A 144,179-nucleotide genomic window follows, 5' to 3' on the forward strand; every position below is an offset into this window, starting at 1 on the left:
AGCAGTCGGGACTCCCTTACATGGGATGAAGTGAGCCATTTTCGAAAAGGTATCCACAATTACCAATACAGAAGTGAATTCCTGAACCTCGGGAAGATCCACAATAAGGTCCATGGTGATCGTATGCCATGGCACCGAAGGGGTCGGTAGAGGATGAAGGAGCCCAGCAGGTTTTTGGTGACTAGCTTTATTTCGAGCACACACCTCGCATTGAGACACATACTGCTGAACATCGTGCCGCCACTTGGGCCACCAGAAATGTCTAGCCACCAACTCCTGAGTTTTTGACTTTCCCGGGTGTCCTGCCAATGACGAATCGTGGCACCAAGATACGGCCTTTTCCCGTAGTTGCTTAGTGGGCAAGTACAAGGCTGACCCATGGTAGGGGAGTCCCTCAACGAAAGTATTCTGAGGATCTTGTTTGCACCACTGATGGACGTCCCGCATAGTGAGGTCTTTTAATACGGCCTCAAAGAAATCAGAAGTAGCTCCAACGATACGTGTTGGGGGAATAATAGGTTGTGGTGTAATGCCTGCCTCTCGCTCTGCTGACTCGGGATATCGTGACAATATGTCTGCCTTTCAATTGTTGGCTCCGGGTCTATACGTTATGATGAAATCAAACTCGGCAAAGTATTGAGCCCATCGCAATTGGCGCGGGCTCAACGTCTTGGCGGTTCTTATAAACTGGAGGTTACGATGGTCCGTTATGATCGTGGTGGTATGACGTGCCCCCATCAGGTAGTGTCGCCACTCACCAAGAGCTGCCTTAATTGCCAACAATTCCCGATCGGCAATGATATAGTTCTGTTCAGCTGGGAGTAGTTTCCTTAAGAAGTAGGCCACGGGATGTAGCAGGCCTGTCTGAGGGTCCCGCTGGGACAGGATAGCACCTAGAGCGTAGCTAGAGGCGTCCGTTTCCACTACAAAAGGTCTAGACAAATCCGGGTGTTTCAGTACCGGGGCGTCGGTGAAGGCCTTTTTGAGCTGTCGAAACCCCTGATCGGCCGATGTGTCCCACTCAAAAGGGCAGCCTTTACGGAGAAGCTTCGTGATTGGAGTGACCAATGCAGAAAAGTTCTTTACGAAGCGTCTGTAGAAGTTCGCAAACCCCAAGAATGACTGAATCTCTTTCACACTGGTAGGGGGAGCCCAATCCAAGAATACCTGCACCTTTTTCTTGTCCATTTGTACGCCGGTTGGGGTCAGGAAGTAGCCTAGAAATTCCACGGTGGTACAATGGAACTCGCACTTCTCCAGTTTTGCATAAAGGTGGTATTCTCGCAGCTTTTGCAAAACTGCGCGTACATGTTGGACATGTTCCTGGAGATTCTGAGAATGTACACTACCGCACATACGTCTAAATATTCTCTAAGGACCTCATCCAGGAAGTGTTGGAAGGCAGCGGGGGCGTTACAGAGACCCAATGGCATAACCTGATATTCGTACAATCCGAACTTGGTCCGGAAGGCGGTTTTCCATTCGTCTCCCTCACGCACCCGCACAAGATGGTAAGCGCCTCGAAGGTCCAACTTGGTGTAGATTGTCGCGTCTCTAACTTGATCCAAAAGAACCGGGATGAGAGGAAGCGGATAGCGGTTCTTAATGGTTATCTGGTTCACTCTGCGGTAATCTATGCAAGTCCGGAGTTCTCCAGACTTCTTCGGTACGAAGAACAAAGGGGAGGACACTGGCGAATTAGAGTGGCGAATAAATCCATTCTTTAAATTCGCAGCTATGTACTCTTGGAGGTGATTGTTTTCTGCCTCCGTTAGGGCATATACACGACTACACGGCAGAGTAGCCCCAGGCTCCAGATCAATTCTGCAGTCAAAGGGCCGATGTGGGGGTAATGATTCTGCAGCTTGTTTGTTAAACACGTCCATGAAATCTGCGTATTCTTGGGGTATACTTTCGGGACGCATTTCCTGCTTAACCGAGACGTTGAGAGCACACACTGAAGGTGTACTTTCTTGCCGGCAATGTTCTAGACAATGCGGTGAGTCCAGACTGATTGACCCTGTGGTCCAATGAATTTGGGGGTTATGCTTTTTTAGCCACGGTAATCCCAAAATCAGCCCAAATTGCGGGGCGGCAATGATATCAAAGGCAATGTTTTCCCTATGCCAAGCTCCGCATTGTAACGTCACCAAACAAGTGTTATGTGTTATGGGCCCTGAGCTGAGAGGAGTGCCGTCTACAGCACGTACAGGTTCCGGGTCTGCCTTTTGCTGTACTGGGATACCTAAGGTAACCACGTACTGGACGTCAATAAAATTACCGGTCGCTCCCGAGTCCACAAACATAGTGACCTGTTTCTTTTGTGTTTGGAACTCCAAACAACCCGTCAAGGTGACATGCGTAGCATAGTTCGAAATGCCTGCCATTGGGGCCCTACTACTCAACAGGCTCGATCGGGTGACCCCCACTACCGACGAGCCGAAGCGTTTCCCTGGGTCTTGGGCTTGCTTGGGCATTCACGAACAAAGTGCCCAGCCTTGCCACAGTACATACAGAGGCCGTCCTTCCTCCTTTGTTCCTTCTCCTCTTTAGTGAGGGGACCTCGAACTGAACCTATTTGCATCGGTTCTTCCCCCTCAGATCTGGCCGCCACCCCCCGGGATCCCCTATACAGATCCAACCGAGGCACGGGTCGTGAATCTCCCCTTCGTTTATCGCCCCGCCTTTCTGCCATTCGATGGTCAAGCCGTAAGGCCAGATCAATCATCTCTGAACATCCCCTTGGCTGTGGATCTACCTGGGCAATAAGGTCTTTGATGTCATCCCTCAAACCTTGGTAAAAGAGGGACATCCGCTTATCACGGGGCCAGTCGGCTTCCGCTACCAGCCGATTGAAATGAGTGACGTATGTCACTAATTCCTTAGACCCCTGCTTGAGGCTTAACAGTTCCCGATCCTTGCAAAGGGTGGCGGCTCGCCGGTTAAATATTTTCTCGAATTCCGCCAGGAATTCATCCCAGTCATAAAGAATGGCATGGTCTTTTTGGACTAATGGGTTTGCCCATGCCGCAGCGTCCCCTGTGAGGTACGAAATTACAAACGCCGTTCGGGACTGAACAGACCGAAAGGCTGCAGTCTTGGTCAAAAAATGGAGACGACACTGAGTAATAAAAGTGGTAAACTTTTGTGGGTCTCCAGCGTAGCGCTCAGGAGGTGCCAACGGAACTATTGCCTCCGGACTTACGTGTACCTGCACCGGAGTGGGTGGTTGGGTAGGTAAGGGCGCTGTCTGAGCCGCTAAACTGCGCACCTGTGCGGACAGGGTGGCGTAGTCCTGTCTAGACGCTGCCAGTTCACCTTGTAAGTCCTGCAGGGCTTTGGCTATTTCTTCCATGGTTTCAATGGGGGCTGGCCACGTAGCTCGGGCACCTGAATATTGCGTGGGCTTGCGCTTCTGTCACGAAGTCCAGAATCCAAGGCGCAGGAGCGACGCGGTACCAACCACCCCCACTTTGGTCGTGGAGCCCGCAAGTCAGAGCTTACACGGGTTTCCTGGACCAGAGCAGGGAAGGAGGGTTAGGGTCTCGATGATTGGATAGGTAGGGGGAAATTAGGTAAACCAGATTGAGGGAGAGGTAGAGGTTATGGGTGGGAATGGGGAGTTCTACAGGGAAAGTTTGGTTGCTGCTCACTTTTGTTCTGGTGTTCTCCGCCCTGACTAGCTACTTGTACATAAGCACCAATTTGCACATAAGAACAGTTTAACTCTGCCTAACCCTAAGTCATCGGAACAGTACAGGAGTTAGCATGCAACTTAGCTCTGGTCTTCTGTGTCCTGTCCATGAAGAGCAGTCACGTCCTTGGTACGTCTGAAGAAGGTCCAAGCTAAAAGAAATTAACAAGCATTAGAACATGCCCTCTGTTATTGTCTGCATTCACCTCATGCAGACTCACTCACACAGACACACTCTCTAATGCCCTCCTCAAGACCTGTATAGTGCTATTGCACTATACTACGCAAGCGATCTCCTTGCAGATCCCTGCAAACGTGTTCAAATGCACAAGCAATCTTCCTGCAGACCCTCGTGATCGATTTGTGCCCCAAAACTGTGGCAGGTGTCTCCGGTGCTGTGTTTTCGCCTCACGGATATGCTGTGGTCTCCAAGAGGCGGAAACACCCCAAAAGACTAAACGCCCGTGCACAGGTCAATGTATCCCAAAAGAATGCCGCCGGCACATTGAGCGCCGAAGTCTAAACACTTAGCTTTTCGTAGCTGTGCAGGGGCTCTGGGGTGGCAAGCATTCGCCCCCTGCACTTCCCCCTCGATCCCTTTGGGCCCTGAGCAAAGAGGAGTACTTATCTCGTGTGGGCGAGGGGCCGGGCTGCTGCTCGGGTGGGGCTGGGCCCCTCGCGTGTAGTTTTGCTGGAGCTCCGGTCCACACGTCTTGTCGGCATGGAGTCTCAAGCGCAAGCCCCGTGCTCGGGGCTCTGCGCATGCGCGATGGGGCGGCCGCGCCCTTCCTGGTTCCTGATTGGCCCAAAACGTCCCTGGGCATGCTGGGGATTGTAGTCCTTTGGCGCCGGCTGCTGGGAAACGCAGTCTTTAGTCCCTTTCTCCTGCACATGGGGCAAAGCAGCCTTTTGTATGGTTGCATCTTTGTTTGTCTCTTCCCTCCAGTGCCCAAAACAATACCCACAACACCCCTACGCCTAGCCTGTCCTTGTCTCTGCCTATCTGAGTCCCTGACAATTATCCATTCTAGAACAAAAAAAAAAGGTTATTTATAATTGATGCTAATGTTGTCCCATCATCATCTGCAGCCATATAAAACATTTGATCTATGATTTATTTTAAACATTTTAAAAGATACTTCCGCCCGTTTGCCAAGTTTATATAGCACACAGAAAGCATAACAGAAAAAGCAGTTCTGCAGTTATAATACCCACACTTCTTAATAGCTGACATCAGTAAAAAAAATTCTCAGAGCAGCAAACCTGGAGCAAAACAGAACATGGTGCATAGGGGTCTCAAGAGAATTGTCATCAAAGGGACATTTTATAAGCCTTTCAGGCCGTACAAGGACTGAATTCCTTGCATACGTTTTCCCACAACCAATGGAGTTTAAATTATCACGTGGGTTGGTGCGTCTAGCCAATCTGGTGGCCGGGAACGTGGGCCATTTTTGTTAGCCCTATCATCCGAGGCCATATCTCATGAGGTTTATATTTACACATAACATTTTCTGCTTAAACGGAAGACATTTGTTACAAAAGACCACAATGGCCATAGACACAAAAATTGTCCCGTAATCAATCCTTTTTGTGGCGGACCTCGAGCAATGCTTTTCACAACTACAATCCCATAAACCATTAACATGCATCTGATATAGATGACATTTTCTTGATTTGGACAGAAGGTGATATTCCCTTAAACAAGTCCATGAATCCTTTCATGACTTTTACCTCTGCATTGCATCCACCATGGAATACTCCAAGAAGAGCGTACACTTTCTGAGTAACACTATTTCTCTTTGAAGGAATGGCTAGCTAGGAACATCTGTATACAGGGAACCAACAGACAGGAACAAATCAAGCCACATAAAACAATCTATTATGTATTGGCATGCCATTTGATACCTACAGAATGGCAAGGAAAAATAAAGTTGCCACGCTGAATTCATCCTTCTTGCAAAAGGGACACTCATCCAAACATATTTGGCAGGAAATTTGATTGGGAGTTGAGAATACCCACAGATAACCTTCTCCAAAACAGATACAGTGGAACGATGCAACGAATATCCCTTGTTGTCGTGTATCATGCACAACTGAATAGAATTGTTAATGACCTTCAATCAATATTTAACAAGTATGAGTAGCTGATGGATAATTTCAAGGAAACCCCTTTTAATGCATACAAACATCAGGGAAATCTAACGCTGTCCCTCACCAGAAGTACATTTCAATGAGACCAACAAATAATAAGACAGGTAACAAATGTGTACCATGTTAGGAGATGCAAAGCTTGCAACACATCTGCACTGGACCGTATTTAACAACCACACCGAACCAAACAGCACCGCTACAAGGAGCCTACAACTGCAAACTGTCCACTGTTGTATACCTCATCCAAAGTAAGGAATTCCCTCAAGAAAAATATGTGTAGGACTTGCCATCGTGAACCACAAAAGAGAAACACCAGTAGATCAGCACTCCGCGCATGACAGACACACACTGCAGAACCTGTCAGTGATGCTACCTAAAAGTGGCTTCTTGTAACCACCCAAAAAAGAACTTGGAAGATAAAGTACTTCGAGATGCTCCACCCAAGTGAAGGGTGGTCTGAGCATAGTTGTAGAATGTATGACACACTTGGCTAACTTTGAGCCTGGGAATATCATCAACAATGCCAGAAGGCATCCTGCCATTCACACTTCTCATGTACAGCATTCGAACACTACGGGCCTCATTGCAGGTCCGGCGGTAACCCTGCCGCTGCTACCAGCGGCTTACTGCCAGACCCGTAATAATTTACTGGCGCCTGACTTCCCGCTGCCAGGGGCTATTCCAAGTCCGGCGGCCGGAAAGTCAGGCACCAGTACACCAGTACATTTGTAAATCCCCATTCCCATAGAGTCCTATTGGACTCTATGGGAATGGGGGCACCAGAACACCAGCACCATTAGCAACAGTGCCGGTGCTCCCTTGACAAGTCTGCCTATCGTGGCTGCTGCGTCCGGCAGGGTGAGACCTGTCGGGCATAGCGGCTTCGGCAGGCAGACTTGTAATTTTACGTTCTGGAAACAAAGGTGCCCGTGAGTTTACGGGCACCCTTTTTTCCGGACCGGCAAACATGTAATGAAGCCCATTGTCTCATAACCCTGAATGATTGAGGACACACGCACCAACAATGTAAACCTTGAATATCGAACCTCATATGATTGGTAGGCATTATCGAGCCAATAAGGCATTGTTCAGCATGAGGCACAAAAGGATATAATACAACACTTTTACATGTAAGCTTTGGGACTATGATTGTGTTGGCTCCAAAAAACGCAGACCAGCAGGTACAGGTGACTGTAGATGACTCACTGTTTGACCCTAGAGCAGCAAAAAGCTTTCAAAACAAGTACTTGTATCTGCCAATATTTTAGTTTCAAGACACTGGCTCTGTGTGCCATTATTAAGCCGTTTTTGACTTTGCTGTTACTGCAGGTAATTTTGTGGTTGTGAATGTCAGGAAGCTGCAGACAAACATGGTATTTGGAAAAACTGGAGGCTCGATGAAGCAAAGGAACTACACACCTATTGAACATGTGAACCACTTTAGACTCTGTGGGGAAGGTGTGAAATTACACAAGCTTTTGTCAAACTGTCTTTGAATGTGACATTCAGTGAATTAGAGCTGGTTGTTGGAATCGGGCGTTCACTGCTCTGATTGTTCGTGCTTGCACGGGCCGCTTGACGCCACAAAGTGATTTCCTCTAACCTCTAAGCTACAACGAGCTACGAGGTTGCGAAGCTGTGAGACAGCAAGGTCGTAAGGTACATGACTGTATGAGGTGGTGTGCAGCCGGTAGCTGAGATGAGACTGACATTGTTGAGATTCTTACCCACCACTTGAAACTAACTTGAAACAACTCAAAGTCATGGCACAGTTTGGGGGCTAGTTGCTGTCGCTGTGAGTGGTGAGTGATAAAGTGGTAAAGCTTCTTTACTTTCTATGACACGCTGTGCAATGTGGCCAGCATAGCAAATTTGTCCAGGATTTGCACGACCAGAAAGCAATGTTTGGTCCTTTCTCTGTCTTGCCGTCCACGTATCTGGGAGAATCCTGAGTTCTTTTATTTTGCACGTTGCCTGCTGCCTGCTGCCTTTATTGCTGCCTCTACTCTCTACTTATGGTGTCCTATTGACAGGTAGGTGAACTAACAAGAAAACCAAGAAATGGGGTCACATGGATAAGTACTAGATTAATTAAAAGTACTCAAATCGTGGAATAGAGATGGACAGATAAGAGGCCCAGTCATAACAACTTCATATTTTCATATTTTAATATATATATATCAAAAAACACTATATAATTGCATAAAATTGAACTCATGCTACCAGTTAAAAAGAACTTCATTGGGTATTCCCATCACCTCCATCAAAAATGTAAAGGGTTTAAATCTTTCGGCCATACCTAATTTGGAGGCATAGGTATCGTGCCTGGAGAAAACAACAGTGTCTGACAATGAGGTGATAGAAGTTCAAAGTAAACCACAGTCAGTATCGACAGTGAGTATGAAAGAATTATTTTCGGTGCTGGCTTCTCTAGTAATCAGAGTTGAAGCTCTTAAGGCTTTGTGCACTAGCATATCACGTAACCAGCTTGTCACAAAGGAAATAGTTTCAAAAGTGGCCAGGGTCATTCTGGACAACAACACGATTTGAAATTTCACAAGGAAAGCTATTCGGCCCAGTGCTGAGCCTGTCATATAGGGGGTGCATGGTGGGGAAAAGTTGTCTACCACTAATACTGTCACTTATGACGGCTAACCCTTGGGGGAAACCGAACATGCCCACTCTTTCGACTCAAGAAACGGTATCAATTGATTCCACGAATAATGATTTGTGGCAGATTATGGCGGAAAATGAGGAAGACGCACTTGAAGCCCTCTGAATAAAATGTCCTTATTGAAATGTTCTCTGAAGAGCCAGAAGAAAAGTAGAAAGCAGAGCCTGGTAAAGCAATCCTTTATTCCCCTACGTCAGGAGGAAGCCATATGTGGCCCAGATGTAAATAAGAAATTGGGCTCAACCAACCGCCTATGTAAAGTTAAGGGGTCTCAAACCTTTTCAAGTTCCTTGAACGATGGCACTCAAAGAATAGCTGAATTGAGGGGCCCTCTTGATAAATGTGTACAGCAGCAACGGGAGCCCATATGTCAACACTTGTCAAGATAGGGCTGTGACTCAGCAAAGGAGACGCAAAAGTAGGCCCTGGCTGGAGCAATCACATGCAACAGTAGGGGTGAAATGTAAGTACTCATAACTCAGAGAGAGCTCCACACAGAGGGCTGCAGCAAGCAAGGCAACAAGGTATGCATACGCGGGTCTGGGGCCTCTGGTTAAGATTGAAGAACGTTATTCGAGTCCGGATAGCCCATTTATTAATAGGACAAGATTGCTGGACATATAGGGAAAAGTCCCGGGCCCGGCATCTATTACAACGACTGATATCTGTTGTGTCGAAACTCCAAGGTGGGATAGTCCGGATAACTGGGCATTTATAACATTGAAAAGCCCGGCCATCTTATCATTACTATACATGTGCTCTAATGCACTGGTTTATATGGATCTGAAACTGACAGTCTGTATGAGTTCTGGAACGAAGGCCGGGGAAAAAACAAGTGTGCCCTGTACAAACTCACTGATTTACAAGGTTCTCGTGGTGGTTCCCTGGAAAACGCCTGATGTCTCTGCACCATCGAGGCGATCACTATGACCTGTTGGAACACCAAAGGGCACAGGTCATTCATGTCGCAAGCCCAGGGAATGGCAAATATTGGCTCCAGTGACATTCTTTTTTATTACAAGAGACCTGGTTGGTTGATGATCTCTTCATTGATGGTTATTCTATGGAATCGACACATGCTGTTGGCGGGAAGCAAGGGCGCCCATCTGGGGGGATGAGCATTGGCGCATGTACTTACATGAACCTGGCGCCTTTTATGCCAGAGACAACCTCCCACTCAGTGGCAGCCGCAACTGTTGGACTGAGGTCATCGAACTTATCGATACTGATTTTTAACATTAATTCAGCCTCTGGCACAGAGGGATACAAAGAGGACATTATTGTTTTGAAAAGTTTATTAAATAACTGGTATGAGAAGCACCCAGAGGGGAGGGTAATAGTAGCAGGTGGCTTAAATGCCCCCCTTTTGATTGATGAATGTGATTCTGTCAATGAGGAACTTGCAGGGGAACCCCTAGGCAATTGGACCGGTAAGGCGAGTGCGTGGGTCAGGCTATTTTCTGAGAACAACCTGACTTGTCTTAATAGGACAGCACAGGGAGTGGGTATAGCACAACAAGCATGGACTAACGGCACTAGGAAATCATGTCAATACTATGTCTTTGTCAAAAGAAAAACTCAAGCGGAATGTAAAAAGTTTAGGATTTGTCCTACGACTCTGAGTGATCACACAGTCATGACATGGACTTATATGTCACTGAATATACATAAGATTAAGGAACTCAACTGCCAGATGCATGTGAATCCCTTAGGGAATCGTATTACATGGAATGATAAGAGCATTGAGAAAATCAATACTTACATAGCCAGTGATACAGCATTATGGCGCAATGGCTCAGGAAAAACAAATGGGACTTGCCGCTATTAATGCGCTAAGTATGAGAATACAAATTTTTCCTATATCTTGCAAGCCTTTGAAGCAACATGAAAAATGTATTTGATACTGAGATACAAGTGGCCAAAAGCACTTTGTGTAAAGTCCATGGAGCTATTGACAAGAACATATACCATACTGAATTGACAAAAATGCAGTTAAAGAGTTCCACGTCTACCAGGTATAAAAACTGGGTTAGAAACCATAAGTCGTACCTTAAATGGGCAAATTGGCTTGCCTTTTACTTGCTTATTAGAAAAGGGGATGACAAAAAATGTTTTTGGATGGTCCGAAGGTTCCTAAATATATCTTCTCTGATTGAATTAAGTCTGATTGATGAGACTGTGTGTTATCTAGCAAATCTCAGTATAAGACACAGTATAAATAAGTACCCTCCCCTGAATTCAATAAAGGCTTTGGGTGGGAGGATATTCTCATGATCATCAAGTCTATTAAAAATGTTTGTGTACCAGGACCAGACTCACTATCTAATGCGGTATTCAAATCCAACCTGTTATTCTGGGCACATATACTGGAACAGCTATTTTTGAAAATCTTTCATCAAGGTAAAATTCCCTGTTCATGGAGGAGGGTGATCTTGATCCTGGTATTTAAAAAGGGAGATAGAGCAGACCCAGATAATTACCGACTTCTGGTGATGCTTGACACGAGTCAGAAGATATTTGCAAGCATACTGTCAAAATGGTCTATAAAAGTTGGGCAATTATCCCATTTCCAGTTTAGATTCAGAAAAGGTTTCAATACCTTTCATAATATTAGTGTCCTGTGATACATCATATCAGAGTGCAAAAGAACTCGGAATGATAAACTCTATATGTACTTTAGAGATTAAAGCAGGGCCTTTGATATGGTATCCCACCCAAAACTCTGGGCAAAGCTCCATGGTTAGGGCATTGATAGTTCCCTCTTATATTTTATTACCGCACTGTACTCTGAGAATAGTGTTGTCATTTGTCTGAGCCATGAGGGAGTGGTGACTACGGACATCCCAACCAATGTTGGTGTTAGACAAGGATGTGCATTGGCACTGTTACTGTATAACCTCTCTGTGAGTGATATGAGAGAGGCAATATCATCTCTAAGAAATTTCCGTACTAAGTTGGGTACAATCAAGGTACCATGGCTCAGCTATGCTGATGACACAATCCTCTTAAATAGAACTCCAATCGGCTTTCAACACTCCATACTCTCTCTTGCATTTTACTCACGGCTAAATAACCTAAAGATTAATATTGGAAAAACCAAAATCATGATTTTGGGACAGAAGCATAAATTAAACAAACTGTAAATGGTACTTGAACAACAGTTCCCTCAAACTTGTAGATAAATACACCTATTTAGGTTTACAAATATGTAATTCTCCATCACATGAATTGTATTGTTATATTGTGAGTTCCAAAATCATGAAAAAATGGCTTGTGTATAAAAAGATCATGCGGCTGAAGGGTGGGAACAATATTGAGTGGCCTTGTACAGTAAGAGTACAGTGGCTGCCACATTATATGGATTGGCAGTCCTATCAGAAGAAATTATATAATGGCTGGACAAATTGGAGGTGAAAATACTTAGATCGATATTAGAAGTCCCTCACTCAGTGCCAGTACAAACACTCAGATGAGAGTTGGGTGTAGTGGATTATTGTCATGATCTCTGCTTCCAAAAGGTCAGGGTTTTCCCAACTCCCTTGGAAGCAGATCCATAACCCAGGTTCCGAGTGCCAACTAGTCCCAATTGGGACCTTTTGGACCCAGTCCTGAAGCCAGTGGCACCAGGCTCATAAATATGCCCAGTCCCAGCGCTGGAAGCGCCGGGCTCATAATGCTTGGGTGGACTTACCTGCAGCAGACCATGCTGCTTACTTGCCTGCCAGTTGAGCCTCTGATCCTCTTCTGTTTGGAACTACTTTTCCTGTTGGGTGGGGCAGGAGCCACTCCCTAGGTTCAGAACACTGGAACTCTTCTGGAAAGCAGGAACTCTTTTCTTACCTAGGCGTGGCTGTGGAAGGAGACACCTAAGCACTACAGGAGGCTATTTAAACCACACCCGATGGATGAATCTTGCTTTGCGTTATTCTGCATCCTCTGCAGCAGAACGCTCATCGTGTCTTCTGCATCTGATCCTGGTCCTAAGGAAAAAGGCTTACCATCCTGAATCCAGTCTTCAGCAACACCTATAAAGACAAGAAAGAACAGGTTAGCATTACGGTCTTCAGTGACAGCGCTTCACTTACCTGGTCCATCGGCTGTCACCAACGCCTCGCGCTGCATTCCGGCATCTGAAAGACAAAGGCTTACCTACTCTTCGTGCGCTCCGGAGGTCTTCGCACTGCATTCCGGCATCTGAAAGACAAAAGCTTACCAGCTCTTCGCACGCTCCGGAGGCCTTCGGCGCTGCATCCCGCATCTGAAAGACAAAACAAGGTGCGTTTAAAGACATTGGAGAACTTTAATACTCACGTGCCATTACTCCTTTCCACATCTAACCCAGTGGGTATTCCGGCACCCTGCAGCCGCTCCGAACTTGTACCTGCAAAATAAAAAGACAGTTACAGCGCATCGTGAAGCAGGCAACAAGCGCTTACTTACGTGCTTCCAGGCGCTTCCATTCATCACACGGGCTCCATCTTCAACTCACTTCAGCCCGTCATCCGCCATCGCCGGAACCCTGCAAAAACAAGAGACATCATTACTAAAGACTTTTAAAGACATTAGAATTACTCGAAACTTACCGTTCGTGCAGTAAACGACGGACAGCAGTCCTCTGAAGTCAAGAGGCCTGCTCCCCTTATCCAGTGAAGAAACTGGTTACAGCACCCTGCCCCGAGGCAGATGGAGAGCACGGCGTTCACTTACCTAAGGTGAGAGCGTTAACCTTTGGGGTTCTACAGGAGAAGAGAAAGGGAAGAAGAGAGAGACATTCAATAACCCAGTTCATTAATCCCATATTTTCTATCTGCAGACATCTTACCCTTCGAGTCAGACATACAGTGCACAGAGGTCCAGCCCAAAGAGCCAGCCGTGTGTTACACATCACCTTTGAAGATACGGTATACGCCCAGTCAAGACCGGCGCCTCTACGGGAATCAGGTGAGCGTTACAGAACGCAAAGCCTACCGCAAAACTCCCGTCCAGGCGCTATGGAAACCTCGGATACCGACCAGCTAGTCCAGTTACTTGGGGAACTAAGGGCAGAAGTGCATGCAGCCCGTCAGGAAACGAACGCTCTAAGAAGGGAACTGATTATTTCCAAGGAGCGAACAGATGATCTCGCTAGACAATTGCTACAGTCACAAGACGGACAGACCCCGTTACCCGCATCTGGGGGAAATCTTCCTTCTACATCCTCTATGAATCCAGTGCAGATCAACCTACCTGGGAATGTACCTCTGGCTCCGCCCGAACGATTTTCTGGTGACCCAAAGAGGTTTGCAGTATTTATCAATCAGTGCCGGTTGCATTTCTTATGCCGGCCAGCAGCCTTTCCAACTGATCAAGCTAAAGTAGCTTTCGTGCTTTCGTACCTTAGTGGCAATGCGGCAGACTGGTCGATCCCTCTAGTAAATCAAGATGATCCGGTCCTCCATGATTTTCAAGCTTTTCAGCTCAGTATGGAAAAACTGTTCGCAAGACATTCACAGGGCAGGCCTTGGACAATGAGCTTCTTTCGTTGCGACAAGGTAATCAAGACCTTTTGGCTTATATTGCGTCTTTCAACAGACTGATAGTGGAAACTCAATGGCCTGAGGACAAAAGGATTACGCTGTTTTATAGAGGTCTACGTGGAGAGCTCAAAGATGTGTTAGCCCAAGTAGTGAATCCCCCACAAGATTGTTCGGACTATATAAACTTAGTCGTTCAAATAGATCACAGACTGCAGAACAGGAAGGCCGATCATTCCAAGTTTGATGCTCGAGTATTTTCCAAACCGCCAACTCCTTCCAAAGGAGTAGACTCCGGGGAACCCATGCAAATAGGGGGCCTGAAAGGTCCTCTAACACAAAAGGAGCGGGAAAGGAGAAAACAGTTGCAATTATGCCTCTATTGCGGAAACTCAGGGCACTTTCTTCGAGACTGTCCGGTGAAACCTGCCAAGAAGGCAGTAGGAGCTGCAGTTACCAAAGTTACAAACTCTGAGCAGGGAAACAACCTCGCCCGACAAGAATAGAGGTCCTCTTGCCGAGCGTGAAAACCAGTTCCGTGACCTCGCATTTCGTGATACCTATGGTCCTCATTAGCCCTGATAATCCGGATCGATTACATGCAATTGAAGCTTACGTCGACAGCGGTGCCATCGGCAATTATGTGGATCATGAAATGGTTTTGAGGATGAATCTAACTCTTTGTGCCAAGGCTGTAAAGGACGTCATTACTACGGTGGATGGAACGGAGATAGCCTCCGGACCAGTAACGCATACCACTCAAGAAGTGACGCTAGTAAGTCAAGATGGACACCATGAAAAGATCGTGTTCGATGTGATCAAGGCTCCTCAGTTTCAGATTATTCTAGGAATACCTTGGTTAGAGAAACACAATCCTCTGATCGATTGGCGAGCAAGAACGGTCCAGTTTCCAGAATGTGTCTCTACTTGTCACCCTCCACCTGGTGTTGCACTGGCAGCAATTTCTTCAGAGACTCCCCAGTTACCTCCCGAATACCTAGAAAACCAAGATGTTTTCCGGAAGGACCAGGCTAACTCTCTACCTCCTCATAGGTCTTATGACTGCCAGATAGACCTGATACCTGGATCTACTCCTCCTTGTAGTAGAATTTATGCCCTCACCGAGCCTGAGAACCTTCACCTTCGACAATACCTGGATCAATACCTGGCAAATGGGTTTATTCGTCCTTCCAAGTCCCCTGCTTCTTCAGCTTTGTTCTTCGTTCCAAAAAAGGAAGGAGACCTCAGAACTTGTATAGATTATCGCTCCCTGAACCAGATCACCGTCAAGAATAGATATCCGTTACCTTTGATCCCTGAACTCCTGGACCAAGTCAGAAAAGCATGCATATATACAAAGCTGGATCTTAGAGGAGCCTACCACTTGGTACGAGTAAAAGAGGGCGATGAATGGAAGACGGCCTTCCGCACCAAATATGGGCTATTTGAATATCAGGTCATGCCCTTCGGACTTTGCAATGCCCCGGCCGCCTTTCAATATTTTATGAACGATGTCCTCAGAGAGCTCATAGATGTGTGTGTTGTGGTTTACATTGACGACATCCTCGTTTATTCTTCATCGGAATCTGAACATCGGAAACACGTGAAAATGGTCCTCGAAAGATTGCGTCAACACAAACTTTTCGCTAAGTTGCAAAAAATGTGTTTTCAACGTGACTGAAGTTGAATTCTTGGGATTCATATTATCACCTGGCGGAGTGCGTATGGATTCAAAGAAGGTCGATGCAGTTCTCAAATGGCCATCACCATCCTCCGTAAAAGGTGTGCAAAGCATGTTAGGCTTCGCTAACTTTTACCGCAGGTTTATCCCCGAATTTTCTCGAATAGTCCAGCCCATTACTGCCTTGTTAAAGAAAAACAAACGTTTTGAATGGTCTACCAAGGCGGAACAAGCTTTCCAGGATTTGAAGACTAAATTTGTCTCTGCACCAATCTTAAAACACCCTCGCCCCGAACTCCCCTACATCGTGGAAACTGATGCTTCAAGCCTTGCCATGGGGGCAGTTCTATCACAAAAGGACCCGGTAACCAATCAGTTGCATCCCGTGGCATTTTGGTCCCGCAAACTCTCGCCTCCTGAAATCAATTACACGATTACTGACAAGGAACTTCTGGCTATCAAGTCTGCCTTTAAGGCTTGGCGGCATTATCTGCTGGGGGCCCGACACACCGTCACTGTGATTACGGATCACCGAAACCTGCAATATTTGAAAACCGCAAAAGCCCAATCCTCTAGACAACTCCGTTGGGCATTATTCTTTGCCGAGTTTGACTTCATAATTACCTATCGACCTGGTACAAAAAACGGTAAAGCTGATGCCCTTTCTCGGATGGGAGTGGAAGAACACTTGATCAACCCTACACCTGTACCAATCATTCCCGAACAAAGAATTCTGGGTGTAATCGCCACACAATCCATAGAGGAAGTTAAGGATAAAGCCAGGCAACTTGTAACTCCAGCAGACATACAGAATTGGCATCTGCAGGGAAAGGACTTTGCAGTAAAGGACAACTTATTGTATTTCCAAGAACGATTATACCTGCCCAGCACAGATTTACAGAAAAAAGTAATCTCTTGTTATCACGATTCTTTAATGGAAGGACATCCCGGTATGGCCAAGACGTCAGAAAAGATCAAGCGCTACTTCTGGTGGCCGTCTTGGAAAAAAGATATCAGAGACTTTATAATGTCCTGTGGAGTATGCACCCAAAACAAGAGTCAAAAGGAAAGACCAGCAGGCCTCTTACGCCCTATTGACATCCCACCTCGCCCTTGGCATACGCTTTCTATGGACTTCATCACCGATCTACCTCCATGCTCCGGATATAATACGATTCTAGTAATCGTGGACTTATTCTCCAAGATGGCGCATTTTATTCCGCTCAAAGGCTTGCCAACAGCAGCAACTCTGGCCCGAGAATTTCTCGAAAACATCGTCCGACTGCACGGTTTTCCTTCGGTTCTAATTTCGGATCGAGGTAGTCAATTTATTTCTCATTTTTGGCGAAGTTGCTGTCGGTCGGCTCAAATTGATGTGAGACTATCGACCAGTCACCACCCTCAGACCGACGGACAAACCGAGAGGACCAATCAAACTCTGGAACAGTATTTACGCTGCATGCTGCAACAAACTGAAAAAACTTGGAAAGACATCCTTTGGATAGCCGAATATGCCTACAATAACTCTGTCCATTCGGGAACTGGGAAAACCCCGTTTTTTCTTTTATACGGCAGTCACCCTCGAACCTCGGAGTTGGATCCCCTCCAAGATCTTGAAACACCAGCAGTAGACTACCTGCATTCTACAATCACCCAAGCCTTTAAGGAAGCTGTTTCTCACCTTCAAAGGGCTAAAGAACAATACAAGAAAGGAGCAGATCAACATCGGAAGGAAGCCCCTCAATATCAAGTAGGGGATCAAGTCTGGTTATCCACCAAATATCTACCTCTAAAAGGGCCACGCACATTCAACCCAAGATACCTTGTTCCCTATTCCATCACTACCATAGTAAACCCAGTAGCGGTCAAGTTGGACTTGCCCCCGCACATGAAGATACATCCGGTCTTCCACGTCTCTCTATTAAAACCCATGCAACCTCAAACCCGACTAACTAAATCTCCAAAACCCATCCTAGTTGATGGAGAACTCGAGTTTGAAGTCAAAAGCATTCTGGACTCCAAGATCTCCAAATCTAAACTATTTTACCTAATTGACTGGAAAGGCTACGGCCCCCAAGAGAGATCCTGGGAACCTGCTGAATATGTCCACGCTCCTCGCCTAATCAAAAGATTTCACCGAACATTTCCTGACAAGCCAAAACCCCCGGAGAAGCCTGGTTTGGGAGGTGCCTTGAGGGGGGGTACTGTCATGATCTCTGCTTCCAAAAGGTCAGGGTTTTCCCAACTCCCTTGGAAGCAGATCCATAACCCAGGTTCCGAGTGCCAACCAGTCCTAATTGGGACCTTTTGGACCCAGTCCTGGCGCCAGTGGCACCAGGCTCATAAATATGCCCAGTCCCAGCGCTGGAAGCGCCGGGCTCATAATGCTTGGGTGGACTTACCTGCAGCAGACCATGCTGCTTACTTGCCTGCCAGTTGAGCCTCTGATCCTCTTCTGTTTGGAACTACTTTTCCTGTTGGGTGGGGCAGGAGCAACTCCCTAGGTTCAGAACACTGGAACTCTTCTGGAAAGCAGGAACTCTTTTCTTACCTAGGCGTGGCTGTGGAAGGAGACACCTAAGCACTACAGGAGGCTATTTAAACCACACCCGATGGATGAATCTTGCTTTGCGTTATTCTGCATCCTCTGCAGCAGAACGCTCATCGTGTCTTCTGCATCTGATCCTGGGCCTAAGGAAAAAGGCTTACCATCCTGAATCCAGTCTTCAGCAACACCTATAAAGACAAGAAAGAACAGGTTAGCATTACGGTCTTCAGTGACAGCGCTTCACTTACCTGGTCCATCGGCTGTCACCAACGCCTCGCGCTGCATTCCGGCATCTGAAAGACAAAGGCTTACCTACTCTTCCTGCGCTGCGGAGGTCTTCGCACTGCATTCCGCCATCTGAAAGACAAAAGCTTACCAGCTCTTCGCACGCTCTGGAGGCCTTCGGCGCTGCATCCCGCATCTGAAAGACAAAACAAGGTGCGTTTAAAGACATTGGAGAACTTTAATACTCACGTGCCATTACTCCTTTCCACATCTAACCCAGTGGGTATTCCGGCACCCTGCAGCCGCTCCGAACTTGTACCTGCAAAATAAAAAGACAGCTAGAGCGCATCGTGAAGCAGGCAACAAGCGCTTACTTACGTGCTTCCAGGCGCTTCCATTCATCACACGGGCTCCATCTTCAACTCACTTCAGCCCGTCATCCGCCATCGCCGGAACCCTGCAAAAACAAGAGACATCATTACTAAAGACTTTTAAAGACATTAGAATTACTCGAAACTTACCGTTCGTGCAGTAAACGACGGACAGCAGTCCTCTGAAGTCAAGAGGCCTGCTCCCCTTATCCAGTGAAGAAACTGGTTACAGCACCCTGCCCCGAGGCAGATGGAGAGCACGGCGTTCACTTACCTAAGGTGAGAGCGTTAACCTTTGGGGTTCTACAGGAGAAGAGAAAGGGAAGAAGAGAGAGACATTCAATAACCCAGTTCATTAATCCCATATTTTCTATCTGCAGACATCTTACCCTTCGAGTCAGACATACAGTGCACAGAGGTCCAGCCCAAAGAGCCAGACGTGTGTTACACATCACCTTTGAAGATACGTTATACGCCCAGTCAAGACCGGCGCCTCTACGGGAATCAGGTGAGCGTTACAATTATACAACAGTGTCAACTCTATTACGATAAAACAATGAGAGGAGACACCTGACACCCTTGACTGGACAGTATAGACTGAAGAAATGAAATCTTAAAAGGGCTGAGGTACACAGCACTGAAGCATTTGGTCCTAATTAATATGCAACTTGAAGATCTGATAGTCCTTCCAAATTGGGTAATGCTATTAAAGAAGAGAACTAAACGTTTAGAGGTGTGTAACAATTTGGACTTACTAGTGGCCAAACCTATGTATTCTGAATATTGTAATCAGGCACTAAAGGATCTACACACTAGCAGTTATCTGGTTAAACACTCCCCAAAAGTAATCTGCACATTTATAACATACTTGCGGTTGAAAGTATTACCCTCATTGGAGCACACAGTGAGGTGGAAAAAGATTCCTTGTGATACGCGTTTGTGTCGACTGAAAATTGAGACCGCCCGCCATGTTTTAACACAGTTTCAAAAAATGCATAAGTATTATGTAGAGGGATGTGAACAATTTACAGTAAATTCTCTCCAGAGGGAGGGAGCAGCACTATAGGTGCTGAATCTGTGGTGGTAATTATGGCTGCCGTGTATTATATAATGAAAATTGTTAATACCCATATAATATCTCAGGAAGAATCACAAATGAATCTTAAAATACCCACGTAAAAGTAGTAATTGTGTTAGGATTCCTCTTGTGAATGTATTCCAATATGCTTAATAGTATATACATGATATGTATTTTACCTAGACTTTTAATCACTATTTATTGGTGTTTGTAGTTTAGATGTATTCATTAAATGTGTATATGGTTTAAATTAACCAAAATTGCACAATAACAAAATCAAAAAAAATTAAAGTGACATTTGGAATTTCCCTACAATACCATCAATGTATTTTTCATAATAGTTCACAATTATTTGAACTGTTCTGCTTAAGTGTTTGGACACATTAATGTGGCCTACTTAAAATGTCATTTGCCAGCACTTGAGTTGATAAATGTTTTCCATTGGTTATATGTATGTGCCTGCTTCTTTCCTTACATATATGTTCCTGAAGCCAATGGAGTTTAATGTAAAAGAAATATGTTTTTCTATGTTAGAGACATGTGCAGCCCTGTGTATGCCCATTTTATCTTGTGGTCACCATCTGATGAAAAGGTAAATGGGACTTTGAAAGCTAATTCATCCTGCCATCTTAGTATTTAAAACCTGGCGAATATTTTCTCTGAACTGTTTGTACAGAAAAAGAGACAAACCTGACTCACCGCCTTCAAGATATAGGTTAAGTAAACCCAGCATGTGTACAAGAAAAAATGAAATGAGAGACCCTTATATGTCTAATGTTAAGGCAAGCTAATTATTGTTATTTCTTTATACATGATTAGCAAACTTGCAGCAATACACAATTCCGTTTTAAGTTACAAAATCTATAGCATGTATTCACACAGACATGGTCAATCGAAAAGCAACTTCCGGCTAGGATAATATTCTCAGAAGAAAGACCTTTGAAAAACTGCATGCTAAGGAAGACTCAGATTGAAAATAAATTAGTCTGATACAAACCTGACAGTTTAATTTTACATTAACAACAAAAAAAACATTTAAACAAACTGGTTGGTTCCATGTGTTAATATCCCCACAAAGATTTCGCCATACAAGATATTCCCATATGGAACCTGCAGTGGAAACCACCACAACCCTCATATTTATTTAAAGGGAGCTGGGGACACCCGTGCAATCCCCCCTCCCATTTACCCAATAAAGTATCCCCATAAATAATGTTGCCGATGACGTTTCCTAGTGACCATATGTATGGCGACATTATTTATGGGGATGATATTACCTGATACCACTGAATTGACTCTAAATACAGTAGTAAATTTACCTTGATGTCTGCCATAAAGTACTATGAAGGGAAGGTCTTCCCAAAATAGCTGTATGGGATAGAGACTTATACCATGGCAGTACTTGAATGCTAGTCTGTGGTTGAAGCTTTGGTTTGGAGAACTGCCTTACGGTTACCTTCTTCAATCCCAGTACTGCCATAAGGTATGAGTTGGATGTTGTATCACTAAAAGCCAGAGCTCAATGGAAAATTCTTTGTACTTCTTCAAAAAACTCTGTGTCCACCTGCTAATACTTTCTACATGGATTTTAAAATGATGTTCGAGGTGAGAAGCAACACCTGGCTGTGTAAATTATACAATCACTGTAGCAGCCTCTTGGAGGAGATGGGTAACTCAATCCAAGATCTTATCTTTTATCCAGCAAGAATGAAATGTAAATTGTGTGAAACGGACTGGATTTCCACTATTGAGACCATGCATACCATACCCCTCTTTAGACCTTCTTCCGGAGGATAATAATGAATTGGGGTCTTTGGCTCCATATCTGGCCATCTATCCCGACAGATTTACTAGATCCATATTCCTTTTTATGGTGGAATTTGATTTTGACAAAACAAATCCAGGTGAGATATGGCCTGATATCTGTTGATCAAATATCACGTCGTTTTTGTAATCAAGAAACCAGTTGTGAAACTGTAAAGCATGTATTAATAACCTGTATCTCTTCAGGGCTTGAGATGGAATTATTTAAAGAAATTTCAGGAATTATTTTTGTCTTCTAGCACTGAGTCATATTGTTCAATATGTTTGTACATACTGTGGGGTGCATTTAAAGGCCCCAAACAGATGTTCCTTCCACATAGATGGCAGGCATTTTAAACAATGAAACAAAAACGGCCTGAACATGTGTTTACAAATAAAAATGGTTTTAAAAAGTAAAAGTGAAAATAATATCACTGCTCACAGAAACATGTCAGGAATTTCAAAACATGATGTGCAGGTTGACCAAAAGTAATATATATTATGTTTCACCTACCAAAACACCAGTGACATTTGAAGAGCCACTTTGTCTTCATTGAAAATGTTAGTCCAAGGCAGACCCTTTTGCTGGCTGTGGGCAAAGCTTCACAAAGAAAACTCCCACTCTCAGCTTGGATGTTGCATCTCCATCTAATGCCAAACTGCAATACAAATTTACTGCTAAAGGTGTCGAAATTCAGTGTTCTCCAGACCTGCTGGCTCTGAAAGCATTGACTTCAAGAAAAAGTCACCTTTGGCTGGAGCATGACTAATATGTGTGAAAATGGGGACACCCACATCAAAGAGCAAGCTTCCAACACAAAATAAACTTTGCGCACAGGTTGGCCCAGTGAAATCAAATGGCCGGAAGGCAGGAGTCAGGGCATTTGTCCCACATGAAGATTCACAATTAATGTAAAAGAACTATTATCATTCAGGCCTTTTCTCACCCATCATAAGGTGAATGGATTTCATCTATGTACCTTTTGTTATGTCATTTCCAGGCGATTTTGGGGATATAAAATTCATCCACATGTGACTCATGAAACTGCAATGGCTATCTAAGATGTGTTTCTGGCTGATCTGAACATGTTCCAAATGTAAGAGTTGGTGAGCGGGTAGAAAATGAAATTAGGGATTATATATGCCTAATAACTTACATATTCATAACTGTTATGCTTTTAATGGAAACGACAGAAAGATGGCACATGGCCGTGCTACATGATATGCATTTGGTGGTCAGCGTATCTAATTCCCCATGATTAGCTGAAACAGAAAATATGTTTAGTATGGCAGCTGCCAGTAAAATTATGAAGTTGTGATACATAACTAGTTTTTGCCAAAAAGTTGAAAGGAGAACAAAGGGGCGATGACAAATGGGAATTGCTATATGTTGTTACAGACCCCTAAACCAATCCTGACTTAGAGGCTGAGTTTGGGAGGAGAGAGAAGGGTAACTGTCTAATCCTAGTGGCAGTGATTATTTCAGGGTACATCCCCAAGATTGTAACATTGGTGGTGTCATTGTGACGATAAAAGGGGGACTGTACTAGGACAGGAAACACACAGAGAGGAATAGACAGAAAAATGTGAAAGACAGGAAGACAGAGAGAAGAGACAGACCATCAGGAAGGCTGCTGAAACTTACCATCTGACAGCAGTAAGGAGACACCAGAGGAGATAACTGAGGGTGCATCTGGGTGGAGCTGTCCATCTCTAGGAATGCCTCAAAACTGGTCCTATGGTGGAGAGCGGGAAGCCATCTTTGAGAGTGGAGTGACCAGACCCCTGCACTATCTTTCCAGAGTGTCATGAGATGCAGCTGGCTATGTAAGTAGAACTGAGCTCTGGGAAACCAAAAGGTGGGGGAGTCTGCTTGCTTTGAATCCTTTCAAAATAGGTCTGTGTAGATCCTTAACCTATCTAACCAAAAATATTAATTTAATTAATTCCCCATTTGGCAGAACACTATGGGGTGAATTATGTTAAAATTTAAAATTAACAAAGCTCACTTCCCAGTGTGCACTGAAAACTATAGCCTATAATTTAATAGGGTAATCCTTGTTGTCCAGCTGACCACAACTTCTTTAAGGAAGAGGGGTGTCTTTGTTCTTAAATCAGTCCAACCTTTTTATCCAGCTCCCCAACCCTGGCCTTTCAGTAAGGGGGGTCTGAAATCCAGAATTCCCTAAAGCATTCCAATTTTTCTTTCTGACTTCCCAATATAGACCAAAGCAAGGGAGGTCTGAAAACAAACCGATAAATCACCCTGTGTTTTTTTTAAACCAAAAGTATGGGGGTGAAATTATAATTGCCATATGCATTTTGACTAATCTTGAAATTCTACTTCTACCCTTTTAAGCCTGCAGGAAAATCAAAATTGCACAACATTGCATGATAAGCGCCTTTGTTATTGATCAGTATAATGATTTCGTGAAGTGAAATTTGCAGAAAGTGAAGAACTGGGATTGCTTTCTTTTTAACTCACATTTGTGATTTATTTATGCTGAGAGAAGTTGATTGTGTTGTGCCAGAGATAAAGGGGTTTTTGACATTTTTGTGCTAATTTCTATTAAATTTAATTTAAATAAATACCAATATATTTCCCATACACCGGCCTGGTTCTTTGTTCATTGTTAGCTCAGGGGAGTGGGATCCAAAGGGCATGATATGTGTCTCAGATAGGGCAAAAAATAAAAAATCTGTTAAACAGTTTGTTGCATAACCATTTAAGTGGGGAGGGAAGGAACTCCTCATGTTGAGGGTGGCTTCTTAATAAACCGTTACAATACTACTTCAGTGGTTGTTGCAGTTACATTTTTTTTTTAACTTTGAAGCTGAATGTCTATCCTTCTTGAATATACAGGGATGTATTGATATGATGTTGCTCTTAATGAATTGATCTTTTATGTAATTTAATTTTAATCATTGAATGTTGGTTGTAATAGTGTGCTTTGATTGTATTTTATCTTTGTATTGTATGTATTTCTATTTATTGATGATTGTATAAAAATATTAAAGGTTGATTTTTTTTCCTACCAAATAATACAAAATAAAACATTCAAACAAACAAGTACATCCTTAAGAAATTCCATCAATAATTAGGTTAGGACCACATCAATGTTTAGCTATTTTACATAACATTATGCAATAGGTATCATAATGTAGAGAGCAAGAGGCTTGTGTATAGAACATCTACAATAGGTATATCAGAGTTTCCTAAGTGATACATAGGACTAGAAAATAAACAAATGCAATATAATGACATGTACCTGAATGTATATTTTATTAAAACACGGAAAAGCAATAGTGAGAACTCAGAAAATCAGTTATGTTGCACTTCACAAACGATTTCACTTCAATATTGTAATATGGGACTGGAGCTGCAAGTCTAAGGAACTTGGCTGAATGCCTCACCAATCAGATGGAACAGTTCATGAAATGGTCCATTTGTGTTATTCAAAGCCTTTTTTTCTAAAATTAGAAAAACATGTTCTCCCTTTCATTTCCTGAATTTCCTTGTGGAAGGATCAGGAAGAAAATCTGACAAAATAATAGGAAGAGTCCCCATCATCTGTTTTTCTATTTGCGGTGTAATCCGGGTGTGACAAAATGACTACTGCCTGCAGACTTACAGGGATGAGTAGCGGATTCTAAATTCCTGCTTAGCCCCATACTTCTACTAAACCATCAGGGATCTCACTCATAAAGGTAAAACAGGCATCACTTAAATGGTAAACTCCTTCACATTTCGAAGATAGCATGGGCTAAGGGAAAGCTATACCCTTCAAAAAGATGAGTGCTAGGACACAGGCACCTAGTACAAAAATACTACTGAGATATACAAATAAAAGAATGTACAATCAAGATTCTATAAACAAATATGAGTCTTTAATTGAACACAAAAATACAAACTACAAAAAATACTGGTAACTGGTAAATACTGGCAAATACTGTTTACATACTGGTTATGTAAAACACAGAATATGCAGACATTTGGATTAAAGTGCAATCTGGGGCTGAAGACAGTGATTGAAAGGCAATAGTCTCTATAGCAATGTTTAGGTTCAAAGTGAAAACCTTTTTGAAAGGTAAAGAGTATGGTCTTATGCGTCACTATGGCCCTTAAAAATAGGCCAGGGAGGATAGAACCACTACAGATATCTTGCAGTCTTTTCTTTGGGCTCAACAGCATCAATGCTGGAAGGTGGAAGCTTTATGAGGTGGTGATTCAGCGTAAGGTTTTTGAGTGGGTCAACCAAGTCTAATGAACCAAGTATGCTGTCCATTTCAACAGGTGGCAATGGCACTTGGCATGAAGAAGCTGGGGACAGTCAGGCAATGTCTGGGCCTGCATAGCTATCATGTGGTTTGAGCTGGAAAGCAGATCCCAGAGATGTTTCTTTGTTCCTGGGTTGCTAAGAGACCCTGTCCAGTGTCTCAACTGAAAAGGTGAATCCTTCATCTAGCCCTCCCATCAATGGCGGTAGCCAGAGAGCATTTGCAGGGCTCCTCTTCCAGTAAGTACGGTTCTGGGAACCAGTGTCTCAGCAGACAGGTCTTGTTTCAGCAGCAGGTCAACACAAATAGCCTTCTGAGGTGGGTGATGGGGGTGTTTCTTCCTCTTTGAGGATCCTTAGATTCACTGATGACTGAGGTCTGATACCCCAATGAGGCTAGTATGTAATCCTTCTTCTAATGTTCAAAGTATTTTGATTTAAGGGTGGTGGTGAACCCATTATATAGTAAATTTGGCACATTGGATTTAAGAGGCCAATCCAAGCTGCTGTGACAAGCGTCTTTGCCTTCTGATATCATATCCAGAGTGCTTTGTCTGCAGGTAGTGGGGCGCAGTACAAGAGATATGGATCTCTTATGAACTACCAAAATGATAGAATGCTTCTTGTGTTCCTAACATCTGACAAGGACCTCCCACCTTCCCTCCTCCCCTATCTCCCATATATTAAAGAGGCTACAGTGCTTATTCTTCTGGTGTGACCTTGTGGTATCTGGGTGGCATTAATCATCAATCAGCAATCAGGAACCAGTCCAGAGCCAGGTATGTATAAAAGCAAATCTTGCCTTAATGATTCATGTACAGAAAGTAAGGTAAGTAAGGAGAGTAGGTAAAAGCATCTTTCCTCTTTGGCACTCTATCTCTCAGTGTCCAACCATCGTTGCTGCAACCTGGTTGACACCCAGCTTCCAGATACCACACCACATTCCAAGCACCAATGCACTCATACACACAGCTTATTCAGCCCAGTGCTAGGTCACAACAGGCCTTCATATTGTGCTGGAAGAGTTCCCTTTGAAACAGTGACTCACACCTTGTTTCCTAGGGGCAGATCACATTGTCCTATCGAGGTGTCAAGTATTTCCATCTAAAAACAAAGAAAGTCTGTGTTGCTAGGACTACATTTCTGTTGTGAAAGGACCCCAAAAACGAGACAGGCTGATACACACAACTCTGACAAATTGCAGGGGTCACTGGAAAGCAAGTTAGATAAAGAGGCATCACATTGGTTTTGGGAATTTATAACTGCACCTCTTCATAAGCCACTATATGAAACAAGATATGGGCCTCATTATGAGTATGCCAGTCCAGTAACAACAGTGCCGATAAACTACCGGCACCAATGTTACTGGACTTGCATACTCCGAGTTCTACATGCGGGTGCCTTTCCGCCTTCCAGGTCTGACCTGGCAGGCGGAAAGGCACCCGCTCGCAGACCTTGACAGATGCACCGGCACTGTTGCACACAGTGCTGGTGAATCCATCCTCCCCATTCCCATTGAGTCCCATGGGACTCGCATGGGAATGGGGAGTAGTTGTTTTATGGCGCTTGGATGGGGAATTACCAGGACTGCCAGGGCTGTAATGCCCCAGTAATTCCACATTGCCAGGTGTCGGAAATCAAACGACTCTGGCGGCAGCCGTGCTGTTTTTACCGGCACGTCTACTACCAAGGTCGTAATGAGGCCCATAGATTTATGTTTGTTTTTAACCAAACTGCCACCAGGCCTACGGGCATTACAGTTGATATCATTGAAAACTGCTTGTTTACTTCCAAAGGGATTCCCATCTTTATTCCAAAATTGCCCAATGAGAATTTTAGAATAACGTCGGTTCTATACATGCCATTAAGAAACCCTTTGGAGGGCACCATCCCAAAGAGGTTATGCATGGCCACTTTAATCAAGTTTACACTTTTGTTGTGAACAAAGCAGCTGAAGCTCCTTTGAAAGTGATACCTCAGTGCTCCTAAAAATGGATTTACTTTCAGCATACTTTGTGTCAGGAATGTGCATGTTAGACTGCTGCTGCCATCTTGCTAAACTAAATGGCAGTTTCTGGTATGTCAGTATACAGGGTCCAACAAAGAGAACACATCTCTTCTATATATTCACACTGGGCAATGCAAGTGCAAAGCAACCCCTAATGATGTCTGGTTTCTAAAGTACCTGGGGAGGAACCTTCTCATGACGGATGCACAGTGTGAGCTGTGCTGAGGACCGAGAACTGTTCCGAATGCCAAAGGGGCCTCTACCTGACAAGGGCATGACAAGCTAGACACCCTTAAAGTCATGAACGAGGATGCATGGTTGAAGCTGCTGTATCTACTCCTTCTAGAGGGGAGTTAGTAGGGCCACTGCTCCTCTAGTGCAGGCAAGGTGAAGAGGCCATGGGCGATGGGAAAGGAGGCTGAAAGGGTCTTAATTCCATTCCCTATCACCTGGGGAATGGTGAACCTGAAAAGGAAGGAAGAGTCACCTTTGAGCCGAAAGTGGGAACCTTTGGGCACCCCCTAATTTATGTTTTCAACCTCATCCTCGCATGAGGAGAGGATCTGGCATAGCCTCTGAGAAGGAGGTGCTGTAAATCCTGCTGTTAATGTTGGTCTGTATTCCTTTATTCTCTCCCAAGGAAGGACTGCTCTGTTGCGTTTTGCTCTATTGGGCCGTGCCTCACTCTCTTAGCTGTGCTTCTTGCACCATGTTTAAGAATGACAGGTTTTCCACTCCAAGGGTCGACTGTACTTTGGTTCTCTTGAGACATCTCAGCAAAACATGCTTGCCTTGAAAAGCCTTAAAACTACTACTTCTATTTTTTCTTTTTCTCAGTGCCTTTTGTGGCAGGTACAGTTCAGTTCACTTTGGGTCTTGAGTGATTTCTTCTTCCCACCCCACACTTTCCTTGGAAAATGTTACAGACGCTACATCTAACAAGGCATCCTTAATCATGTGCTGTCTTGCTCGTAGAATCTCTTGCGCTATGTTGGGGAGTTTCTGGACTCCAAATCCAAATATTTAATTCTACTGTTCATCCTTTCCATGTTCCTATGCTCCTTAAACCCTTTGGGGAATTACAGGACCGCAGCAGCGGGCACTCAGCTCTCCTTTTATATCCTTTCAATTAATCAGCACCACTTGTGCCCTTTTGGGGCGTCACCGGACAGCAACTCCCAGCAATCAATTCTGCTAGGTCTTCTTTAATGTTTCTAGGCCTTTTTTTCACCCTTTTGTGGAGTCATTGGGTTGGAGCATCCAATATGCCTTAGCACCTTTTCTGTATTTGGCCACCCCTCACATACAACTGCAATGTGCCAGAGCCACAATTCTGAAATTGAGATCTCAGTGCTGTTCTTGCTCTGGTGCACTCTCGCTGGCTTCTCATCCACACACACCCACCCTGCATCCAAACCTTCCATCTCTTGCCACTCGTTCCTGCCAGCGCTCAGCATCATTCTTTCCACCTACTTTCAGTAGCACTCCTCTATCGCCGGGTCTTGCCGCCTGATCTTCTAGCTCATAGGGGTCTTTGCAAAGTGTTTTAAGAGCAGTGGTTCTACTCAGTAATGGGCTCTGCAACTCTGTGACACAGAGATGTCACACCTTTTTGCCATCTCGCCCCAGCTCGCCATTTACTCTTGATTTCACCCCACCTCTTCCACCTTCTTCTGCACACCCATTGAAATGACCAGGGGCATACACTACTTTACATATCTTGCATATTGCATATTTTGCTTTCTTTTTTTAAAGACATTAGTTTGCAATGAAAAAAACAAACTTTTTAGTAATTCCTTCTCAGCTTCCAAAACTCCCACATTTCAATTCATTTAGTTTATTTAATTGTTTTCATTGTCAGTTGGACTTAAAGCCTCTGCTTTCTTCAAGAAACCTGTGCCTTCGCTTCCTCTGCTTTGCGAGTGTTTGGTAGTACCATGTCCAAAAAGTTTACTACTGCACAGGTTAGTTGAGCATTTGTCCCTGCAATTAGGGAGCTCCACCAATCTTCCATGTTCCCATTTTTTGGTGCAAATCTCGCTAAATGTACTGAACGTTGGGCTATTAATTTCTGACATTCAATTACGAGATGTTTGCTTGATTCAATAGCTGTCTCGCAAAAACGGCATTTGTTACTATTGGTTTCCGGGTCTTTTCTTCTCCATGGAACCTCCTTGGTGGCATAAAGGTTTAGACGTAGTCTTAGGAACTGGTTCCGATGGTAACGAGAGGGGAATTTGTTGAGATACCTCGGTAGTTCTCCCACTTTATAGGACGAGGATCCCAAATCGATTGCTGATGGTAATTTGTTTCTTTTCTCTATGTTTGTTATCCAGTACCAATTTCTAAATTTGATTTTCGCCACTTGTGGAATTTGCAGCACCAAAGACATACTTAAATCTCTGATAGTTTCTCCTCCCAGCTGTTCGGTAGAATTGCTGATGGATCTTTACTTTTTTCGTACAATATTTGGTACGGTTTCACCGAAGGAGTTATTGATTTCCACAGCACCATGTACAGAGAATCAAGCCCAAGTTCGTGTCTTATAGCTACCATGGAAGTGCTTTGTGGAAGAGTTAGTATTTTTCGCCAGAAGAGCCCCTCCAGCATTGGCCAGCATTTGGCATCAATGTTCCAACCTGCTTCGCTTCCAAAACATATTGCTGGAGCAACTTTCTGTAGATAGAATGTTAAAATGGGTTGCAAGGTAAAGAGCCCATAGTTTGCATGAAGTTTTTCTCCTTGTTGTGCAAAGATTTTTATTCGAGAAGTCAGATCATTTATCCAACTCCATTCTCTTATTGAGATATTGAAGGGAATTCCTAGGTAACGAATAGCATCAACTTTCTCCAGAACCTCTTCCTGCACCTTCCACCTGAAAGAGTTTTTCTTGATGCCTGTTTTTGGGCCCAATGCTATGACTTGTGATTTCCTTACATTTATTTCTAGTTGGTTCGCTGCTAGGTAGACTTGTAATGCTACCAGCAGTCTTTGGAGCCCAATTTCAGTTGCGTCGAGTAGTACTACTTCGTCTGCATAGATTACATGGCTGATGGGCTCTCCATTGATTTTCGGTGGGAAGGCCTTTGTTTTTGCAAGAGCCGCTGGAAGATCGGCAATAAAGAGTTTGAATAGCAGTGCAGCTAAGGGACAGCTCTGTTTTACACCCTTGGATGTTTCTATTTGACAACAGCACGTTGCCACAGTTAGTTGAAAACTGCAGCTAAAATAAGCTAAATCCCCTTTACCAAAAATGGGACAGAAATGTTCTACTAGCCATGTTAAATCTCGAAACCAAAAACCACAAATTCCTATGAATCGAAGCAGTTTGATAACACAGTGACCTCTGTGAGCAAACAGCTGTACTTAGCAGTCTGGGAAACGTAGTTTGTTTACTGTAGATTTTAGTCCATTGTGTTCTTTTAGTTCAAAGTCTTCATGGTGTTCCTCGAAAATAACCAAGACTATAACTATCTCTAAATATAGACGTAACTGCCCCTTTTGGGCGAGACCAATCCACTTTGCAAAACCTTTCAAACATCAACCTTTGGTTTTGCTAATGTCACACCATGTGTGACAGATGTGCCCAGATGTTGGTTTCAAGCCTGCTGCACCTAGAGATCCAAGCTACACCTCACTGATGACATCCAAGGAGGCGAAACATGTTTGAAACTGCTTTTGCGTTTGGTTTTGTGCAGAAGGCAAATGACCTAGAATATATGTTTTTTTCACTTTTGTAATGTTATGGCAGGCTGGAAACAATTGTCCGGAGGGCTGCCAAGGGCAATACCAGTGGTTTTGATTAATTAAAAACCTTCCATCCATCCAACCTTCAGTTTAAAAATAAAATGACTTTGTCTTTTATGATTGCTTTGAAAATATCACAATGCTGACATACTTGAATGACAAACTTTGGTTTTAAATTTATTTAATATCATCAAACAGTTTGGCTAATTTTCTCCATTCTTGCTCCACTGTTCTCTCTTTGGTTATATTGTCCCTGGCCTCTCGTTGCGATGGAAAGCCCCTCATAACCTCCACTTTCTTTTCAAACTAGCCTTTTTCCTGCTGCTGTATTCTTTTCCTGTTTGCCGACACTCTGCCCTTCTATCTCGATTTTTACACAGACCCGTCCCCACTGGATCCCAATTTAACCACCCCACCTTATCTCTCCCTTGGAATTACTGTTATCCTTTTTGAAGATCTGCACCCTTGCTCTCCTCTATTTCATTTAAAATAAGCTATTTCCCTCAACTAGTTCCAAATAAAGTGTGCACATTCCTATTTTATTTTATTTTTAAGAATTGGAGGATGTTTGAAGCCATTGTTGAACGCCAGGAACTGATGTGATGTAATGGTGTTAAAAGTTACATTTTTTGATATAATGTTTATATTCTTTAATTAGAAATAACTGGCAAGCTACTACTGAATGTTTTCTAGCTACTGGACATTAATTATTTCTATTAAACAACATTTGTAAGTTTGGTCAATGAACTGCATTAAAAGCACGATTATCTGATGACCCCTACTGGGATCCAATGGTTCTGCAAAAGCCGAATATGCCCGGTACCCAAGTCAGTAGACTGGAAAGCAGCACAAAGGCTAGACAACAGCAGCTTCATGGTCTTCTGGTCTGTTTACCGGCAGTCTTATATACAGACTCTGAAAATTGTGTTAGCTGGGATTTCATCAACTAGAACGGTATAATACTAGCAATGACAGGTGGTGGTTACTAGGACATTTTGGTAAATGACGTGCCAGTAAACAGAGCTCATACTGTACTTTGCTTGCATAATAATTCATCACTGTTTGCGCGTCTTTTCCGATCATACAGTTTTTAATGGGTTTTTACATAGGAAAGTTATCACATTCACTGTCTACTTGTTTCAGAAGTTACTACTATCATCATACATATTTGCACTGGTAGGAGCACTAGGATGGATAGGATGTAAGTAGGTCCCACACTTTGCGGTGTGAAACTGAAAGAGATGGAATAAGACACTGATTGGAAGCATAGCAATCTGACACTTCAGCCTCATCACAGGCAGTTGGCATGGCCGCTTGCTTTACAGAGATGTTTCCTCTACTTTTAATGTAATATTGAATGTTCGGACCCTAATAAATCTACACACCGCTGCAATAAAATGAAATGTAGGAATAAAGCAGGAGAGCTGGGCTAGAAGGCAATCCGTAGCAGTATCCTGAGGATTCCAAGTGCAGCTGTGCAGGTCTTCAGATGTACAAAGTTTTGTCATCAAAAGAAGTGGGTACACATGCTATGGTCTTTTCTGGTGAAGAGATGGTAGATGAGAGTTCTGTTAGAGATATTAGCCGGGGAAGATACACCTAATCTCGTGGTATACTTTTATTGTGGTAAAATGGTGGTATAGTGTTATCATGGTGATGCCCTACATAGAGTGATAATACTCCCCTCAGAGTATACCCTAAAACCTGTATTTCATCCCAGGGCCTCCCTAAGTTAAGGTTACCAGACTTTTGACAGTGTCACGATTTTCCCAGCAGCTTATCTACGAGGTTGGGTTAATGCCTTGATGGCAGATCTGTACAGCTGTACAAATGCAAAATTAAATATTACACACTCACACACTTTCTAACTACAGAGCCCAAAAAAGTTAAAGTGACATAACCCAAAGACCATAAAAATGGATCAGAACACATAGTGATTTTGGTAATGTGTCTTTATCGTGACAAATAAACTAACCGATCCTACAATGCAACATTTATACATGGACACATTTGTCAGTGCGAATGTGGAGAAGCAAGAAAAAAGAAAAAAAACAATTTCAAAAGGCACAACCCAATAATAGAATTAGCTGCAGTCAGCTCAACCCCGACCATGAATCGTGGGACTTTGCAGAAGTTATGCTTAATAAACAAAAATTGTAGTTTTAAAACTGCATTCACTTTCGACATTGAAACATTACACATGAGTTCCCCCTTGCTAACTAAACTGCATCGATCCAGACATGTCCTCACTTATTGACTGGTATATTCACCTTGATCCTCACTCTGCTATCTCTGGAACACCCTTCTGTGTTGGTTTGGCAGCCAAAAGCAGTGTCGCGACCTCCGCACACTCCGTCAGCCCACAGGAATTACACACATCATATGCCAAGTTATCTGCTTCCCCAGTCTCCTGTCGCCTCCCAGGAAGATTCTGATGTTCTGCTCTGACAGTCTGACTACAACCACTCTCTCCCCTGCTTTAAAATGCTAACCCTGTCAATCAACATAAAAATGCCTCCCTTTCTGATGTGCACACATCATCCGAGCTGCCTCAGTATTTTTCCCTGCAACACAATAGTTTTACCAACCTATCTGCAACAATTGCTTCCTGCACATACGATGGTGCTTTTCAACGAGGCATACTTCAGCCTCGCAGTTTGTGCCATGCTGAAAGAAATTACATAGCCAGTAAAATAAATGTGTACGTATTCTCTCCATTGTAGAGAAGAACCTCACTTTTGACATCTCATCTGAACCCATTTTGCACTGATTTGTTAATGGCAGGTTACACATTCTTGGGAAGGGTTGTTAATTAGTTCATGTTAGTATTCATGTACATAGTGCAAACTGGCCAGATGATATGTTTACCCTGAAGTAGACCATTCTGAAATATGTGCCAGTGTAAGAACGTGTGCATTCCATTACAATGTGCACCGGCCATTCATGATGATTGTATTTTCTACATAAACCCCCTACCACTATCTATTGCTTCCTCTGTGTTCCTACAATTCTGACTGCACAGCAGGGGGAGAATAAGGCTGTGCACGCTGCAAAAGTAAGAGGACCTGAGATGTTGAAGTGTAGGTATGTCTCCATTGAAAGGCAAAAAAAAGACTTGGGGACACATTTAGATTTGGGCAGATTTTCCTAATGAAGCACTCCTGGAGAAATTTACTATCTCCATCAGTGACATTTCTGAAAAGCCACCCAAATCAGATGGTGGTGATGGTGTTTCTGGTGGTATTTCAGAAACATCACTTCCACCATTGGTAACCTGAATGCATTTTATAAAATGCTTTATTTTGACATATGTCCACGTCCAAAGTGAAGGTGGATTTGGACACCACATAGTAGTGATTCAGACCACTACTGGGCGTTTAATTGTCAGTCCTAACCCTTTTATGACTTACATGGACACGGTGGTGAGAGAGGAGCATCAGAGATGCCCTTATTATCACCCCTTACAATTACCCAGACTGCAAGCCGTTCTTATTGAACAGAAGTGCCTGTACTTCCCTTCCATACAGTAAACAAAGGTTTGAAAAAAATAAATGTTTGGGCCACTTTGAAATGTTTACCTCCATTTCTGAGGTGGAGGTAAAAATAAGTACACGTTCAGCATAAAGTCAGCCTGGAATACCACTGCTTTTATGTGATCCAACCCTGATTTGGTCTAATGGTAAGTATCCCTTAGCCAGCCGACTCTGGAGGATGCCGTTAGTTTGGCTTTCACCACTACAGAGGTCACTTTCTGTTGGTGAAGCAGAATCCCTGAAGTAGCCTCTGAGTGTCCACATCTGGGCTGCCAGAATTCTGCATGAAGCAGGTGGAACATATGGGGACAGGAAAGATCCCCAATGCTGCAGCAAGTCGGCGCACATGCAGGATTACTGTGGAGATGCAAATCATATGCTTTGCTTATTCCTCTTACAGCCAAGCCCAGATCTGTGTGTTTTGTCCCGAGGTTGTGTATGGATATGGACCACCATACGGGAGGTGGCACTTGACTGACATGTTTCCTAGCATTTAATCCACATTTGTTGTTTCTTGGTCTGTTTTACGACCAAATTGGTACTCCCTTTGCTGTTACTCTTTCTGCCATGTAGTATTAATTTCTACGAATTGGCTCTGGAAATTACTAAAACATAAATGACAAAATTATCAGAATTGTGGGAGCCCCTCTACTGAGAGTGAACATGGACAAATGACATCTCCATCCTGGAGAATGAGCTCTAAAAATATTCTATAACTATGATTTAGCCCGCTGCACCTTTTTCAGAGGACAAATATCTAGTCCTGCTCACAAGGACGACCCAGCACCGACATGTTTGTCAATTCTCCTGTGAGCAAGAGTGCCAACAGCAACCCCAGACCCATGTCTCTGACTTCTTGGGTGTCATCAGTGTTATGAAACCATGTCTCCCTATGGACCGCAATCAAGTGGTCCACGTCTGGATTACCCTCCTATTCTCAGTTCTATCGCAAATAAAACTACAAAGGTGTAGCTATCATTTAGAGATGAAAATATGTTTATAGCAAGAACACAGCACAATGGATCGAAAAGTGTATTTAAATATGCCACAGGGACGTCATTTAGGGTCAGCAGGGGTCGCAACTGTGACCCCTGAGATCAACCTTGCTTCTGCTGTGGTCTCCCTTGCTACCCCGGTGGTCTCCCTTGCTACCCCTAAAAAATAACATATATATTTTTTTATTTTTTTAAATGTAAGCTCATGGGCTTTCTGTGGCCAGCACCATGTGGCTCTTTGTTCCTGGAGTAGCTGGCTTTCTTGAACAAGCCTCTTTAAAAAACAGAGGGTTGCACAAGTGTAACACTTAGAGCAGTGACCCTAAATAAGAAAGAATAGGAATAACAAATAATTTGTCTTTCTGGAATTCTGTACAATAATTGCTAGACTCATTAAAGATTTATTTCAGGCACACTTCAGAGAGTGAGTCACTGATTTCGTTTGTTATTAAACACCTGAACTCAGCCTTTCATTCTTCTGAGGTCGATAAATGAGTACCAACACAGGTTGGGTGATATTGCATGTATATTTGTTCTATATAATGCACTTAAGCATAAGTGCATTATAATAACACATCATTATCATTTGGCTTTGGACGCCTGCTTTCATTCACAGTAATTTGGTAATATAGACCTATACAGACTGATATTAAGGATACATGGTGATCCATTCTTGCATGAAATGTATATCACATTATAGTGAAATTGTAACCATATTTTTCGTTGTGTACTTAGGAACAATGCTATCTGATTCCCCTTCCTGTTTTGTCAAGGGGTGAAAGGTCTTGTTCCATGACACTTCAGGGTTGGGTCAAATGACGTCACTTCCTGTGTTGTCATCAGAGGTTAGGGGGCACGTGATGTCACTTACGCCACCCCAGGTATTTGGGTGAAATGACATCCCTGTGTAGTCAGTGGTAGTGTTGGGTTTGGAGGAGGTGAAATTATCACCACCTTTGTCGACAATGCTTTGAATATAACCTCAGATTTGGGTGTGTTGTGGGCAATAGCTCTGGCTTTTCTCTCTTTGACCCACTTCTCACCACCTTTGAATCCAGGGATATTGCAACCCGTATGGCTGTTGGTGCTTAGGTATCAGAGAAACTAAAGTAGGTTGTCAGATTTAGCAGGGTTGAGGAGGTTTGATGAGATTTAAATTGCGGATTTACACATCTGTAGCATTCCAGCAATATATGAGTAGTGTACACTTGTTCCATTGATTCATGTTTAAGGGTATTTGTGTGGTCAGTGTGTGCCCTGAACATAATGCATTTTACTAAAGAGAACTATGTGCTGAATCAATGGACGTCCTACCCCACAAAGGCCACAATCAGGTTTTTTTGTTTTTACTTGGAAGGCTTGGAAGATACGAAACTAGAAAAGCGAGGTGGTGACAGAGTTTATGGCGCATCGTAGATGTAGCAGTCCTGGCTTTTGTCAATGACTCGTGGATTTCCTGAAAGGATTAACTATGATTAAATAATCTGATGTTTTTTGTATGAGTCAGTTGTTCATTTTTATGAGATTGACCCTTCCTTTAGAAATGTTCATCATTTAATAACATCATTGACAAAGAACCCAATCATTTATGGTGATTTAATAAAAACATTTGTAAAGAAATTGATTGAGAACATGTTTTTTTTTTATTTTTTTACTTATGTTACTCCCTTTCCAACCTGTTGAATTTATTTTTTAACACTACGGCTTCTATGCAGCTATAAAATCTCACACGATCTTTGGCAGAATATTCTTTTGTATCAGTTTTAACATGGGTATGCACAAAAGACACTTGCATGCTGAAATGGGTCTTTTTAGTTTTTGACTTTCCGTATAGTGTGCAGTGCTTCCTCTTTTCTCACTGTACGCTTCCTGATGGCCAATCATCCCATCAGCCCATCTGCTTTTCTGGCCTCAATAGCAAAGTGAGGCCAAAGCAGTGAAGTGAGGAGAGGGGAGCAAATGGAGCAGGTACAAGCAGCAAGGCAGAGTAAGAGCATGAAAACCGCAGGAGAAGGTAAAATAATTCCTGTTCTCCCCCTCCCTGTCTCCCCAGCCTCAGCTGCACTATCCCTGGCAGATTCCTCAACCTCCTTGCCAATGGCAGGAGGGAGGGAAATGACACGGGGCATGGGAACGCAGGAACAGCATGCCAGAGTGTCTGTACAGACACACAAGCCAGCCCTCCACCACGATCCTACTATCAATGGCTATGACAAAATGGCATCTGCCCCGCTGGTGTACAAAGATGAGCAGTGGCTAAACTGTCTACTCAACCACGTCTACAAAACAAGGTGGATCCCGAGTCATTTGTGGTAACGTTGGCTGAGGGTAGGATATAATCTTAAGAGCGGAGTGAATGTGAGACAGTAATAACCCAAACAACAATAGAACAACAGTCCAAAATAAAGCAATGGCAATCAAGATTCTAAAAAACAAATATATACTTTAATTAAACACACCAATATGCAATAAAAACGGTAATACAACACACTAACAAAAACCCACACCTGTAACGGAAGACAGAGAAATGCAGAATGTAGGATTCAAGCAATCTGGATACTTAATAGAGATGAAAAAGGATATGTTACTTGAGATGAAAGAGTAAAGGGGTGTTAACCAGTATTTAGGGTCCCAACAAATAGACTAGTGGGCTGAGACCTTCCAAAAGTACCTTCATCAGTTCTTGCTGGTGTGACAGCATTGAACTAGGCTTCTTATCATTGTGCGAGCAGTTCAAATCAGGTTCAAATCTGGATATTAGTGGTGAAACAGAGAGCAGCAATCAAGTCGGATTCAGAGTGAGGCTCATTGCGGTTCAGTGCGATATTGTAATTAAGTGGGTTGATGGGGCCACCTAGGTCGGTTTGCTGTACAATTTCAGGTCAAAGGCGAATATGCTGATGGCTTGAGGTGCTTGGTCGAGATGCAGTGGTTAGAAATCTTTTTGCAGGTGCAAGCTTCTGGTTTGAACTGAGGCAGCGATGTGCTCAGCTGGCGCCGTGCAGCTATAAACTGGTTCAAGAAGCAGCCTCAGTGGATTGAAGCTCAAGTGAGTACCAAAGGTAGCTCTGGCGGGTCTTGGAGGTTTGAATGTGGTGATGGCAATGAAAAACAGGGATCCTGGCTGTTCTAGCTGTCAGGATGCAGCAAGTCCCAACCCAGAGGCTCACGGACAAGATGAGTCTTTGTTCTTGATTTTTCCCAATTCGGGGGAGACTGGCTAATTCCTGCAGGGGTCTCTCACCTCCAGTGATGTGCTGGGTTCCAGTGTATCTGGCAGAGAAGCAGGTCTTGCTCATCAACAGTTTACACCAATATTTTCTAGGAGTAGGTAGCGAGCAGAGCTTGCCTTGGAGCACTCTTTCACCTAACTGGCCGAAGGCTCTGGAAAGGTCACCTCTCCTAATAGGGATCCCACAATGAATCCTTCTTGCAATCCAGAAATGAATCAAAGAAGGGGTCGGAGACCCCAATCTCCTATAGGAAAGGGCCAGACAAGATTGGAGGAAAGCAAGCCTGCGTTATGGAGTTCAATCACTGTCGTTATGACGAGTGGTCTTTGCCTTATTGAATTATACCCAAAGTGCTTTGTGCTAAAGGAAGTGTAGGCGACATGACAGAAGTAAAGGTGCAGAGTAAAAAAAAGATAGTGGGCCCCTTCCCCAAATATGCTGAGTTCCCTCTGGCTACATAAACCCTGCTCCTTTCTGAAGCCCATAGCATCAAAGGCCCTGCCCCTGGTATGCAACATGGTGTGAGGGTGTGCCCTATGAGGCCTCCTTCACAGTATGCTCCGGCGGAGAGCTTTCTGGGCTGGAGAAGTGTGTTACCTCCCTCAAAATGGATCAAACAGAGGTAGGTCCCACTGACTGACAGTCAGCCTAGGGAGAATACATGCAGCCTGTCCACGACTGGCCTCGGTTTACAGTGTTGACATGTGTAGGATAAAGATCAGATGTGGCTTTAATAATTAGATGAACTACCAGCCACCATACCCCAAACTCAGCTTTAGCTAATGTTTGAATATTAAACTGTTACAAGGATGATAGTTTGTCATAATTATGTTGTTTTGGAACAGCGGTACAGAATATAAAGTCAGCCTCTGCACCGCAGTGATTTGGCAGTCACAGCAGGTGACAGAAGTGTAATGTGACTTGCTCTTTGCAACTGGGGAGCAGGTTTTGGAGATTATGATACTTATGCAGCATGGCACAGTTGGAACTATGCTTTTGGCATAGAGTTTAATGAAGGGGGGGATTCTTAGCAGACCACCCTTTTTAGATGGATCATCCGCATCATTGTATTATTAATACAAATCAAAAAAGCTATGTGGCAATCCTTCAGAAAGGCAGGTAGTGACACCAGGAAACCAATGCAAGCCTCTGGGAGTGTCAGGAGCTCAGGGACACTGCTCCCTAGATTCCCTGCCCTTTGCCAGCCCCATATGCCTTTGCTGCCTGCAGTGAATGGAATGTAGGCGGGTGGGCCTGGAGAAGTGCAGCACCTGCCTCTGCTGGCTCACAAATGCTAATTGGGAATATGAAATCTGGTCTCACTAGTCAAGCACTGAGGGGAGTCGAAATACCAGAGTACAGTTAGAGTTCAGGGTAGTGGGGGATGGAGAAGCGAGGAAAAGCCAAATCAATGGAGCAAGAAAATCCACAATGACACGCCTTATAAGATTCCTATAAATGCCTTTTAAGAACGTGTGTGAAACAAGTAATATTTTGTGAATGATACTAAGAATTGTATAGGAATACATGTGTCACCCTAATACTTATCAAATTCTTCTAAAGTTTTATAGGCTTTAAGTAAGGGTTTTGTAAGATTTTGTAAGATTCTGATAAAATCCTTATGAGAAAATCAATAAGAAATATTTGTCTGGGAACCCAGGCATGTGGCTCAGATCAGACTTCACAGGGCAAACACTGACACCAGGGATGCCACAGCTGCTGCTTCTACTCATGTCTGAGCTGTTGTATGACATCCATTGACAAGCACATTAGAGCAATAGCACATATGATCATACGATAGTGGCAGAAAATAGTGATGCTATATTACTGGATTCCCTGTCACCTCCACACACCCACTTCTTTTAATATCACAATCTCCCACACAGATTATGACTTTCCGACAACCAGGGATGTCATTTCCTCAAAATGCCTGGGGTAGCGGAAGTTACATCACATGCCACCTGACTTCTGATGACATCACAGGAAGTGATCTCATTTGACCCAACCCTGAAGTTTCATGGAACACGACCATTCACCCCTTGACAAAACAGGAAGGGGCATCAGATAGCATTGTTCCTAAGTACACAACGAAAAATATGGTTACAATATCACTATAATGTGATATACATTTCATACAAGAATGGATTACCATGTATCGTTAATATCAGTGTGTATAGGTCCATATTACCAAATTACTGTGAATGCAAGCAGACATCCAAAGCCAAATGATAATGATGTGTTATTAGAATGCACTTGCACTTAAGATCTTTATATAGAACAAATATACATATTATATCACTCAACCTGTGTTGGTACTCATTTATCGACCTCAGAAGGATGAAAGTCTGAGTTGAGGTGTTTAAGAACAGACTAAATCAGTGACTCACCCTCTGAAGTGTGCCTGAAATAAATCTTTAATTAGTCTAGCAATTATTGTATAGAATTCCAGAAAGACAAATTATTTGTTATTCCTATCTGTCTTATTTATGGTCACTGCTCACAGAGTTACACTTGTGCAACCGCCTGTTTTTTTTAAGAGGCCTGATCAAGAAAGCCTGCCACTCTAGAAACAAAGAGCCACGTGGTGCTGGCCACAAAAAAAAAGGTTTCATTTTTAGGGGTAGCAAGGGAGACCACAGGGGTAACAAGGGAGACCACAGCTGTAGCAAGGAGCAAGGGAGACCACAGCGGTAGGAAGGGAGATCTCAGGGGTCGCATTTGCAAGTTAGTAGTAGCAAATAACTCAGGTGGTTGGGGGTTGTCCTGTTGTTCAACAAGAGGCAGTTTCAAAGTCAGGCACCAAGCTCTGATGTTCCTGCACCTCAAGTAGGGTAGAATGAAACCAAGGGGAAGTGGGAGGTGATGGGTGGCAGATCTGAGTTTGCAGGATGCAAGGTAAAGGATCTGCTTGCTCGTGATCTTCTTTGCTCTTAGTCCAGACAGTTTTGATAAATGGACTTGTGAAAAAGGCAGATCAATGTAAACTTAGATCTTTCATTTACAGGGAGCCACTGGACAGACCTGAGTCTGGGTTTGATGTGATTGTCTTTGGGCTAGTTGTGAATGACATTAGTTCCGTGATTCAGTAATTTGTGGAGGGTACCTATACGTGGATTTATAAAAGCCGATCTAGACAGCGATTCCCCCATGTCCGCGACATAAAGGTTGAATAAGCAGGGAGCCAGTACGCAACCCTGGCAGAGATCTCTGTGGGTATGAATTTCATTTGTAATGGCTCTCTTCTGACTCAATCGTACTCTTATTTTAGTTTCTGAATGGACGTGTATTAACATATTCAATAGGTCATTCGGAATACCCCATTTGCTTAGATTGGACCATCATTTTTCATGATTGATCATGTCAAGTGCCTAGCTCCTGATCTATGCCACCTGCATAGATCAGGAGCACATTTTTTAGTAAAGTTGATGGCGATAAAACATCCATAATGAATCCATTTAGGATGGTACTCAGGTCTTTCCCAAAGCCTGTTTGATTTTTGATAAGCGACCTGTAGCATTGACCCAGTCTTCCAAGTCATAGAGAAGCAATGCAGCAAATAGTTTTCTATCTGTGTCTTGAAGAGCAATGGGTTTATAGTTAGTAGGGCTTTCTTATAGATCGGTATAATATTTGATAATTTCCAGCTGTACTTTTCTTTTACAAGGATCTCATTAAACATTATGAAAATTGTAGACGCCCAGATGTCAATTGCATTTTTGAAAATATAATTTCAGACCATTTGGGCCTGGTACCCTACAGTTGGATGCTTTAGATATTAGTAATCTAATGGTTTCTATATTGAACTGAATGGTCCAATCCACCCCATTTATATATATTGGGTGGTATTGGAAAGGGGCCTTATGCAAATCTTTAAAACGTTCTTCTCAAATTTATGCTTGGATGGGATTTGCTTGTGCTACAACTTGAGGATGGTTACGTATCAGTGCCCAGAAATTACATACATTCTTCCCAATAATTGCTCTGAACATTAATTCGCTATCATTTTGTGGTATAATATTACTTTGTCCCTTTATCCCTTTATCCAATTTCTATAGTCTTGTTGTAATAAGCTGATTCGTTCCATCTTGTTTGTTTGTTTTCTGCTGAATCTAGTTTACCTATGTGTTATACTTTTCCTTAGTTCCTTTTATCTGTTACTTACGACAATGTCAAACCTGTCTGCCCTAATTTTTACTTTATTTTGAGGTAGCAGAAGATCATTCATTTGTGTCCCAGTGAAAAGCAGAAAACTTTCTAATTTAAGCTTTCCTATGTAATCCTTCAAGATAGTAGAATTATAAAATGTAGACACTTGCGTGTTGAATCTTTTTTTTATCATAAAAGGATGCTAAATTATGTTTTTTGTTTTGGGATGAACACACAGGTTTGACAACTCTGGTATTTCTGCCTGTTTTCCGCCCATGTTCAGCGTTGCCGCCAGCATATTGTGATCACTAAGCGTAGTAACTTGTATTTAAAATTCTCTGCATGAAGCAAGAACATTGTTTCAAAACAAAAATATAGCCAATACAAAGGGACAATACTTCATTATGCAAGGGACCCTTTTTCTCTACGTCCCCTAGAATGTATCCTGTTAACATTTGTAATCCCCAGAACTGCATTAAAGAATTCCACTTATCTCCATTAACACTCTTTTTGCTTCTTACTGGATTTATTGTGTTGTTGCCCATCATTTCTTCGTCCCTATTACTTCTACAGGTAGAGTGTTAATCTACTGCGATAATTATTTCACAGGGGGCAGCGTCCCCTACAAACTCTTCTAATATACATGTTACTTGTTCCTGGTAGCTATCAATCGGTGTCTGCGAGGAGCTACAATGCAAATTAATAAGGAATATTTCTCTTGACTGATCATTAATACCAATATTGAGTTTTACTGCCAAAATGCCATACTATTCGTTTGAAATGATTACATTTTTAATACCAGATTATACTTTATGGCAATTATTAGACCAGCAGTTGGCCTTCTGACATTTTCACGGGTGGTCAGTTGCTCGTATATCTTAAAGCCATCAATTACCACTGGCAAAAGAAGCCATACCTCTTGTAAAAGCATAATAGTATAGGTACTTATCTCATAGTATCGCCTTGGATTCCATATTAAATGTTGGGGAGCCCTCACATTCCATGATAGCAGTGGGAGGTGCTCTTTTAGATCTAACAAATTAGGAGCCCCCTCTCCAATTTGCAAATCAATGGTTTTTGGCAAAATAAAATATTTGGAAGCCTTCTCCAATCATCTGGGACATTGTGCACTGCTTGAGATATACTAATCATGGCAGAGATTAAGTATTCACACACCTAATTTGTAAAATTCCCTTTTATGGATAGACCTGATTGTTGGAATTAATTTTTGGGCCATTAATCAGATTTTCTTTAAAGTGATTCTCTTGATTGGCTTAATGATTCTGATACGAAGTAAAATTATACCCCATTTGCCTTAAGATCTCTCCCTCAGACATTAACATTTCAAAAGCAATGTCTGAGTACATTGTGTTGACAACTGTCTGTTTTGTTTGGATTTATGGAATCGGCAAATGTTATGTTTCTGGAAATGATTAATCTTAATGTTGGGCCTTCATATAGCAAGTTCAAAATGTTTGCGCAATTGAGAATAATGTGTTTGTCACTTTTCAACATAAATTCTAGGAGACATTACTTTCTAGTTTTTGGTGGTCCAAGTGACTTTGGGCCAACTTCCTTTATCATGCGCATACCAAGTGATACTGACTACAGAGTTGGCTGGTGTCAGTTTGCTGAACTATATCTGAGTATGTCATTGTTTGGGGAAAATCAGTGCCTGTTTGGTTTTGTGTAGAGGAGTTATTGTGAAGCATCCCATTTTTTGAATTCGGCATAGTTATCTCTTTTGGAACTTCCTCTCGATTGTTTGGTTCAACTGATGCTGCAGCTGGAGCAGTGGTAAGATGGAAAACGTCTTTTCTTCTGAAATGTACATCTTTCGGTTTGCTTTTTTGGTTTTTGGGCCTCATATGGAATCTTTGAACAGTTTTCGATCACCAGTAGTTCTTCAATATTGTTCAATTTGATTTTTCCACAAACTTCTTTGACTTGATCCTTTGATTCTCTAATTTGTAGTTTTCTTAGTCTGCTGTATTGGTGCCTTTTTATGCCCAATAGTGCATTTGGTGGTTTTCTTTTGTTGGCATGGTCCCCTGCATCTTTCAGTTTGGCTTATACTTTTGACTGCTGAATGGAGGGGGCCAATACAGCTACCTCCTCTATGTTTGTGGAAGCTGGGATTTGTGGTTTCTCAACATTTGTTGCAATCAGCATTTTCATGTTCCAGTCTTCCAATTTCAACTTTATGTCACTCAACATAATGTTATGCGCCTTCACCTACATGTGGATATTATCATATAGGCGGGTGGCAGAACTTAATACCATTTTGCATGCTGATATCGATGAAGCAGACAGTTTTATTTTGACATTCACGTACCTTAGTGTATGATGTAGCTGTGAGAGTTCCGAGGAGCTTGAAGAAAAGGAGGATATATCCCTATTATGACTATAGTCTTCTAGGCCGTGCTCTGTTAAGAATGATTGGAAGTCCTCTATTTCGATAGAATTAGTGAATTTTATTAAAAGAGAAATTTTCACCCTCTCGGATCACTTCTACAATACTGCACTAGAAAGAAACCGCACCATCAGCATGACACTGGCTGCACTCCCACCCCTCTACTTACTTGCCCACATGAATGTGACAACTAGCCCACCCAAACCCCATCTTATCTTCTTTCTCTCCCACCTCTACACCCAATTCCTTAAATTACTGACTGGCAGACGTCCATCTGGATCACTGAGTGACCCATGCACCCCACACTCCCTAACTCTTCCCTCATTTTAGGTATGTTCCCATTAGCATTCATAACATCTCACGCCCACCCACTCTTACAAAAACCCTCTATTGACCCCCTTCTGCCTGTAAACTATAGACCAAACTCTAACACATGCTTCCTTTCCATTCTCACCAACCGTACAGCCTACTCCCAGCTCAACACCTTCACAGAAGCCAACCACCTTCTCAACCCCACCCAGGCCAGCGTCAGACCTCTTTATTGTACTGAATCATCCTTCGTCACCATATGGGATGACCTCAAACACACCACAGACTCAGAGGGCTGTGCCGCACTCATACTACTTGACCTCTCGACAGATTTTGACACTACCAACCACATCATCCTCATGGACAGACTCTGCAGAACCAAGGTTGATCTCCTCATTCCTCAGCCACAAACACCAAATCACTCACTTCCTTCCTTTCACTTTGTCCACCCGCCCCATCAATAACAGAGTCCCTCAAGGAGCCTGTCTTTCCACTCTTCCCTTCAATCTCTGCATGAGCCCTCTCCCTGCACTCATCCACTCTCACAACCTCACCTGCTACAAATATGCTGACGACACACAAATTATCTTTAAATCTCCAAGTCGGTCTCCACCTCTCATCCAGACCTTGCATCCTGCCTCACTGACATTGACTATTGGATGACGGTCAACCACCTGCTGCTCAATCCCAGAAAAAAAAAGAAATCTTGCTCTGTGGAAAGACAGCTCTCTTCCATCAACCCACCTGCTGTCCTCCCGCCCTAGCCCCTCCCCCACTGCATCCTCCGAAGTAAAAAACCTTGGTTGTATGATGGACACTAACCTGACTCTATCAAACAACATTAACACTGTATCAAAATCCTGCTACCTACACCTCTGCATACTCAAACACATCTTCCCTTACCTTTCCTACCCCCACAGAGTGTCCATTGTCCTCTCCCAACTAGACTAGGCCAGCTCTCTCTACCTGAGCGTCCATGCTTAACAACTCAGAAAGCTCCAAAGGGTCCAAACCTTTGCAGCTATGCTCCTCCTTGTTCTCGGGCCCAGAGAACACATCACCCAGCCCTCTGTGTCCTCCACTGGCCCTTGGTCGGATGACAGGTCCCTTTCAAAGCCATGTGCATCACTCACTGAGCCCTACACAAGACAGGCCCAAAATACCTTCAACAGAAAATCACCCTTGACCATCCAATAGAAACCTGCGTTCAGGCACTGCTCTCCAGCTGGTGATCCCCTCTTTCAAATCAACCAGAACTGGAGGCTACATCTTTTCCGTCCAAGCAACCACTATCTGGAATTCTAAGCCGCTTAGCATCCAACGCATGGAGGATAACTGTACTTGATCCTGGTAATTAACACAAATCTGTTGTTTTCATTGCTGGAGTGATCTAGCTTTTATGTTTGTTACATTTTACACAGCAAGGTTTTAGAATGACCTTTTTATTTATAGCAGTCTGATCGCATACTTTCATTGTATCCTCATCTATGTCACTCTATTCATTATTTTGTTCCTGTTCGGTCGTGAACTTACATTTGTTTTTTCTTTCTAACACATTATTTGTCCTTATTTTACCACTATTCAAATGAATTTCTCTGGAAGGAGCCACTGTGTCATCCTCTGTATTCTCCCCTTTAGCAGCCAATGCTAAAGGGGAGAATACAGTTCGGTCCCTAACACTGCCCTAGAAGGTCTGTTGTTATTAGGGTTTTTCACTTTCTGTGGCTCCGTGCCTTCTGGCATATTAATTTGTACAGTTCTCAATGCAGTACTTAAGCCTCCTCGCAGGGGAGGTGTGCTTGACGAGTCTGTCAGAGAAGACAAGAGAAAACCCCTGTGTGGCTCAACTTGTGATTTAAGGTAGGGTTGATGTTTCGGTATCTTCAAGAGTTTCAGAGGTGGAGGTGTTACTATACATGTTAGACATAACACTTGAAGTTTATTATTGTAGCAACTCACCCTCCCTACACCTTCCTCCACTGCCTGAAAACTGCCGACAACTGCACTCTTCTAAGCACTCCATGTGGTGCTCCACACCGGATCATTGGTTTCGAAGAGAGGAGTGGCACATATCCAAAATACTTTCCCATGGGAATATGAGCAATCGAACACAAGTGTCGACAACTATACTCTTCTCAGCACTCCACGCCTGCTTGTTGGTTTTGAAGAAAGAAGTGGTGCAGATACAAAATACTTTCCCAAGGAAACACTAGCAATAGAGCACAAGTACTGACAACTGCACTCTTCACAGCACTCCCCACCGTCTCATTGGTTTTGAAAAGAGGAGTGGTGCTGCTCCAAAATACTTCCCCAATGGAACACGAGCAATATAACATGAGTACCAACAACTTCACTCTTCTGAGCACTCCACATTACTTTTTATATGTCTGACACTATTTACATCATGAATTATTCTTAGCAAACCTTTCAATAACTCAAGATATCATACACCTGAAACACACACACCCAGAAGAAAAGGTAAGAGAAGGACGTTAGAAGTAGAAAGCTCGTGAAGACCAACTTTCTTTTGTGTGTGTAATGACCAAATTCCTCATGTCTGTTTTTATAAACTGATATATAAAGCATGTTTTCTTTCTACTCCTGCTTCCACACGTGTGTGTTTGCATGCAATTAATGTGTTGCATGCATGCTTGAACTGTGAGATGTCTGTCATGGCATGGCATATGTATTTTTAATTGTAGGTTAGGTTTCATATTGTATTCTCTTGTTTGCATGTGTGTGGGATTTCTGAGTGATGTGTGCATGCCTCTATAATAACGGTCCAAGTCTATATGTGTTGTGTTTTTGTGCATGCGTTTTCATTTCCATCCATGTTTGTGTGTTTGCTGGCTCTACTCTGCATGCCCATATTACATAGACACATTTTGAACTTTTGAAAAGTGAATAACTTACAATTCACTGATCGGATTTTTAAGGTTTTTTGATCATGCCAAAATGTTAAGAAAGAAAACTGACAATTTAGAGATATTTGCCCCAAACATGATGTTTGGCCTGATTAAAACCTCGTGTAAAATAGGTATTAATAAAATCCCTCATTTTTCCAAATGAAAACGTTCATGGGTGTTCTCCATCATTCAATGTGTGTTTTGATGTGACCACATTTGTTCTGTGCCAGTGCTAGTAAACTTTCAAAGATTAGTCCAAAGGTTACAGAGAATTATTTTCGCATGTGCCTATCTAACATCTCACATAACTTTAATTGTGGTATCAATACTGTGTTGTTACCATGCACATAGTTGGGCATAACATGTTTGCATCTTTCAATTTGCATTCTTGATTTGGACCTAAAATCAATTTGAAATCTTATTAGGGATTCTATTTTCTTCAAAATGTCACCTTCATTCATGTTTTTTTTACACTGTGTTTATTAGTTTTATTCCAACGTCTTCTCATTAGACAGCTTCGTTATTCATCCGACTCATCAGATAACCCAATTCCCACCTGCCCCTAGCCCTCCCCATCTGCTACTGCCCACCCTAACTCCAACCAAGCAACAACATAAAACATGGCTTGCAATCTGTTCATATCTGTGGTGAATGTTATTGGTAGCCACCCACAGTTTCATTTCCTCAGTGTCCATAATTCTTTATTTCTGGCTTTTGATGTCCGTCAGAGTTCAGGGGGGTCTATCATCGGGGGATCCGAACAGGTTGTGCACCAAAGTATTCCAGGTCTCTACATCCTCTGAGGATATCTAGTTGGATGGTGTTATACCACCCTACTGCCTCCGCTACAGACCACCTTTTCAAATCCTCCCACCACCTATTTATACATGAGCCCTCTTTTGACTTCCATGCCATGTCGATCCTTCTCTTGCCAGCACCCAGGCTAGGTCTATCAGCCTGTTCTCTGTCTGGATACTTCCGGACATGTAAATATGCCCAGTAGGCAAGGTTCCGGACTCCATGCATATCTAGTTATGCCCTCTTCCTTATTCGTAGTTCCATTTCCTGCCAAAACACCGGCACCAGAGGACAGCCCCAAAATATGTGTCCCATTCCCTCTTCCCTTTTCCCACATCTCGGACACCCCCTCACCTCAGAGCCCGGGAAGTGTCACAGTAGCTGCAGCATCATGTATGCTCTGTGTAAAACGTACAATTGGGTAAGCTTCAATCTGGAATTTCTTGAATCATTTTTCGGGTATAGTAGGGCTCTGGACCACTCACTGTATGTCATCATTTTACCCGTATCCAATTCCCATGTGCCCTTTGCCTTGGTCAACTCTGTAGGCATAGCTTCCAATAAACCTTAATACAGCATTGATAGGAGCGTCATATAGGAGCCCCAGCATTTTGTCTTCATCTGGAGGGTCTCGGGAGCTCGCCCATCTCATAAGTATTGTGTGAATCATCGTGAGGTATGTCAGCGACTGTCCCTTATGCACCCCAAATTCATTAACTATCTCTGGGAATCCCAGAAGCCTACAGTGGGATAGTAAATCTCCCACTGTTACTATCACCTTGCTTTACCAATACATCCTGATCTGTGCCATGTCTTTAGCTTTATTCCCGCAGATGACCGCCAGCGGTATCTGATATGAAAAATGTACTGCCAGTTTGAGTACCACCTTGGTTCTGGCCTGGATTTAGCAATGGTCAAGTTTCCTACTGTTCCTACAGCCAAAGTACCTCCTTTAATACATATGGGTCAATCCCTCGTGTGGACAGGGTGTGTTCTATGTTTTCGTGGTCTGCTAACCATCCTGCTACGTGTTGTAGTTGTTCCGCCAAATAGCAAAGCTCAAAAATCGGTAGTCTCATTCCTCCATCCATGTATTCTCTTTGTAAGGTGTCTAGGACAATTCTCTGTCTTCCCCCTCCCCAGATGAACCCTCCTGTCACAGAGTTTAATTCCTTAAAAAAGGATTGTCTATGAGGTAAGGGACATTCACACAGTGATATAACAAACGAGAGAGGGCCACCATGTTTAGAAGCAACACCCTACCCGTCACTGAGAGGGGCAGCTTTTCCAAGAATCTAATCGAAGCCTCCAGCCCAGTTCGGGCTCGTACTGTATTCTGCTGGTGGTTCTCTGCCAAGTTGTGACATATATCTATACCCAGGTACCTGAATGTTTTGGTTTTCCACTGTAGGCCAGGTCACAGGATTCACAATTCATCCACTCCCACCCAACCCCCCTAAGGAAATATACAGCACTTCTCCCTACTGATTGACATACTTGATATGTCGGCAAAGTTTGTTACCAACTCCAGGCACGCCTCCAACTGTCCTCTGGGTTCCGCATATACAGTAGTATGTCATCTGCATATAACGATAATACATGGTGCACCCCTTTTACTTGTATCCATGTGTCTTTAAATTCCCTGCTGAGGAAAACTGCAAGGGGTTCCAGGGCAAAGATATATAACATAGGAGACAGTGGGCGCCCTTGCTTTCATCTCTTTGTATAAGGAACGGATCTGATATGTGTTTACCGGTTCTCACTCTAGCCACAGGTCGGGTGTAGCAGATCTGGACCCATCTGATAAACTGTTCACCAATCCCAAAGCTTCTCAGGGAGGTGAACAACCATTCCCATCGGACCGAGTTGTAGGCCTTGATGGCATCTAGAGCTGAGACTGTGGGGGCCATCACAGCACCACCCTCTGACCAGTCTCGTGTACCATCAATGATTGCATGCAATCGTCTCAGGTTGTCTGTCTTAGCCCTCCCCAGAACATAACCTGTTTTGTCCGGGTGTATCAGCGATCCAATCAACCTCTTTAGCCTCTTTGACAGGACCGCCGTAAGGATCTTAGTGTCCTGATTTGTTAGTGATACCCAGATCCCATCCAACGACCCCGTCATGGATTGGCTTGTACCCTATTTATGGTCCTGCTTCAATGAGGCACTTAAAACTATTCCTGAAAGGTTCCCCTTGAATAAATGTACAGTACACAGGTCCTCACTAAACAACATTCTAACAAAGGGATCATTATTTTGTATTTCAAAGAGTTATGTCTGTTTTCAGTGGTTTTGCTCCAATTTTCCTCCACAACACTTAATGAGTATTTATATAATCTCTCATTGTTTTTATAATCTCCCTGTCTGGCTGCAGGTCTCAGTACCTCTGCAAGGGTTAAGCATGAGGGCTGCATTGAATTACTAAAAGGAGAATCACATATGCCTTATGGAAATTTGCTTTTTGTGTGGCAACATGAGAAACACATAGCCAGGGCATTGCGTGAGCTTAAACCAAGCACATAAAGCTTCTACCTTCTCTTATTCATTGGCTCGCACATTGGCAAGGGGAGGTGAGAGGTTGCTGGTCTATTAACAATATTCCTTAGACAACACAATTATTGATTTTTATGAGCTGAAAGTAATGCTTCTTAATGTTGTTGGGTATATTCAAGTTCATAAAAAAGTAGAACAGAAGCCCTTATTTGGTTTTCCTGCTATTCCATTGCATGCATATGTTATGCCACTGTCTAACCTCCAAACCCCGCTTCAACAACCCCTCAATCCTAGCGTTTGCCATTGGCTTTGGGGGCTCTGAGTATTTGCGAGCCTTGTCTTCCATGAATGGCTCCTACCTCGCACCTAATTCCTCACACCATCCACTCCCTACTGTATCTGCGACTGGGTGATCTGCTCCCCACTCTTTCCTTTCATGGTTGCTTGTAGATACTTTGCTACCAATTGCCCGCTCTCCCACTCCCTTGTTGTTTGCTCACCGCTCCCTATTTCTCTGCCTAGTTCACCATGTTTTGCCTCCCTATGATTGCAAAGCGCCCTGTTGCTTCCCAAAGCTTGGTACCATAACAATAAGAAACATTAACAATAACAAGAATAATTATAGTTATAATACATAATAAAGGGGTAAATCTACTTGGGACAGATTGGTATGTGACAGCCCAGTGTGCAGGTTTAAGGGGGCACTTCCCCCATAAAAAGAATGGGAAGGTGTGAAAAGAAAGCTACATTTGTTATGAAAAAATTCGAAATTGACACAATTCATAGGTAATACATAGAACTGAAAAATCCGACTACTCAGTACTGAGCTTTCCACCCACATTATCATATACTGCTCTCTGTTCCTAAAACGCTAGTAGTAATAAGATGGCTGCTAGTGATGTGTAGAGTAAAAGCACAACGTTCCTCTTCTGTTTCTTATACCTCTTGCTGTTCATTCCAACATGATCTTTTCTTATTCCACAATTTTAGCAAATGTTTAGTGTGTTTCAATTTATCTAATATAATAACCAAATGATCCCTCTTCTCATTATCCACATTTAAGCCTCCCAACCTTCTCAGGATTGTACCCCTCATCCGCCAGTGACTTGCAAATACCCAGAGCCCTAATTGATTGGTGTGCCGCTGGCTTTTGCTTGTGGATCCACTTAATACTAGATCTGGACGAGTCTTTCTTCCTTTTATTTTTCTAAATGTGAACGGTCCTGTGGTTGAGTAAGTCCTAAGCAAGGGGATTTGGGAAGGTTTGGCTATGTGATACTGAATTTTAGATGAGATTGTTTTGGTTTTGTCAGTCATCATGTTTTTGTTTTTTGTTTTTTAGGGAAAGGTGCTTGCTGCAATAATTGGTTAAAGGCGTGCTTGGATTTATTGCTATTTTTATTTGCTTGTATTTTATTGGATGGGTCACTTAATAACATTAACGGGTATTGCTTTTGACTTGTTGCTATCATTTATTTGTGCTTTTGAGCCTCTTTAATACTGCAATGTGAGACTGCTTTTGACTGTATTGGTTTTTCTGTCGGGTGGAGCACCTTCTTGCGAGTTGCCAGTTTTCCCTCACATCTCCTAGGAGATTTCATTGGTGGTGCGAAGACCTGGGCTACATACTTGTGTTCAGTGATGAGGGTGTTGTTGGTAGCTAGTATCGAAATGCCATTAGCTATTTACACAAGAGACTCAGGAGGGCATGAGTGCGAACATGTTGATTTTTGAAGTTTCTCTCTTCACCTGGGTATTGTTGACTTTGCTTCACACTGTAGGAGTTGAACTGGTCCCAACCTCTAGAAAGCCACAAACCATAGTTTCAGGTGCATGTGCTCTGATCCTTCTGGTCCACTTACTCCTGCCATCAGGCTTCCATTTATTCTCAAAGTCCTCATCAACTCATTCTTCCCCATTTTCTTCATCCTCTGCGTCCATGTGAAGGTCAAAGGGATGGAGATCAGTGTTGCTGTTCTTGCAGATGGTGCTATGGTTGGTCTGGGTGGGTTTCACAGTAGTTGGTGACTCTGCTGTTGCTGGTGCTTGAATGACTTTGGTTTGCCCCTGTCTTCTTTCTCCACACTCCACTATATCTCCTCTGTGGCTGGCTTTGCCTTGCTCAGGATTAGTTTCAGTTTGCTTCTGTGGCAACAAATATCTTGAATCCCACACCAGCACATGAGCCAAGATATAGGTGGAAAAGGGACTCTTGGGTAACACCTTGTTTGGCACAATCCTTTTGTGATGCCTTGTAATAGCTATTTTATTGTTGTTTTTCTTTATTTATTGTTTCCTTATGTCTTGTTTCCATGATGATTCCTTCTTGTTTCATCGGCTTTTCTTTTTTGTAAATAGCTCTTTTCAATATTTTCTGACATTATACATTTTCCATTCCATGAAAAGGATGATGGCTTGATGTTATATGACTTTTTCCTGAAATGGTCTGGCTGTATTGGGACGGACTACCTGTTGAGAAGCAGAAAGAGTGTAATGTGTGTCTCCAGAACCCTACTCTTCTTTGCCAAACTCTTGCTCACCCTACTTCCTGTCTTGTTGACAATTTACTAAACCTGGCTAATCTGTATGCCAGGCTGATGATACATTTAATCTCTGGTAGCATGCCCATTTGGGCCCATTATTTCCTGAGACTCGATGATGTCTTTGCAGTGAATGCACTCCAGACTCATGCTTGGTAGAGGGGTTCCAGGTCCTCTTGGTAGTTAGCTGTGGTGTGATGTGTACCCAACCATATTTTTGCATATATGCATCTGAGGAGGGGGAAGGAGGCAAGGGTGCCAGTGGTGGAACAGGGATTGGAGGTGCTGAGATAATCAGTACGGGGATGGTGAGGTATTCTGGGAAGGTGTCCCCTTTGGTCCATGATATGATATGATACGATATGATATTTTATTTGTATCGTGCTCGTACACAAGTGTTTCAGAGTGCGACTAGGCAAGGGAGGGGAACAAGGGCGAACACAGCACAACATAAAAACGATCTTACTAGGCCCAGTGACATTGAGAACGGGCAAGTGCATGGGAAAGGGAAAAGGGAAAAAGTGCATGGAAGGGGGAGAGTGGAAAGTGCAGAAGCCGAGGAGCGCAGATAAATAAAATAAATAGAAAATTGAGGCAAACTGTGGTAGTGCAGCCAGCAAGTGGCAAGTGCTGTGTTTAAGGCAGCAGACTGCGTAAGTCTGAATAAGTGCAGAAAAAGAAGAAAAATGGGGGGGCTGTATGGGTACAGATACAGTCCCCAGTGCAAGGCGTGGCCAGGAGGAAGTGCAGGAAGGTGGCAGGGTCAGCAGGTACCTGGGCCCAGGGGACAGAGGGTGGCCAGGTGCACAGTGCCAAGAGAGCAGATCAGCAGGGGAGAAGGGGAGCGAAGGCAGAAGCAAAGAGGAAGGTTTTGAGGTGCTTCCGGAACCGGAGATGGTTCTCCTCAAGTTTAGAGTGGCAGGGAGGCTGTTCCAGAGGGAGGCCCCAGCCGAGGATAGAGATCTACCCCCAGCTCGTTTCTTTGAAAAACGACTGACCCTGAGGGAGTTGGAGGTAGAGGAGCGAAGAGCTCGAGAGGGGAGGTATTTGTGGAGGGATAGCTGAAGGTATTTTGGACCCAGGCCCCAGAAAGCCTTGTGGACAATGCAGAGGGTGTTGAATTTAATCTGTGCATCCACTGGGAGCCAATGGAGAGATTTCAAAGCTGGAGAGATACGATCCCAGGGCTCAAGGCCAAGGACAAGTCTCGCAGTCCTGTTCTGGATAAGTTGTAGAGGGCGGAGAGTAGAGGCAGGTAGATTTAGAAAGAGGCTGTTACAATAGTCCAAGCTAGATAGAACCAGAGCTTGGGATACCATGAGCTTCTGGGGGAAGGAGAGGAAAGGCAGAGTAACTCTGAGGAGGTGCAGTCGGAAATTTTACTTTAGAGATATCAGAGATATGGGCCGAGAAGGAAAGTGTGGAGTCAAAGATGACACCAAGGTTCTTAGCCTCGCAGGTAGGGGTAGGAGGAGGGCCAAGGGAGGCCGGCCAGAGAGTGAGGGAAAAGGATGGAGATGGTGTGCCGATGAGGAGCATATCCAGCTTGCTGGCATTCAGACAAAGATCATTGGCGGCACACCAATTTTGAAGGGCAGTTAGGAAGTCAGAGATGAGAGAGGGAGACGAGGTGGCTGAGGGCAGCCGGAAAATGAATTGAGTGTCATCAGCGTAGCACTGGAAATTTGAGCAGAAAATGGCAATGCAGTGAGCGAGAGTTGCTAGGTTTAGGTTGAAAAGCCAGGGTGAGAGTTTAGACCCCTGGGGAACCCCACCGGTGGAGTGGAAGATAGATGATAGGAAAGACCCCAGTTGGACCTGGGAGGGTCGATCAGAGAGGAAAGATTTCAGGCAGGCCAGAGCCTGATCAGTGATACCCAGATTATCACGGAGGCCGGTTGAGCAGGATGGTGTGGTTGACCGTGTCAAAGGCAGAAGAGAGATCAAGAAGGATGAGGACAGAGGGAATGTTAGAATCAAGGTTGGAAAGCAGATCTTCATGGATATTGAGGAGAGCAGTTTCCGTGCTTCTGGCCGCTCTGAAGCCAGACTGGTGGTCATGGAGACAACCAACAGAATCTGAATGAAGGTTAAGCTTAGAGATGGCCAGCATTTCCAGGAGTTTGCCCAGAAAGGGGGCAATGGAAATTCGGCGCTAGTTTGCCGGACAGGAAGGATCAGCTGTGGGTTTCTTGAGAAGAGGATGCACAAGGGAGTGCTTCAGAGGGGAGGGGAAGGCATTACTCGTGCCTTGGGACCTATCCCTCCTCCTTTAATGGCCTGAATTAGTCCCATGTTCACCTTCCCTATCCTGCTGCGAATGGAGGTAGACCAGTCCCTGTTACTTTTGTCACTGTCCTGTCGTTTTTGCTCTTTTCTGAACCCCCCCCCTGCTTGTTTTGTCGGGTGACCATCCCTCACTGTCCCATGACTCCAATCTGATGATCCTGAGGATACATGTTCAAATGTTATCTGTGGTGCTGTTATAAATGAAAAATGTGATGGGTGGAAGGATTTGAATTAATCTTAACTACTGGCATTGCTCTATGAAACATTCAATTCTGTGTAGCTGCTGCATGATCACTTGTGCGTCCTCTGTGCAAAACTTACAATCAAAGCGGTCACTAATGAAATTAGTCTAGATACAGGTTAGAACCTCAAGGCACTGACTGAGATTGTTGGGTAAGTGGCCATTTGGTGGTTAGGTTACATTGAGGTTCTCAACAAAATTCTGATGGGTGCAGTGACCCAATTGCAGAGCCAGGGTGAGGGAAAGGAGGGTCTGTCGCCCCCACCCATGGCGGCCAGTGCGCCCTCAGGGTCCCCTCCAACTGTCACCCTTTTATCCCCCCTCCTTCCTGGCACCAAAAGCTCACTCATCTACCGCTGTGATTGATGTTCAGTGATCAGAGCTTAAGAATTCTTTAAACAAAAGAATTAGATAAAATCAGCTCGCTTCTTGTTGGGACCAGTTTAGAGGAACTGGTTTGCAGCACTTACAAAGTTTGGCAAACCTTTGTTTATGTTTTTGTTTTATTGTTCTTTTTTTTGTTAACATATTTTAATGAAGGCACAAAACAATGTGTGTACATCATAATACAAAAAAGAATAACAAAGCAGAACATCTTGTATAATGAACCATTTTAGGGAACTTCAATTGTTGAACAAAAATTGATGCATACGAGGCAGGCTATGCATGAGTCAAAAAGAGAAAACTTTCAAAATTATGTGAGGACACATATAACTTACACTACAGACAAGACGGTGAGGAAGTGGGGAGGATAAGGGGAGACAGGAAAGGACAAGATAAGGGTAATCAGCAAACAAAATTAATGATGTCATTTTAAAAAGAATAATCATTTGAGGTGTGGAAATCAAAAAACATTCTCCATTTCAATTCATACTTCTGATAGAGTATCAGGGTTGAAGCAATGCAACCCTCTAATCTATGTATATTAGAAATGGAGTTCCACCATATTTTGTGATTAATCAGGTCAAATTTCTTCCAATCAGTTGTGATAACCTGAACAGCAATTACAATACAAATATCAAATAAATTAGATGTGTGGGAGTCTAAATGATGCTGAAAGAACACTGCCCAAAAATAAAATCTTAACATTAAAGGGTTCATCTAACTTAAAGATTCATTTTATAATGTGCCATACATTATTCCAAACGTTTTGGATATATTTACATTCCAAAGAAATATGCTTAAATTATCCTTCACCATCATGACAATTCCAACATGTATTATCTAAAGATATCTTACCCTTAAAAAGCATAGCAGGGGTGATAAAAATTCTATGACGAAAAAAGAAAAGTGTTTGGGTTAGATTAGCTGAAACAGATATGGTTGAGGTTTTTTTCAAAAAAGGCGGCCAACCATTATCTTCTAAAGTAACTGAACAGTCTTGTTGCCATTCATGCTGTGATTTCCATTGGGGATTCTCAACCAAATCATTAGTAAGCGCTTTATAGAAAAGGGCAGCCCAAAACTGGTGATTGTACATATGATTTTGTCTAACAACACTACTATGCACAGCGGATTCCATCAGAAGCTGCAAACTGTCTATAATAGCATTGTTTAGTATTGAGTATTGATAATAAAAAGGCTTAGGAGTGTCCAAATTCGCCCTAAATTCATTGAAAGTTAGCATTATACCTTGATTTAAAAGTTGATGTATATTTAATTCCTTTTAGCATCCAACTTTTCCAAAATATTACTCTACCATTAATCCGAATAAGATCATTAAACCAAATGAAATGTGATATAAACTTAGAGGCGTTTGTAGAGATAAAATACGTTCTGATCTGTTTAGCTATAAACCGAACATTAGTACATTTAACAAATCTATTTTTTGTAGCTAACAAATAACAATCAGTTACAAAAAAGGGCCGAACCATAATACTTGCCACACAAACACATGTAGGGGTAAAAACGTGTTAAGCTTGACAAACCAAAACTGTGCTTGTTTAAGTATAAAGGCAGAATGATATTTAATAAAGTCAGGGAATCCTACCCCACCACAGACTACTTTCCATTTTAGTCTATTAAGGAAGCTCCTATGTTTTTTCCTGCCCCACAACAATTTGGCGAGGTATTAACCAATATCTTTAAACATTTTACTGGGAATTGGCAAAGGAAGCATAAATAAAAAGTACAAAATAATAGAGGAAATCATCGTTTTCATCGATTGGAGATGACCCCACCAGGATAATTATAATGGGGACCAGGAATCTAAAAGACCTTTGATTTTGCTTAATACAATACTACTGTTTTCCTTGATAATATCTTTAGGTGAAGAAAACACTTGCAGGACTAGACATTTAATTTTCTTAGGGTACCACCTCATGCCATAGGGTTGGGCCAGTTGTTTAGTACAATGAATATTCAGAGGAAGAATTTCCGATTTGTCCATGTTTCATTTATATACTGAAGCTAATGAAAAAAGTGAAACAGTGTCAAGCATTATATCTAAACTTATTTCAGGACTCTTAAGGAATAGAAGAATATCATCTGTATAAGCTGCTAATTTAACATGTACATCATGAAAAGTTACTCCCTGGATATGAGGTAGTTTCTAGAAATTGTTCAAGGGCTAAAATAAATAACAAGGGAGAAAGAGGGCATCCTTGTAGTGCAACTCTACCTAATGGGAAAAAGGCTGACATCTGACCATTCATAAATATAATAGTTGGGGTTAGAATAAAGAACTTTAATCGTGGATATGAGAGTTTCACAAATACCATGCCATCGCAACACATCAAACAGGTATTCCCATTCCACTCTGTCAAATGCTTTTTCAGCATCTTAGGTGACCACTGCATAGGGATCATTTGAGAGGGCAGTGACATTCAAAGCATCCCAAAAAGGTCTGATATTGGATGCCGAGAGTCTTCCTTTAACATACACTACCTGGTCTTGTTTAATTAATTTAGGCATAAAAGGGAGAAGTATATTTGCTAATATTTTAGCAAACATGTTGCAGTCTGTATTAATTAGAGAAATGGGTCTGTAACTTTGTGGTAGTTCAGGATCTTTATTAGGTTTAGGGAATGCCAGGAGCATAGCTTCAGTAAAGGTGCCTTCAGATTTTGAGTTTGAGATAAAGTGAGAAAAGAGTTATAGTTTAGGGGTAAGTAATGATTTAAAATGGGTATAGAAGTCAATGGAAGACCCATTGGGTTCTGGCAGCTTGCCTTTTTTAAGCCCATGTATAGCATTGATAATTTCAGTTTGCATCATGGATGAGTTAACACCAATAGCCGTATAACTTGAACGTGTAATATTCTGTAGGGAGTGACCAATGTTTTGGATTATTGGGAGTAGAATCTGAAGAATATAATTTATGACAGAATTTACTGAATACATTAATAATCTCTTTATCTACGAATATTCTAGTACCATTTGAGTCCTTTCTTACTGTAATTCTACTTTTGATTTTGAGGTAGGAAGCTAGGGATGTGCTAGAAAATGTATTTATTTTGTAGGTTAGCACATGAATATCCAGAGGTAAGTTTGTTATATTTCATTCTTAGCTGTAATATATTAAAATTAATCTCCTGAGAAGGACTAGCGATATATTGTATTTCAAAAATGTATTATTTCCATTCCAGGTAAGGTGTTTAATCAGCTTAACCTTTTTCATTATAAGCTGTACGTGTTTGAAATCCAAAAGAGCAAAGATAAGAGCTCTTGAGGAAATTCTAGCATTAGCTAAAAGGCACATAGAACCAATCCTATGAACACGTTGGATGTTGAGTTGCAAGGAAGGGGGCAGATCCAATAACTACTAAACTTGAGAGGTATAATATTGGTTCCAGATATCACCTCTTAATATTGCAGACCCTCAAACTAGTAATAAAATGTCAGAGTCAAGCAGCCAACACTATTCAAATGAGGAAAAAGACTGAAGAGGGAAAATCAAGACCAAACCCATTCCCCCTCACCCCAAGCGCATATATAGAAGAACAGCAGGAAGAACAAGGAGCGCACTTATCATTTGAACCAGGCCCCAGCGCACCCATGGGTGACAAATATGCTGAAACACACCCACTTCACCAACAGTGCAACTTCCATGCTACATTAGAATCAATGCTGCAATATCAGAATCTACAAACACAAAAATCCCTGTTTAAAGGCTTGCAAATGCCTATATGAATTAACATGGTCTAATTGCACAGTGTAAAGCCATGTTTCAGGAAAATTACAGCCAAGTTCATTTCACTCACTGAACACTGGCTGCGGGAGCCTCATCAACATTCCTCGCAAAACATCCGACCTGCCAAGGCCGCACATTCAAGATAAGACTGCCACAAATGCGAATAAATCACGGCAACCCAGTGTGCTTTTTTTTTCTTTCTGGGAAAGAAAGACATTTTCTCAAGGACTCGCACAACATTTGAAACATAAAATTGTAACAAGAATGGCGCAGCCCAGCCAATCTGCGCCCAGAGCCCAGGTGCGAACTGCTTGTTCAGCTAAAAAGTTATGGGAACAAAGTCATAATGTAACAGGATAGAATTAGGTAATGGGGGCTGGCACAGCTAAATCAACCCATTGACGCAGAAAGGCTAACACCCAATTGTCAGGCTCTCTATAAGGGCTACATAGGTAACCTACCACTTAGCAGCCAATAGCAGGAGGAGATAGGTTTCTGGGAGCTGATCCAATTCTGTGAGGTCAGCCTGCAGTGTGATTACAAAGCTGGCTTGCAAGCCAGCCCCGGGGGAGACGGCGCCTGAACTCGCGATGTGCACGATGCTCTGTGTGTTTTTTTTTGCCCAGAAATAAATGCAGTTTGAAACATGCTGCTGCCTGCTTGGGACTCTGTTGCATCTCTGGGGGCCATATGGGAGGTGTTGGGGCCTCCCATAGCTGGTGAGGGTATGGCTGATGGCCCCCCACTGCCCTTGGGGGGGGGTCCAGCTTCTCCCCAACAAGACACTTTTGATGGGTTACATGTGTTTATAACGACAAGAAAAATAGTGACAAGCTTTTTCAGTTACTCTAAAATAATGAGAAAAATCTCTTTTTTGGGGGGTTCCCTGTTTTCTCTGCTTTACTAACCTCCCATAACACAGCCCTTTTTTATCCCTTACCCCATCCCCATCCCCCACATAAACATGTACGCCATCAAACAAGCGCGCTGCTTCACAGCCTTCACACGCTGCCTCCTCCTCACTATATGTTCTAACAGTCACACCAAACCTCTGACATTCTACAGCTCGGCTTACCTCTGTGCAGAAGCCTTCTGGATGAAAAATAGGTTTGCAAATACGACTTTGAAAAACTTGACATATTATCCAAGTAAGTGCGTTGTGCAGAGCCGAGAATCAGCCCGCCATTGCGCTCGCCACAAAGCCACACCCCCTTATTGTTCATTTATGACACACTTAATACCAGGGCGTGGTTTCTAAGCACAGAATAAGAATTCGAACCTGTGTCGCACCACGTTGTCCTGCTTCCAAGACAAACGTGTTGCCCCTGAGCTATTCTTCCTCCCCTTGCTGGTGATTGAATGAGCCAGAAAGCTTTGCTGTGTTCAAAGAGTTATTCCTTCTTCTAACACTTCCCCACAAGGATGTGGTACCTCTTTGCAATCTGTGTGTTATCTGGTACTGTCAAATGCATTCTTGTTTTTAGGTTCAGAAGCTGTGTTATATGAATAGATGTTGAGCCTCTGTGTCCTATGTCTGGTAATGGTTGCCATGGATTGGTCAGCAGGTCATGTATGATGCTATGGCCACACACTTAGCCTAAGAGTGTGCATTAATGGAAATCACATGGTCATCGCCTGGCAGTAACATGCTTTCCTCTGGTGACCTATCAGCCAAGGCACAACTGGAAGCAGGGGATAAACATTTATATGCGCATCGCTCATTACAATAAATAGACATCATTTGCCTGATTTATTTGTCCAGTATCCTAAAATACCGTACCGTTCATGCATCTAGCTGCAACCTGAAGTTGGTATTTACAACAGGTGGTGTACAGGAACCCATGATCAGTTGGTGGACCTGTTATAACAAGTGTGAAGCGATCTAGCAGATATCATTACACCTTCTAAGCAACCCCAGGCTATTTATGAGCAACTGACACCAAATTCCCCCAACAAGTCCAACATGAACTTAAAGACTAGGCGCCTACGAGAAGACTGTAGTTTATTTATTTATTCATTTATAGGAGCTTACATAACCCATGGGCGTCTAGGCGCTAGATACAGGAGAAAAGACATACATGCAGGGTGGGAGCTACAGGATGAGCAAGCATATATGCAAGGTGCTAGAAGAGTCAAAGCCAGGTCATGAATGTCATTAGTTAAAGAGGTAATTTTTTAGCTGTTTCCGTTCAGGGGTGTGTTTGTTTGACGTAGGTGGTGAAGAGGAGGAGTGCATGTGGAACAGGCAGTTCTGAGTTGTATGTTAAATAAAGAGGTTGTGAAGTTTCCCTCCGGCTCTGCGTCCTTTATTCAGAGGCCCAGTCTCTGAGAAGTCATGTGGGAATGTGTGTGTTTAGAACTGGGGATTGTTTAGTTCATTCAAACCATGTTCAAAGGTGTCCAATCTTTGGATCCATCTGGCTTCTAATGTGAGAAGTCTGGTTTGGATGTTGGGACCTGATTTGACTTTTTCTAACACCCACCATATAAGCTCATCTGGTGTGTGTCGGTTTTCTAGGTAATGTGTTACCATAGGAGATGTTGTAAGTTTACAACGAATCCTGGACCGGTGTTTGGATATACGGGTCCCCACCTTGCGTATGGTCTGACCTACGTATCTGTGTCCACATGGGCACTGAATGCAATAGATCACCTGGCTGCTTTTGTAGTTCGTGTGATGTTTCAGGGTCCATGGCCTTCCATTTATGAGGAAAGACTTTGTTTTCATAGTGAATTTGCATACTGAACAGGATCCGCAAGGGAAATGTCCAGTGATTTTACGTAAGTTCCAGGATCCAGTAGTTGGAATGTCCCGTGTGTGCATGGAGTGTACTAGATACTCTCTGATGTTCCTCCCTCTCTTGAAGGCAAATCTAGGGAGTGGTTCCTCTGGTAGTTGCAGTCTCACTATAGGCCAATATTTCTGAATGGTCCTTTTGATTTGAAAGGAGTTCGGGCCGTGTGTAGTGACACATGTGGTCCTATCTTGGGTCACCTGTTCTTGTGGTAGTTTGGGTGTCAAAAGGCTATCTCGATCGGTGAATCTTGCCCTTTTCTGGGCGTTGGATACAAGTTTTTTGGGGTACCCTCTTTGGTGGAGTCTTTCCGTCAATAAATCAGAGCTAGCATAATAGTCTGGTAATGAGGTGCAGTTCCTCCTAATTCACAGGAACTGCCCGTATGGTAGGTTCTGTTGGACGTGGTGTGGGTGGTCACTTCTGAAATGTAGCAGGGTATTTCGATCTGTAGGTTTTCTGTAGAGGTTGCATGCGAGTTTGTCTTCTGTGATGGATATTTCTAAGTCCAGAAAGTGAATGGTCTTACGCTCATACTCCATTGTGAACTGAATGTTATTGTCACAAGAGTTGAGCCATAGTAGGAAATTCCCAAGGGAGGACTCGTCCCCTGACCACAGAAAAATAATGTCATCAATGTACCTCTGCCAGTTATGTATGTGTGTCAGCCATGGATTAGTTTGGTTGTACACATACTTATCTTCAAAAGACGCCATAAATAAGATGGCCAGACTTGGGGCAAACGTAGCCCCCATGGCCGTGCCTTTGATTTGTAAAAACAATTGTTTGTTGAAAGTAAAGAAATTTTTGCTGGGCAACAACTGGCGACGAGGACGTCTCCAGCAGGCCGTAGTCCGTCCCCTCCTGTGGTTGATCCCACCACGCTCCTGACTGACTTCGGCTGGTGATCCCACCATGTTGCTTCCTCCTGCTCCCAGGTGCACAGTCCGCGCACCGTCGGATGGTGATCCCACCATGTCCCCTCCTCCTGACCACGGGCACGTAGCCTGTGCAATGGTTCCTGGACCCAACACAGATGCCACCATGAAGTCTGCCGGTTATCCTACCGAGGCAGACTCGAGTGCTCATTCCGAACCTCTGTGTTGTATCGGCCGCAGCTGCCCGCATGTGAGCGACCGGAGTCACTGCCTACTGAAGCTACACGACACCCAGCCAGCGCCCCGCCCACAGAACGAAGCACCGAGGCCTGCCATGAGAAAAAGAGACTTAATCTTAAAGAATAAAAGGTTGGTGAACCCACGGCCCACGCGAAGCCTACCCAACTACCTCTGCTCCTCCTCCCCCACCTCCTGTGACACTCCACGTGTCTGCCACCGGGCCCATAGACACAACACGGCACCAGACTGTGTTGGAAACAAAAGAAGGATTAAAAAAGGGGAGACACGGGCCACATGTGCTAGTGAGAGGCCCAACAAAAGAAGGATTGTAAAATAAGAGACACGCGCCACACATGCTAGTGAGAGGCCCAGAGCTGGTCCCACCGCCAACCAGGGCCCAGACCCACCTCACCACCACTAATATAAAGTTCTGGTGATTCATCTCCACCAGACACATAAGGGGCCAGCAGGCCACACACCCTAGCCAAGGACACAGTCAATAAACTCGCAGGACACACCAGCCTCCATGAGTGACCCTGTGATGCCACCTCCTGCACGCAGCACCAAATCAATCATGCTACACATGCCCTTCCCGTTCTTGACGACCCCACAAGCCAATAAGGGGCCATGGTGGACTGAATGGATGGAGGACTTTTACCACTTTGTGAGAGGCTCAAGGGAAGGAAACTCGCCGCACCTGCAAGATGTGTTTATCAATCTGGTCAGGAGTGAAGTAAAAACTATTGTCAAGACAATGCTAGCAGCCGACCAGCCAGATTTTGCCTCCCTGATCACCACACTGAACAAATTACTTATCATTGAACCGAATAGAGACTATGAAAGATACCTCTTCAACCAATGCACACAGAAGCCAGAAGAAACCGTGGGTGAATACATAACCTGCCTAAGGGTCAAAGGGGGCCACTGCCAGTGCAACGCATTCTCTCTAGTTGAGGCCATACGACTGTGCATCATTGAAGGCTGCCTGTCACGTACCATCAAGAAGCAGCTGTTAAAAAATCCCCTCTCGGTAGTGGAAGTCTGCAAACACGCGCAAATCTTCAAGAGGGTTGATGCCCAAGCTGCCTCCATGGCAGGAATGCCAGCTGTAAAACACGATAATGCCGAACTCATCGCTGTGGTCCAGAAAACAACCCCACGGTCAGGCGAGAGGGGGGCCACACCCTACAGAGCATCCTACCAACCTGGACCCAGACAGCAGATACAGTGTTACAGGTGTGGATTGGCGTTCCCGTATTCAGGGTCCTGTCCGGCTTTGTCACAAAGAGGTGCCAATTGTGGAAGAGAAGGGAACTTCCAATCGGTCTGCTGGAAGGGGAGACCACCCACACCCGAGACCCCAGATGTCCAACAGGATGCCCTTCTCGCAACCGCAACCCCACTACTGCCAGAAGGGGTTCTACCAGCCTAACCAAAGGTGCTATGTCAGAGCTGTCGAAGAGTACCACAATCCAGACTACCCACAAGACTATGGCTATCACAATCAGCCATCCCACCTGGTCGATGAGTATGACGGGCCCCTGGAGTAATACTAAGAATATGACATCTCAAACCCAACCACGCCGTACCAGAGCACCACCTATTACGACCAACCACCTCACGATTAGTATGTCAACCTCATCCAGGATGACAAAGAGGCTAAAGAGGCCCAGCGGATTCCTGTCAAGATGGGCAACAGCCTTTTTCACTTCCTAGTATAGTCTGGCGCCACCGTCAACATCATGGGGGAGCAGGATTACCTGAAAATCCACAACAAGCCTTCACTTGAGAAGACAAATTCGAGGATTTTTCAATGAGGGGCAGTGACACCTTTGCATGCTATTGGACACTTCAAGCGCTGCCTGCTCCACAAAGAGTTGCAGACCGAGACAACCATCCACGTCATCCGAAGCCCGACCAAAATTCGGTATCTCCTCAACTATCACACAGCCTCGCTTCTGGGGCTCATTGGCATTCACTTTCATGAGGGTGATGTGATAACATAGGCTGCTGTGGGCTGAGGGAGAGGTGACACCGTGAACGCCATTGTCGCTGGTGACCCCCATGGACTCATTACTAAACACGACATCGTGGAGAGATTCCCTCAATTATGCACGGGACTAGGCAAGCTGAAGGGCCCAACGGTCAAGCTGCACATTGACCCGTCAGTGCGCCCTGTTCCCCAGTATCCCAGATGAGTGGCGTTGCACCTGCAAGAAGCGTTCTCCAGGTAACTGAACCAGCTGCTCACAGATGACATCATTGAACCGGCAACAGGCCCAACTACATGGGTGTCCCCCCTTGTCATCGTGCCAAAGGAAGGTGTGTGGCTAAGCCTGTGCGTAGACATTAGACTGGCAAAAACTGCCATTTAGAGGGATAGACACCCGGGTCCGTGCATTGAGGACATGATAGTGCAACTCAATAACTCAGAAATGTTCTCCAAGCTTGACCTTGACAGGGATATCACCAACTGGAACTCCATCCTGAGTCAAGGGTAATGACAACATTTGCTACCCACGAGGGCCTGTTTCGATACCGATGTCTGAAATTTGGCATCTCGTCGGCAGCCAAGATCTTCCAAGAAGCCATAAGACAGATAATCACACCGATCAAGGGTGCGCTGAACTATAGCGATTACATCCTTGTGTTTGGGACGTCACGGGAAGAACATGATGCAGCATTACTTGCCACCTGCGCTGCGATCCAATCTGCGGGTTTGACACTCAACAAATCTAAACTGAAATTCTTTGGACAAATCTTCTCTGTCAACGGCATGACACCTGACCCTGAAAAGGTCAACACCATTACCAAGTTGAAAGAACCCCAACAGGTGACAGATGTTCGGTCCTTCTTGGGATGGCTGGCTACTGCGCGAGATACATCCCGCACTACTAGTCGATCACCGAACCGCTCAGCAAACTGCTGCAGAAAGAGGCTTTTTTAACTGGTCCCCCAACTGCCGCATGGCTTTCGAATCCATCAAGAAGACCCTGGCAGAGGACCATTGCCTGGCATACTTTGACCAGAGTTGGCACACTGAAATAACCGTGGACGCCAGTCCTGTCGGCCTCGGGACCATCCTAGCGCAGACCAGTGGCACAGACACACACCTGCGACACATCATTGCAGACGCCAGCAGGGCCCTGTGCACCCCCGAGTCTGCCTATTCACAGGCTGAGAAGGAGAGTCTGGCTGCTGTCTGGGTCTGCAAACACTTTCATAACTTTATAATTGGAAAGAAGTTCACCCTGATTACAGACCACCAAGCACTGCTGTCCCTGTTTGGCAAGCACGCACAAAGATGCCCCCCAGGATCGAGGGATGGGGTATCAGGCTACAGGAATATAACTACGACATAATACACTGGCCAGGGGGTGAGCTGAATCCAGCGGACTATCTATCCCGCCACCCTGCAGTCCCTCCAATCACCCGGGCCGGCGATGTGGCATACATCCATTATGTCGCAGTCAGCTTGTTGCCTCCGGCTCTGTCCTTAGACATGGTTGCAGCCGCGTCGGCTGCTGACCCAACGACCTCCCTAGCTATCAGCCTGACAAACAACAACAGGCGGAAGGATTACAGATGCGCAATGCCGGCCCACCCGAGTGTATGCAAAGAGGAAATGGAGCGAGGATAAAGACCAAGCTGGCTGTCAAGGACCACAACATCCTACTGAGGGGCTGCTGCCTAGTCATTCCTGTAGCTCTCAGGGCCGATGGGGTCAGAACCGCTCATGAAGGACACCGAGGGGTGGAAAACACAAAAAGACAATTACGCTGCCACATCTGGTTCCCTCTCTTAGACTCTCTAGTTGATGACTGAATCAAGAATTGCCTGGCCTTCCAGTGCACAGCACAAGCAGAGCCCCCAATACCTCTACAGCCAACTCACATCCCAGAGTGACCGTGGGAGAGAGTCGCTGTTGATTTCTATGGACCACTGGAGTCAGGAGAATTCCTATTACTACTCATAGACAAGTACTCACGGTTCCCCATTGTCAAGAAAGTCGCCACCACAACATACTCTCACATCGCGGCCACGCTTCAGAAAGTGCTCAGCGAATGGGGCATCCCGAGAACAATAAAGTCGGACAATGGCCCGCCTTTCAATAGCCATGAATTCAGGGTTTTTGCAAGACATCTTGTGTTCAACCATCTGAAGATAACCCCAAGGTGGCCACAGGCAAATGGTGTCGTGATGCCCGCTCCCGGGGAGCCGGTTCAAGCCCTGCGTCCCCGAAAGCGGACATCCAGTCCCCAAGGAAGGACCCAGCAACCCCATACAGGGGCCCTTTGGCCAGTGTCCTGGCGCCTATGGCGCCAGGCTCATAAAAGACATCAGTCCTGGCGCCATCGGCGCCAGGCTCATTATGGGAGTGCTTGGGTGCACTTACCTGATGCAGACCATGCTGCAGGATCCTGGCCTCCTTGAGGCCTGAAAGGAACTACTTTACCTGTGGGGCTAATTTACCATCCGCGCGTGGTCGGGGAAGGATACATACCTGATTGGGGGAAGGATACATACCTGGAACTTCTTCCAAGGCTATTTAAACCCCACCGAACATCCACACGTGCTTCGCGTTGTTCTGCATCTAGCAGCTGGATGCTCACCGTGTCTGCTCCTGCATCCTGACTTCTGCCACGCCTGCCAGCATCCTGGATCACCTGCAAAGGAAGAGAAGAAGAGAACAGAAGAAGGAAAAGTCCTTACCTGCTAAATCCGCATCCCGGAGACATCTCGCCGACAATCCTGAAAAGGAAGACTTTTATTTAAAAGCTCATTGCGTCGATCGCTGCAGCGCCGCATTCCACTCACCTTTACAGGGCGCCTCCATGTTCAGCAGCGATCATCCGGATTCGCAGTCACGCCCCAGCGCCTAGGGAGAAAAAGACCAGAAAAAAAGGTGAGAGAGAGAAGGGAATAAGGAAAGCTAAACCTCCATGTTAAGACTTACCTGTTGATTCATTCCCTCTTCATTTCGGGTCCGCGCCGCATCCTGGGGAAAAAGAGACATCAGCGTTAATGAGCGAATGAAAAGACATTACCAAAAAACGCTCATTACAGACTTACCTCATTTCTACAAGGATTTCACCTCTCATCTCGGGTCGGTGCCTGTTCCCCGGCATTCCGTACCCCGGCCCCTATGGGGAAAAAGACACTAGCATTAGTACAATAATGCATGGACACAAGGGGAACCTTTTATCAAAAAACTTACCTGGAAGCCAAGCAAGTTTGGTTCTCACCAATTCGAAAATCCAGTGAAGTAACTGGATACCAACGCGCCCCTGCATCAGAAGCAGGATGGAGAGCTCGTCCTTCCAGACCATAAGGTGAGACGCTACGAGGAATCACAGAAGGGTTTCGAGGAGGGTGAGAGGGTAAAGTGGGAGGCCGATTGCATTACCCCGCAGACAGTTAATCCCCTATTTTCGCCTACAGAAGGATACTTCTGCGAGCCAGACAAGCCAGATTTGGGTGCCCAGTCCAGTCCGTCTTCCGAACCCTGCGCATCACCTTAGAAGAGGTCACAGCAGCGCGAACCAGGCCAGCACCTCCGTGGGAGTCAAGTGAGCGTTACAGAACGCGAAGCCTTCCTACAAATTCCCACCCAGGCGCTATGGAAAGTTCTGAGACTGATCAGTTGGCCCAATTACTGGGGGAATTACGGGCCGAAGTACAAGCCGCTCGTCAAGAGACTAATGCCCTCAGGAGGGAATTAATAATATCAAAGGAAAGAACTGATGACTTGGCCAGACAGCTTTTGCAAGGTCAAGCTGGGCAAACTCCTCTACCCGGTTCCGGAGGGAACCCCGCTCCTGTGGTTTCCAGTAACCCTGTGCAGATTGATCTACCTGGAAACATGCCGCTGGCCCCACCCGAACGCTTTGCTGGGGACCCCAAATGATTCGCCGTATTCATGAATCAGTGTCGTTTGCACTTCCTATGCAGACCTGGGGCCTTCCCTAATGATCAGACCAAGGTAGCCTTTGTATTGTCATATCTCAGTGGCTGCGCTGCCGATTGGTCAGTTCCACTGGTTACTCAAGATGACCCGATTCTCCGTGATTTTCAAAGGTTTCAAGCAAGCATGGAAAGGTTATTTGCTCGACACTCTCAGGGGCAGGCTCTGGATGACGAACTTCTATCCCTGCGACAGGGCAATCAGGACCTCCTATCCTATATTGCAACCTTTAATAGACTAATTGTGGAAACGGGATGGCCAGAGGATAAAAGAGTCACGTTGTTTTATCGAGGCCTACGCGGAGAACTTAAAGATGTCTTGGCCCAAGTTGTAAATCCGCCCCAAGAATGCACAGAGTATATAGACTTAGTGGTCCAATTGGATCACAGACTTCAAAACAGAAAAGATGATCGGTCCAGGTTTGAGACCCGGGTGTTGGTCAAGACCCATGCTAATCCCAAGGGAGTTGATGTTTCTGAGCCTATGAAAATTGGAGGGGTTAAAGGACCCTTAACTCAAAAGGAACGTGAAAGGAGGCGGCAGTTAAAATTATGTCTTTATTGTGGGAATTCTGGACACTTTCTACGAGATTGCCCGGCAAAACCGCCCGAAAGGCGGTAGGAGCCGCTGATAAAAACCAGGAAGACTCTGTTTCGGGAAACGACTCCACCCGACAAGTGTAGGGGTCCGCTTGCCAAGCTTGAAAATTAACTCTCAGACCTCGCATTTCATTGTGCCAATGGTTCTCGTAGATCCAGAACAGCCTAAGCGGTTGCATGCAATAAAGGCATACATCGATAGTGGGGCTATTGGAAACTATGTGGATCGTGAATTGGTCTCTAGGATTAACCTCCCTCTCCGTCCTAAAACCAGCAAAGATGTCATCACCACAGTCGATGGAACTGAGATTGCCTCTGGACCGGTAACACATTCCACTACTGAGGTGACTCTTATTGGTCCCGACGGCCATCGGGAGGGTGTTGTGTTTGATGTAATCAAGGCTCCACAGTTTCAGGTTATTCTTGGAATCCCTTGGTTAGAGACACATAATCCTCGAATTGATTGGTGAGCTAAGAGAATAACCTTCCCGGATTGTACACAAACCTGCTACCCAGAAAACCTGAAGATTAATCTAGCATCAGTAACCTCTGCCTCCATGCAACTACCTCCGGAATACCAAGACTTTCAGGACGTCTTCCAAAAGGAACAGGCCAACATGTTACCTCCTCACAGATCGTACGATTGCCAATTCGATCTGGTGCCCGGTGCACAAACCCCTTGTAGCAGGATTTATGCCCTTACCGAACCTGAGAACCTGCATTTGAGACAATATTTGGATCAATACCTAGCTAATCGTTTTATTCGCCCGTCAAAGTCCCCGGCATCCTCGGCTTTGTTCTTTGTGCCCAAAAAAGAAGGTGATCTTAGAACTTGTATCGATTACCGCGCATTGAACCAGATAACGGTTAAAAACCGTTATCCTCTGCCTCTGATCCCTGAACTCCTTGACCAGGTGAAGGACGCTTGCATATACACCAAGTTAGATCTCCGGGGGGCTTATCATCTGGTACGAGTTAAAGAAGGCGACGAATGGAAAACTGCCTTCCGTACTAAATACGGATCATTCGAGTACCAAGTGATGCCTTTCGGATTGTGTAACGCGCCGGCTGCCTTCCAATACTTCATTAATGATGTCCTTCGGGAACTCATCGATGTTTGTGTTGTCGTATATATCGATGACATTCTGGTGTACTCCTCTTCGGAATCTGATCACAGAAAACACGTCAGGGCAGTACTTGAAAAACTGCGCCAACACAAACTATTTGCTAAATTGGAGAAATGTGTTTTCCATACCACAGAAGTCGAGTTTCTAGGTTTCATCCTGACACCCAAAGGAGTCCGAATGGACTCAAGAAAAGTGGATGCCATCCTCAAATGGCCATCACCTAGCTCTGTAAAAGGGGTACAAAGCATGCTCGGCTTTGCCAATTTCTATCGCAGGTTTATCCCGGAATTTTCACGTGTGGTACAACCCATTACTGCACTCTTGAGGAAAAATAAACGTTTTGAATGGTCTGAAGAAGCCGAGCAGGCCTTTCAGGATTTAAAAGCTAAGTTTACCTCCGCACCTATATTGAAACACCCGCGTCCAGATCTCCCTTGTGTCGTCGAGACTGACGCATCCAGCCTAGCCATGGGAGCTGTCCTGTCCCAAAGAGATCCCGAAACCAACCAACTGCATCCCGTAGCATTTTGGGCCAGAAAATTCTCTGCACCCGAGGTTAATTATACAATCACGGACAAAGAACTGTTAGCCATTAAGTCCGCTTTTAAAGCCTGGCGGAATTATCTGCTTGGCGCTCGACATACCATCACAGTGATCACTTATCACCGGAATTTACAGTATTTGAAAACCGCCAAGGCTCAGTCATCACGGCAGCTCCGATGGGCTTTGTTTTTCGCTGAATTTGATTTCGTGATTACCTATCGACCTGGCTGCAAGAATGGCAAAGCAGACGCCTTATCCCGAATTGGAATGGGAGAATCTGATACAAACTCAGAACCAGTACCAATAATTCCCGAACAGAGGATTCTAGGCATGACTTCGTTACAGACGCTTGAAGACATTCAAGCCAGAGTGAAACAACTCCTGGACCCTACAACCTTACAGGATTGGATACAAAAGGGATCAGACTTTACCATAGATAATGGTTTAACTTATTTCCAAGGACGCTTATTCCTGCCACATAAGGAATTACACGAACTAGTTATTTCCGGTTATCATGATACATTAATAGAGGGACACCCCGGTATTGCCAAGACAGAGGAAAAGGTGAAACGACAATTTTGGTGGCCCTCTTGGCGAAAAGATGTTAAATCTTTTGTGATGTCCTGTGGTGTTTGCGCCCAAAATAAAAGTCAAAAGAAAAGACCAGCCGGTCTCCTTCAACCTCTAGACATACCGCCAGCACCCTGGCACACCCTATCAATGGATTTTATTACGGACCTGCCTCCTTGTTTGGGGTACAATACTATTCTGGTAATTGTGGATTTGTTTTCCAAAATGGCCCACTTTATTCCTTTGAAAGGTTTACCTTCAGCTTCTGTCCTAGCCAAAGAATTCCTCGAAAATATTGTTCGGCTACATGGATTCCCATCTATACTAATCTCTGACCGGGGAAGCCAATTCATTTCCCACTTCTGGCGCAAATGTTGTCAAATGGCGCAGATCGACGTAAGATTATCGACCAGTCACCACCCTCAGACCGATGGTCAGACCGAGAGGACAAATCAGACCCTTGAGCAGTACTTACGGTGTATGTTACAGCAATCTGAAAGCAACTGGAAAGACATTCTTTGGATAGCGGAATACGCATATAATAATTCGGTACACTCTGGAACTGGCCACAGTCCTTTTTATACTCTGTTTGGGCATCACCCTCGAACCTCAAACCTTGACTCACCTCAGAACTTCGGAATACCTGCAGTAGAACATCTGCATTCTACAATTACCCAAGCCTTCAAAGAGGCAACTACGCATTTACAACAAGCCAAGAGAAAATACAAGGAGAATGCTGATCTACATCAGAGTGAAGCACCTCCGTATCAGATTGGGGATCAAGTGTGGTTAGCTACCAGACATTTACCACTCAAAGGGCCTCGGACTTTTAACCCAAAATATCTAGGACCTTATTCTATTACGGCAATAATTAACCCAGTGGCTGTTAAACTTGATTTACCAGCTAGTATGCGTATTCACCCTGTTTTTCATGTGTCACTTCTGAAACCAGTGGTACCCGGAACCCGACTACTCAAACCTCCAGAACCTATTCTAATAGATGGGGAGCCCGAATTCGAAGTGAAGAACATTTTAGACTCAAAAATGTTTAGGTCAAAACTGTTCTACCTAATTGATTGGAAGGGATACGGACCTCAGGAGAGGTTGTGGGAACCCAGCGACCATGTGCATGCACCTCGATTAGTCAGGAAATTCCACCGACTCTTCCCAGATAATCCAAAACCCCCGGAGGGAACAACCTTGGGAGGGGCCTTGGGGGGGAGTGCTGTCATGATGCCCGCTCCCGGGGAGCCGGTTCAAGCCCTGCGTCCCCGAAAGCAGACATCCGGTCCCCAAGGAAGGACCCAGCAACCCCATATAGGGGCCTATGGACAGTGTCCTGGCGCCTATGGCGCCAGGCTCATAAAAGACATCAGTCCTGGCGCCAAAGGCGCCAGGCTCATTATGGGAGTGCTTGGGTGCACTTACCTGATGCAGACCATGCTGCAGGATCCTGGCCTCCTTGAGGCCTGAAAGGAACTACTTTACCTGTGGGACTAATTTACCATCCGGGTGTGGTCGGGGAAGGATACATACCTGATTGGAGGAAGGATACATACCTGGAACTTCTTCCAAGGCTATTTGAACCCCACCCGAACAGCCACACGTGCTTCGCGTTGTTCTGCATCTAGCAGCTGGACGCTCACTGTGTCTGCTCCTGCATCCTGACTTCTGCCACGCCTGCCAGCATCCTGGATCACCTGCAAAGGAAGAGAAGAAGAGAACAGAAGAAGGAAAAGTCCTTACCTGCTAAATCCGCATCCCGGAGACATCTCGCCGACAATCCTGAAAAGGAAGACTTTTATTTAAAAGCTCATCGCGTCGATCGCTGCAGCGCCGCATTCCACTCACCTTTACAGGGCACCTCCATGTTCAGCAGCGATCATCCGGATTCGCAGTCACGCCCCAGCGCCTAGGGAGAAAAAGACCAGAACAAAAGGTGAGAGAGAGAAGGGAATAAGGAAAGCTAAACCTCCATGTTAAGACTTACCTGTTGATTCATTCCCTCTTCATTTCGGGTCCGCGCCGCATCCTGGCATTTCCGGACCCCGGCCCCTAAGGGGAAAAAGAGACATCAGCGTTAATGAGCGAATGAAAAGACATTACCAAAAAACGCTCATTACAGACTTACCTGATTTCTACAAGGATTTCACCTCTCATCTCGGGTCGGTGCCTGTTCCCCGGCATTCCGTACCCCCGCCCCTATGGGAAAAAAGACACTAGCATTAGTACAATAATGCATGGACACAAGGGGAACCTTTTATCAAAAAACTTACCTAGAAGCCAAGCAAGTTTGGTTCTCACCAATCCGAAAATCCAGTGAAGTAACTGGATACCAACGCGCCCCTGCATCAGAAGCAGGATGGAGAGCTCGTCCTTCCAGACCATAAGGTGAGACGCTACGAGGAATCACAGAAGGGTTTCGAGGAGGGTGAGAGGGGAAAGTGGGAGGCTGATTGCATTACCCCGCAGACAGTTAATCCCCTATTTTCGCCTACAGAAGGATACTTCTGCGAGCCAGTCAAGCCAAATTTGGGTGCCCGGTCCAGTCCGTCTTCCGAACCCTGCGCATCACCTTAGAAGAGGTCACAGCAGCGCGAACCAGGCCAGCGCCTCCGTGGGAGTCAGGTGAGCGTTACAAATGGCATGGCAGAGTGCTTCATGGCCTCTATAAAGAAGACACTCCAAAGGGCCCGCATTGAAGGCACCAGTCCTCACCAGGCCTTATGCTGACTCCTGCGTGACTATCGCAACACGCCACACGAGGCCACCAACAAGACCCTTGCAGAACTGATTGCGCTATGACGTACACACTCTCATCGTGAGAGATTCCAACGCCCCAGGAGATGAAGACGCTGAGGTCATACAGCGAGACACAGAGGGGAATGAAAAAACCAAGCATGATTCAGACCTAAGATGGAAAGCCGTGCCCAAGGACTTCCAAGTCCAGGACAAAGTACTTGTCCAACAGCCAATGACCAAAAAGACAGAGGGCCTCATTGCGAGTCTGGCGGTAACCGAGCCGGAAACACTGGCAGGTTACTGCCGGACTCGTATTACTATTCTGCCTCTGTGATTCCCGGAATCACCAGGGCATTACAACCCCGGTGGCCTGGTAATTCCGGAGGCAGAATTTGGTAAATCCCCATTCCCATGGAGTCCCATAGGACTTCATGGGAATGGGGAAGTGGAAACGCCGGCACCATGCTGTAATGGTCAGACCTGGTGGAAGTGACACCTCCCGCCTACAGAACTTGAGATTAGCCGGTCCGGAAACAACGGTGGCGGCGGGTTTACCGCCACCATTATTTCCGTACCGGCTGACTCGTAATGAGGCCCAGACTCCCGATATGCCCCAAAACCCATGAATGCCTTCGCAGTCAAAGGGACAATGGTGACTTCTCAAAATGAGGACAGGGAAGTCACGAGAAATAGCTCCCTATTTAAACACCTTGTTAAAAGAGAGGACTGTGATCCACTCCTGATGGAACCAGACCCGGTGTAGAGGAGGAGCAAAGTACCCCTACTCCACCTACCCTGCCTACATTACCTGAGAAGTATGAACCAAAGTATGTGACGTATACTACAACAATCAGAAAGCAAGAAGAAGAGCAACAACTCTGTGCAATACCCATAAGAATACCTATACCTGAGAGAATTTGGAAAGTAAAGTAACCATTGAGATAACCATACCTACATTCAAGACAATATGATGGCCATTTGAACCCGATTCCTGATGCAACAAAGAAACTGGATGACCAGGATGAATGGTAAAGTCATACGAAACTGAATCAATGCCATATAGAAGATAACCAGACCTGAGAGGCAGACGATTTATGAAGAACAAAGAAGTACCAGGGATAAGTGACATCTTGGGATCAAGATGAAGAGACTTATGCCATAAACATGATGAAGATGCGCAGTTAATTTAAACGTGTACAGATGCAATGAAACGCAAGCAGCAAAGCAATAATGAAGCTAGCCAAATGCTTATAGTGAATAGATTGCGGCAAGCGCCAACATATACATATATACCTCATAGATACATAAGGATTGAATAAAGAATGAATGTTCCACTACGTAGATAGCAGTCTTGAGCAACGAGGAAGGCCTCAAATCAGTGTCGCAGTTACAAAAGCAAATGAATTAAACAGAATATATTTCAGCCAAGGAGTTGGATGAGCCAAAAGAGCCAAGGTCTTATCACAACTAGAATTGGCTGACATTAGATACAATTAACATGAAACAACAGAAGCTCCTGTTCAAGAAGGTCAAAGTGAAAACAAAAGACGTCAGAGGACCAGTGGAGAATAAAATCAAATACACAGAAAGGCTCAAATCGTGGTGTCCAGTCACGAGATGGAAGAAAGTTGGACGCATCAGGAGATCACACCTACGCACGGAAGACAGACAGTACCCATACTCCCTAAACAATCTCAGTGAACAGTATAGACTCAGGGCCAACTTCAAACACTAACTGACAATGAAACATTGAGGTGATGATGGAGTGTACTTTTAATTGGTGGGAAGCTGGTATCAAGACAAGCTCACCCGACCTGGTTGTTCAGTCCGCATACAGCTGACGTAGGTGGAAAGTTACTGACGGGGGTTAGTAGCCAACCAATTCTAGAGGACCACGTAGTTGGGGGGTCCTATAGTTTGTGTAGCCAATAGGACGTCGTACATTTAGTGATGTTCATAGTGGCCATTTTGAAGGGAGGGCTTAGTTGCCCCACCTGATGTTAAGTATCCAATTATGTCTCTTCATTACTCTATACAGATATAACACCTATGCTTAGTTATTCACTTAGAACCAATCCCACTTCCATATAGGTTTTAGAAGTTTGCCACGTAGGATGATGGTAATGACGCAGGTCAACACGTCAGCTGTGACCAATTTTGGGTTTAAGAACCCAGCTTTGTTATGAAATGATTGAGAGTTGAGTATCGAGCGATTGCTGATGTTCGCTGTACTCCCTGTTTTAGTTACTTTCATTAAAACAGACAAACTTTTGGCAAGCTATTTGTGTCGTCTGAATTATTGATGTTTGATTAAAATCTACATCCCCATCCATCTCAAGGCTATTGCTACTCATCTTAAAAGGATGGAAGGATCCAGTTCACCGGGATCGCGAGAACCACTTGATGACCTATGGGTCCCCTCCAGCGAGACCAGTCGCCGATGAGTGATAGCGACCGAGTCGCCAGAGGCAGAAGAGCCAGGTGACAAAATTGCCAGACCTCAGCGGGTGATCCAGAAGCCATCCGGCTGGGTCCAAGAATGCTGACCAGGACGTTTGAATATTTGTCTGGGGGTGGTGTTACCACTCTCTGCCTCTTTAAGGCAGAGGCCAGAGCGTTCAGGGGCGTGTTTGTTTGACGTAGGTGGTGAAGGGCAGGAGTCCATGCGATTCCGAGTTGTATGTTGAATAAAGAGGTTGTGAAGTTTCCCTCTGGCTCTGCATCCTTAACTCAGAGGCCCAGTCCGGGCAACAGTCTGTAAGAGGCTTGACAACAAACTCAGACTGGCTGCTGCCAGAAAGCCACAGTTCCACGCAGCTCTCTCCGGTAACTTGGCACGAATGAAAAATAATGCAGCACAATAAAAGCGTCCAGATTAAAGAGCATTTACCAACCTACTTTGTATACGCAAATATGGATCTGAGCATAGACAACATATACATATATAACTGAGAATAAACTAAATAAAATCACACTTTATATAGTGCCTCGTGTCGCATTGGCTCCATAATACCTGCTGTAAAAATAAGTGTCGTTACAAAATATAATGGAATTGGATTGGAATTGGAGATGGTTTCCAGCTCCACAGGTGCATGTTGGCCCTCTGTCAGAAAGAACGCTTTCATTGGCCAACCCTACTCTTATAAAACTGACTTCAAGGCTCTCTCATTTATATTTCAGTATATATTCTGACAATTTGGTTTATTACAAGTAACGCAATTATTGTGTGTCTGCTGCAATCTGTATGTGTAGCCACTCGGTTTGTTAACGCTGCCTCGTTTATTGTCTTTAAAAAGACTAGTTAAATAGGACAACGTTGTCTTTATAGTTTCCTCTGAGTGTCCACAGTATGAAAAATATACAGAGAGAGCAACGCTCACTGCGAAGCCTGTTCCCGCGGCTAACAGGAGTCATTTTTATGGCTTTTATCTTGGAAAGTGTTCAAAAGATTTTTTTTTTGTTCTGCTGCAAATTGAGGTAAAGTGGTGTGTGAAAGAGGTAATATATCTCTGTGGGCTGATGCTACTGTAGTGCAACCGCTGGCCTGATTAATAACACCGGGAAAGGCGCCCGAGGCTTCCGCGAGATTTACAAGCAAAATGGCGGATGACGTGGATGGAGTTCTCAATTAGGAGGAATAGGTGTCCTGCTGGCGGGGTTTCAGATCCCCTTTTAAGATAAAACGAGCACACCTAGTCATAATGCAACAACTGTTTAAACGAACACGCACAGAAGCAGAGTATGTATTTTCATGTCTTTCATTTCGGAAAAGACCAGAAGAGTCAGTATATAGCAATCTGTTGAGAGTTCTGGAGCACATCCGACATACAGTGCATGCCTGGGTTACCACGTTTCATTGCCAATTATTGACGCATTCATTTGGTATTAACTATAGGTACAATGTAGTGGCTTGCAGGGATTTCAGCAGCAACCCACGTGATGTTACTCCAAGGAGTCAAGGTTTCAAGGGAGAAGTCTCCTGGGTCAATTGCACTTGCAGATGTATTGGTAGGGCCAGGTGAATTTCTCCCAAAGTGTTGCGCATATAGGTGCAGGTCTTGGTTCGAAAGTGTATAGGTCACTTATGGATGATAACCAGTGTTATGTGTGGGTCTAGTTCTTTTGTGAGAGAGCATCATGACCTCGTCATGACGCCTCTCTAATAAAAGTGGCTCTGCTGGCACGCACATGGCAGTGCAGCAGAGCCCCAGGAAGTGTCAACTCGTGTCTGTGCGGTTTCATTTGGGTGGGCCTGCCATGTGGTCGTGGACTGGTCCCTTGGTCCTGCCTGGGTGCCACAACGGCACAGACTGACTGGGGCTGGGTGGCCCAGCCACAGCCGACATCCCTCCAGTGGACTGGGGGCCATTGGGTGATCCGGGGGATCCATACGCGGCGTGAGCGCTGCGTCCTTTGTGTCGGTCAGTTGTACTGACATCAGCTGTGGCCCGCCCCAGTGACCAGGGGCGGGCCACCAACATTGGTGACAAAGGAGTTTCGCCCCCCCCTTCACATGCCCGCAGAGGGGAGCGCCTGAGAGGTTGGCGCTCCTTTGTCTAACTCGTGGAAGATAAGGGGACAGAGTCAAGAAGCCACGTGTGAGGTCGCGGTCTGCGATAGGGCCCGCTCCGAATGCTGGGCTGGAGGCAGGGTGTCTGGCATCTGGCACCGGGCGACCTGGTGCCGATGCTCATCGCCTCCACCCGCTCAGGAGAGAGTTACCATTTGCGGCAGCGGCCACCGAATGAAGGAACCGCCGGCAGGACCGCGTGACAAGGCCCGGCCCGAAACAAAGGAAGGGGGTGGAGACTGTGAGGGCCCCGTTTCCGCAAAGAGTGGGCACGTGTGCCTGGAGCGGCGCGCGCGAGGGGACTCTTCTTGTTTTGGCCATATCTGACCTCCACAGGAAAGCCTTGCATTGATAGAATCCAGGAAGTAATTCGGGAATTACTCACATTTCCGGCCCGGATTCTGTCACTTTGGAGATATTGCAGAGGCTGGTGTGGAGTCTCCACTATGATGTGTTCCCCCTGGATAAACGGGCGGTAATTCTTCAATGCCCACACCGTTGCCAGGAGTGCCTTCTCACAATCGTTGAATTTTTCCTCCACAGAGGATAAAGTTTTGCTCGCATAGGAGATTACTTTATTGACCTTGTCATGCTTTTGGTATAATACTGCCGTCAAGCACGTATTAGAGAACCCCGTCTCCAGGAAGAACTCCTTGTTTCTGACAGGGTAAGCTAGGCAAGGCGCTTGTGAGAGGCTTCTTTTGAGTTGTTTTACTGCCTCAGATTGTTCTGGACCCCATTCCCACTTGACCCCCCCCTTCAGGAGATGAATCAGGGGTCTGGTGATCTCTGCGTAGCCCTCAATGAACTTTCTGCTGTAATTAGTCAGTCCAAGGAGGCTCCTCAGTTCTCGCAGAGTTGTGGGGTCTTTCAGTTTCTGAAGTGCTTCCACTTTCTTTTCCTGGGGACAGAGACCCTGAGGAGTAATCTCATGCCCCAAGAAATTAACACGGGTTCTGCACCACTGTGCTTTTTGAAAGGAAAGTTTTGCTCCGGCGGCCCTCAACTGTGTCAGAACATAACGGATCTCCGCTATGTGTTCCTCTACAGATGAACTTTTAATGAGGACATCATCTACATAAGCCAGGTTACCCCTTGCACCCAGGTCGGGCATGGCCTTATGTAGGAAAATATTGAACTCATTACCGGAGTTAAGGTATCCGAAGGGAGTCCGGGTCCATGTGTACTGCTGGCCCCCAAAGGTAAAAGCCAGTTTGTATTGGTCCTCCCTGCTGACAGGCACGGTCCAGTATCCATTGGTCAGGTCTATTGCAGTGAATACCTGTGACCCCTGGATCTGGGCCAGCCCTTGGTCAATGTAGGGCAGAGGCCATCGGGAAGTATGGACCCGTTTGTTGAGCTCCCTGAGGTCGGCGCAGAGTCTCCACTGGCCGTTTGGCTTCAATATTCCCAGCACCGGATTATTGAAGGTGCTGTGGACTGGACGGATTATTCTCCTGGACTCAAGGTTCTTAATTATTTCAGTAAGGGACTCCATGGATGCGAGAGGCAAACGATATTGCTTCACAAACACTGGAGTCATGCCAGGGTCCGTGGGGATTGTTGTTGTGTGGATGTCGGTGCGGCCACAGTCATATGAGTCTACCGCAAAGAGATCTTGGAAATCCAAGAAAACTTGTTTCAACTTTTGCTTTTGTTCCAGAGTCACACAGGCATCAGCTAGGTTGACTCTCTCTTCCACCATCTGCCTGAAGCCTGGAAAGACTTCTGGTTTGGCTATCTCCGCGGCCTCCTCCAGCTGGGTGGAGAAGTCCCTGGTCAGAGTGCTGATTTGGACCGGAGGCTTCAGGTGGGAAAGGCAGCCCTCATGGACCTGGAAAATCACCTCATCCCTCCTGAAGTCACAAGTCACATCTTCCTTACCATAAGGGCAAGAAGTGTACACCAGGAAGTTCCCCCCATGCCGGGTAAAAATCCTGTCTGGTGTTGTATTGTCCTCACTGTCACTGTCAAAACAGTCCTTGGGGATTGGTCCTAACAGTTCATTTACTAAGTCGATGGAAAAATGTCGGTCATCAACCGCCATTCCAATAATGGTGCCTGCGGCTAGAGTAATACTCTTCAAGTCGCTGTTATCCACCTCTATTGGAATGGTGTCATGTTCTATGTTGACTAATGGAGTTGGGTTTACCCCCAACCCTTGCTGTTGGAGAGAAGCGTTTAGATGTATGTAAGCATCAGGGTTTTGCAAATATTGTCCTCTTTTAACTTTCACTTCCAGGGAGAATTGTCGGGTCCTTTCTGGGATGGTGACTTCCTCTTTGATCTGAATTTCAACTGCATAAGGTAGCAATTGAGCTGACCTAAATGCTTTTTCTGGATCATCAAAGCCCATGGGATTATCCGCTAATCGGGACCAAGCTTTGAAGTTTATTAGGTCCAAACTAATGGAAAAGCGATTGAGAATGTCACTGCCTAAGTAAAAGGCGGCAGGGACGTCTCGCACGACCCAACAATTGTGGACTATGCTCTTGTTGCCAATGGAGATTTTGAGCATACACCTGCTTGGCAGGAGATGTTTGGAATTAGGTGCTTCCAGGTCCATTTCCCATTTGTCTATCAGTTTGAATGTGGGAATGGCTGGATCTTTTGGGAGTTGGCGGAACATGGCTTCGCTGATGAAGCTCTTACCGTTGTTCACACACACTCGAGCGAGAACAGAGTCCTTCCCATCATTTAACTGAACAGGGATGAACAACTGCTCTCCAATTTGCTGAATATCAGCCAGGCTCTGAGCTGATTTCACATCTTCCTGGACTATAGGAGTGGGAGTTTCTGATTGTGGATTAGTATAGAATCTCAGAGTGTTTCCTTCCAGCGTGGAGTACCACTTTAGGTTGATTTTCAGAAATAGAGAGGACCCCCCATCACCAGTCTGTTGTCCTACTGCTATTACTGTCACGTCTGGAATTTGGCTATTCTGGAAGTGAAATTCTACTTGGTCAGATTTTTGTTCAACCATGTGGCAGGTGCCGTTTAAACTAACATGGTTGACACTCTGTTTTAATTTTATTGGTCGGCTAGTCTGGGTCCAGAGGACCTTGTTTACACAATCTATTAGGGGTGACAACCTTCTCAGGAGGTCATTACCTAGTAAACAAGGGGTGCCCTCTGGAGTCACAACTATGACCGGGTGTTTCAACTTGTGCCGCCCAATTTTAATGTCCAAGTCTGCCGTCCCCTCGACGGGAATTTCCTTCCCGTCAAAGTTCTGGAGTTGTCCAGGAAGAGAGGTGAGAGGAATTTGGTAATTCCCTCCCCTTCCTGCATTCAGTTCGTCAAAGGCCCTTCTGGACAGAAGGGTAGCTTGAGATCCAGTGTCCACCAGTGCCAAAATTGTCCCCTGCCCCTGTACTTGTACCGGGGCATAATATCTTCCCTCCTTCTCCTCAAGGGGGCACAGATAATGTACATTTTTGGACAACTGGTGGGCTAATTTTCTGGTTTTGGACATTGCAAGAGAAGAAATTTGGGCAGAATTCTGTGGAGAGCCTTGGGAATCTGAAAGAAAAATTTGGCAACTGGAGATCAGAGCCATTGTGGGTTCCCCTGGCTCCGGTTCCGGGCCGCCCCCCCCTTTTTGGAGGCAGTCACCAGGATGGGTCTGAACCAGGGGATTTTCTTGCTGTTGGTTCTGGGATGAGATGGTGGGCGGCGGTAGCTCAGTCTCCACATCTCCCCAGTCTGGATTTGCATCCCTAGGGACCCATTTTTCTTTGGGAGGAGTTCCCCCCTCTCTGAAGGAGAAGATCCTTTTCCCAGGATCCTCTGAGGATCCCTCTCCCCCAAATTGGAATATCTGTACCTCCTCCTCAAACTCTGTCTGTTTGGGTCTTTTGTTTCTCCTACCCCCCCTCTGCTCCTTAGGAGACAGACTTTCAGGGGCAAGAGATTTTGTTTCCGGTTCCTGGGTTTCCAGGGGCTGTTTACAAGTGAGGAAGGAAGCTTCCTCCAAGGCTTTACCCCCCCTTCCCCTTGTGCCTCCTCCCTGGGAACCGGTGTTATCGGGGTGCTGCCCCCGTCATTGTTCTGGAGCACCAGGTCCAGAGTTGGGTGCGTTCTGCGCCGGTACGCCCATCTGAGGGTTCTGATGAGCCCTCAGTATGTGACCCAGATCCCGCGCCATGTTTTGAACCTGGCGCTCTAACTGGGAAACCCGCTCAGGCTGATACGGGGCCCTGTTTTCTCCCCTGGGCTGATCCCGGGAAGGGTAGCTGTCCCTTCTCTGGTAATACCCCGGATTGGGAAGATTTGGGTACCCCTCCACCCTTGGCCTCCCCTCTCCCGGATTAGGTTGTCTGGGCTCAGGGAATTGGGGAAAGAAGGATGGATGATTTTGGGGTTGGAAATTGGGTGGATACCTGGGGAAAAAGTTCTGCCCAGGATTTGGAGAATTTCTGCCCTCCTGTGGGAAGTTGGGAGGGAAGTTCCCTGGGTTAGGTGCTTGGCTGGATCCCCCCCCTTGGGCTGGAGGAGTCCACACATAACCCAGGATGGGTCGATTTCCCTTGTAACGGGGACTTACATAATCAGGAGAGCGAGGGACCCCATTTGTGGGGCTGCCTCCCTGGCTCCCTGTCTGTGACTGGCCCGAGGACCTCCTGGGCCTAGCATTATTAGGTGCAGGTAGGTTTTTAGGCCCCCCCCATCTCCAAATCCAAAACGGGGGTGACCTTTACCTCTGCCACCTTGGCAGCAGCAGGGTTGCTGTTGGCTTTGGGGTTTTTCTGGGCATTACTTTTGCTATCTACCGGTTTCTGCACCTCATAGATCCGGGTAGCCTGTTCAATGACCCAGTCTAAAGATCTTTTCTCGTGAAAATCCCTCACGAGCTGGGTCATTATGTATTTGGGCAAGGCATGAAAAAATGTATTAATGAATTCTCTACTGTCTGTGCGCACCCTTCTGGTGGTCTGCGCAAAAGCACGCTTTAACTCCTGCACAAATTCTTGTGGGGCCTGATCCTCCCCACATTGTAAATTGTAGGCTGCCTTGCGAGCCTCTTGAGGATTTCTATGAATGGAAAAATGTTTCAAGATGGCCGCCTTATAGGTGGACCATCTTAAATGATTTTGGTCCTCCAGCCCCGCAAAGAAACTGGAGTATTCCGGGGAGAAGGTCCACTTTACATATTGAATACAGCTTTGACTGTCCTTCAAATGGAAAGTCTCCATCATTTGCTCAAACAACTCTAAGTGCTCCCAAACAGAATACTTAGCGTTCTTATGATAAGGCGTGATGACGCACCTGATCGCCTTAATCTGCTTTAAGGGGTCCTTAAGCAAGGCCCTTTTTGCCTTATTGGCCTTTTTGGTTCGGGTAACCCTTGTCCATTCATCCTCTGACTCAGAGGCACTGCTCCCAGAGGTTCCTGTCTGCTCTTCCAGGTTTTCCCGGATTCTGCGAGCCTGGGAATGGCTGGCAGAATGTGGGGACCTGGTCTCCTGTGTCCTGCGCAGTTCAGAGGAGTCTTCAGATTCCTCCTTGCTGCCAGGATTTGATGGGTACCCCCTCCACTGACCTAACTGGGCAGAGGTTTTCAGGATGCCCTTAATGGGCCTACTCTCCTGGGGTTCCCCATTAAATTGCACTGTGCTTGGGTGCCCATACCCGGATGCCCGCCCCTCCATTCCTGGGTGGTACTGGCCTAGGAGCCCCATGCTTCTGGCTGGATAGTAATCTGCCATCCCTGTGGCCCTGTGCTCATGTGCGCCAGGGGACATGGGGGTGGCAGAGTCCAGGGACTGAGAGGTATGAGGGCCTCTAGTACTAGGGCTCCTGAGGTTATGCTCCGGAGTTTCCATTTCCCAGCGAACCTCATCTCTATCCGCCCCTGCTCCCTGTTGCAATGCAAGAGCCTGCATTTGTGCCTTCAGTTCCTCAGTTAAGGCCTTACTAGACTCTATCAGTCTCTCCTGCATCACTACCTGTTGTTGGAGCCTATCATTGTGTTGACAGAGGGCCTCATTTTCCCTCTGTGCTTCCTGGTTGGTCCTGGAGAACTGGGCCAGTCTTTGCTTCAGGAGGGTTACCTCCTGGGCTGTGTCCCTATTGGCCTGCTCCTTTCTTGCTAGAGCATCCTCCACCCTCCTGGTGTGCTCTAACAAGTTCTGGTGTTCTTTTTGGAGGTCACCCAGTCCCTGGTGGGCCAGGTGATTTTCTTCCATTTTCCTTTTTAAATGGCAGACTTCCTGGCCTAAGGCGTCTCTTTCCTGACTAAGAGCCTGCATTTGTGCCGCCAGGTCGTCCCTCTGCCTTTGAAAGGCACCAGCTTTCTGGCGTTCTTCATCAAACTCTGCCTGGGTATCCAGGTCTTTCAAAATCAGCTTGTTGCTCTCTGCCTTCACTCTATCTAGATGACTTTGCAGGGTGGCTACCTGCTCCGTGCATGCCCTGTTAAAGTCTAATTGTTGCTCCAGCTTTTTCTGGCTCTGCAGTAAGAAGTCCAAACTGTCTTGGTGCTCCTTTTGCAGGGCCAGAAATCTAGTATCCTGGTCAGCCTTTTCCTGTTGCAGGATGTCCATATGCTTCTTTATTTTAATGATGTGCTGTCTACTCTCATTTTGTGACTCCTGGCTCCTCTGCAGCCTCTGCTCAGAAGAGTCCAGATCAGATTGGGCCTTCTGTAATGCCAGCAGTTGCCTACTCGCCAAATCTTGGCCTTCAGCACATCTGTCCTGCATGGCTCCCATATGTAAATATAAATATGCCGCTACCCTGGCAATCTTGTTGTGCTCATCCTTGGCCTTAGAGGACATATATAGTTCACTCAGGGCCACATGTAAGGGACCCTGATCTCTATATATATCTGACCCTGTTTCAGTGACCTGTTGTGTGATTGCCTGCAACCACGCCTCCTGGCCCTGTTCGGTCCATTCACCTCTCACAAATAGCTTATGTAAGAGGTGCTCTCTGGCTATTTTCATGTCTACTAAGGTCGTCATTCTAGAGATTGGTCTCTGTCCTGACTTACAGAAGTTTGTATTTTATTTTTGCAAAACAGACCTTTTCCTTAGAGCGTTGCTTTGAGGAGTGCTTTACAGCGTAACACAGCATGGTGATCCGACCGGATATGTGTATTTGGTTAGCTGGCACACTGTATTAATCTGCACAAGTGATAGATCTAACCCAAACGTCCGGCACGAGCCCCCAATTTGTAAGAGGATTCAATTCAACACTACATCTAAGTCAACGCCTAGTCTATAATACTGAATGAAAACCCTTATTGATATAACTTTATGTCCAGTTCATGCGTTCTGGATGACTACCCCTATATAACACCCCTCTCTTGGAATCCTCCTGACCCCACTGAGCCAAGAAGTAATTCTGTTTTGCAAGTTAAAAGGTTTAATTGATAATTTAAACAATATATATATATATATATATCACGCTTTATAATAAATTAATAATTGAATATCACACTTAATCTGATATGATAAAGATTAACAACGGAGAATCTGGCACTAGCACACTTCTTTATAATCACTAAGGAGTTGACATGAAATGGATAAGATAGCAACAATACTTTTATGGTTTCCAATGGATGCAATGTGGAATGAAATGCAGTACAGAAAATAACTTGATAGGATTTCAGCAAAAGACAATGTAATCACTTTCTTGGACAATTCACCCCCCTTTTATGCAATGCAGGGAAATGGAAGGAAGGCACACAATTCTCAGAAATGCAATTCAAATGTAATTCAGTTCACCCAGCAACTTAGACTACAGAAGTTTAAAACACAGGCAAAATGCTTTTATATGTGCTGGCAATAAAGTGAAAAATATGCTAAAATGCTTTTAATTCCCTCTAGAGGTTTAGGTGAGTGGTATCTAGTTAATATTAACTCAGGCTCACTCTAGCAGTGATGCAGGGATAGTTTTTATGAGGCAAACGATTTTTTTCAGAGGAAAGCAAAAGCAGCTATCTTTTTGCAAGTGGAGAAATTTTCAAATCGCGGCAAATTCGCGAGTGCGTTTTCCACGATTGCGGCAAAACTATAGGGAATCAGAATGCGGTTCTAGGTTCGTTGAAAAGCTGAGATTCTAAGAGATTGGTTCTGCACAGTTTTACTATGTACTCACACTATATTTAGAAATATGCCTTGCCACGGATCTGGTCAGGTTTTGGACTGGACTCCGGTTCAGCTCTCTCTGGTTTTGCTAACAGGTCAGCTCTACTCTGCTGGTCTGGTCTGGGTCTCTGAAGGTTGATGGAGGTAAAGTATGGATTTTCCAGCAGAGCGTCCCGCAGCAAATGGATTTGAAGGTCCCTATCTGTCCTGTCTCTCTGCTTTTATGTGTTTTTAAAATGGGTGTGTGTGAGCAGCATCACTAGCCAGCCCCTCTCCACTTATCATTGGCCAAGCTTTCATTTCTCCCCTGATTGGGGGAGCTAAGTTGTGTCAGAGTGATGTCATTTTACAGCCTGCAGAAAGTCCACTCCTCCTGTCAACCTGCACACAAATCTAGATTTGAACCAAATACATATTTCATAGCTACACAGTGGTTTGAAATTACATGCACCCATCACATGTCACAGGAGGTATCCCCTGTTCAAACTCTGCTCTTCCTGGGGGCTTGCATTCAGAAATGGCAATATTTTGCACTTTTTAACTGGTTTGCAATACCGGACATTACCCCAAATTTACACACATGTGCGCAAGGAGTATGGACATTAGTTGATGAAGTGTCAGATTTTTCACATGCACACATTTTGAGTAATATCCTCTTTTCCGCTAAAACTCCCCTGAACATACCACCGGTTCTAAAAACCTCTTAAAATGTGGGCAGAAAAATCACAAGAATTATGGTATCATTTAAATAATTTTCACAAGTCCGCTCTATGAATGATCCATCTTTTTAGAGTTATGTTCTGGCCCCAAAGGGGTGTGGTTTTCCACCAGCACAAGGTTGAATTTCTGGTTTTTCCAGTTCTGCCAAGCCAGCTTGCTCTCACAGGCAGTGCCCCTCCTTTGTCCTTCCAGGAGGAAGCTACATTTACGACATCTGCAATAAACCATCTGCCTGGGTCAGGACAGGGCTTTGTTCAGAGCTCCTGTATTCTGTGGGGGCTCCCCTTAATTCAATTATCAGAGAGATGGCATATCCTTAGTGTGGCCAGCAAAAGGCAGATAGGCCTGGGAACACAGCTGTGACTCAAGTTTCACTCCTGATGGGGGGTAGTTGCCAGGCAAAATTGGAATCTCTTTAAGCCAGTTTTTAGCTACATGTCATTTCTGTTCCCCAGTTTAAGTCAAGACATTTTTTTTACATATGCAGCTAGGATGCTGATTCTAAGTTTAAAACTATGACATTTAAACAATTGCAACCTATGTGACACTCAAAGTAGGTCACTCATTTCTTTTAAACATTTAGATTTGTAGTGTCTTTCAGTCCAAATTTACTTAAACTGCTGAAATCCACAGCTCAGCCAGTCTTGTTATAAACCTTCAAGTCACTTCAGAATATAACTTTACATTGGATCCACCTCTTAAAATGTCTTTCTTTGGCATGTTTTGGGTTCATTTATTCAGTTTTCTACAAAATCTGGTGGTTTTAAAATGCCGGCTTTTGGATAGTGGTGAGTACTGGTACTGCACCCCTTTTTGGGATTTAAGAAAATGAATTCCCAACAGTTATGGGTTTGCTTTTGGCAATCAGCATTGCCATTCCCAATGGTTTCAGACTACTGTGTGGGTAGTCCAATGGTGGTTTTAGGCAGTGTCCTTCTGTGCCCATAACATCGGCAAAAATGAGTGGCAGCCTATTCTTCCTGCATTTCCCTGTGCATTTTCTGGGAAGCTCTGGCCATCATGATATTTTCCATGTCAGTACTGCACAGTTTTGAGGTAGGGCTCGGATGCATGGGTAAATACATCCCACAAAACGTCAATGAGTTCACGAAGGACATCGTTCATGAAGTATTGGAAGGCTGCTGATGCATTTCACAACCCGAAAGGCATCACCTGGTATTCGAATAACCCATACTTAGTGCGGAAAGCAGTCTTCCATTCGTTGCCTTCTTTTACACGTACCAGATGATATGCCCCCCGGAGATCAAATTTAGTGTATATACAAGCGTCCTTCACTTGGTCTAGTAGTTCAGGGATCAGAGGCAATGGGTATCGGTTCTTAACAGTTATCTGGTTCAATGCGCGGTAGTCTATGCACGTTCTGAGGTCACATTCCTTTTTGGGCACGAAGAACAAAGCTGAAGATGCAGGGGACTTGGATGGGCGAATAAAGCCATTGGCAAGGTACTGGTCTAAGTATTTTCGTAGGTGAAGGTTCTCAGGTTCCGTAAGGGCATAGATCCTGCTACAAGGGGGTTGTGCACCGGGTATGAGATCGATTTGACAATCGTACGATCTGTGAGGAGGTAAGGTGTTTGCCTGTTCTTTTTGGAAGACATCCTGGAATTCTTGGTATTCTGGAGGTAGTTGCATGACTGCTGTGGTAACTGTGGCCAGGCCTGCGTTGTGACTTTTCTTTGGGTAACAGGTTTGTTCACAATCCGGGAAGGTTATTCTCTTCTCTCGCCAATCAATACAAGGATTATGTGTTTCCAACCAAGGTATCCCCAGTATTATTTGGAACTGCGGGGCTTTGATTAGATCAAACACAATAGTCTCTCGATGCCCATCCTGACCCAATAATGTCATCTCTGCGGTGGAATGAGTTACAGGCCCAGAGGCAATTTCAGTTCCATCGACTGTGGTGATGACATCTGAGGTGGTTTTTCGGCAGAGAGGTAGATTCATCCTGGCAGCCAATTCATAGTCCACATAGTTTCCTATGGCACCGCTATCAATGTATGCCCTTACTGCGTGCATACGCGATGGCTGCCCTGGATCTACGAGGACCATTGGTATGATGAAATGCGAGGTCTGAGTATCCTTCTTCAAGCTCGTCAAGCGGACCTCTACGCTTGTCGGGCGTGGTCGTTTCCCGAGTCTGACTCGATATGGCTTTTATCAGCAGCTCCTACCACCTTCTTGGGTGGTTTTACAGGGCAATCCCGTAGAAAATGCCAGGAAGTTCCACAATATAGACACAATTGCATTTGCTGTCTCCTTTCTCTTTCCTTCTGGGTTAAGGATCCTTTAACCCCTCCAATTTGCATGGGTTCTGAAGCATCTGCTCCTTTGGGGTTAGCATGGATTTTGACCAACACCCGATTCTCAAACTTGGCTCGATCAGCCTTTCTGTTCTGAAGTCTGTGATCTAACTGAACCACTAAATCTATATATTCAGCGCAGTCTTGCGGTGGGTTCACGACTTGAGCCAAGACATCCTTGAGTTCTCCTCGAAGCCCCCGATGAAATAACGTGATTCGTTTTACCTCAGGCCATCCAGTTTCCACTATCAACCTATTAAAGGTTGCGATGTAGGATAGAAGGTCCTGGTTACCCTGTCGTAGGGACAAAAGTTTGTTATCCAGGGCCTGTCCTTGGGAGTGCCGGGCAAATAGTCTTTCCATGCTCGTTTGAAAGCCCTGAAAATCCCGAAGAATTGGGTCATCCTGAGTAACTAGTAGAATTGACCAATCAGCTGCTCTGCCGCTGAGATATGACAATACAAAGGCTACCTTGGCTTGATCGTTTGGGAAGGCTCCAGGTCTGCATAAAAAGTGCAAGCGGCATTGGTTCATAAACACGGCGAACCTTTTGGGATCTCCGGCAAAGCGTTCGGGTGGAGCTAATGGAATATTTCCTGGTAGGTTTATCTGCACAGGGTTACTCGATAACACAGGAGCTGGATTTCCCCCGGAACCAGGTAGGGGTGCTTGTCCAGCCTGGCTTTGCAATAGTTGCCTAGCAAGGTCATCAGTTCGCTCCTTTGAGAAAATCAGTTCTCTCCTAAGAGCATTGGTTTATTGACGGGCGGAATGCACTTCAGCCCTCAGTTCCCCTAGTAATTGGGCCAATTGGTCAGTCTCTGAGGTATCCATAACGCCCGGGTGGGAATTTGTGGGTAGGCTTCGATTTCTGTTACGCTCACCTGGCTCCCACAGAGGTGTCGATCGGAACTGGACAGCTGCTGTCTCCACCAATGTGACGCGTAGTGCTGAGATGACGGACTCGACTGGCCCGCCTATAGCTTTGTTTGCTTGGCCCGTAGGAATATTCTTCTGCAAATGGAGAAAGGGAATTAACCACCCGTGGAGTTGAGCGTAAATCCCCCCACCCCCGCTGTTCTCCCCACAGATCACCTTTGATGTCCCCTCTTATAGTCTCACCTGATGGTTTGAAAAGATGAGCTCTCCATCCTGCATTGAGCGCAGGGGCGCGTTGATAACCAGTTGCTTCACTGGCTCGAAGGAATTGGTGAGTTCCAGAACGATATTGACTCCGAGATTCCTGGCAAGATGCCGTAAGTATAAAGTTCGTAAGAGTTCAAATGCCTGACTTTCACTCTTGTCCGATTCCTTGCAGGTTGCAGCTTGACCCTACTGAAGAGTTCCTCGTGGCAACCGGTAGTATTCTGGTAAGGATTTATATTTTCCAACACAGTTCGATAAACTAATGTCAATATGTAACCTGTTGCTTTCTCCCTTATTCAGGCGCTGAGAGAAAGTATGAAGTCTCGGGGAATAATAACTCCGGCGGTAAAATCAGGTAAGTCTATTGTGGTGAAGTGGGTTCCCCTTGTTAGTCCCTTTGTTTCACCTTGCTGTCCTTTGGTTTCCCCTTAGGGGCCGGGGTTCGGCGAAGATGCAGTGGAAGATGCAGTGGAAGCTGCGCCGACCCGTGAAGAGGAATAGTACCCCCGGTGGAAAAATCAGGTAAGTCTATGGGGGGATAACTAATATTCCTCTGTGTATTCCCTTGGCTCACCTTGCTGTTCTTGTCTTCTCCTTAGGTGCCGGAGTGCTGCGGGAACATTCAGGAGGATGCGGTGGAATGTGAAGATGCTGCGAAGGCCGGTGAGTTCAGCGCGGCATTGCAGCAGGCGAGGCGAAGCACATAAAATAACTTCTTTCTTCCAGTTCGAAGGCGCGATGGATCGGGAATTCAGGTAAGGATCAAAGGTATTGCTCTTGTTCTAACCTGTTCTCCTTCTTGCTCCCTTTTTCTAGGAGCTCCAAACTCGAGGCGGGCGTGGCAGAAGGCTGGATGCAGACTTGCAGGCACGGTGAGCGTTACGCTGCTGGATGCAGAATAACGCGAAGCGTGTGCTGCTCTTCGGGCGTGGTTTAAATAGCCTCCAAAGTAGTCCCAGGTAAGTATTCCTCCCCAGCCCCGCCCGAGTAAAAAATAGTCCCTAAGTAAAGTAGTCCCTTCCAAGCCTCTTTTGGCTTGGAGCTCTTGCAGCATGGTCTGCATCAGGTACATTTGCAGCATGGTCTGCATCAGGTAAGTTTTAATCTATGAGCCTGGCGCCTATGGCACCAGGACTGACTCTCCATATGAGCCTGGCGCCATAGGCGCCAGGACTGGACCCAAATAGCCCCTAGCAGGGGTTGTTGGGCTTGCTTAGGATAACTTGATGCCTGCTTCCGGGGTTGCTGGACTTGGTCTGGGTACCCGGGGGTAGGCATCATGACACCCCCTCCCCACCAGCGAAGCCCACATGGGCATAAAGCACTCCGGACATGGGGCCAAACCCACCAGGGCAGCCCGTTCCGCCACCGAGGATTCACCACACCTTGCCATCTAGCCCCCCACGGGGAGAAGCTGTACAGGGGACACGCACTGTGGCGGTAACCCGCTTGCCTTTGACAGGCCCACGGATCTTGGCGGACCGGCACACAGACTGCCACGGAAGGGGAGCAGGGGGGAGGCAGACGAGATCTATCACCTGGCTCTCCGAACTGCAGGCTTGGATGCTGGCTTGCCGAGGTTCCTGGGCCATCGGCCATCCCACCTAAGGCAGCGATCAGACCCTCTGCGACCTCCCAAGGACTACAATAAAAGCTACAGTCCAGAGCCAACACCACACAGAGCTGCACCCTGTAGGTGCTTACACAGAGGTGGTTGTCAGGGGCAGCCTAAGCCCCAATAAGAAACCTAAGATCCCGCCAGCCCAGGAGCCCCGACTCTTCACAAGGCAAGTAGCACTGGCAAACACCCACAAAAGCGAAGAGTAAATAGGCTGTCAGCCAAGACTCCGCTCCCCCCGCGATTGCATGCAACATCAGGAGGCGACCTCCTAGGACCCACTGGAGAGTCCCCCACCTGCCACAGTCACCCATCACAGTACCAGCTCTGTTTGTAAAAAGACTCCGGTGAGCTCACCAGGCATTTTCCCAAACAAGGGCTACAGTGGGAGAACCTCATAGACAAGGCACCATAATTAATTTGGGAACGACAGAGCCATCAGGATGGGGAAATCTGACAAGTCACAAAGGAAATTGAATTTCGCGGCAGGAACCATAGTCAAAACCCCAAAAACGAACAGCTGTCTGGAGAGCCCCGAGGAGCCGATACCTCGAGACAAAGACCCTACCCAGACAGCAGACATCAGAGAGTTCCTTCTTGAACTAAAGGCCGGCATAGGAAACATCGACAGCAAATTGGACTTCCTATCCACTAAAGTGGATCAACTTCAACATCGCCTAGATAAGCACGGAGACAGGCTGGACACCGCAGAACAACGAATCTCCAACGCTGAAGACAAGGTGGCCTCTATAGCCACTAAAGTAACAACACTGGAAACACAAATGAAAGCCGTCTTGGCTAAAAACAAGGACCTCAAAGGGCGCTCCCGTCGAAATAATATCAGGATCCTTGGGGGGAGGGAACAGCAGAACACGAGAAAAATTGAAGACTTTGTAGAGACCCTATGCAAAGAAACATTTGGTAGCCCCGCACTTTCCAATATATTTGTAGTGGGAAGAGCCCACAGAGTCCCGACCAGCAGGCCTATCCCGGGGACTGCTCCGCGCCCAATAATAGACCAAATTACTTAACTTCAAAGACCGAGACACGATCCTTCGCCTTGCCAGGGAGAAAGGGAAGCTACAATACGACGGAGAAGACATTCAATTCTTTCCAGACTTCACCCCAGCAGTTCAAGCGCAGTGCAGAACATTTACCGGAGTGAAGCGTCAGCTGCAAGACCACAAACTTCTCTACTCCATGCTTTACCCAGCCAAACTACGAATTCAACACAACGGCAAGTCACAATTCTTTACCACACCCGAGGAGGCAAATACATTTCTTGACAAGTTGGGGTGCAAACAAAATAGTAACAACCCAAGACCCCAAAGGAGAGGCTGAGACGTAAGAGACCCGCCATGAAAACCACTCTTGGCCATGCCCAGGCCACTGAAGGAGCCCCTGGACTTTTTCCAATCACGATGAACTTCAAGGTGCGCCCAACCTTGGAAGCTCCCTAGCGCCCCATGCGCAGTTCAACTATGTTCTGGGAAACGGGAAGGGGACATTTGATGGGCAAGTTGGGGGTTGCCCATGATTGGGAGGGATCAAGATCACAGTTACGGAAATGTGCTCACCGCGGGTTCGCAACCCCTGCCTATACCCATGATCACCAAGTCGACGCAACGAAATCTACCTCCGATAAAGAGAGAAGTAACCTGGGCACAACACAGCAGCATCCTGGCCTGCTACATCCAACAGCCTCCGTGCTACCAAAACGGTCAAACAGGCTGTCAACAAGAACATTCAAGTTAGCCACATGGAACATTAAAGGGGGCAATAACCCAACTAAATCCAGGAAGATGACACAGTACCTCCGAAGACACAGAATAGACATTGCGCTGATTCAGGAAACGCACCTACTCCACAGCACAGAGAACCGCTGGGCCCGAGACTGGGGCTGCCATAGATATTTTGTATCGTATTCTTCATACACCAGAGGTGTGGCAATCCTTATACACAAAATCCCTAAAATGCAAAATAATTTCGGTTAAAAACAACGAAGAAGGAAGGACGCTTCTAGTACATGCGACCCTGGACAATACAGAATTTATTATCATAAACTCCTACGGGCCAAACACAGATGGACATAATAACTTCGACTGGGTAATGACACACCTGGGAGAGGTGAGATCCGCAACAATCATATGGGTCGGCGACATGAACACTGTATTGGATCCTCACTGGGATAGGTCCCACCCATCATCCACACCCCGTCCCTAAAGCTGCCCTCCAAGTGACCGAAATCTGCAAAGGCTACAACCTGGTAGACATATGGAGGCGCCCGCACAGTGAGACCCGTGACTACTCCTTTCACTCCTGGGTCCACAAGACAAGATCCCGTCTCGACTATATACTGGTATCTGCACACAGCCATGTCGAATGGTCAAACAGCCAGATACTAACCAGAACAATATCTGATCACTCGGCTGTTACAGTGGAATGTACCCCTCCAGACCCATCAGAGGGGACAAGACACAGGAGGTTCAAAACTGGATCCCTACAAGACCAGGTATTTGCAGACGAACTCTGTGCAGAAATCATATCCTTCCTCAAACTCAACCAAGGCTCGGTGACATCGTCTGGGACCCTCTGGGAATCCCTGAAATGCTACATCAGAGGGATCTGTCTAACCAAGGAACAGGGAATCCTCAAGCTCATAAGGCGTGAACTGGTATCGAGCGAGGCCCGACTGAAAGAGCTCGAGCATTTACAGACCACAACTCCAGAACCACACGTGTTGGAAGCATTAAAGAAAGAACTCGAGAACTTCAGAGCGACTGCAGAGCAAAATTCTTATCACACAGCCACTGCATCCGCCAATACGGAGAGGGACAGAAACCAGGTGCCCTCCTCGCGAGATCGATAGCAGCGGACCGCAAAACAACACTGATAGAACAATCCGAAACCCCCAAGGCACTATGGTACACACAGACAAGAAAATAGCCGAAACATTCCACACCTTTCGCCAAAACCTATACAAAACCAATTTCACCGCCACCCAAGAAGGATTAAAGCAATACCTAGCGGAAATAGAACTGTACTGGGTGGATGCAACACTGAGAGAACCCTTAAACCTACCAATCACACAAGAGGAAATCCTTCAGGCCATCAAAGAATTGCCAAGCACCAAAGCACTGGGCCCCGACGGGCTAACAGGCGAACTTTATAAATGATCTGCACCAATCCTCGCGCCATTGCTGCTACAAGTCTATGAAGAGGCAACAGAGACGGGCTCATTGCCTCTGACTCTACGCGAAGCAAATCTAATCCTACTCCACAAAGCCAACAAACCCCCCGAAGAGTACGGTTCCTACAGGCCGATCTCATTGATCAATCTTGACAACAAAATACTGGTGAAGATCCTGGCCTCCAGGCTGATCCCCCTGATGCCGGCGATGGTGCTGGCCGGATTCGTACCAGGCCGGAATACAACGTTCAGAATCAGACGTATGTTTTGAGTCATGGAGACACTTACTCCTCGCAACAGGCAGCAGCAATCCTCCTCGACGCCGAGAAGGCCTTCGATTCTGTGGAATGGCCCTTCCTCTTCGAGATCCTTCAACGAATGGGGCTCGGCAAACGATTCATCCAGCTAACCGTCCTGCTGTACAACCATCCCAAATCACACATCACTCTAGGGAAAGTCAGATCGACTGCGATTGACATTCAGCGAGGAACCAGGCAGGGGTGTCCCTTATCCGCTATACTCTTTGCATTAGTAATGGAACCACTCGCCTCCGACCTTTGAGCTAAACACATACAAAGAGGCCTCACCTTTGGCACCCATAAACTAATAATCTCCCTATACGCTGATGACATCGCCCTCTACATTCAAGACCCGGCAACAAACCTGAACCCAGTAATTCGTGATATAATCAAATTCGGCAACTACTCCAGCCTAAAAATTAACCATAGCAAGTCGATTATATTCCCACTTACCCCCGAGACCCAAGAATTCCCAGACGACTATGGCTTCAAATGGGAACGCACAAACGTCAGGTACCTTGGCATCCAAATGGAAAGGGACCACTCGGCCCTCTTTCAAGAAAATTATGGTAAAGTACTCCAAACACTCCAGGAAAAAAGCGATAGATGGAAATCACTTCCACTCACTCTCTGGGGGCAAGTGTCACTGGTGAAGATGGTGATACTCCCCAAACTCCTCTATCTTTTTGTGAATCTGCCCCTACTAGTACCACAGGAACACCTCCAACGCCTCCGTAGTTTAGTCCTAGAACTTTTATGGGCCGGCAAACCAGCCAGAATAGCATATAATTCACTAATTCAACCAGTAAAGAAAGGCGGTATGACACTCCCAGACTTCAAACGCTACTATTGGGCGGCCCAAGCTCAATTCCTGGGGCATTGGTACGCCACACACTTCATACGGCCCCACATCCATCTGGAGCGAGATCTCGCATCTCCCTTCCTACTCAGAGCAGTTATCTTTGGTCAGACACATACATCACACAACACATTAAACACAGTCCTCTCCACCATAAAAATATGGAAAAATATTGTGCACAAATGTGGCATTCAAACTAGGTTCACCCCCCTCCTACCGATAAAATTCATCCCTGGAATTCCCCTGTTCACAGAGAAAGTGTACTTGAACTGGGTTAACAAATTTAAACTAAAAACCCTGGGCGACCTCTTCATCGAAGAGACCTTTCTCACTCCCCAACAGGCCAAGGACCGCGGAGCCACCACCGCCCTCGACACATTCATCTACTTCCGCCTCAGACATGTCCTCCGAGCTATACTACCCTCATTCCCGCAACAGCCCACCACATGGCATCTTTTACATGGAGTTATCCAGTCACAAGGCGAGGATAAACTAGTATCAATACTGTACAAGTCATAGCTAACAGAAACCACCCCAAACCCGATAACATCCAGGGTGAGATGGGAGAGATCCCTTCAGGTGACATTCCCTGATGAGAAATGGGACTACATCCTAGCACAAACCCAAAGGGTACCACTAAACACAAGATATAAACTAATACTCCTGGGACTTACCAAACACATCCCCCCTCCCGTAAGGAAACTCGGTGGGTTGCTGCTGTTGTTAGCTCGCTGGAGGATTGCAATGTCATGGGGGAAAGGCCCCACACCAACCATACAGCAATGGTTGAAGGACATATCCTGCTGCCAGGACACGGAGTCGAACTCTATCAGACTACTACCTCTACATGCACGGCCCCCTGACATCCGGGACCCATGCATCACATATCTGATGTCCACCGAACACAGTGACACCTCACGGGGAACGTCCCCAGATCTCTAACATAAGTAACTCAGACACTAAGCCCAGGAAAAGATCGACAACAAACCGATATTAAATACAGCCGTAGACAAGGTGGTCGGGGCGCCGGGGGGAGGCGGGAAACGGAGCACAAGTTATTTCCAAGTTACTTTATGTTGTAATTTCTTGATTACTGTCTTACCAGTAAAAATACCAAAAATAAAGTTTATAAAAAATAAAAAATAAAATAAAAAAAATAAAAAAAATCTATTGCACACCAATGCAGTGCAAGTAAAGGGGTTGAAATATTGGGTGCATCTCTCATATGTGAGAAGAGCACACAATAATACAACCCCTCAGAGTGAGCAACAACAGAGCCAAGAGTTGCAAGTGGTTAAATTAAGGAATGCGTAACATACAACAAAATTATGTAAGGAGGTTTGCAAACTAAAAAAGAAATTGTACGATGAAGAAAGATGTGCAGAGAATTACATTTAAAAACTTAACAGTATAGAAGTCTCTCTCTCTCTCTGTCTCTGTCTCTCTCTCTCTCTCTCTTTCTCTCTCTACCACTCTACTTCTCTGCATGTTCCTATCATTCATTTATTGTGATTGTTTATAAATAAGTTGATCTTTTTCATAAAGTGAAATAGAAGTGTTGAAATAGAAATAGAAAGAGTGAATAGCTGAAAAATTAGAAATTTAAATGGTAATGATGGAAAATAAACTATGTAAAAAAGACGAGAGGTTTTTTGCAATGTACTTAGCAATTTTATATCGGCCCTTCAGGTGGAAATATGACAGAAAGATGGGCCCTCAGTAACAATGATTCAAATATAGATAGTGTTAGAGTAGATGATAGGATAAATAAATGGTATAACTATGAGTGCGCGTTAGCATTCTCAGAAATAGTATTTTCTGTGATGTTGTTTTTTGCTGCCCTGTACTGGATGTTTTCTTTCATAGTTGGGGATATGAAAGAGTAGGGGGTGTGGGGTAAACCGGATAAGGGAAGGCTCAACCCTCATATGGGCTGGAGTCACAACAATGTGGAAACATAATGGCTCTGTAAATAATAATCTTACTACGTTGCACAAAAACCAAACTACCAAAACCCCTGTTTTTTCACTAGCTGCTATGTGTTCAGGCACTGATAATGAGACCAATGAGTATGACAGTGATTATTCCTGGTTCAGTGAGCCTGATCTGACATATATTAATGCACATGCAACCACAGAACCTACCTCACAAAGCACTGTAATGCACTTTAAACCCGACACCCCAATTACCCCAAAATTTCAAGCTGCTAGTGAACTAAGTGATGTAACAGGGGCAGATGTGTTTCCCACAAATTACCGGAGAGTGAGGATGATAAACAATAGGAGGAGGAGACGGAAAAGGGGGGCGGGAGGGAAAAGATATGATGTATATCATGGCCTGGGATTAGATGAAATTGAAGACCCCCGCCACCCAGATCAATCAAACAAACAGCAAAACAAGCCACGAACGAGAGTTGCTATGTTTGCTCTCTCACACCGCATGCCTCAGGCACACCTAAAATACTTATACCTCAAGAAGTGCCCTTGCCGGATTCCCAATGTTTAGTTCATCTCGTATTGTGTAGGATTCAAAGCACCTTCCAGTCAGACACAGTTACAATAGAAATGCTGCAGAATGAGAGAACCTGCACGAGTAAGCCGCAATGAGTGATTTGCATCAATGAACCATTTTTTTTTATCAGAGGGACACGGTTCGCAGAAAACAAATGGCAAGACGAGACGATTACGTGCAAGGAAGAAGCCTTGCGAGAACTTACTTAAGAGAACTTTCAATGGGTCAAAGAGATATGCACTCCAGTCTGGTCCCAGCACATCGCGAAACTCACATGGTTCACTGCCTCGAGAAGCCCATCAAAATCCAAAAAGAAATAGAGCAGGAGCTCTGCTTCCAGGGTGAAGAGAAGGTACGAATGGGCTCAAACAGACAATGCAACAAAACGATTATCATCCCGGATATGAAAAAGGGCACGGCAGCACTCATGGACATGTATTGGGTGTGTAGCAAGTAAGCCTACCTGCATCTGCCATCATCATGGAAGGGCACTTGTGCCCTGGCCACCCCTCACTCAGCACCGATGGTGATTCCAGAAAGCCGTATCCGAGGGGGGAAAGAGTCAGCTGACATATCGGCAGCACCCCAGCCGGCAACAACAGAGCCCAGCACCTACGACATCCTGTCTGAAAAGGAGCTACAAGACAGAGTGTCCCGCAAAAAGAGGTAATCCAACTATATCTCGAGCAAATCATCAGAACTGCTGGTGGAGATTCCTGACAAATACAAACTTTTCAACTCCGCTGAAACTTTCTTTGCTTCCCTTTGGACACCAGGTCTTCAGGCGCAAACAAACGCCAAATTCCTGCAGATAGTCAGCTGGGAACTGATCCAAATGGCCAATGACACTGAAGACGGATTCAATGTGATCTAAGTGGAACTTTGCACCTTGCGCCTAATGACAATGCAGAACCGGTACTTCCTGGACCTTCTCACAGCAATGGACAGCGGCGTTTGCTGAAAAATCGGGAGCGCATGCTGTACATCGTACCTTCTGAAGACACGGATAACGGGAACCTCTCCCACGTCATCTCGGCAGTACACAGCATGGGAGAAAGAATGCAGACGGAAGGAGGAATAGAGCCGAGCAACTGGTTCAACAACATTTTTAATTGGATACTATCCTGGTTCATCACCATGATGAAAATGTTTGTAAGAGTCATCGTTTTTGTTTTACTATTTTTCTGTGTGTGCCAGTTGGGCATACAATGTTGTGCAAAGTCTATGCCTCGTTCAATAATGATGATGGTAACAATGGGCAAATCGACAACGGTATCAACTATGATAGACACTCACATACAGAAAGGCGAGTCCAATCCACCAAAGTATCACCTGATAGCTGTATATCTCCAGCATGGGGACAGGGTAGATAACTTATAACACACCACAATCAAACAGCCACGTGAATTGCAATGGTACAGGGAGTTGTGGTTGGATCTGGATGGGGATTAGGATGGGGGAATATACATGACTTGCACACCTGATGAATATGCCAGGAGAGGCCAAAGCCTAAGAAGTGTTTGTATGGCCTGGATGCCAATCAAAGGGACCCCAGCATGGGATGAGGCAGTACAAGAAGCAGAGTATTATCGGAGTGAAAATAATAAAAAAGGATTAGTTTGTTACTTTAGATGTAATGAAAGGGGGGGAATGTGAAGGAGTGAGGGGTTGTTTGGGCCCCCTCACACATTCAGCACAATGCGGACCACTTGCTCGTGCAATAGTGGGGGACGCCTCCATTGCCCGTATGCTAACATTAGCACCAAACAGGGCTTTTGCGGGGGACAATTGGCTTCCATTTTTTGTGCCCTCAACTCCATCTTTGGACTAGGCCTCACTTCAATAATACGAGAAGTCTTCTCTCCCCTCTGCAGCGCTGCGCACACCGCACTCATGGCCCCCACCTTTTATCAATCTGTCTGAAAGCCCTTTCTCACGGATGCGCCGGGGATAATTGAAAACAAATATACAAATGTAGCATCTCACTCTTCCTCTGAGATCACTGTCCTGTGTGTGTTGTAACTCATTCATCTCCACAAACCCGCCAGTGCCCTCTTACCCCTGCTGTTGGAAAATTACTGCCACTATAACCCTGTGCCCTCCTAAGGTATTATCATGATGTACCAGAAGTGTGACCCTGCTGTGCAGCCCACCCCACAGTGCCCCCTACTAAAGCCAGACCTCTGCGACCATATATTGCACCCTAGAACTAACAAATGTCTGTGTGTCCCGGAATCTATTTGATGCGCACAGGCCCGCCCTATGACTAAGGTTATTACACCAACTAAAGACCCCAAAGCCTGGTACCCCATATAAGTCCTAATGAATGATGTTATGATTATATGTGTGCAATTTATAGGTTTGTAAGATGTACTCAAAGGTATACTAATGATTATTGTTTATTGTGTGTCTAGTGGTAGTTTTTCATGCTAGCTTAGTTAGTTTCTGACATATCTCACCGTGCCCTAACTCTCACCCCTCCTGGATGCTGGCAGCTGGACCACGTGATGTTCACCCTCCCGCCAACTGGGCAACCAATCCAGACGAAGCAGTGCCTACTCGAACATATGTATCTATATTGTCTATCCAATCGTGTGCTGGTCTAGTACCCTATGTTAGTTGCGTCATCTATAACCCTGTTTCACTTTATATTGTCATGTAATTGTAATGTTTGCCAGAGCGCTCTCGAGGCAGCAGAGTTCTCTGGACAACTTCATATAAATCAACTAAACCTTGCAACCTATTATCTTAGTCTCATTCTGCATTGGGGTGCCTTATATTTTTTGGATTTGCATGTGTAAGTCAGGGAGTGAGCCTTTACAAGACCCAAGCTACTCCCCACTGATGACGCCCAACAAGGCAGAAACATATCTGGGGATGCTGTGGTCTCGTGCAGAAGGAATGTGACCTAACAGTTTGGGCTGGACACCCCCTTTTGGGGTGGGGCCAAGCCTGATTTGCATATGGTCTTTCCCCTAATGAAATGGTTTGGCAGGCTGAAAAACGATGGTCTGGCGGGTTGCCCAGGGCTGTGCCCGTGGTTATGATTAATTCAAAACCTTCCAGCCATCGCCTTTTTGTTTTCTTTAGACACTTAGAGTGGGACGGCTATGTCCAGATGTGGGTCCCGAGGCTGCTGGGCCCAGAGACCAAAGCTACTCCTCACTGATGACACCCAACAAGGCCAAAACATGTCTGGGGATGGTTGTGGTCTCGTGCAGAAGGGATGTGACCTAGCAGTTTGGGCTGGACTGCCCCTTTTGGGGTGGGGCCAAGCCTGATTTGCATATGGTCTTTCCCCTTCTGTAATGCATTGGCAGGCTGAAAAACAATGGTCTGGAGGGTTTCCTAGAGCAGTGTCTGTTGTTATGATTAATTCAAAACCTTCCAGCCATCACCTTTTTGTTTTGCTCTTTCTTAGGTACACCAGATTATGATGTATTGCATCTGTTTTCCTCCTCCAATGTTACTCTAAGTGACAAAAGATCCGAGGCTACAAAATGGTCTTATGAATTAGAATGTAAATTCAACATTTGTGTGGTATGGTACCGTCAAATGAATATGAACATCAGCATGTTTGACCAAATAATATTTTTCTTCCCTTGTAGACCTTTTTTTAACTACTACCAATTTGTTTAAATCCATGATTTTGAATGACAACATATGTTGCCCTTGTTTTGTGAGGACGATACCTTTAAAAATATATTTTAATGTAGATTTATTAAAGCTTTTTGGGTCATAATTTGGAAAATATTGCAGTTCCTATGTAAGAAAAATGTTCCCCTTACTTTCGAAAACGTATTATTAGGCAGTCTCTTCTTTAACCTTATGGCTGATGTCTTCTCATCTCTCATATTTGACATTTTCATATTAGTTGCTATTGGAAAAACGTTCAAAATATCACTGTTAAATCTGTAATGATTAATTCCATGCTTGAGTCTACTAAGCACATACTGGCAGAGGAAGTCTCTTAACATGTGCATTTACTTTCATTGCACAATGTTGCACCTTGTGTACTCTTCATTGCAATTGCAAACTTGAAATATTATTTATTTGATCACCAATATACTGGCTTGTGCTTTATAGGTCTTTATTGTTCTTTATTTGGTCCATTTACCCATCCACATGTCTACAGTGTGTGTGTGGATGTGAGTTGGTAAATTCTATTTTACTGGTATCTTACACTTCTTAGTTTGTCTAATTACACAAGTTTGTCTAATTACATATTTAAAATCCTTGAATTTACATATGTGTGGAATATAAATGCATGTATCCCTCTTCCCCTAGTAAAATCTATTTATTTATTTAAATATACGCATAGCCGAGTGGCTTTGTATATCCTGGACAATAACATATACGTACGCATCATAGACCATACCACATAAGGCAACATAGCATGGTCAAGGGATAAAATCACCAATGACGGTTCATCTGTTTGATTAAATGATCTACTATAAAGTATACAATAAAAAACAATAGCTAAAATCCGCACCGTACAGGATTAAACATTTCAATGCATTTCCAATAAAACCTCACCATGTAAAAAATCAAATTATAGTCTGATCCTTCTAAGAAATCAAAGTATTTAACATACTTAGAGAGTTAGAGTCACCCACACCACCACTGGCTACCTGTTCTAAAGACACCACATGGTGTCATAACATTCAAATGGCGCTGTCATGCACTGAGGTTCCCACAACACATCTCATCTACACCAGACATCTCAGAACACGCCCACTCACAAGTCCCACCTCACCAGGTTGCAGCAGCAGCGGGCTGCTCAATCGGCACCCCGGCTACTGGGCTCGTACACACTAAGGAATCAACACGGTACGCAAGGTGCAGGACAATTATGTCCACTTCTGCATTGGTAATTGCCATGGCGATTGTCAACACGCCCGACAAGGAGCTGCAGCACCACGGCAACACAGCATTGTGTTCGTCACGTGATACGGAAGAAGCGATCACGTGACCTAGTATCCATGGAAACGCTATAAACAGCGGCTGCTCGTGCCATACCGCGCTTCTCAGCAGTTGTTTGTTCTCAGCGGTTGGCGTTTCGATACTGATCTTGTGTTTTTTTTTTTTATTCATTGACCTCGGACCACGTCTCTATGGACTGCCTTTGCTTTGCCCTTTGGTCTTGTTGCTAACTTCAGCTCCTCCTCGCCTGTACTGCCTTGACTATGGACACGGACCCACAGACTGCTTTTGGATTGCCCTTTCTCTGTGTCATGCTTTAAACTGTCTCCCTGATGTCCACGGTTGTGTTTTGCTTCCTGGATACAACCCGGATTCTACTGTTCTCTTCGCTCGTTTCTGACAGGGGCTGTTGACCACCCCCGAACTTTCAGGTGCTTCCAGTGAGTCTCTCCATCCTACCTTGTATTAATGCCTTGGACACTCATTGCTGCTGCAACTTCACTCACTGAGGGTACAGTTACCCCGGCCTGGGCAAACCAGCAACCTGGAATCTGCTGCTCTGTCCTCCCCTCAGTCTATACTGCTACACTCCTGTGGTATGTGTTATTATTGCTACTTGCCCTTCCTTATTGCGCACTCACCTGGGTACCATTGTTTACACTGCTTAACTCACCTGTTTCCTTTGCAGCCACATGGAGGACCGAGTGTTCCCCTTCCTGCCACCTGTGGCCCTAATAACCGAACAGTGAGTTGCGTGTATCTCTCTGTTGGGTGCTTAGGGACGGAGGTATACTTCGTCTACGCGATCCACGAATCTTGACAGGCGCTCTCTGACAAGATTGAGCTATTATAAAAGAAAATTGAGACAAAAAAAGCGAGCATAGGCAACAACGCTTCCTCATCTCCCTCCCAAAACACTCTTTCAGAGAAAACAGACTTATTTAAATTCTCCACCCTGAGTATCCAGGAAGTTGGGGACATAATCTTAAGCCTCAAGGCTTCTTTATGCATGGGCGATGTCTGTCTGCTTCAATTATTAAAGAAACAGCAAAGTAAATTGCACCCTTCATTACCTCACTAACACCTCATTCACAACTGACTCAGTACCTACTAACCTGAAGGACACATGGGTCTTGCGTCTTCTCAAGAAACCTACCTTAGACCCAAACACCCTGACAAACTAAAGACCCAATAACCCATTCACTGCAGTGCCCATCCTTCTTAAGATTATTGACTGAGCGGCCTATCTACAAATTCAGAACCATCTAGAAAGTAAAAACCTATTGGGTTTACGACAATCAGGATTCCGTCCTAGGCACGGCACCGAAACAGCCTTGATAGCTCTAGTAACTCAAATAGAAGCCATAAAAGACAATGGGCCTCATTACGACCCAGGCGGTAACCATGGCGCTATTTGCGCCATGGTTGCCTCCAAAACCTTACCGATTCCCACATGGTGAATGAAGCAATTACCGCCCCATTACAAGGTTGGCGGGGTGGTAATTCCCCATTCACCATGGCCCTTCCCCATTCCCATTTGAGCCCCCATAGGGTGCAATGGAAACGGGTCCTGTCCTTAACGCCTGGTAAAACCAGGCATTAAGGGAGGACCCGCAAAGGGACCTCAGAATAGGGCGGTAAGGGATTACCGGCACCAGTGGCCTTGAATGAGGCCCAATGGCAATCTTGCCCTCCTTCTATTACTAGATCTATCCGCTGCCTACGACCTGGTGGACCAGAAAACTCTCTGCAGCTATCTCTCTTCTGCTTCCCACTTTTCTAATGACACCATCAACTGGATCCAATCCTTCCTTAACAATAGAACAACTAGAGTGTTTGCCATGACAGTATCTGCCTCACCTGCCCCTGTCACTGGCGGGGTGCCGCAAGGCTCTTGTGTTTCCCCCATGCTTTGTAATGTATTTACAAAGCCACTATTTGATGACTTAGACCGCTTGGGTGTCTCATATACAAATTATGCTGAGGACACCCAAATGCTCATCCCCATCTCAGGCAACTACTCAACTGACTCTAAAAGACGGAATGACATTTTTTCAATCATCCAAGCATGGATAGCGAAACACAGACTCTGCTTAAAATAACAACATGACTGAGTTACTCCTCGTAGGAACTCATACTAGACTCAACAGACTTGATAATCAATTTAATTCTTTCAACATTGATGGAAACAACATCAAGGTCTCGAAGGAGGTTAACACATTAGGTATATACATGACGCAACCCTTTCCTTATCTAGACAAGTCAACGCCACCGCCTCCTCCACTGCCTAAACCTGCAAGCTTATCAATGCCTGTAGGTCCTTTCTTACTCCTGAGAACTGCATTACCCTAGCTAGGGCTTTAGTATTAACCAAGCTTGACTACTGCAATGCCCTTTACTTAGGCATGAACCAACACAACCTAAAAAAACCTGCAAATCTTCCAAAACAACACACTTAGAGCAGCAACCAATTTCCAGCGAACACACCACATCTCCGAGCTAAGGCAGAGTGTCAGATGGCTCTCCATCAAGCAAAGAATTAAATTTAAATCCCTCACACTGACCTTCAAATGCCTGAATAATTAAGCTCCCATGTATCTATGTGACAAATTCAAACATTACACCTCTGAATGACTGACTAGATCAGCACACACCAATTGTCTCACCATACCAAGATATAAGCTCCAAAGAGCAGGTGGCAGAAGCTTCCCGGTGCTAGGAGGCAAAATCTGGAATGCCCTCCCCCTAACCTCAGAGTGGAACCATCCTTCTACAAATTTAGAAGGAATATCAAAGCATGGCTCATCTCCAGTGAAGCCTAAAGTCCAACAGTAGCTTTTTCTATATATGATCATGTAAATATTTTTTATTCTTTTCATGTTTTTACTCATGTCATCATGCTATTATTTCTTCAAAACTGTAAATTATGCCATGTAATTTAATCTCAGTATATCTGCTTTCATCCGAAATGTACAAATGTATGCTGCCTATGTAACTATGTAAGAAATTTGCCCAGATGCCTAAGGGCTTGGTGCGCTATATAAATAAATACAATACAATACAATACAAAGAGATGACAGATCCGCACCTTTAAAATCATTATTATAAGATTTCAGATAACTACCTCGGATATTGGATAAACCGTCACATTTGATTAGCAGGTGTTCCAGAGTTTCAATGTCCCCAGTGCCACATAGACGACATACATGCTCAGAGCGGATGATGCCATTAAGTGCCCCATTTGTTGCACGTGCAACACTTATGTTAAACTTAAGGAGTAAGTATTGTCTGATAATGGCACTGTTAGGGAATGTGACACAATAAGAAGGTTTGACCAAGCGTCTGTTAATATGCTCACAGAAAGGGTCACTATTACTTTTGGAACAGAAATTCACTAAGTGTTGTTCTTTGGTAATCAGAGACAGTTTTAGTTTCAGCTTAGTTTTAGCAAGATATATTTCCCTCTCCCGGGATGAGTAGAGCAACCCGCATTCCATTTAGTGTAGTTTGATATCACGGTGCCTAGAGTGCCAATAGATGTACAGTTGTCAAGGTCGGAGAAAGCACGCAAAAACGTAACAATCATCGTTAAGTTGTGTAGTTCACAGAGATGTTCATAAGACATTACAGCTTTGATATAAAAGTCATGCGTTATGCCCTTGATTTCAAAATCTAAATACATATATTCAATTGGTAATGCTTGGGGCATACGAAAGAGCTTACATAACAGAGTACCTTCAAAGTGCTTTGATAACGATAGAAAGTGATATCCCCACACCTCAGTACCATAAAACAGAACAGGAAGCACTTTTGCCTGATAGAGCATTAAAATTGTCGCAATGGAGTAACCTCCCTGGCGTCCAATCAAATGACTGATTACACTGATCGCTTTGCTACATTTATTTTTTGTTTCAGTCCAATGTAAGTTCCATTTCAGGGCAATCATGATATGCAGCCCTAAGTATTTATATGAGGTGACACATTCGAGATGAGATGCCATAAGACTACATATTAGACTCTTACATGCGCCGCGAGAGGGGATGAATATCATAGGTTTAGTTTTCCCAATGTTTACAGACAAGCCATTAATGTCTGCGAAAACCCCCAGAGCAGTGATCAGCAACTGTAACCCCTTAGGTGTGTAGTCCATTAATAGTAGGTCGTTGGCGTAAGCCAACCAGCTTGTCTGGTGGCGACCCACTTTCACCAGGTTAATAGGTATGTTAGTGAAAGCCAATGGGAGATCTGCAAGATATAAGTTAAAAAGAGTTGCTGCAACAATACAACCTTGCTTTACTCCGCGATACGTAGGTATCGAGTTAGTCAATTCTCCCTCAGCATTCAGTCGAATTCGAATCGAGGTGTCAATGTACAACAGCATGAGCATTCTGAGGAGGCCAGGTGGGATATTCCATCAAGTCAGTTTTTGCCATAGTCGGTTCCGATTAACCGAGTCAAATGCAGCAGAGAAATCAAAAAAATGCACAGTAAACTGGAGTCTCTCTGCATAGCCACGCATATTTAACAGAGAATACTAGTATCAAAAGGTTGTGAGACGTTGATGCTTTTTTGATAAAAACCAATTTGACTCGGTGGGACAATATCATTCGCGGCTATCCATTGGTTAAGCTTTTACAGAAGTACCTTAGCAAAGATCATTGCTGGGATAATCAGCATGGCTAGCATTCAATAGTTTGTTGCCAGATTCCAACCCCCTTTTTTGTGTACTGGAAGTACATGGCTTTCCCATCACGTGTCAGGGATGATACCATAAGAACCTATAAGTGTGCAGAGTAAATGGAGCGCGTGTGCCCACATGCCTGGGAATAGTTTTACCAGAGAATTGCAAATCCCATCGGGGCCAGCCGCCCGAGAATTATTTAGTTTCTCAATTATAACTATGATGTCCAAGATGTTCACTTGGCAGACCAATGGCGTCACTGATAATCGAAGATTCGTTTCAGTTAGAAACCTACTGCTTAGGGTTGATGCAATGTAAATGAACTAGTCAGGTTAAGTGGCGTCATTGATGGGTAATGCCGCTTTTTGTTATCACGAAGGACATTCCATAATTGGGTGCTGTTTTTTAGTGTTGCTAAAAGTACAATTTCTTGTCATTTGCTGAAATCACATTTCAGTTTATAATCCCTTAACATTTTTTTGGTAATCGAGTTTTGTCTCTTTGACGTATAGGTTTATTTCATGAGGTGTATATGGACTCAAGGTGGAGTATAGTTTTGCAGAGATTTTTGCACAGACTTGCTTTTTTGCTGTCTCGATGATAGGATCAAAATTTGCTTGCTTTGTCGTAGGGCTATTTGTGCGTTCAACGGCACTCTGGTATGTCCTCAATACTTTAATTGCTTCCTTAATCTGACTCACTTTTGCGGAAAAGGCTGATAACTATCAGTGAGCTAGATTGAGTGCAAGGGACATCAAAACAAGATATGAATGAGGGTAAAGATTCTATGAAGCGTATTTGCCTTTAGTTAGATTTACTGGGTTCCAACAAATACGATTACCACTAGGGTTTACATAAATGTCGCCATTTAAATCGTAAGTTCTAAAATGTTAAGGCCCGTTGATGTTGGTAAGGAGTAAGCATAATGTTAAGTGGTCACAATCATCCCTAGGTACAATCGCAATAACTTTCACCAGGGGCAACGCTCTTGGGTTCGTAAAAATGTAGTCCAGTGTGGATGCACTTTTACCACAAACACGAGTGTGTGCTAAATCTGCATCGCCTGGACAAAACCCATTAAGCCGAGTGAAGCCGTAGGCTTCTAGAAGAGCAATCCATGCTTTGGCAGAATGTTTGGCAGGGACACTGGATCTAATCGGAGTAGAAGTATGAAAGTCGATATGTTCAGGGGGTGGTGAGTTCTATGTTCGAGTTAAAGTCACCCACTATCAGTATCGGGAAATCATGGTAATGTGTTTTTAGTATGCTTCAGACTGTCAGTACATTAGTGATAGTGGCAATTCTGTTGGGGGGATCATAAATGTTGATCAAACGATACTCTGACAGTGATATTGCAAGTTTGAGGCCTGTACCATAGATGAAAATCCATCAAGCTCGACCAGAGTTCAGGGGGATTTAACTGAAATAAGTAGGCCCTCTTTTGGGCGGCCAACTGGGCCTTTGGTGATCGATTGCTGCAGAGCAGCACAACCATCAAAATCTACCAGGTCGACCCGCCAGGTCTCTTGTAAGACTATGATTGCAAAGTGGTTCAAATGGGTTAAGAGGCTGTCTCCGCTAAAGAGATGCGAGAATCCTTGTGTATTCCAAGAGCACAGTAACTTAATGTCATTGTGACATTGTAGGAAAGTGTTCTTTGAATATTTAGGGCAACCACTGCCAGTATCCAGCATCAGAACCAAACCCTAAACTGGGAGATCTCTGTGGGAGCGGTATGCTGATGCTTTTGACAGGTGGAAGGCTGGCGTTCTGCTCTACCCTAAGTAAGCTATTGGGATACCAGAGGTCAGTCAGACTGAGATCTTACCATGGTGGAAGACTGCATGGAACCCGCGGGCTGGGTAGCCGGAAGAGTTGCAGAGTGGCTGGGCAAAACTCTTTGTGTACCAGAAGCAATGCTCAAATTATTGTTGGTGTCAAGACTAGTTACAGTGTGGGGCCTCAGTTTAGTTAAGCATGTCTGTGTGGTATTGCACAGATATCCTAATTTGAAAAGGTCATCTTGGTAATTCATAACATAATTGAGAAGAGACTCAGCCTTGAGCCAGACGTTTGAGATATTAGTCGTAATATGATCTATTTGATCAACTATAAGAATGTCATCAGTCGTCATTACTCTGAGAGGAGCGACAGAGTGGAACAAGCTAAGTACATCTGCATGGTTAGGAGGGTGGAGATAGGTTTCCATGGAGATAGATTGAAGTTGCAATGCACTGTGCAGCATCTCTCTCTTTGAATCAGACAAGGTCGATGTTTTAGGGGAATCACTGTGGGAAGGAAAGGGGGGGGGCATCGTGGGCGAAGTAATGGAGTTTGGAGCTCATATGTCAGGCAGTTTGACTTGGCCTAGTGGAGGGGCTTCCACCATCTCATGGGTGGTTAAGGCAGAGGTGACCAAGGAAACTGCATCACCAGATTTATTAGTGGGAGGTAATCCAGAGTTGATCTTTATAATACTGGATTCAGGACATCCCATTTGGGGTTTTTGCAGCTGTAAGAGGACAAAGTATAATTTCTGAGACAATGGTCTTGTCCGTCACACTATGAGCAGGAATTATGCATGCGTTTTTCGTTATTCTCAGTCTCTTCGCGTACATGAAGGCCTGAGACTTAATTTGCTTTTTACGTTTCATGGTGACAGTTTTGGCTCTCGTAAAATCTTGTTTTCCAATCGTGAATACCTTGCCTGGGGGGGTTGGCAACGCCACATGAAGCGATAAGCCTATACCGGTAAATGGTTTAGGGGCAGTTAGCTTACAAGTATCAGTGTTGGAACCTTGGTCCTTCAAGAATTTCCTACCTCTGTTGATACTTTTGTTCAAGAGGATGGACTGCAGATCTAATTTGTTCTCCATTCTCTCGAACTTATCGATCAACGTTTTAAGAAGACACTCGAATGCCAAAACATCTCATCCGACGACATACTGCAGTGACTCGTGTCGTTGATGTCTGGTGTGCCTTATCCTTCGGTGAGAAGATGAGAGGAGCAAAGATCAATAGGACCAGCCGCTGCTATTGCTAAGTCAGTGAGGTCATTTGCAGCTAATGATCTAGTGTTAGTAATAGGGAGGAGGCAAGCTGATAGGCCTTCCGGGGGCAAGCAAGGGAGAAGGATGGTAAGTAGTAGCAGGATGGGTATGTAGGGACTCCATACATATTTCTGTTTTAATTAGGGAGTACTGGGTAGGTACACCCACGGAGCAGGTGGATAAGTCAGTCTGGCAGGAGATGGGGGAGAAAAAGGGGGGGAAGAGAGGAGATCAAGTCAGAGCCAAGGAACATATCCGACGTATCTACGACAAGATCATATAGGGGAGCTGGTAACGGTGGGGATTGGGATTGAAGGGATCCCGAGCTGTGGATCATCACTGTGGTCACCACTGACATCGAAATAATGGGGGGATCTTCAGTGAGCTTTGTTAAGGCAGGGGGTTGAAGAGACTCAGGAGCGGAAACCAGGTTAGCAGACTGGCACGTGCCAAGGGGTAAGGACGCAGGACCTTCTGGATCAACCGTGCTGGAGGCAGTATCAGGGTTAGTTGCATCCAGTAACACAGGTAGCGTAATTAGAGTATTAACAAGTTTGGATCACAGGCAACTTAGGGAGACATTGAGGTCTGCGGTTAAGTCACAGACTGCTGAGTGTTCTTCTTGGATACTAAGAGGCAGGAGGGTGGAAAAGTAAGTGGTTAGTTTTCTGGTTTTCGATACAGGGTGGGGGGGTTGAGAAATTGTTTTAGAGGGACAGACTCTGCAACCTCATCTTAGAGGTTTTTGCTCATTTGGGCTATCTACTACTACTCATGTTTTGCGCTGGGTCGTGGGGATCTGTATCCGCCATGTTTAAGTTAAGGTTCTCAGCAATTCAACCAGTTTCCAACGCTATCAACAATGATAATGTTTATACTCAAGATAGCGAGCAGAGGTCGAGTCGTAATGCTTACCCAAAGCAGACTAAACTCCCCACAAGTAATATCGAGCGGGACTCGGGTGTCGGATGGATGATCTAGCTGTTATCAGGTTTAGGAGGGAAAAAATCCCAGGCAAAACAATGCCACAGGGGCGGGCATAGAATCTGTGATAGGCGTAACACACCAGCAGTAGAAAGGGGACGAGAGATGGTAGAAAAGAAAATGACATCCTTTCACTTACGGTGTTGATCACCAACACGCGGGAATGAGAAATATAATTTCAATGTCCTGCTCCTTAAATCGTCTCACATCTCAAATAGATAGGGACTACTGGGGTAAATTCTAACTGGGTACTCCGTGCGTCAGGTCTATAATGTACGGTTTCAGGAAAACTGCAGTTGATGTTGCTTTTACGAAACAGTGAACAGCCAACAGTACTTGTTGAAGCACTTGCTTGAATGAGCATGCGCCGAATACGTGTGCATGCTTTGTGGGAGAATTCTGGGAAGGGGAGGAGCCACAGGGGCATTACCTAAAAGAAAGGATATAGATAGGTAAATTAGCTGACATAAACTAAAATCAAGGTAGAAAAGAGTCTCTAGTCCAAACAGTCCCCACTAATAATAGTGTGGGTCATACCAACTAATCCTTGTAGTGAGCACAGATTAGGAGGGCAGCCAAGGCAGCCAACAGCACTTCTTGAAGCACTTGCTTGAATTTGTGCACGCCGAATGCACGCATGTGCAGGTATTTGTAGAAGGATTCTGGGAGGGGGAGGAGCCACGGAGGTATTACCAACTACAATCCTCACAGTTATCCTTGTGGTGAGCACAGATTAGGAGGGCAGCCAAGACAGCCAACAGCACTTGTTGAAGCACTTGCTTGAATGAGCGCACGCCGACTGCGCACAGTGCAGGTATTTGTAGGAGAATTCTGGGAAGAGGGAGGAGACACAGGGGTATTGCCACACTCTGCACCGTTCCACTGTATTCCAGTGCTGTTGCAACAGAGAGTACTCCTCCAATACCAGCCCCCACACAACTGCTGCTGCTGCTGTGCTTGTGTTCCTGGCTTGTGTACCAGTTCAAAGCACCAGTTCAAAACACCAATAGCCTTCGCTCTCACTTTAGGGTTATTTTCATGCTTATGATCCTATTTGTTCTTACACGTTGTTTTCCCTCTGTCAGCTTATGAATTATAGGTCAATGTCCCTCAAAATGGTAAATCATTTTCTGATTAGGAAGTGTTGTTTATTTTGATGGCTTAGGTATAGCGCATATTCATGCTACATTATTTTTACTGTATTTAATGATATCTACACTTTATTTAATTCAAATGAACTATTTCTACATTTTGATATTTTCTTCTCTTAACATGAGCATAATATCAGACAATTGAAAACACAACACAATAATGTTACCTTTGCCTTTGCCTACAGATCGTTCACTGACTCTTTCTGATGACCAGACAGCACAAAGGTTTGTGAACAGATGACAATTGTGGTTGAAAATGAGACCAATCATGGCAGTAATTTCAGAAGGGCTATATTTTCACTATCTAGTAGAACATCACTTCACCAGCAAACTATACCTGGCATGTAAGAAAAGGGAATAGCCTATGCCAAAAACCACAGAGTAACTCTGGAAATCAATGAGTTGATTGGAGAGTTTATAGTCAAACACATGCAGCCATTCAGTGATGTTGAAAACAGTGGTTGCAAAACCTTTATTAATTATTTTGCACCATGCTAGAACCGGCCAATCCGGGTAATATGTTCAACTGTTGAAGTTCTGAAATTGTACGAAAATGTGTATAAAAAAAGGTCAATTTGCGGCCAACTCCCAAACAGCAGATTACAAGTGAATTACTGTACATTTGGTTTAGCTGCAGCCTACAGACAAAGAAATTCCACTTCTCAGGCCTTGCCTCCAAAATGCTCATCTATCACCAGCAGCTCATCTACGCTGTTCAATGTATCTGTTATTTTGGGGGGAATCGCACCTCAAACAATATTTTAGAAGAGCTGCAAGATGTCATATCAGAGTGGTTGCATCCGCTGAATCTACATGTCAATTCTGTGGTATCTGATAACGGGGCCAACATAGCATTTGCACTGCATCTGCACTACCATGCGTTGCCCATTGTTTGAATCTTCTGGTCCATGACATTTTGTGGGAGAGCAGTAACATTGCTACCTTGGTTCGAGCAGCAAAGAAAATATGTGGTAATTGTGGTTATTCTGCAGAGACACAAGCAGCATGAGCAAATACTCAGGCAAGACATGACTTACTATTTCGATAACTTGTGCAAGGTGTTCCCACAGAGTTTAACTACTTTTTACATATATCAAAGAATGTTTAAAGTAAAAGAACGCAGTGCATGTGTACATCTTGCAACATGTGGTTGGTTAACATAGGGTGTTATACTTATTTCATCACAGTGATCTTTGTTAGAGCACCTAACACACCTTCTGTGACCTTTTGAAGACGCTGCTTGCCACATTTGTGGGAACATACTACATACACTAAGTGAAGTAATACCACTAATAAAACAGTTAAAGCAACAGCATGAGGTGCAGCATACTGAGTCTCATAGCCAAGGAGATATTTCTGCTATACCCCTTGCTGATTAAATGCTTCAGCTGATTCAAAATTGTGAATAATTTAACAAACTGATGGACCCATAATACTTTAATCTTGCAACTCTAGTGACCATCAGCAAAGTTTTCGGGACGTTTACCTCATGAAAACATGATGGTTTCTGCTGTACTAGAAGACGTAGAAGGTTTAGCAGGGTGTTTTCACTAGCCCACTGGTGACGAGCCAGCACTTCCTCCCAACCTCGTCAGTCAACTAACAGGAGTACAAGCTCAGATACAACATGCCTGTTAGAACATGCTCCACACCAGCCTTGATGAACAGCAACTGTTAAGACAACGTTTTGGGACAAGCTAATCATGCCCCACAGGACGGCACCATGGTTGTGCCGGGGGTTGTTTTCTGTACAGTACACAGTAGACAGTTATCTTAGGCAAGGTGTCACACCCTTCGATACTGATCCATTCCAGTACAGGAGAGAAAAGAGGCAAATCTTGTCCAGTCTTTCCAGTTTTGCTTATAAGAAGGTGAGCTACCCTCATCAAGGTTTTAGCACATGTGGAAATATTGTGTCTGAAACATGTACTCGACTCAGTGCTGACAACTTTAAGGGGGTTGCTTTCATGAAAGGTAGTCTAAAGTATTTCCCGCAACCATTACTGCCCAAGGCAATTTTCTGACAGTAAGTCAGACATCCCGGGTTGATGTAATCACACACTGCCTATATTTCAGGAGGAGGTTGATCAATATTGCAATTGCAATGGCTGATGGAAATCAAGAAAACTTATTTCAGTCTGAAAACTATTGATAGAGGTCCACCAAACGCACCGAAACTAATAATATATTGTTTTATCAGGAAGACAGAGTTGTGCTTGTAAAAACATATCCTTACATTTATTACAAACATTTTGAGAAGCAGAGCGATTTTTCAGATGGCAGCTTTTCTGTGAGGCAAAGAAAAAACTATTTTCCAGATTGTGGTGTGACAGAATGATGACCTTATGAGGGTGGGACAGCCTGAGCTTTTTTGATTTTTAGTAAATAAATTGCTGCACGTCATTCTGTTTCTGTAAGGGAGGCCTGCTTATCGTACTTTCCTTTCATAAATGCTTCATGTCAAAATTATACTGCAAACATGTGTCTTCGCTCAGATAGTTTACAGATGCTCTCAGCACCAGTCCTGCAGCAGCATAATACAGGTTCCAAGGTCACATGTGCATTCCTTACAGCTGCTAGGGCACAACGTTGCAGCTGACAGACGTGGCACTTTAATAATATTTTTCACCTCTGATTCAGAATGTAATACTTGTATAACTTAGTCAGTCTGGTGGCATATACATCTTTAAATATAAGCCACACCTGGTTATGGCATGGTGACTACTAAGAATGCACATTTATACAGCCACCCAAATTTGGCATCATACAGTGTCAGCTCTGTGAGAAGATCTGCAGCAATGATAGGGCTGATGTTTATTAGCAATAAAAAAACCAGCCCAACCAACCTTCAAAAACCCCGTGGCCGCGCGGAGCGCGCGCGGAGTTCCGAGCAGAGTTCCAGTCTGCCCCAGAACCTTGCTGCGAGAGGTCGTGCTTCTGCTCCAGTGCTCCATTTTCACCGCGATATATCGCGTTTCACCTTTAAGGGAAAAGAAAAAAAACCAGCCCAACCAACCTTCAAAAACCCCGTGGCCGCGCGGAGCGCGCGCGGAGTTCCGAGCAGAGTTCCAGTCTGCCCCAGAACCTTGCTGCGAGAGGTCGTGCTTCTGCTCCAGTGCTCCATTTTCACCGCGATATATCGCGTTTCACCTTTAAGGGAAAAGAAAAAAAACCAGCCCAACCAACCTTCAAAAACCCCGTGGCCGCGCGGAGCGCGCGCGGAGTTCCGAGCAGAGTTCCAGTCTGCCCCAGAACCTTGCTGCGAGAGGTCGTGCTTCTGCTCCAGTGCTCCATTTTCACCGCGATATATCGCGTTTCACCTTTAAGGGAAAAGAAAAAAAACCAGCCCAACCAACCTTCAAAAACCCAGTGGCCGCGCGGAGCGCGCGCGGAGTTCCGAGCAGAGTTCCAGTCTGCCCCAGAACCTTGCTGCGAGAGGTCGTGCTTCTGCTCCAGTGCTCCATTTTCACCGCGATATATCGCGTTTCACCTTTAAGGGAAAAGAAAAAAAACCAGCCCAACCAACCTTCAAAAACCCCGTGGCCGCGCGGAGCGCGCGCGGAGTTCCGAGCAGAGTTCCAGTCTGCCCCAGTCCGCCCCGGGAGCAGCGGGCTGGCAGCTGGAGGCTCTCCAAGGACTCACGATCTGAGGGACTGTCGTGCTCCAGTGCTACAAGGATAAAGAGGTAGGATCCCTCCTGTTTTCTTGTGTCTGCTGGCGCTGGCTCCGACCCCACGAACCATAAGCGGCTTTAGCTCAGCGTCCGGCTGCCTCCTAAGATTTACCGCTACCGCCGGTTCACAATTGGCGGCAAGCTACTGACTTGGTTCCTCTCTCCCCCCCACCCATCCATTTTCTCTCTTCCCCCTTCCCTTCCCCCCCTTTTTCCTTCTGTCCGTCTCTTGCTCCCTCTCTGCTCTTATCCCTCCCCTATCTCTGGCAAGTTTCTTTTATCCCCCCGCTTTCTCCTCTTCCGCCCTTCTCTTTTCCCCCCTTTTTCCCACTGCCGCTCCTCTTCCCTCTCTTCCCCTTCCCTTTCCCCCCTTTCCCCTTCCCCTCTCTTACCCACGATGGAGGAAGACCTGGACCAGCGTCTCCTAAGGAGCCGCACAAAGAAAACCTTAACGTTAGCACCCAGCAGCGCCGCAGGTTCTGTCCCGTCTCTGCATTCGTCAAGAGCGTTAGCGGCCAGCAACCCGCTTTCGCGAGAAAACCTGGATCACGCTCACCCTGGGTCCACCAAAGAATTCTCTCTCCCTGGTAGAGACAACGAGCATGGACAGAACCCACCCTTCCATCTGGTGGGACCAAGCAATGCATCTGTACCACCTACATTCTGCCCGCCTTCAGAGCCACGGTCCTCTCTGTCTCTTCAGGCTCACAAAGACAGAGCACTTGGAGGCTGCCTGGGCCAGCGGCAGTCTTGGGACATCGAACCCTTCACGGCCCCCCCCCGCACCGCTTCGGCGAGTGACCACCCCTGTGCGGGGACCGGAGGGCCCCTGTCAGGGGGTCTGGGGGCGGGCCCAGTTCTAAGTGAAGCGACATGCGAAACACAACTTCCTCCAAACCCGCCTGCTCGGCCGGCCACCAACCTCCAAGAAAGTTCAAGTGTTTCCGACTTGTCTCAACAGCCACAAGACGCCCAGCGGTCACTCCACCGGACCACCAACCTTTCCGCTCAGGACCTGCTCTTCATTTCACATGTCATTCCTGCTGCTCAGACCACCACCACGGCCTTAATTCATCCTGCTACGCCGGGCAGTCGGGTCCCTTCCTACTGCGGTGGTGAAGGACGTCTAGAGAATCCAACGGCCTCTCCCACCCCAGTTAAGATAGCCCACCACCCCGCACCGGATGCGTTTATAACACCAGAGACGGGCAAAGCGCCAGCCTCGCCCGGCAACATCCCCGACACCGGGGCATCAAGGACGTTCGACATCCTGTCCCCAGTTTTGCATAATCTCCCAACTTCCTCGAATCCCCTCCTGGAGGAGCCTAGTGAGGCAGACTCCGATCCCTGTTCTGAAACTTTAGAAAGGGGCAGCCGTAAACTGACAACTCACCAAAAGAAAAAAAGACCTATCTTCAAAAAAAAAGGCAATACGGCTTCTAAGTCCACCGACCCACTGTTCACAGTCAAACCTACAGTCGCCTCCAGACAGCCTAAAAAGGCTGCTTTGCAACAAGGCCAGAAGAAGAAGCCCCACACAAAAACTACTCTACCTATTCCACTTCTGTCGAATGCTCTGCTGAATTTCTTCCAGACGCAAGGCAAACGGAAACTGTCCAATGACTCAGAACTCTCAGATGCGGAAATCCTTCAAGCCCTGGATGAGACGCCTCAGACGTCTAAGTCTAGGAAAATCTCCACTTTCGTCAATCCTCAGGGCACGTTTCCCGGGCAAGTCCCGGCTCCAACGCCATCACCCTGCAGGCCACTAGAAAAGCCTTTCCCGCAGTCTGATGTAGGATCCGTCCATTTGGTCACCCTGACTCAAACCGTATCCGAAGCTGTTCAACCAATTGCACCAGCGCCAGCCACGCCAAGATGGCAGGTCTCAGCTTCAAGTCCACCTGAGCTTGGTCAGGCGAAGGCTCCATCACCACCGCCTCCAAAGCCGGCGGTCACCACAGCGACCGATCCACTAAGCAACAAAAGGACCTCCTATCAGCCCCTTTTAGAAATCTTTGACTTACAGCACCCCAAAGGGGGTCCTCAAAGAGAAACGTCGCCTCAACCCTGGACAACGAACCACCTGCTCACCACGCTGCCCGCTGCCAGTCACCAAGACGCCTTGACTCAGATTCCTCAAACAAGGGACCTAAATCTGAAATCTTTTAGTACGTCTGATCCTGGAGAGCACAATACCAGGCGCAGGCACTCACTGGCAAACCCGGCGGCTCCAGGACCAAAGGTCTCGTCAGCAAACGGCAGATCTGATCTGTCCTCATCATCTCAGAAAGACTCACCCAACACCAGAAAAGACCTGACAACAATAATGTCGGCAATTACCATCTCTATGGCCCCGTTCTGCAAATTGTACGAAACGCTAAGTGATGTTTCAAAAGACAACACAGCCATCTTTGCAAGTATACAGTCGAAGCTAACCTTCTTAGAAGGCTACATAACAGCTATTGACTTAAAGTACGAATCCCCGCCCTTAACAAAAGAGGCGATAGCCTCAGATCTGGAGCGGTCTGTGGCCTCATCATCAACACACGGCCCTTTACCTCCAACGTTAAAGCACAAATCTACACAGACGTCCCAGGCAAAATATTCAAACGAAAATGCTCCAGTGTTCCTACACAAAGCAAAAGTGTCGCAAACACCCAACCTGCCTACACCGATCCCAAACCTGGCTTTGGGAACCTGCCTAGGTCCGATTCAACCCCTGCCTAAAGGAAAGAAAATCCTGAAATTAAGCGGGATCGATATTCCAATCCCACTAGTCGACAAACTAAATGAATGTACCCCCCCACGGAAGGACCTGCCCTCCACCTCAAGAGATCCTGGAAGCACGGCTGTAAATATCACACGCGCAGGCTCCGTGATGGATCTCACCCATTCCCCTAGACCGATAACAGAATGTGTGACTTCAGGCATACAATCATCTACGCCGCCTGGCAAGGGGCATTCCGCCCCTGCGAACAACTCTACTCCTTGTGAGCCTAACCTGAATTCCAGAGCGCCTCATCACTCCAGCCGGAGGGAGACCCCTGAGCTGAACAAAACGACGAAGACCCGACATACTGATGCTCCATCAAGATACTTGTCGGATGCCCAAGGCAGACCCAGGACGAGAACCCACTCAGCCAGATCGTCCCCGCAGGAGCTGCGGACATCCAGAAGTGCAACAGACAACCACACTCTCCGCACAAGGGACAATTCTACTCGCGTCTTTAAAATAGAGCAACTTTCTGACAAAGATAAGTACATCATCTTGAATAGAAAAACTGTGTTAAAAATCACATCGACTACACCCTCGCTACGCAAATTAACCACGGATGATTTCAAAAGGGTGGAGCCTTATCATAGAGGCAATAAAGCGAAAGCCTACCTACACATCTACTCGTCTGCAACTCGAGATATAGGCCCCCTAGCTAGCGAGGAACTTAAAGCACAAGGCCTTCTACTGTCAGAATTAAAGACTCCTGCCCTTAAGAATAACACACAGGACCGGCAATCCCCACTCGAAAGACCTGATGCCCATAGTCCATCCAAACGGCATACCGATCGAAGAGAGACACTGAAGTCGCACTTTTTTTATCCATCAAGAACCCGGAAGCCAAGACAAGACTCACCTGAACGCCCCACAAGACCCGCCGGGGGATCTCCGGACCCACTGCTACGGCCATCACAGCTTTCCAAGCGGTCTATCGACACTCAAGACCAAGCCAGACAACGTCTGCGGCACTCCCCTTATCAGCGACCGCGCAGGGCGCAAAGGAAACTAAGTTGGAGAGAGCAATCTCCACGAAGAGCCCTCGCACCCCACAGATCAGGTGGGCAACCCAAACCACCACCGTCGCCAGTTCCAAAAAAGTCTGCCCCTCAAACTGGCCCTTGGGACTGGGTAAAAGGGGCTCTATCATCCTACCGCCTCAGATAGCAATTACCCAAGGAAGCCGATGACCACCTATGCGACAAACTCTTGTCACTGGCCTCCTGGAATACCAGAGGTCACGCCCATCTGACTGACCCTAATACCTCTGACCTGGGCCATTTTGACATCTTCTGTCTACAAGAAACTTGGCTCCAAGATACACCCTCTATGGACGGGTATGACATTGTGATTTCGCCGGCGACAAAAGGGCTTCTAGGCCGTCCCTCAGCGGGTCTGCTCATCGGTGTACGGTCAGACCAAAATCTAAAAATGCTCAGGACCACAGCTAGTTCATACGGGATATTGGCAGTCCTAATTGATTGGAACCCTGCTTCGGGACCTCTAAATCGCCGGTCAAAGCAACCTTCATCCCCACCACTCGCTGTGATCACCACGTACTGGAATCCGCAAAGAACCACAACGCAACTTTTCTGCCAAAATATGGCAGAGGTCCTGGATGAGATCCTTATTGAATGTAACACTCTCTTCATACTGGTATGCGGTGATCTCAATGCGAAGTGCAGCCAGCAGAAGACAGACCGAAAAAAATCATCCGACGCAACTGAAGCAGAGCACAGAGGACAAGCATGGATGACCCTCATGGCATCCCGGAACCTACACAACGTTGCCTGGATCTGCGAAGGGCAGACGCTTCTCCCGACCTGGGAGAGGGGCCGACTGACAGCCACACTGGATTATATTTTTGCGTCTCAAGCTTTGTGTGCTGCAATTCAAGACTTTAAGGTGGTTAAAACGGCCGCCAGCGACCATAACATGCTCACCACTTCTTGGAGCTCCTTAGCGAGGAATTCAACTTCCTATTTACCATCGATTGAAACAAATCCCAAACAATCACGCCTGCGACTGACCCGGACCAACATTAGAGCTATCACCGATCAGTACGTGGCTGAATTTGGGATCGACCAACCTTCCGTGCCATCGTCCAGGCCGGACTACTATCCCATGCTCTTAAAATATACGAGTCACCCGGCAGTGGGTCTATCCACCCCCAAATCTTGCACCCACCAGTATGACCTGGAAACTGCGGGGAAAAAAAACGGCCTGAGAAATCTCAGAAGACGTGCAAAGACCACCAATACCGAAGAGGCATGGGACCGCTGGAGATCTGAAAAAAAAGCCTACAAATCATGGATCAGGACACGTCGTGCTGTTTTATACCAACAGGACGCAGAAGCTATGATGAAAGTTCTACACGCAAAAAAAACGGCAGATTTCTGGGACTTGGTAAACGCCTCGCAAGGATCCACAACCTATAACATGAGTAATTCTGTCCCAGAACAAGTTTGGGTCACGTTCTACACTGATCTTTTCGCCAGCTTAGCGCGAGATACGAATCCGTCCTTTGTCACCACCGGAGCACCCTGGATCGACCTCTCTCTAACATCAACCATAAGTACTGCCATCCAAAAGTTAAAATCTTCCAGAGCCCCAGGCCCGGACGGCCTGTCGAACATAGATCTAAAAAAGCACCACGCGGAATGGGCTGCCTTTATGAGCATTCTGTTCGACCACTGCAGATCTACCAGACAGATCCCATCATCATGGTGCAAAGCAATCATCATCCCTATTTTCAAACGTGGAACCAGAGAAGCACCGGAAAACTACCGTCCGATTGCCCTATTGGACATAATGGGGAAAATATTTGCCGCCCTTCTTTTAGATCATTTCCACCGCTGGGAGAAAACAGCTCCCTGCAGCGATCCTTACCAACTAGGCTTCAAGAAAAACGGTAGCACCACAGTGAACATCTTCATACTTTCAATTCTAAAAGCCAAAATAAAACAGGGATCTCCTGCGGTGTACGTGGCTTTTATCGACCTTTCTCAGGCGTTCGACAAAGTGGACCGACCTAGACTATGGAGAAAGCTGGCAAACTGGAACTGTCCACCGGCCATATTACACCCTATAATAGCCCTGCACACCAATACCGCTCTTAACGTCCGTCTAAACAGACAGGGCGCCCTGTCCAGAAATATTCAGACGTTCAGAGGTGTCAAACAAGGCTGTCCTCTAGCTCCGGCACTTTTCGTGGCTTTTTTGGGGGACTTCAAAGATTCGGAAGCGTTGGTGCGCTGCTTCCCCCCAAAGTTTGGCAATCTCCCTCTGTCTCGCCTCTTATATGCCGACGATATGATCCTGTTTGACCAAACTCCGATCGGCCTCCAAAGGCAGCTGGACAATCTGGCAACCTACATGACCACCAACAATCTTCAAATAAACCAGACCAAAACTAAAATCATGATCTTGTCCTCTTCACGCCACCCGCCAAAAACCACCGGGTCTTGGTCAGTTTGCAAAACGAGAATCGAAGTGGTTCAACAATTTAAATATCTAGGTGTGCTCTTAGACGGGTCGCCACATGAAATCAAAATGCAGCAACACCTCTGGTCCAAAACAAGGCAACTGACTTCCCAATTACGAGCACTCGACAGGAAGTTTGGCAAATTTTCATTAATGCCGGCCATCAATTTCTACAAGGGTAAAATGGTACCCTCTCTGACCTACGGCATGGATGCCATGTTCACCATACCGCCCCAACTATGGCGTAAACTAGAGGCCTACATATGGAAGTCCCTTTTAGGTCTGCCGAACGCTATTCCCATAGAAGCAATCAGACGAGATCTGGGCCTTTTGTCTCTAGGCGCCACTGTCAGTGGGGCTGCTCTTGCCCTATTCAGGAAAACCTTAATTAAAGACAGTCTCCCAATTTTTAAAACAATTGGGCAGGAACTTGAATCAACCACTACCAAGTCGGTCCAAAAGTGGGTGGATCTTCAAAAAACCAAATTGGAAGGCCTGCAATGTTCACTTACTGACCTGATAACGAACCCACAAAGAGTAAGTGAAAAACTAAAACTGCAGGACTGGATCACCACTGTGGACAAAGCAGCTTCCATCAAGTGCTTAAACCATCTTCCTCCAACCTACAATAAACTGAAATCTCCTATGACGTACTGTCTGCGATTTCCAGATAAAAAACTGCGCTCAACTTTTCTAAGGGCTCGTTTAAATCTGCTCCACACCCGCGAAACCTTGGGAAGAAGACTGCAGACCAGTTCAACTACTTGCAGACTGTGTGAAGACCCTGACTCTGTGGAGAACATCCGCCACCTGCTCCTAACCTGCCCGGCTTTGGACGACATTCGCGCCCCATTTCTGTCTCCGCTTCGGTCAGACTCGGTCTTGATCGACGAGCACACATGGTGGTGCCGCTTAATATCTGGCGAGAAGTCTCGTTGGGCGGTTGTCACGGCCAAAATATTAGAAGCAGCCTTCACTAAAATTGGCGGCATAGCTAGTGGCCTGCAGACCATGGATGTTTAACTGATGGTTTTCTGCTACTTCTAAAAAACTACTGTGCAGCTGAGTCACTGGGTCTTAACTTGGCGAACCTTTCTTTTGATTTTCTTTTGATTTTCATCTACTATAACCATCAACTTCTTGTAAAAATCATTTTCTTTGATTATACACAAGTAAAATAAAAAAAAAAATAAAATAAAAAAAATAATACCAAAAGAGGGGAAGCCTAATGCACAGGTGGAGATCAATTATAGGAAACCATAAATGTATAAAGACACATGGAGACTTCTCTGCCACTTATATGTGGAGATAATGGATTTGAAGAAGAGAGGCCAATATATTGTTTATCATACCGACACACTTAATAGTGAATACATTAATAAACAGGAGTCTATGTTATGAAAATGATATTGTTATTACAAATTCCAAAAAACCAAGAAATGATCACTCAAGAAAACACAAGTGCTAAAGTATAAAAATAGAAATTGAACCCTTGTAGATACATTCAGTTAGATCCATAGGCAGATCATCATAAATATGGAATGCACATACATTTAAGATACTGGGCCTCATTACACGGAAGGTGGTAAGGGTTAACGGTCACCGGTAATGCTACCGGTGACCGTTAACCCATACCTCCTTACTACGAGGTCCCTTTGCGGGTTGGTACTTTAACGCCTGCTTTTTAGCAGGCGTTAAAAACCAACCCGCGAAGGGACCAGGGTGCTAATTACGGTACCGCAATTTGCAGTACCGTAATTAGCACCTTCCCCATTCCCATTATGCCCTATGGGGCAAAAATGGGAATGGGGAAGGGCAATGGGGGAAGGGGGAATTACCGCCCCGCCAACCTTGGAATAGGGCGGTAATTCCCCTTTCCTCCAAGGCGGTGCCGGTATTTTACTGGCATGGACCAAGGTGCTAATATCAACTTGGTCCACCGCCTACCGTGTAATAAGGCCCACTGATTAAATCTAGTGGCATCACCTAAACACTTCTGCTTTAGTGTACATATAAGATTTCAACCTAGTGACAGTGTTCTAAATAGCCACCACAATGTGTATCAGCGTTTGGCTCTGATGTATCCAGTTCAGCCATGTAGGACAATGGCCATGCCGCTGACTTCTTTGATCTTCCAGAGGAAGGGAAACACCTTCCTTCATGCCAGGGCACAGGCACCTTCCTCCAGGAGGTGCCTTTGGAACTGGTGATTCAAAGGCAGAATAGGCATAACCAAGCAGCACTTTCTGCTAGGGCTCCCTACAAATTCATTTGGTCCCCAGTGCAAGTCACTCTGAATGTGATGCAAGAAAGCAAAGGGCACTTGTTACAACCGATTGGGTTGGACACCTTACAGCCTGCTTACTTTGGACCAATCTCCTTTGACATTTTGTCTTTTTGAGCCGGTGGCAACCCCTTTGTTTGATTCATCTCTAGACTCTCAGAAGAAGAAAAGGTTACTGGACCACTTTTGGAACTGCAGTCTATCCCAGTGCCCTCATGCAGGTGACAACACAATGCATCCAAGGCAGGAGTGAGCTCTGTCCTCTAACCATTCCCAGGGAACAGTGAAGGTGAGCTGCTTTGGACCAACGCTTCTCTGCTAGCTGTGGCACTGGAATCAGGAATATGCAATGGAGGAGAAGAAGCCCCTGTACATGCCAGCCTACTTCCTGGAGCGAAGGCACAGAATGAACGACTCACCTTGTTCTGGAAAGTTTATAGTCATTTAATCGAATGCCAAAGCATCGAATGCCTTACCATCTAAAAAAAAAGAGTAAAAACAAAAGCATTGAATGCATTTTTTTCTTTTTTTATTAATGGGGTGGTCGCCCCAGCCCCCCTTTTTTAACCTTTAAAACCCCAATACAATTAAAATAAACCCTTTACTTTAAAGGAAACTGCATTAGATGCTTTTATATGCTTTTTTTAGATGGTAAGGCATTTGATGCTTTGGCATTCAATGCTTTGACTAGATACCGTTCTTGGAAGCCCTGGGTTGGGCCTTCAGTATCCCAGAATACCAGAAGTAGCTAGAATCCTTTTCCATTTCCTTGAGATATCATCGAGCCGGATCAATCGCTCTCAATGTCCATAAAGATGGCAGGGCTATGAGCACCAATTTGGTGGCAAGGCTAGAAGAATGAATACAGTAAAATACAGTAAAAGGATGCTCTCTGGATGAAATCATGGTATGGACATTAATTGAGGGTACAAAGCAATGGTTAAGTATATTAATACAGTGCAAGTTAGTTCTATATGTAGTCTTTTAACTGTGGAAGGGATAAGTATTTTATATGAATGAATATTTTATTTGTATCGCGCTCATATACAGGTGTTTCAGAGCGTGACAAGGCAAGGGAGGGGTACAAGGGAGCATAAAAAAACGATCTTACTAGGCCCAGTCACATTGAGGATGCACGAGTGCATGCGAGAAGAAGGGGAAAGAGCATGGGAGGGGGGAGGACGAAAAGTGCAGAGCAAGGAGAAAATAAATAAAACATACATAAATAAATAAAGAAGAGCAACAAACAGTGGTAGTGCAGCCAACAAGTGGCAAGTGCTAGGCATAAGGCAGCAGACAGGGTGTGCCAGATAAGTGCAGAATAAAAAGGTGGGGGGGCTGTAGGGTTTCAGATACAGACCTTGGTACAAGGGATTGGCAGGAGGCAGTGCGGGTGGGTGGCAGGGCAAGCAGGTAACTGATCCCTGAAAGTCAGAGGGTGACCAGGTACACGATGCCGAGACAGAGCAGATCAACAGGGGAGAGGAGGAGAGAAGGCAAAAGCAAAGAGGAAGGTATTTATTTTCGCATAAAGTTGTACCAGTTAAATTTGAATTAATATTAATTGGAATTTATATAGGGGTCGTTCTTAGTTTATATATCATAATGATTGGAAGAATTGGACTTTAATTGCATACACAAGCACAGAGCAGCATATCAGAAGAAGGACTCAGACTACAGTGGGTCATGATTCCAGGGTGTTTATTTAAATAAAAGAAAATGTCTATCTGGCCCTACCTGAACAGTTCCCTGCTAATCAACTAAAACCAATGGTGCTTGGCAAGTCCCAAAAGAAAATAGTCTTCAGTCCAAATCCTAACAACTAACTGGCCCTACCAGTTAAGAAAAACTCAACGCAAAAAAAGAGGTCATAGCAATGGCCTCTAATGTTGGCTTCTGCCTGGCCCAACAGTTTGATGACTTGTTGTCAGTCTCCACATATAATGATATAATTCACATTCTCTTCAGAGATTCTGTTCAATAAAAACACAAATGTCCTCAGTATTGTTTTATCTTCTTCTTTGGAAAAGAATGGGTTTCCTCAAACTACTTTTCTCTGCTTTTTATCAAGTATTGCAAATCCCTCCAGGGTCATTGGTCACACAATTCTTTTGGCCCGACCTTCATAGAACTTGGACTCCCTAAAGTCTAATGACTCCTCAGTAGGCATGCTGACTCTAAGGCAACTTAATACATGCGGGACGTCTGTCTGCTCAGGAGCTCTAGGTTCCTGTAACCTTGTTGGTTTTTCCAACCTTGTTGCAGAGTGTTCATACTCCTTACAATCTGTTTCCCATAGGACACCTGCAAGTCCGACTTTATCCACTCCTCGTACCTTTGTCAATTTTCCCCGCTTTGGCATAAAACATACATATCTCTTTCTGTCTGTTTTACATAGGGTGTGAGCCAGTACAGCTCTCTCGTGCTCTTGTACTTTTGTCTGCTTTTCCAGCCTCTCTATAAGGTGTTTGTATCTCTTTCATTCTGTTTTGTATAGGGCGTGAGCCTGTTTCACTCTCTCAGGCTCTTATAGCTTTGTCGACTTTCCCAGCCTTGGATCTTTCCATTCGTGATACTCTGGTCTCGGTAACCTTGTCAAGCTTGCTAATCTTGCAAACCAAAATTCACAGCCCTCAGTGGCGTTTCTACTTCGGGAGAGTTTGCTTCCATGTAGGTTTTCAGATCGGCAGCAAGTACTTTTGCCTTGTGGAGCTCAGGGACCCTGGCTCCCACCATCCTGCTGGTCTCAGCATCGGTAACTGGATGCCAGGCCCACCACTGCTCTCCTTTGGTTACGCCACCAGCCAAGATGGTTGTGCTTCTGTCTCCAACTTTCTCCTGACCAAAGCCTCTCGCTCGGTCAGGATGACTGCCTTTCAGCCTCCAGCAAGCAGTGCTCTCTTCCTCCATGCCACTGCGGGTTCCATGGCTTGGCATGGCACCGCCCCTCGAGGACAGCGTCTCTACAGAGGTTTACCTCTGCTTAGGAATTTCACTCCTCCCTCTGTAGGAGTCTCTCCCTGGTTTGCCGTTGGCTCAGAACTTATGTACGTCATCAGCAACAACAAGCATTTGTCCATCTTCTTTGATTATGGCATTCAGATGACGTTCAGAATTACCTGAAGCCAAAGGAGTTAAAGAGGGGTCCTTGTTGGTTAAGTCATAACGTGAGATACCAAAATCTTTTCAGTACCCATATATGTAGAAATTGTGTCTTGAACTGGAAGTTCCTGTTATGACTTGGAGTCCTTGTTCCCAAGAGGTGAATCATTCCCAGTTAGGTCCCACTTGGCCAGATCCCTATGGAGGGTCTTGCTTAGCAGGAACATCTCCCTAGTCTCAAAGAGGGTTGCCCTCCCCTCCAGGGAGAATGGACAAATTGTCCAGATTCGTCACATACACCTCCCGTTAAATGAGAGGCTCCACCTTATTTGGGGAGCGGGAGACGCACCAACAACTTCACCTCACCTAGTTCTTTCATCTTCTGCGGTTTCACAGAGAGGTTTCAATCCTTGGGAACTACAGTTCTTGGTTGGTGATCAGTTTCCCAAATCCACACAAATGGTTCTCTTTCTGAAAACATTTCCCAAGAGGATATGGGGAGTATTTGGAAGATGTTTCTACAGGTGGATGTTGTAAGAGATCAGGAAAGGTTGGGAAGTAATTCCCTATGATTACTTCTTCTGATAAACCCGGGCAGTACTGCTGTTCTTATTTTGTGGGGCAACCTCTAACCTCTAAGGGTGAGGGGAACCTTTGGTAGGTTTTCATGTCCCCGTGGATGATGTAATTCACAGTCCTTTTACAGATTGTGTTCAATAAAAACACAAATATCCTCCAAATTGTCTTATCTTATTCTTTGGAAAATAATGAGTTTTCTCAAACTACTTTTCTCAGCTTTTTATCAAGTATTTGAAACCCCTCAAGGATCATTGATAACACAAATGTTTTATGTCCAACCTTTGTAGAACTTGGACTCCCCAAAGTCTTATGACTCCTTGGTAGGCATAATTGCTCTAAGTCATCTTAATACATGTCAGACACCTGTCTGCTAGGGAATTATAGGTTCCTTTAAGCTAGTTGGCTTTTCCAACCTTGTTGAAGAATGTTCATACTCCTTTCAATTTGTTTCACATAGGACGCTGGTACGTCTGACCTTATCCATTCCTCGTGCCTTTGTCGGTTTTCTCAGCCTTGGCATAAAACATTTTCTATCTCTTTCACTTTGTTTTACAAAGGGTGTGTGTCACAGGTTTCCCCCCTTCTCACCTTTCTTTGTTGTTTGTGGGAGTTCTTCGTTGGAGTTTTCTTTCGTAGAGTTCGGGTCTTGTATAACCCTGAGTGCAGGTCCTCGGGTTCCAGGGTGCGTTCAGCGTTCCGAGTCCTGGGAACGTTCAGATGTCCGGGAAGTCCGAGGAAATCCAGGAAAACAGTAAAGAGTTCACACGGAAGATGAGTGCACGGAGATCCAGGATGCAAGGAGGACAAAAGGAGGGGGAATGAAGGAGGAGGAATTTAGGGGAACCGGGAACCAGGAATCAAAGGAGAAACACAAGCAAACTACGGGAGCACACGCCTAGCAAGTGATAGCGTTGAGACGCGCAGGCCCGCGGGGGCGTGTCCGCTTTATAGAACGTAATGCGTACAGCGTGTAAACTGGTAAACAGTATTCCGCATTCGGCGGCCATGTTGGGAGTACTGTTGAGTGCAAGCCCCTATGGGTCAGGGACCAGGGAGTCCAGAAAGGACGCGTCTGATGGTTCATAACAGCATGCCTCCTCCGAAGGTCTATTCCTCCAGGTTTGCCCGGGTGTATAAAGTGGTACCTTTGAAGAAGCCTGGGGCGTTTAGGTTTCAGACCGGTTCCCAGGTGCGTTCACTGCGTGGATAGCCTTTCCACTCCACCAGATACTGTAGCTGACCACGTCTGTACCTGGAGTCACATATTTGGGACACTTCGTATTCTAGCTGGTCATCGACAACCACAGGGGTAGATCTTGGAGCAGACATGGAGGTCTGGATGTATGGTTTCATTAGAGATGTGTGAAATACTGGGTGGATCATCTTCCAGGAGTCTGGTAATCTGAGTCGGAAAGCCACTGGGTTAATGATTTCCTTTATGGAAAAAGGGCCATAGTACCGAGGAGCCAACTTATTAGGTCGTAAGTGTTGAGGCAGTAGTTTCGAGGATAGCCAGACCTTATCACCCACTGCATAGGAAGTTCCTGGTCTTCTTTTGGAGTCTGCATAGTGCTTGGTGTTAGCTCGGGCCCTTTCGAAGTGTTCTTTGGCTTCCTTGTGTACATTGATGAGGGTTTCAATCCAGGTGTCGACTGTAGGAACCGGTGTAGGATGTGGGAGAAGGGATGGTAGAACCGAAGGGTGGAATCCTTGGCTGCAGAAGAAGGGGCTGGTCTTGACAGCCGAGTGATCCAAATTGTTGTAGGCAAATTCAGCCACAGGTATTAAAAAAGACCAATCGTCCTGAACCACGGTGGTGAAACAACGAAGATACTCCTCCAGGGTTTGGTTCACACGTTCTGTAGCTCCGTTGGTCTGTGGATGATAACATGAGGAGAGGGCGTGTTGGATTCCTAGTATACGGCATAATTGTTTCCAGAATTGAGATACGTATTGAGGACCTCTGTCTGACATGATCTTGGAAGGGAGTCCATGAAGTCAGAATATGTGTTCCAGGAAGATTCCAGCGAGTTTTGAGGAAGATGGTAATTTATACAAGGGTGTAAAATGAGCCATGTGAGTGAATAAATCAATGGTAACCATGATATTTGTGTATCCCCTGGAAGGTGGTAGTTCAACAATAAGGTCTGTAGCAATAAATTCCCAGAGCCTTGTTGGTAGCATTGGTTGGAGTAGAAGACCCGCCGGCGTCTTGTTATCATGCTTGTTTTGATTGCAGACTGCACAGGCTTCGATGTACTGCTGGACTTCAACTTTCATTTTTGGCCACCAAAATTGTCTTTGTATTAAACGGAGAGTGTTGGTAATGCCACAATGTCCTGAATGAAGGGTATCATGACAGAGGCTTGTAATCCTTTGTTGCAGTCTCTGTGTGGGAATGACCAGGACATTGTCCTTGAACAAATACCCATCCTTGGTTTTAAGATTCCATCGATTCTTCCCAGTAAATTCCTTCCAGATCTCAGAGGACTGGGTTTGAATCCGAATGTCTTCCAGGAGAGTGATTGCTTGAGCTACGAAAATTGGATGGGGAAACATCTTTGGGAAGGATCGATCTTCCAGAGTTTCATAGTCGGGACGTTGGGATAAGGCGTCAGCAATTATGTTGTGTGTTCCAGGTACATGATGGATCTGGAACTGGTACTGGGCAAAGAAGAAGGCCCAACGGGCTTGACGACTATTCCTACATTCCATGGATTGTAGGACTTGGAGATTCCGATGATCCGTACAGACCTGAACAGGATGTTTAGCTCCCAGGAGTAGATGAGGCCACTCTGTGAAGGCTTGATGGATGGCCAACAATTCCTTTTCCAGAACAGAATAATGGGTCTCGCTAGGAGTTAGGGTTCGCGAGAGATAAGCGATGGGGTGTTCCAACTTGTCCTCAAATTCCTGCTTTAATACTGCTCCACTGGCGTAGTTAGAGGCATCAGTCTCCACTAGGAAAGGTTGATCAATGTCAGGTTGAGCCAAGATGGGGGCTTGTGAAGATTCCGACCTCAAACGTTGTAATGCTTCGTCTTGGGCTGCGGCCCAGAGGAAGGGAGTATCCTTCTTCAACAATGTAATGATCGGTTGAACTGTCTCTGAAAAGGAAGGTATACATTTCTGGTAGAAGTTGGCAAGCCCCAGGAAGGATTGAATCTGTTTCACAGTAGTTGGAACAGGCCAGGATAGTATGGAATTTACTTTTCAGTGGTCCATTCCAAGTCCTTCTGGACTAAGGACAAGTCCGAGATAGTGAACAGTAGAGACATGAAAACGGCATTTCTCGGGTTTAGCCAGGAGTTTATGTTCACATAGCCGTTATAAGACTGCCTTGACATGTTCTTCATGCTTAAGATGGTCCTTGGAGTATATCAGTATGTTGTCCAGCTAAACTATGACGAAGAGGAACAGCATATCGGAGAACACCCGGTCCATAAAACGTTGGAAGACCGCTGGGGCATTGGCGAGTTTTAAAGGCATGACCAGGTATTCAAAGTGACCAATAGGTGTTCTAAAGGCTGTTTCCATTCGTCACCTTCCTTTATACGGATCAGATGGTAGGCACCTCTGAGATCCAATTTCGTGAAGATTACGGCTCCTCTCACCGCTTCCAGGATATCCGAGATTAAGAGCAATGGGTAACAGTTCTTGAGGGTGCATTGATTAAGACCACGATAATCAAGGCAAGGCCTAAGCTCCTTATTATCTTTCTTGGGAATGAAAAACAACAAAGCTCCCTCTGGGGATTTGGATGCTCGTATGGTGCCATTTTCTAGGTTGGTATCAAAGTATTCTCGGAGGGCCCTTTTCTCTGGTTCTGATAGGATGAACATCCTTCCAAAGGGAATAACTGCCGAGGGTTCAGTATCGATAGCGCAGTCTTCAGGTCTGTGAGGAGGTAGGGCTTGAACTATGGCAGTTGAAACACATCAGTGTAGTCCTGATAGGCTCTGGGGACCTGGATAATATTTGAGACCGTGAGTGGGCCTTGCTGGTCTGTCAGCGTACCTTCAGAGGATCTTGACGAGGAATCCAAGGATAGGCAGTGAGACATGCAATGTTCGGAGCCAAGAAACAAGGATCCTGCTGCCCAGTTGATGTATGGGTTGTGCTTCTGTAACCAGGGCATACCCAGTACCATGGGATAATGGGCAGACTTTATGATGTCAAACTTGATCATCTCTTGATGATGGTTTATCGAGAGCTGGATCACTTTGGTTTGCAGGGTGATTGGTCCTGAAGAGAGAGGTTGTCCATCGATGGCCTCTACTGGTTGCATGATGTCTCGAGTTTCATATGGAATGTGGTGGGTAGTGACCCAATCCTGATCTATAAAAATCTCCATGGCTCCACAATCCACTAATGCTGGAATGGGGTAAGTTTCTTTCTTGGACGGTGATAGAAAGGCCTGCAAGATCACAAGGTTGTTTTGTCCAGGAGAGTTCAAGGGTGGAATAGATGTGGAGCAAACATCTCTCTCCCGAAGCTGTGCTCCATCTAGGATCGGGAGCTGGCATTTCCCGAACGCTGTGGAGGGGCCAAAGGACATTCTCTCACAAGATGTTTATCTGAGGCACAGTACATACGCAGCCCGGTGTGAATACGTCGCAATCTTTCTTGCGGGGATATGGGTCAGTGGAAGGCCCCCATGGGTTCAGGGTCTGTGGTCGGGGCAGGAGTGGACTCGGGTTTAGAGGGAGATTCTTTCGAGTTCTTTTGGTAAGGCATCATTGTTTTCTTCTTTTCCGCCTTCCTTTCCTGGATTCGAAAGTCTATTTGTAAAGAGAGGTCCATAAGGGCCTGGAAGGAACCTGGGCGAGCTACCCTGGCTAGCTCGTCCTTTATTTCTTTGTTTAGTCCTCTCCGGAATAGGGTGAAAACAGGCCTCCGGGGACCAATCTGCTTCCTTGGCCAGTTGCTTAAAGCATGTTACATAGGTAAGCATATCCTGGGACACTTGTTGGAAATCCAATAGACGTTCTTGGGCACTCTAAACCTGTTCTGGGCAGTCAAACATGGTCTTTAGAGCCCGTACGAACCCATCATAATCATCCAGGAGGGCATCTCCAGAATTAACTAAGGGCGTAGCCCAGGTTAATGCATTCCCAGAGAGATGCGAAATCATAAAGCCCACCTTTGCCCTGGGGGGTGGAAAAGTAGTAGGGTTTAAAGGTAAAGTGCACTAAACACAAATCAAGAAAGCCATGAAGGTTCTTTGAGGAGCCATCATATTTATCCACTACTCCACCCAGCAATACACTTTCGTTGGTCGCAGAATCACGTGACAGGACTAGTTGTTTTAATGCGGCATTCTCAGCTTTGAGATTCTGAACTTCTGTGGTTAACTCTTGCATGCCGCGCATGAGGTCTTGAACTGCAGCCTCCATGTCCGTATCTTTATCAGTTTGTCGGCGTCTCAATCTGTCACAGGTTTCCCCCCTTCTCACCTGTCTTTGTTGTTTGTGAGAGTTCTTCAATGGAGTTTTCTTTCGTAGAGTTCGGGTCTTGTATAACCCTGAGTGCAGGTCCGCGGGTTCCAGTGTGCGTTCAGCGTTCCAAGTCCTGGAACGTTCAGATGTCCGGGTAGTCCGAGGAAATCCAGGAAAACAGTAAAGAGTTCACACGGAAGACGAGTGCACGGAGATCCAGGATGCAAGGAGGACAAAAGGAGGGGGAATGAAGGAGGAGGAATTTAGGGGAACCGGGAACCAGGAATCAAAGGAGAAACACAAGCGAACTACAGCAGCACACATCTAGCCACGGCAAGTGGTAGTGTTGAGACGCGCAGGGCCGCGGGGGCGTGTCCGCTTTATAGAACATAATGAGTACGGCGCGGAAACTGGTGAACAGTATTCTGCGTTCAGCGGCCATGTTGGGAGTACTGTTCAGTGCAAGCCCCTATGGGTCAGGGACCAGGAAGTCCAGAAAGGACGCGTCCGATGGTTCATGACAGTGTGAGCCCGTTTATCCCTCTTAGGCTCTCACAATTTTGTCTACTTTTCCAGCCTTTGTATAAAGTGTTTGTATCTCTTTCTCTCTGTTTTGTATAGGGCATGAGCCTGTTCCACTTTCTTAAACTCTCGTACCTTTGTCAAGGTTCCCAGCCTTGGTTCTCACCATTTGTGATACTCCGGTCTCCATAACCTCATCGGGTCTGACGATTTTGGAAACCAAATTCAAAGCCCTCAATGGTGATTCTACTTCAGGAGCGTTCGCTTTCATGTTGCTGTTGGTATCAGTGGCAGATGCTCTTGCCTTGTGGAGCTCGAGGACCAGGGCTCCCTCCGTACCACTGGTCTCAGCGTAAGTTACTCGGCACCAGGCACATCACTGCTCTCCCATGGTTGCACTACCATCCAAGACAGTTGTGCTTCCATCTTTGTCTATCTCCTGACCGGACCTCTTGCTCGGTCAGGACGACCGCCTTTCAAACTCCAGCTAGCGGGCCTCTCTTCCTTCCCACCACCACTGGTTTCATGGCTTGACGTGGCTAGGCCCCCCAGGATGACATCTCTGCAGAGGCTCAACTCTGTGTAGGGATTTCTCTCCTCCCTCTGTAGGAGTCTCTCACTGGTTCACCATCAGCTCGGCTCTTATGTACGTCATCAGCAACCACATGTGTCTGTCTTCTTTGATTATGGCATTCAGACGAAGTTCAGCATTACCTGAAGCCAAAGGAGTCAAAGAAGAGTCCTTGCTTGTTATAGTCATAATGTGAGATACCAAAGTCTTTCCAACACACATATATGCACAAAATGTGTTTTGAACTGGGAGTTCCTGATAGGAATGAGAGTCCTTGTCCCCAAAAGGAGAGTAACTTCAAGTGAGGCCCCACTTGGCCAGACTCCTGGAGAGGTTCTTGCTTAGCAGGCTCACCTCCCTATCCTCAAAGGGGGTGGTTCGCTTATGGGGACAAGGGACGAACTGTCCAGATTCATCAGAACACTGTTTATTCAAAATAATATGTGTGAATATTTTCTGATAATATCAGCAAACTTCGAATTAATAAACAGAGGTTTTTGCAAACTTGGCAAATTTGCACTGTTAATAAACTCCATAAATTGGAACAACGTTATATTCTTAGATTAACAAGCCATTTCATGGCCCTTAATGGGGAAATTATGCTTGGCTGCATTTCTTCTGAGCTTCATTTATAACTGTGCTGCCATTGATCCTCCCAATATGGTGGGCACTGATGTCCATAGGCTAAACATATCGATGTCACATGTACGAAATGTTTGATCTTTTCAAGCAAAATCTGTATCTTTCAAGAATTGCACAGAACACCGGATGTGCCCCCCAGATGCCTCGTGTAGGATTCCCATTCAAATGATACAGCTATTAAAACAATCCACATCATCTCTACTGGTCATGTTGTCACCTTTGGAGCTTGGGGTAATTTGTAAGACAGTTACTAACACCTGGTTTTGAGTATTCACTCCATACAGGAAGGACTACTATTGCTACATTTTGATAGCAGCCTATCATGAAACATTCACTCTGATGGGATTTAAGTTAGAGAACATCATAGTAACTGATTTTGTTAAACTCTACCATGTCCTTTTAAAGATATGCATCGTTTTGTGCTATTATAAGTTGAGTCGGAGACTATTTTCCTTTACGTATTACCGTTTAGAGTACTGCAGCCCTCGCTGTCAGGAGTGGGAGTCACATGATTATGCAAACACTAAATTCATTGAATAAATACATGCTAACCACACAGTTTTGATGGTAAGTCACTGTCCTAATAGCATCACATTTGTAGTTGTATGTAAATGAAACAATTCAAAGATTTAAATGTCTTCATGCATATATTGTTTATATATTTCACAACCCCTGTGCATTATACAGATGTACCTAATAGTGTAACCAGTCCTGAAGAAGGCTTGGCTGTTAACTGTGGAAATGTATGTCAACTACTTCATGATATATTTCAGGCTGGTGTCAGATGGACCACAAGAGTTACATGATGTAATTATACTTATACAAAGTTTTTTTTTCGTTTTATTCAGTGATTGCCAAAAGGCCATTAACTGATTAGGTAAATAACAGTTCTCTTTTTCTAATAAGCTTTTCTTGTTTGTGTTTGTATTCTTCGTGTCTCTTTGTTATCTTTAGTTATGTGGGCACCATTGTTTGTTGGTATTACTTTTTCGTTAATAATGTGCAGAATTGTATGAGAAGTAAACATATCATATTTTGCTATACCGGTGTATATATTTTTTCTCTGAAAATTTCTTGTCTAGGCTGTTGTGTAGACTGCAGTTTCCTATCAAACAATGGCAGTAAAGAATCACAGAGTGGTATTCTAGAAGAGAGCAATTCGGAAAGCTAGTCACAGATTTGATTGAGTGCTGCAGTGGCAGCTGGAATTCTGCTCTGTGCTGTATCAATCAGCAAGTATTGTGATGTCACAAGTCAACTACAACCCAGTAAGAGTTTCTCTCGTGATGTCATTTTCTAAATACAGGTGACTAGTGATGTCACAACTAGCCTGTAAAAGAACATTATTTGGTACAGATGTCGTAGACTGCCAAGAACTATAAGAACAAAAACTGCACATTGTATATAGGTATTTGGGTCTCCTTTTCATTACATAGACATCATGGTCTCTGATTTAGTTGCATGAATTATTATATCTGAGGCCAGATTATCTAACATTTGCACCAGTGCTCGAAAGCGAGCAATGCTTTGATAATACGGAATGGCCCAGACAGATTTTGCCACAATCCCTATTATCTAAAACGTTTGTACTAGGGCAAAAATAATTCAGACTGTTTTTGTGTTCTATGCTTGATGGATAACATAAAACAGAATCTGTACTACTACACGTCATTTTATGTTAGCCAGCGAACGTAGTAAATAGAACAGTCCTTTTGATTTTGCCTTTGTGAAACATTTTTAGTTAATACAAAGTGGGGCTAAACCCACTTCCTCCATTGCCCAAATTCCCAAGCAGCAACATTGGTGCTAAATGCATTTGCACTGCTTTTTTGCACAAGTGAACAAGTGCAAGGCTTTACTGATCTAACCTTGGTATCACAGACATCATAGCCCTTCATTTTCTCAACTGATCTGAAAGTAACTTTTACTTTCCCTGCCCTCCCACTGGGCAGGGACTAGCTTCCCACCCCCCCCCCCCATTCACTAGAGCCAAGCACACGTTCTATTTGTGTTAATGACGCGTGCCGCCCCTGAAAGTGCCTTCTCACCTATCATCAAACGCAGGGTTGAGTGGAAACCGGAAAGACCCCCGGGAGGGCCCTGGCAGAGGCGCAGTGCTGAGAGAAGCCCTGTCTGTTTCCTGTCATTGTGCTTGAAGGACATGGCTTGCGCTGTGCAGTGTGAGACTGGAGGGAGTGTGCGTGAGTGTTATTTTTATTAATGGACACATATCCCCCTAATTGTGTTTTCTCGTGCCGCGCAGGTTGGTAATGCTCACGATTTCCATCCGTCTTTCCTTTCCCTTACTGGATTTCGGAAACAAACAGCTATCCCTGACAGCACATTCCAGGCAGGCTGGGAAAGAGCTCCGCCCTCCTATCCGGGTCCACGATCGTCTGCGTGTTTCAAGGATTGTTTTCGAAAGAGAGAAATAGTCACCAATGATGCGATGCCCGCGGGCTGTGTGAGCGCTTTAAAAATGCATATACATAGATAAATAAATAAATAAATAAATAAATGAGGCAGAGTAGCCCCCCCCCCCCTCCAAGCCGCATGTGCTCATTGCAGAGCTCCATTGAAATAATAATGACATGAGTGAAGCACAAGTTATTCAGCTTGATGTATCTGCCTAGAAAGAAAGAATTGTGTCTACAAGGTTTTATTTCATTGGAAGAGAAAGAGTGAGTACACGGACTGCCGAACACTGCATGTGTGTATCAGTGAGTTAAGGTACTTGCAAAAAGACTGACTCGACACACATTGGGAATGACAACATTAAGGTAGAAACCTTACCCTTGGGTGGGTGCCACCACCAAAAGAGGAATGGAATCCAATGGCCATGAAGGTATGGAATTGGCAAAGTTACCACTCTGTAATGCTGCTGGTGGTAATCCTGCCAAAAATCCCCAGTGTGTCCCATGCACTCCATCAATGGGGATTAACACTGCCCTACCACCGTGGGTAAAATCCACTGGACCAAGGGGCGTTTAACGGGATCCAATTTTGGTGGTTATTCAGTTGAATTACCACCAAATTCCCACAGAGAACCCACACTTTTTAGTGGAACAAGCCCTACCTTTATTCTACAAAAGCAATGTTCTCCAGTGCATGCATTACAGGTATGTACCACAAGTACCTAAAGATGTTCATTTGAATGAAACTGTACCCCTACCTATGTTTTCTGACAGTGTGGCTTCTCCAGTGGAGAAGCAACTTGTTATGCTAAATAGGAAGCTTGCTCTCAGCTAATGTTCAGACAAGACAGCATTTATTTGGAAGACTACTCAGCTCTTTGTGGTATTCCGTAATACCACTTTGGGGCAAGCGTTCTGAAAGCAGGGGTTGGTCCAATGGAAAGTCAGTAGGCCTCCTTGGTAGGCTGATCCGTGCATACTCGGCTAGAGTGATTCCGGCTATGACAGTTATGTTTGCAAAAATCCTGCTCAAGGACATACGCAAGGCAACCATGTGGGCTGTCCCCATTCATTCCCAATGCACAAGCTCCTTGATGATCAAGATAAGAGGGGAGCTAAAGTTGCACTGGAAGTGTTGCAGAGACTTTTTTTTATAAGGTGAGTCTTATTTTCCTTCTCTGAAGTGCTGGTGATTCCAGCTGTACATTTGTGTGCAATTACCTATTTAAACCTTACAATGTTTCGTGCTCTGCAGTAAACAAGACTATTTACTCAGTCAGCAAAACATTTTTTTATATACTGTTTCAAAGTCCTTTTCAA

The sequence above is a fragment of the Ambystoma mexicanum genome, chromosome 9, assembly GCF_040938575.1.
Source record: "Ambystoma mexicanum isolate Mex_15411 chromosome 9, UKY_AmexF1_1, whole genome shotgun sequence".
In the NCBI taxonomy this organism is placed as follows: Eukaryota; Metazoa; Chordata; class Amphibia; order Caudata; family Ambystomatidae; genus Ambystoma; species Ambystoma mexicanum.